This window comes from Haemorhous mexicanus, chromosome 3, assembly GCF_027477595.1.
Source record: "Haemorhous mexicanus isolate bHaeMex1 chromosome 3, bHaeMex1.pri, whole genome shotgun sequence".
Taxonomy (NCBI): domain Eukaryota; kingdom Metazoa; phylum Chordata; class Aves; order Passeriformes; family Fringillidae; genus Haemorhous; species Haemorhous mexicanus.
The window spans coordinates 57604327-57748505 of record NC_082343.1 but is presented as its reverse complement, the minus strand read 5'-3'; the positions used below and the strand labels follow the sequence as shown (position 1 = coordinate 57748505).

Here is a 144179-nt window from a genome sequence, read left to right as displayed (position 1 = left end):
CTGAAAGGCAGAGCTCACAGGGGTCTGATCAGCAGTGCTGAGTCTAACTGGAGGTCCATCATTGTTCCCCAGGACTCAGCGTGAGGTCCAGTCTTGTTCAAATTATTGAACGTATGAATGACATGGATGAGTGCACAAGAGGGTGCTCTCCACAAGCTTGCTGATGGACAAGACTGAGGGCAGTGGCTGATACACAGAAGGCTGTGCTGCCATTCTGCCAGGGGGAGAACTGGATGGGCTGGAGAGTTTGACAGAGAGGCACTTGATGAATTTCAACAAAAGCAATTGTAGGGTTCTGCATCTAATGGAATAACCCTTGGCACCAGTACAGACTAAGGGTTGACCTTCTGGGAAGCAGCTCTGCAGAGAAGGACCTGGAGATCCTGGTGGACACCAAGCTGTCCATGAGCCAGCAGTGGGTCCTGGTGGCCAAGAAGGCCAATGGCATCCTGGGGTGCTTTAGGAAGAACATTGCCAGCAGATTGAGGGAGGTGATCTGCCCCTCTGCTCAGCCCTGGTGAGGCCACTCCTGGAGCACTGTGTCCAGGGTTGGGGTCCTCAGCACATGAGAGACATGGAGCTCCTGGGGTGGGTCCAGCAGAGGGAACAAAGATGATTAAGGGACTGGAGCTTCTCTCTTCTTAGGAAAGGCTGAGGAAGCCTGGCCTGTTCAGCCTGGAGCAGAGATGACTGAGAGGGATCTTAGCAATGCAGACAAATACCTTAACGGGAGGTATCAAAAGGATGCTGACCATTCCTTTTCAGTGGCTCCCAGCAATAGGACAAGGAGCAACAGACAAAAACAGAAACACAGTCAGTTCTATCTGAATATGAGGTAAAAGGTTTTTACTTTGAGGTTGACCAAGCACTGAAATGCCCAGAAAGGTTGTGGGCTCTCCTCTGGAGATATTCAAAACTCAACTGAACCCAATTCTGTGCAAGCTGGTACAGGTGAACCTGCTTGAGCAGGGAGGTTGAACTAGATGAACTCCAGAGGTCCCATCCAACCCCTACCATTCAGTGACTCTATGATTCTTCTTCAAGAAAATGACATTTTTTTTATTGGAAAGGAATAAAATCTCAGGCTCACTGGATGCCAAATTATCAGTAAAAGGTCAGTATTTTCTGTTTTGGCACAAATAGGGACCATCTCTCTAAGTGACAACAGTCTCTCCGCATGCATCTGTTAATGGGACAGGGAAGCGTGGTGTGGATTCTCATACTCAGTTTTAGGGATGAAATGGACTCCTACAAAAAAGAAAATTTAGTTCTTGGGTCCTAAGTGAATGACAATTTGCCAGACAGTTTATATGAGAATGGGAGTGTGATGATGTCCAGAAACTAAGGAAAAATAAGGTCCAGAAAACAAACCTTGTTTTTAGAACATTCACAACATAGAAATGCCTGAAGTAGCACTTAGCACGATCAAACTTTTATTGAAAGAATAGCAAAAAAAAAATCCAGGATAGTCCTAGATTATGCTTTTTCTAGAATGAGAAAGGTCTGGAATTGGATAAGGATGTCCACTTCAGAATAGTTTACATTTATTTAATAGACTATTAAATAGACAATTTAATAGACAATTCAGATACCAACAATATCAAGGTGTCATAGGGCTTAAAGAATTCTGCAGCCTTCTCTAGGGCTGCACAACTCTCTTTGTTGCAGAGTGACTGGTGGACTGTTTATCCAGACTGGTCCATGCTACAGGACCACCAAGCACTGACTGGCCCCAATATAGGAGAACAATTTCATACCCATACGAGTGGCACTGCAGTTACAGCAGTACTGGGATTTTTCTGTGTTTTGCTCGACAGCTTCTTGATGGTTCTTGGTGACTGGGAATTACAATTTCCTTGGTGGGCTGGCAGCATGAATTCTGTTGAGAAAAGCATGACACTAGCATGATATAAGCTCTATGCAAACTTCCTAGGTAGAAGTGGCCTCTGAAAGTAAGTCAAAGTACACAATTAATGCATTGATCTGGGTAATTGCCCAGGTAATTAGTGGCTGGTTTACAGACAATGTGTTTGCAAAAGACATGACCTTACTTGCCTTGAACTTTGTCAGAGATTAATCCCTGTTTAGGATCACTTTAAAAAGTGGTCCTATGCAGTTTGCAGCTCCCATTTCAAGGGTTTCTTGATGCATTAGAGCTTGTGTGGCCCATTTTTCTCTCTGTCAGGGGAGAAATCTTGGATTCCTTTACTTATTCTCACAAAATATAATTAAAATGATAATATCTTACCAGAGAATATAACAATTCACCAGCTATTCCCCTGGAAGCACGGAAATTGTTGATCTTATCAAAGGACATGTTGGAACTTATGAGATGGTAGCCCAGAGAATTTTTTCAGTTCTCTTTTAGAGTCGCTGGAAGATAACAGTGTCTTTACCTCTTCTAAAGGAAGCAAAAGTCCTGTAGATCAGGAAAGAACGTGCTGAATTCATCATCATGTGTTCCGTGCCACAGGGCTTACACCTTCCCTTCTCAATAAACATGAATTAGTTAATTCTTATTTATACATTTGAGAAAGAGCAGTATTGAAAACAATCAAGCTCTGCAATACAAAGGACATTATTAATCTAAGACTACTGAGAAAAAATCCTGGTCCATCCCCAACCCAAAAAGCTGCTCTGCAGATATTATAATGGAATATGTGAAGTTATAAATTGTAATCACCAATTTGTCAGATAAAACTGAACTGCATAAGATGAACTGAAATAGACTGTACATATGCAGCAGAGAATTGTCTTGCTGTTGGGAAATCAGCTTATAGCTTGCAGAGCTGAAATACCAGCCCTTAATTTGTCAGTGCTGAACACTGCCAGAGGCAAGATCATGGGAGAAGTTTGCACTCCAGCAAATCTCTGCTCTACCTGAGCAATGGCAGTGTTCAAGACAAAGCCTTGAAGACTTAATCTCGATAATGTCATAGAATTAGAGACAGATAAAATAAGTCTTGTTTCCTAATTTATGACAGGTATTTAGCATCTGAAGATCAAGGTAGTTCATCCACACACCTCTTTAACTCTTCTAATATTTTGAGTAAGTGAAGACTAAATATTCCCTTTTCAAAGCATTTGATAGAGTGACTGATAGACATTTATTTTTTTCATCCATTGCTTGTCAGAGTCATTGATTATTCTCATGATTGTTGTGCTATACTTCTGTTCAAGAAGGACAATGAATTAAAAAATATAAGAGAAAAATTAAAAATAAGAAAGAAAATATAGGAGGAAGAAGGCTCCTTGCATAAAGCTACTGAAAATAGATCCAGCTATCTCATCCTAAGAGTAGCTTTCTATATGAGAGCTGTAACAAAATAAAATGTTTTTCTTGATCATAAATCATATGTTCCTTCGATTCCAAGTGCTTTCAAAGAAACAAACCAAAATGAAATCTATAAATAAAGTAATTTCAAAATGAAAAGTCAATGTGCTTTTATTAAAAAATATTCTCAAAAGCAAATAAATATTTATTTTGTTTTTTTTGTTCTCCTTTTGTTTGGAACTCAATATCAAATATTTTTATGAAAACAAAGTGAATTACAGAAACTCTTTAATTTTTTGCTCATTCAATATCACTTCTGCTCATCCTGGTCAAGACATACTCTGAACAGTGATATACTGAAATTTGACACAAACTGTTATAAGGGTTTCATTTACCCTCTGTGATACAGATAAAATTCTGTGCCTCTCAGCATTTCCATCTAATCATATATTAGATATGAAATTTTATTTTGATGTAGAAGACTTATTCTATCATAAATCATTCTGTGAAATTTCAGCCCAGATCCCATATTAAAAACTAGGTCTATTTTCTTTTAATCTGTTTATTGCTGGGAAACATCAAGCTTCACCTGTGTTGGGTGCATTGAAAAGCATTTCTGATGTCAAAGAAGTATCCATATGTCCCTTTTTGCTGCTTTTCTATCTCCATAGCTTACTAAGTACAGATCTAGGTAGCTTGTCTTCAAAACAAAGCTTAAAGGTCAGCAGTATTCCAAATGGGCCAATTGCTCCTGTCCACAGTCACAGGACTATGCTATTATTTGTCTTTAAGACTTGGTAGTTTTAGGAGATTCCTGAATGAGTTTTTACAGCATTTAATGGCCCCAGCTGTTACTGTTTTATAGACAAAAATAATTGTATGAATTTGTGCTTACTTAAGTCTACACATCCTCAAAACATATCCCATCCAATTGTTTTCAGACACTTGGTGACTTTTTGTCAGGAGGAACCCAGTTTCAGAATAATGAAAGACAATGATCGGCACAGGCTGCTGATGGTGAGATTTCTAAAATCATTACATTCACCCTGAAACGTGTGCATGAAACAGGATCCTAGTTAAAACAGTAACCACTGCTTTTTCAACTAGCATTTTCTTCTTACTGTGGTTGTTCTGATCACTGCACTACAGTATAGAGATAACCAAGCCATGCTGGAATCTACACAGAAATTTACTTAATAAGATTAAAACACTGGAAGGAAGAGGTGACAGCTCAAAATGAGATTAAATCAGTATTGATTTGCTATTGTAGACAGATTACTTCTTCTGCTCAGGTTTACTTCTCACTTGTTAAGACATGCCTGTGTTGGTTTTGGTGGCAGGAAAGACAAAAATGTGTCTGAGTACTAAAATAAACATCATAATTAAAGAGGAAGGCTTAGCGGATATTTGTGCTTGTGCAGAAGCCTGAAAGTACACTTTCTTCTTTTCATCTGTATTTCAGGAACAAAAGAATGTGGCTCTTAAGAGTATAAATTCACAGTATTCTGTGTTGCAGTGAAGCTTAATCAGCACTCACCCTCTACAATTCAGTCTGGAAAAAATCAGGGTTGTCAAAATTACTTTCACCATAGTTAATTCTCATCATCTCAGATGAACAGGAATTAGATTCAGTTCTTCCATTCAAGGATGGTTTTGTATATAATACATACAAGCTATATTTTTTCATTCTTTGCATTCATGGCTTGCATTTGGCTGCTTCACATCGGATTTATATTATTATTAATACTTATCATATATTTATGGACATTTTAGATGTTTTAGATATTTCATCAAGCCACATAATCTGCAATTTTATTTATACTTTCCTTCAATTAATTTAAAATTTATTTTAGAAAATGTAGGTTATAGATCTGTGTGAAGTCCTATTAGATATTCCACAACAGAGGACAGCTTTTCCTTATTTGATAAACAAATCTAATATTTACACCCATTTTGCTTGGTATTATTCCTATTAGTATAAATTTAGTTCAAAGTCAGATTCTAAATAATCTCTATTAGGATTATATAGTGCTATATATTACTATTTTTGCCAGCCCTGTTTATATTGCTAAGCTTTACAAGGACTTATTGATCAAAATTGATCTTGATTGGAATGATCATGTGCTGCATGCCTCCCACATAATATTTTCCACTGTTTGATCTGTTGCTACTGTTATTCTAGAGAAATGGGGAAAAGGTATGATTCTATGTATTCGCTGTTGAAAAACATTAAGTCTGACTTCTTTCCATGGCCAGCATATTCTGAGGTACTGCATTTACTGATTTTAAGACACAGGCAAGAAAGACTAGTGAAATAGTTTGGAATTAACTCAATTTTTTTCTGTTATAAACCAGTTTATCATCAGTGACACTGCCATCAATTGAAATGAAAAGGAAAATGAACACAAATTTAATAAATTGTTAATCATATATAAACCTCTGCTTTCTTTGAAAAAGAAGGGGATACTCCTGTAACTTAATACTGAGCAAATGAAATACAAATCTGCAGCTGAAACTAGTGAATCAGGTTTGCAATAGAATCAGGTCTGCAAGGCACTGAATGTTTATTTATAAAATAAAGAATGAAATAGACAAACTCACATGCCTTGTTAAATGCTCCTGTGTTTAATTTTTCTATTATTTAGAGATTTTTTTCCTGGTTTCCACAGTAGTTGACATACAAAGCCATGTGTATTTGCATGTACACTGTCTTCTGACCCTTTCCTTGTATCTTTCCTGCCAGGGGTACTAGAATAGGCTGGGAAATTCAGTGTTGAGTGGAGTCAGCCTCATATCATTTACACAGATGGACACTGAAGATGTAGCTTTGGGTCTGCTCACTAGGGGAAAGGATGTCTGTACTGAGGAGCCAGGTTATGTTAAATCCCAGGCAGGGTTCTTCCTAACTAATTCCCCAATACAATCTTCTAGAGTGATTACTGAAAGGTATGCGATTTTTTTCTTCATGATTCCTAGGGTTCAAAGAAATATTTTTCTTCTCATCAACTTTTAGAAAGTTTGCTTGGGGATAAAGTGCATAAAGCTTATTAATTATGGCATGAGTATCTAGAATAATTCCTAGCCAGAAGAGTAGACACTGAAATAAAGGCAAAGCTTTATCTTGTAATATATCAATGCACAAAAGGATAAAAAGCCAGAATGATGGCAGCTCCTCTCTCTGTTTTTAAATTTTAGCAATCCAATAATTTACTAATCATTCTGGAAGTCTTTTTGTATTTAATAAATACTTTGATATCTGGTCTACTGATTGCCAAACAGATGATATGGAGAATGGAAAGAATTTGGGCTGTTGCTTTTAACTGAGAAAGATAAAATCTATAAATAGGAATAGTTTCAGCAAAATATTTTTTTTTCAAATAGAAATGACATTTTGTAAAGAGATAGAATAGTGGCATGTGCCACTGGCAAATCAGGGGATGATAGTGTGTTTTAATAGTGTGAAACCCCTGAATGTTCATACCACTGTGTTAGACTGTGCTTTTTCTGTAGCTCTCAAGGACTTACAGAAGTATTCCTCCTTTCTCAAAAGATCAAAGATTTTATAAAGTAAGAAGTTCACAACCCATCATTTGCTCCTCCCCCCTCCAAGTGGAGAGTGAGATAAAGAAAATCAGGGAGGAAAAATCAGGGAAGACATTAGCATTCAAGTGCCAGCTGAATGGGGAATTTAAGAATCCCCATTGGTCTGGTGAAAGGTGCCCCTGCTCATAGCAAGGGATGTGGAACAAGAAGAAAACTTAAATTTCTCTTCCATCACCTACAATTCTGTGATTACCTCTATACTGGAGAGCACCCATCAGGGCAATTATTAAACACTGATTTTTTCACTAAGTTACATGTGTGTGTGAATCAGGGAGACAGAGCAATGAGTTAGCAAAGAAAGCAATCCCAGCTCGGCTGTTTGCATGAGTCCCATGGTCTCAGTGATGGGCCAGGTTTTCAGTTCTGAGTGCTGAAGTTTGGCATGATGGCACTGATGGCACTGCTGCCTTTTACTGGGGTACAGTTTATTGCTCCTTGACTTTTACCAAACTGAGAGAAAACAAAGAGTCTGAACAATTTGGAGCTGCAGTTTGTTAGCTCTCCAAGGCTGCAAGAGCTCATTGAGAAACAGAAAATCTCTGCAAAGCACAGACACTTCAAGGGAAGAAACAACACAACTATGTCTTATGTCTGCCTGAATTAACAAAAGGGACATCTAGAGGTCTTTCATCTCATTCCTGTTCAATTAATAGTTAGACAAAATCCAGACATTAATGAGGGATGTGGCTGGAATTGCAAAGAAGCAACATAATTAGTCCCTGAATTTAATCATTCCCAAAATTACATAGAAATGCTGTGCTTTCTTATTTTAAATAAGTCTATTTTGTTTGGGCTTTTTCTAACTGGACTTTTTTTATACACTTTTTATACACTTTTTTTATATATTGCCATGTGGAAATATATCTTAGGAATTTCCCTTCCTGCCTCTCACATGTTCAGGGAATCATAAAATTGTAGAATATCCTCAGTTGAAAGGGCATTGTTCCAACACTCCTTGAGCTTCATCGGGCTGGTGCTGTAATCACTTCCCTGGGGAGACTATCCCAGTGCTCAACCGTCTTCTGGGTGAAGAACCTTTTTCTAACAACAGTCTAAACCTCCCTGACACAATTTCAGGCCATTCCCTCAGGTCCTGTCACTGTCACCACAGAGAGATCAGTGCCTGCCCTCCCCTTCCCCTCAGAAGGAAGTTCTAAGCAGCTCTGAGGTCTCCCCTCGGTCTTTTCTTCATCAAGCTGAACAGACCAAGTGACCTCAGCTGTTTCTGGGGACTTCCAGGTGTTCATTAGGTTTAACAGTAATTTTGTGCTATAACACAGTTGTTTAAAATCTTTCACTTCCCTTTATGATAGATTTCTCTGGGCTTTTTTAAGTTTGATATGAAGAAATTGCAAAAGAGGAAGGTTACCTTTAAGAAACATGACATGTCAGACTATGCACCAAAATTTATATATATATATATATATATATATATATATATATATATATATATGTATGTATGTATAAAATATCTATATATCATATCTGTTAATATTCTGCTAATGGCAATGTGAAATTGAATTGGTGCTTTCTTTGGAAATTATTACTTGGTGTATCAGTGTCAATTTATAAATGTCTACTTATGGCTGTGTGACCCAAAATTTTGTCTGAAAATATTCCAGTGACTCCTATCCTCACAAAATGGTGTTATTTTACCTCTGTAATGCATGGTTTACCACGTTATCAGAATAAAATAATGAGGCAATTTCTACTCAGAGTAAGGGTACAAAAACTAACGTTTACAAACCTTAATGTTCTGAATTGGGTGAACAAAAGTCAGCAGTCTCTTGCATTATATTCCCCATTTTATTGTGTGGCAGTAATTAATTTTATGTTTGCAAATATATTGTATTTACTGTAAGCCAACCCTTTGGGGGTCTCAAAATGCCACTTTATGAAATTATTGTCACACTAATTGAAAGTCTTTGACACTAGAGGCACCAGCTCATGACAGAGATCCCTATTAAAGGAGCCAGTACAGTCATGGTGTGTGAGATGGGCAGTATCTCTAAGCCAGGCTCATCCAGAGGGGCAGACTGATGGGCTTGGAACAACCTCACTGCAGAAAACCTTCAGATCTGAGAACACGAATGGAGGTAACCAGCCTTACTTTCTAACCAACAAAACTGAAAGAGCAGAAAGAAAGACTGGTCAGAAAACTTTTAAATAAAAATAACTAAATATTTGAAAATATCTACAGAAGTAATTTAACAAGACATCTTTGTCTTCAAAGAAACCCTTTCTGCTCAAATGTTCTCTTACTTTGTTAATTCTGTTAATTTTTCAGTCACTTCCTAAAAAATAAAAGTGCCTCTAATTTTGCTACAAAAATGTAGAGACTCAACAGATTGCCAGCTATAGAAACCAAGGTGAGGAAGAAAAGCTGGAAATATTTCTTCTTGAAAAATTGTATTTTTCAGTCTATATGCTTCTCATGTATTACTTGTTAAAATAGTTGATTAAAAATAAATTTGGCAGTAAATATATGATAATTGTATAAAGAGCAGAATGTCTTATGTGATTAAAATATTTATTATGTCAGGAGTTTGAGAACAGAAATTAGACCAGATTGTAATTTTTAAGCTAGTGTCAGAGCATTTATCCATACTTGGAAGAAAATGGCTTATTTTTACCATGCTAAACAAGTAGGGAAATAAAAATGAGATATTGAAAGAAAAGGCTGAGTAGGAACTTTTCAAACTGATTTTTTTTTTTCTTGGAGTAGAGTTATTTTCTAATTCTCTTTTTGAAAAAATTCTGTATAACTTTTACTTTAGTAAGAACTTTAGTGTTAAAGCAAACAAGTAATTAAAAAAGAGATTTTAACAAAAGTATTCAGAAACCAACAGAAAAATAAAAAACTTGTCTGAATGAAATATTTTGATTGACCTGAATGTTTATGACTATGACAAGGAGGGGGATTTTAATGCATTTAAACACAAAATTAGTACTTTTTCCAAATGTCATAAGAAATCCCAACCTTCATTCTAAGAAGGTTATTTGGGATTATATGAAATCTTATTGCTGCAAAGCTATTAAAATTTGATCTAGTCAGTTACACTTTTGCAACTTCATGGTAAATCCTGGTCCTGGTGGGATATAAGGGAACTAAAACATTTATCGATTGGCTTCATTTCAAAGGCAACAGGAATGAGAATGAGGAATGCAGGAATGGGACTTGCTACCACAATTCTTCCAAATCAATAAAGTCCAGAGAGCACAAAGGGAGACAGAATAAATAGATGCAACCTCTCTCATGTTTTAGGCACATGCTCCAGCAGTTGGTTTAAGCTCAGTGTGCACAGGTTCACATACAGACTGGGATGTACAAAGAGAGGGGAAGCCGCTGTTCTGACAGGTCAATTCCAGTTAAGGCCTCTCAGCAATGTGCTTGCTCTGAGACAAGAAAATTCAAATCCTTTTGAATTTTCTTACTACACTGGCAGCTTTGCCACCAACTCCCAGTATATTGAGCAGCCAGAAGGTCTGATATGAGCCTAATAATGCACAGAGTTAATGGTAGAAAGGGTTCCTGGCAATTTGTGATTAGGAGTGATAATCAGCACAGTGTGGGCTGATAGGCACTCCGCTTGAGGATAGGATAGATGGGGGAAAAAATATGCCATTAGCAGGGCCAGACAGGCACTGCTTCAGTCCCCAGGCTGCTGAAATGAAGCCCAGAAGCAGCAGCAGAAGGCAGGTAGGCAGAGTTTGTACTAACACCACCTCAGACACTGCTGGCTGGACCATGAGCTCAGGAGAAAGAGCACGGAGTGGTAGGCACAGGCGCTGAGGTGTTTCCTGCTGATCTGTCTTGCTGCCTTCCTTTTAGGAGTGTCCAGCACCCTGGCTGAGCCCAGAGTGCTGTCTGGGCAGAGCTGAGAATTGGTTCAGGTGGTTTCACAGGAAAATGGTTTATGAAATGAAAAACTTGTAAAGGGCACTTTTGCCGCATCTGTTCGTGTGTCACATTTTGGAAGGTTCTCAAGAGCTGGGGTGAGAGTTTGCCTGTGTGAAGAGCATTTGGCATGATCCCACCAATGTAGAGGTCAAAAATAAGCAGATAACAGAATGATGTCCTGTATTTCTGAATACTGTGAGAATAGAGTCCTTTATTTGGGAATTCATTATTTATTAACATCTTTTTTTTTGCTTCTGTCGAAAAGTTTGATTTTATAGAAGCAAAGTACTAATACTCAGGCATTGGGGAATAAAATGTGCAGAATAGTTAATCTAAAAATTCTCAGAACAGCAGATATGCTTCCCTCTATAAAAGCTCCTGCTTTAAATCCTACGTGTGATAAAAAGGAAGATCCATTTGCCACGAAGAGATTTACCAACTGCATAACATTTGTAAAAGTTGCTGAAATGCACCTTCACCAGGGTACACATTTTTTGCTATTTATTTAAAAGTGACTTGAATATATGAAGAAAAACCCTGGATTTTTCATGCACAGCATGATAGACATATAACTTCTGTGAACAATGCTGAAGACAAATATTCCTTTTATTAACTGCATCTTTCTTGGGAGGAGGGAGTTAAATCCTCGCCCCCCCCCCCCCCCCACCCCCCAACATTTTGCCATTATATCACTCAGGATACTTTTAGCAAAATTTGTTACTACCCTTCCTTTTACAGTCCTAGCACTAGAATTTAATTGCTCTATCCTGCAGCAGGGATTGCCTAATCTTTCCCAGTATTTCAGAGTTTCTTGACACCAATATGTTGCTTTTTTCAGCCTGTGTGTGTAAAAATTCTGATGATTTTGTACAGAATGACTGAGGTCTGGACATTGGAAATATCAACCATGATGAATTCAGGCAGCACGTTTATTAACTCTTGAGCCCATTCAGACAGCCCAAAATATCTTTCTGTGAATAATCCATTTTTCATCCCTTTATATCTCAAACATAAATCTGTCAGGTGGCAAGAATTCAGGTGGAGAATTTTCTGGGTGCATCTTGCTGGTGAATGCAACTTCATTGGTGGTTTATTCTTTGCTTTAAATGATTCTAGGGCTTAGAAGGAGCAAGAAGGGTAGAAATGGTAGATATTTTCATGCTGTGAATTTATTACTTGTGAGAAAAGACTGAAAGCAGTTATTGGCCAGTCTGACTTTCCCATGAGTAAAGATAATCAAGAGATATTACTACTCCTGTTTTGAGTATTACCTGTATTTACATTCACATGACTCTTAGGAAATGCCAAGGCTCTGGTGTTAAGTCCTGATCTATTTCCTGAGCAGAACCTAAAACTTTGGTTTTAAGTTTTTTGCCTCTGAATAGAAGGTGTTTTGAGGCACCTATTTAGAGTTCCAGGACTGGCTGAACTGTTGGCTACAAAAAGGTACAGCATTCTAAACACTATTTTCATTCTGAAATAGCTCTGACTGTGTACTCTACAAATTACCCAGTGATATTCTGGTAATATTTTCCAAGAAGCCATTTGGTAATTCAATTTTTGGAAACTTTTATTCTAGTTTTCAGGAAAAAAAATCAGTTGTTACCTATTTTAGAAAATATCCACCCTCCCATGTGCCAACTTCCTAAAATAAAGGTTTCTAGCCATGTGCTTCCGGCAAATGTTTTTTGTTTTTCTGTGTTTTGAAACTTCTCAATGTCATTAATCAGAGCTTATTTGATCTCAATAAAAATACAGCTCTTCTATGATACAGCACCTATGTATAATGAAGCATAAAAATATAAAAAACCATGTGGGTTTTTTATTGTAGCACCAGGAATATGATCCAAAACACAAAATACTTCTTTATAAGAGAAGAAAATAATGGAATAAATTTGTGAGTAATATAGGCAGAATAGAATAGTTTGGAGGTCTGAGAACAATTTGATCCACTGAAGGACCAATTGCAAGGCTTGGGCCATCTTTAAGGTATGAAAAAATATCTACTGATTTTCCGTTGTTCTGAGTTTTGTCCAATGCCTCTCATACTTTCATCATTACCATAAAATAATTTCTCCAGAACTTGTCTGTAGCCCAATACAAAATGGTAAAAATATCTCCTCTTAGATTTCTCTTTAAAGTGTAAACTAGAATGGTCTCTGTGTCTCCTTGTACACCATATGCATCCCATCTTGGTGGCCTTTCTTTAGACTTGCTCTTGTATAAAGAGGGCCAAAACTGGGCACAAGGTTCCAGATGAAGTTGTACAGATACTGGATGGAATAGACTGATAACTTCCCTTAAGCTGCTGCCTAAAATTTCCTTAATAAGTCCAATATGAAGTTAACGTTCTTTGTTGCAAGAGACTACACTTCTGACACATCTTTAGCTTCATCAGTATCTTAGGTACTTTTCTGCCAAATTGTTTTCTGTTTGGCAAATGCCCAGCCTGTTCTGCTTCGGGGGATTTTTCTGTCCCAGCTGCTTTTCTGAATGGCAGACCTCCCCTGTGGCATATCAAACTCTACCTCTAAGTTAGTATTGCTTTCCAAGGATGCATTCCAACTTGTTTGTGTGTATTTTTGTGGTTTTTTTGTGTGTAGGAACAATTATCAGCACCCACAAAACATGATTGATTTAGTGAATCAGTGTCTTCTGTAATAACTGTTCTATAGCCACCACTTAATTTCTTTGGAAGAGTCACTTGGAATGCTTGATCTCGTCTTCATGTTCTGTTCCCTGCTTCAATACTCCTCTGATGGTGGATGTCCTTTCTGACTGCTTGCAGCAAGAACTCCAATTGTCTTGCCTACTGCAGAAGAAAAAAAGAAGACCACTGAAAAAGCATCAAGGCAAGAAACATGGCTTCTGGAAAACCGAAAGACTGACAGTTGATCAACCCAGATGAAGTTGTTACTTCATTAAATTAACAGTATGTCCTACATCTATTAACTTAGAGTAATTTTATTACTAGAGTAATTAGACTGAGAATTTTGCTATGCACCACATCTCATGTTGAAGATTTTTTTTTTATTTATTTAATTTTTTAAAACTTTAAGCACCTGTAATGGATGTTATTTTATTGAGTGCTCTGATTACCTGTTAGGAACTTTGATATTACTCTGTTTTGGTCTGATCACCCTGAAACCTGATGTCTTGCTGCCAATGCTTTATTTATAAGACAGGGGCTTGTTGCTGCTCCCTAGTTACCCTCTGCTTCCTGTAGCCAGAGAAACTAAAACAGAGGAAATGTTCTCTCTGCTCCTTCAGTTATTTGCATTCAGGGACACAGACAGTTCAGAGGAGAGTGTATCTGAAGCTATGCCTCTGTGATTCGAACTGCTGTGTCTGAATCACTGTAATGAGAGTGAAACTCTTAAAAATCAAATTTCAATGGGTTCAACGGTGTGAAATCACACAATCTCTTAATATTTTGAATATTTATTCAAGAATTCTGAAATATACTGCTAAGACTTACTCTGAGAGACACATCAGGATGCTTGCTGACATCTGATACTGTCATTCAGGACCCCAGTGTCCCTAGTGCACTAGAAAACACATGCCTTAAATTAGAAGGAACATGTTTACTCATGTGCTTGAGTAAACTTTGCTAAGGATGTCCACTGAGCAAATGTCACTTCTCTGAGCATGAAGTCCCCTGGGTAAGTCAGGTAATTGAGAGACATTATCACTAGTCAAGATTTCAAAATAAGAGAAGACATCTACTTTATTCTGTCGATGCAATGGAAGCCAATCCAGTAAAACTGGATTGTCAAAATTTGTGGTTCAGTTTGATACTACAGGTGGATGTTTCCCTGTCAAAGAGTGGAACTGAAGGGAGCAATGTCTCCTGCTTTCTCAGTTTGGTCCTACATAAAATGCAAATAGAATATACAGGGGAAGCATAGAGGGTTTCAACCCGCTTTCTATTTCATTACATGTCTATTTTATTATATAGGTAAACTAGTAGCTACTTTTTTTACTTGATTCAGTTGCTGATCTAAAACTCTCATATTTCTTTGGAATTGGGATCTATTTTCAATTTAAAAGACATCAGTGCTGAACACGAAGTAATGAGATTTCTGAAAAACTAGGAATTGCCTTGAAGTTAGCTGAAGGCTTAAAAAGAATGAAAAGAGGAAGAAAAATGAAGAATTTGTAAAGGAAATTAGCCCCATGGTTGCTTTATTACATTTTTACCTTTTGCTCCACTGCATGAGGTCGATTTTGTTTGATGAGCCTACAGAAAGGGCACAGGTGGCTGGAAATGGTGTTGCAGTTGCAGTGTGGGCGTAATCAGAGCTCATCACACTAACAAAGAGCCATGCCAAATGCCTCTCCAATAAGACTTAATGGCTGTGTATCTACATGGCTGACCACACTGATGACTAGAACAAACATATAATTGGGCTGTTTTATGAAGTGTAGGGTTATATTCTCTCAGTGAATTCCTGAGCCATCAAAGGCCATTTACTAGCCTCTCGTCCCCAAGTGTTTTCTTTAGTCACTTCAAAAGTAAACTCCTACTTTTAAGCTTCCTTTTGGTACTATTTACTGTTGTAATAAACTCAGCTAGAACTTGAATTCCTGCCCTTCAATGTCAACCTCCACCCTATTTATGAGGATGAGCACTGTCTTAATCTTGTGTTCATTAAGCATTGTTCTTTCCCCCATTTTTCAGCACTTGATTTTTCTGTGATTCACAGTTCCCTGCTGTAAAGAAGTCAAGAGTAGAAATAAGGCCATGAGAAAAAAATAGAAGATTAACTTAGAAGTTACAAAGAGTAGAGTGAAAGAATAGTGGTCTTGGATTATAAAGAATAATCATACTAGCTGGGTGAAGAGAAGGATTTGTATGGAATTCCTGCAAAAATGCCATTATTAGTGACATGAAATTGCCAGTACAGGAATCATTATTATAATGAGTCATTTACACAGATAATTTTACCATTTTCCACTTGGAAAGCTGTGACTGGTTTAGTTCCACAAAATGCAAAGTTAGGACCACGAAACATAAATCATAACAATGAGAAAAAAGCTAAACTAGAAAATAGTGATTCTGATGAGGATTCTGTGTTCATAAGAGATAAGCCACTTCAGCTTCAGATGAAAAAAAAAAGTGATTTTTTTCTACAAAAACAGGAAAGTTTTGATCAAAATATGCTTGACTTGTGCTTATTGTGCTGATGAGGTTAATTCTGCAATGGTGCATTCAGCATGGTTGTCCACATTTCTAATAGGACATTGAAAAGAAGAACAAAAGAAATAGCTTAAAAATTTGTTACACAGAATATTAATGAGTTTTATTTAGATTGTCAAAGAGAAGACTAATGAGAAACAATTACAGTTTTTCTTTCTTCACAGGGAGAAATTATAAAGTCCTTAAAAGGCAGTTCATTCTGACAATGAACACATAGTTGGAGTTTGAAGCCAAGTTATTTCGAATAGATGTAAAAGTTGGAGCTCAAAAGATGGCTTCTCCATCTTCATGGATAGCTCTCTGTGAAGCAAAGCTTTTCTACAATATGTACTTTCTATTTTATTATCCATTTCAACCTTTTTTTCCCAGCAATAGTTAGTAATCCAAGCACAGTGCTGACATTTATTTTTTTCTAATGTATTTGTGCATTTTCAAAGGAGGAATTCTTAGCCTTACCATAAAATTTATGATGCCCAGAATGCAGCAGTTGGATGGTTACTGCCCAAAAATATGTACACTGTCATTTATCTTTAAACATTTTGGGAAACACTGGAGGGTGAAACATTGCATAAGTTTTTTGATCCTGTCAATTTCTATTTTCCAAAAGACCCTGCAACAGGTTTTTAAATCATACTTAGAAAATGGTTCTGGAGACCTTGGCCGTGACTTTTCCCCTTATGGACTTTTCCATTCCAAATTTATTAGCCACTGACTGTCAGGAGCTGGGAGTTAAAAGGATTCATAGGAAAATGGACATGCTCTTGCACAAAAATATAGACTTTTCCAATTTCACCCAACAGGAGTTAGCCCAGTGTAACTAACCTGTGGCAGATGATGCTCTTTGTTCTATTCAACATCCAAAAGAGTTTCTCACACAGCTGGCTGCCTTGTGGTTAAGGTGAATTTGTTCCAGCACTCTGACATCATCTGTCTGTCCCAGGATTTCTAGCTGACAATACCTGGAACAGTCACAGTAACAAGGACTTTAAGAAATCCTTGATTATGTTAACTTTCTCAGATAAATATAGAATGGCTATATTCAGCTCACTGGAGACAACATGTCACAGCTGCTGCTTCAGCCATACAATGAAGTTTGCAGTTTCTGTATGCTCTACAGTGCCTTTGTTATGTCAAGAGGGTTTCTTGGAGGCTGGCTACATTGGTCCTATACAAATGAGCAAGACTGGAATCTAAATGTATATATGTGTGAGAACCTCAATGAAAGGTGGTGTCTGTCAGTGATACACCACAGTCCTCTGTGTGAAAGCAAAGAGCTCCCCTGAAGTGTTCATACATTTGCATCTAGGTGCAAATGCTGCAACACACACAGCAGGTACAAACTGTGGCACAAAACCCTTTTATTTTAGAGTTAGCTATCAAGAATAAATCCAATTTTTGTAGGGTTTCTGCATGATCTGGATGCTGGATTCCAGGGGCCTCTTTTAGCCTCTTTCACCTTCTTTTAGCCTTCATTCTTTGGAAATGTGCAAAATATTTCAAAAGACAACAGTAATGTTTGTTCCCTCTTGACATTCCATTACACATTTTCTATATTGATTCTGTTATTCTCAGTGAGGAAAAGACAAGAGTAAGCCCGAGATGAATTTCAGCATGTGATACTCCCTGGCTTTTCTCAGAGACAGCTTCCCTCACAGCAGTGTGAGATTGAGCCACCCTCAGCTTTAGGTCCTTCCATGCCAAGAAAATCATAGAACAATAGAAGAGTTTGGATTATATGGAGCTTTAAAGATCTTCTAGTTCACCCCCCTGACATGATCAGGGGACCTTCCACTAGACCAGGTTGCTCAAAGCCCCATCCTTGAACACTCCCGGGGATGGGGCATTCACAAGTTCCCTGGACAACCTGTTCCATCTCTTCACCACCCCCACTGTAAAGAATTCCTTCCTAATTTTTATCTACATCTACCTCTTTCCGTTTAAAGCCATTGCTCCTTGTCATATCACTACATGGCCTTGTAAAAAGTCCTGTGAAAAGTCCCTCTCCAGCTCTCTCTCTTAGCCTCATTTAGGTACTGGAAGGTGCTATAAGGTCTCACTGAAGCCTTCCCTTCTCTAGGCTGAGCAATCCCAGCTCTCTCAGTTAATCTTCACAGGAACTGTGCTTCAGCCCGGATCATCCTTGTGGCTCTGTGCTGTGCTCACTCCAAGACTCAAATGTACAAGCTCACAAGTTTAGTGCTCCCATGGTGATCCTGCATGGGGTAACTGAGGCATCCTTGTCATACTCCAAAGGCACAAGGCTTTCTGGATGAAGTAATATCTTCTGTTTCATTAAGTAACATGAAATGGGAAAAACTATAAACTTTTGAGAGACCAAGACTGTATCTCTTCAGGATTTGTCTGCTTTTGGTTTTATTGACTTAATAAACTGTAATGGACTGATATCCTTAACTCATCAATAGTGCAATATTCTGCACTGTAAACTACCTGTAAGCCTGTAAACACAGGTCTGAGGTAACTGAACCCAGTTCTTCTGTTGTTCTCTGTTATAAATTATATTAAAATGGAAGACCACATTCCCCAAACATCTACTTCTAATTTCTTCTGTGAAACTGAAATGAGATATAAAGACTGCTTAGGTGATTTTGTACTATGACTCGATTCTTTCTTGATCTCATGGGTAGATAAGTAATTCTCTTCATTATTAACTTTTAATTCCAAAATGCTGTGGCTGAACCAGCTACCTTCAAAAGGAAAATTTTTTTAATGCTTATTTGTTATAAAAAAAACTTTTATTCTTTAAAAACTACTCTGTCATATCAGACTTGTGGTTATCATCTGTTGCTGAACTAGATTAAGGGCTGTATCTTAAAAATGTTTGAAGTACTGAAAATTATTTCTACTTTAAATTTTAGTCCAATATCAGAATGGTTTTGAGGGCTGTACCCATTTCTGAGAAGCTTTGAATTGTTCTAAGAATTTAGTAACAGCATGAATACTGCTTTTATGTGGTAGGAAGAGGGATAAGTTCTAGAGGTTGCTAAAATTCACAGCTTCCAAGGGGAATCTCATTATGGCATTACAGCAAAGCAGGCACCAATCACTGTGTACTTCCCCTGCAGCAGAACCCAGGAAACATCTGGCTACCATGCAGGGAGAGGAACCACATATTTTTGGGAAGAGCAGTGGTTGTTCAGGGGGGGGGCTGGCTCTGCCTTGCAGCCCAAGTGTTTGCCTGTGGTGGTGGAGCAAACCCTCCTCCGCACACATGTGAGCTCTGCTGCTTCCCAGGCTGTACTGCTGCTCTGGGATGCAGCCTTGTGGCCGTGACCAACCCTCTAGAGCTGAGCTAGATTTACTGGGAGGGTAGCCACTTTAGGGGCCGCCCTGGGACATCAGAGGTCAAAAATTATCAAAGCAGATGCTCAAATGAAAGGAAGAGAGAAAGCTAAGTTAAGATTTTAAGTGATAACAGTAATCTTGAAGAGAACAACCACAGAACAGTAAATGCAAGAATGTCTTTTCCAGCCTGTGTACAAAATCAAAATGTGTAAATGTTCTTTAGAAACAGCCAAGAGGGCAACAAAACCTTAGACATAAAATGTTTGTTTAGAGACACAATATTCTGACAAATACATGTACAGTAGTCTAGATTTTAAGAGGCAAATATTTTATTTCTCAAATACCTTTTGCAAAATGCATTTGAAGGTATCAAATGCTAAATTATTCAATTATTTTCACAATAAAAACTATATTTACTATTTTTTAAATAAAATTCTGACACAAACAAAAAACTGAAGGATTTTTTTTGTCTTTGATTTCAGTTTAATTTTTTCTCTTCTTGCCTGAATGTCTGCTGATCATTGTACCTGGAGGAATACTGGGTAACTGCAAAGACATTCATGTGCAGTCATTATGTCCCATGTCTTTATATATCTTTTCTGTATGCTTTTTGGAGGGTTTTGAGTGATTAATTCTCTCTGTCTTGCATAAAAATGAAAAGTTCCCAGTAAACCGTGTTTTGAAATTGCATGTCTTTTTTTTTAATGGAAATATATTTCATGTTCATCCAAAGAATAGAAACAAATATGTTACCTAATATATGACTTTCTCTGAAATTAGATATTGCTTGAAGATTAAACACATCCAGTAAACTCCTGACATATTCTTATATAAGTAGGTTTATGTATTAAACTTAAGATATAGTAGTAAATGACAAGATTAGAATAAATTAAAATTTTCTGAGGACTCAGCTGAATTCAACATTTTCTGAGGACTCAGCTGATTTCTGTGTCTGTGGATTGGTTTGGGCTCTCAAACATTTATTTCTTCTCTTTGAAATGTATTAAAGTTAGATATCATTGAAGAGATAACTTTCATCTCTGCCTCACAGTAAGAGAATGTATACTCTACTGTTCTTGAATGGGTCCTTAGAAAAATAATTGCCATCATTAATTGATCTTTCAATATTTAGCAGGGTCCTAGTTTTTAAGAAGCATCTTATGTTCCTTTCTATCTTTTGATCCTGCCTTTGACAGAAATGGCCCAAATATTCATAGTAAAATGCTGATTTACATTAAATAAAAGCTTACCAGTAGTTTCAGAGCTGTCAGATAAAGTGAAAATTAAAATAGCAGCTTTTTTAGTATTTGAGTGAATGAGGAGAAGATTCATTAATCAAGAGAAGGGTCAGATATAAAAGACACAGAAATAGCCTGCTGATTTATCTTCATTTAAAAATTCTTCCTCTTTCCAGCATCTATGACTTGATGAGGACTGGTTATGAGTAACCATACAAAAATAGAAAAGTATATAGAAATTGCAAGTGAAATTTAGAATCAAGATCACAACTATTTCAAATTTTTTGCCTTTAGAGGCTCCTTACACCTGGAATAATGTATGTCAATTACACCTAATATCTTCCTGGAAAATGCTGACAAGGAAGGAGAGAGTCTTGTAAATAAAGCTTGATTTTCCAGAAGTTTCATGGATCCTCAAACTGAATCATCAGTAGTTCTGCTTTCCTGAATGGACTGTTCTTTCAAAGGAAGAGCATTCATGTCTTGGTTTCTAAGTTCTTCAGTCTTGTTTTCCTACAACCCAGTTGTAGTTACTTAGGTAAAGCATTTAAGAAAGAGAAATAGCTCACCAAAGGCCTGGGTTGCCCCTCCTGCTGGCTCTGTTCTCAAGGATTTCTCTGTCATCTTACAGAACTCATGTTAGGACCTTAATTCAGAAGGTAAGAATCCAAACTTTGCCATTTTTTTATTCCCTAGTTGTTTGGGGTTTGGGGTTTTTTTTTGCCAATGAATTATTTTCAACTATAACATAATGATGTAAGACCAGGAGTGCAAATTTTAATCTTTATGTAGTTAACACTTTGAAGACTACTACTAGTAGTACTATTGGTCTGTAATGCATTCTTTATGCACATGTTAAACTGAGTGTATTTTCAATAATATATTTTAGTGGCAATAATGAAAGTAGTACGTTGATCCTGTATGCTGCTTATCGTATTAGAAAATAATATGTTTGTCCCTGAGCTTTTCCTTTAAATTAGGTTTTAAATCAGTTTATTATTGTTGAAAGGTAGTTTTAACAGTAAATTTACATTTTAATTAGAACACTAAGGGTAAACTGTCTTTTATGGGCAAAAATAAATAATACTGTAGTTGAAACAGAAAGTGATATTTTTAGGCCTCTAAAAAATACATTTATTATTTATTTATGATAAGGAAGGCTATCTACTGAAAAAAATTTTGAATGATCATGTACTGAGGAAAATGTATTTCATAGTGATGGAAAGAAAACTGAATCTTAGTATTTCAAGGAAGCATGAAGTAATATTTATATTCCTTTCCATCTTACTACACCTCAGTTTTACTAGCTGCATTAACATAATGCCTAATACATCCACTGCATCAAAACTGATAATGTGCATGTCCAATGTAATCTTGAACACTAAAATTTCTCACTTCTTTCTCAGATGGCTCTAGACATCAGTTTGGGCAGCTGATTTGTTATTCAAATATCATCTTTCATAGATGGGCATGTTTTAATGAGACATGATAATGTCAGAGAACCTTAAGTATTGATATTTGGATCTTCACACAGTTTTCAAATGTCTTTTAGCAAGATAATTGCCTGAATCACAAACTAGGATTTGCAGACAGACACTGTAGTTTAGAAACAGGTATATCAAAGCTGATATACTTGTTATTTCAGGTCAAAAAAAGGTTGACAATTCTGCATTTTCTGGCTTAGACACCTTTCATGACCGATGGTTACTGCAGTGACTTATTGTTGTTGTAAAAATATTCCAGCTCCTTCATGTGATATCTTTGAAGATCCTGTGAAGCAAGTGTGCAAGACAGTGTGCAGCAACACTGCTCACTAAGCAAGGTGAGGAATGGAAATACTTCTTCACTAGTCAAATACCCCCACAGTGTTGGTTTCCTCTATTGGGATGCTGTAAGGATGGCCTTGCTCTGTAAGGATGGCAACGGAGTCAAGAAAGAAGCACGGTATAAGCTGAATGAAAATCAGAAACCCTTTCTCTATGAAAACACAACAAAGTAGAGACATAAGAAAATGCCTGAAATAGTTTTAGGCTGCAAAAAATAACTTCAAAGTGCTCAGGTTTTCAAGACCTTCACAGAAAAAATATTTTTTTTACCACAATTTAGTCAAATCACGATTTCTTGAGACAAGTTAGAATAAATTGTTGCAAACCCCCAAGAATTCCTGGTCTTTTATTAGTTTAAGTTTTCCGAAAATAAACAAAGTTGTGACTGGATTTCCTCTTTAAATCATTTCATCAGTGCACAGCATAGGGATGTGGTTTTCAGAGCATCATTTTCCATCAGATCTCTGAACATATTCTATGGGCTGGTTTTTACCACTCCTGTTCTTTCTTTGAGAAGGAGGGAAAATCATGTCTGCTGGGTCTGACAGAATGAACTTTCAAAGAACTGACAAGGTCAGTGTCTCCCCAGTAGGAGTCCTGAGGGGAAGGGCAGGGCCAATTAAGGCTGGTGGTGCCTCCATGGTCCAAACTCCTGTCCTTGTCACTGTGGTCACTAAAACACCTTTTAAGAACAATATGGATTTTTAAAGAATTATGTTTTTGCACTGTAAAACATGCACCCCAAACAAACCTTCAGGAGCATCTTTTGCCAATAAATCTGTCCTTGCTTTCTGCATTTTCTACCATATGCAGTTACAGCCTACCTTGAAAGGTGAAACAGTTTGATGGCTGCAGTTTTGTTCATGGGAAAATTACTTCATTCAGAATAAGTAATGGTCTGTCAGATTATTTCAATTTATCCTGGGACTGAATACACTTGTTTAAGGACCTCTAAAACTTAGCGTGCTGAAAAAGGTTTAGGCGTTTCTGAACACTAAATATTGCGTTAGAGTTAGCATTACTTTTCTGTTTGAACTACACAAGACAAGTTACTATCAGCTTATTTCTTTCAGTTTCTCTTTGAAGGAGTTGAATCTCAGACAGAAAGCTCTTTTCATGCAGGTAGTTTACCTGAGCTTAATTTCTGAACTTTGACCTTGAAGAGGAGCACAGGTTTCTTTTAAAATCAGTCTGTGTTGGTCTTATATCACCCTCTTAACTGCAGCATTCAATTGCCTTTCTCTGTCACACTGAGTGAAGTAATCAGCACCCAGCTCATCACAAGTACTTCACGGTAATGGAAGAAATTTTTCTTCTCTAGATTTACATAAGAAGTTCCTGACTCTTTCCAGTTCCTAGCAATCTCAGACAGAACATGTTTAACTCAGCTGAGCCCTAAGTAATATTTATGGATAATATATCAAAATGTTGCTGGAATACAGCAATTTCTGAGAGCCTGAATATTTGTTGGCAAATTTTCATTCTGTTAACCAAAACCTTCAGATTTTTCTGCAACTTGATGTTATTTATAAAATGTTGCCTAAATCAGTCCAACTAACTTGTTGCATTGTTTGCTTGCCAGATTTCTACAGCTACTTCGACAGCAGTGCTACTTGATTATGTTTCACTTGTCCTAATCAAAAGGGTTCAAAGGTTTCGAAATAGATTCAGCTGATTGCTTAAGCTGGATTCCATAGAGTAAGGCTTAAAATAATTTTGCAATGCTCACATCATTTGCACTGTAGATAGTGTAATTCTGATTATGGAAGGAAAGAATAAGTTTTACCATCATTTTGGGTATAAAATATACTGTCTCTCTATCTCTTCTTATATTAATAATAATAATCATATTAATATGTATCAATCACATTATCCTGGTTTAAATATTTGCTCCAGTTAAGGCAGCTATCATATATAGATTTCAATAAATTCTTTAGAATAATTATTTCTAAGAGCTTTGTATAGTTCACTGTCCAATCTAGGTAATAATTTCCTGCAGTTGACATGATGTAGTTGACTGTTTCTTTGCTATTCTTTAATTCCTCGGTAACTGGAAGAATGTAGCATAGCAGAGAGTATAATTATTATGCTGCTGCATTTTGCAGTAACAGTAGCCTCAAACAGAACATTATAGTATTTATCAAATATTGACAAATTAAACTGGATGTATAACTGCTGAGAAATTCTCTCACAACTTCTATTTTAGCAAGTTACTCAGCAAGCAGATTTTTCTAAACACATTTTTCCTTAAAAAACAAAAGAAAATGCTTACATAAATGCTTTTCTTACATCCTAAATGGTTTTTATTTCTTACAGAGAATTTAGTCAAAGTGACTGAGACCTTTACAAACAGAGAAAGGATGGTATTTGCAGATACATTTACCTCAGGAGAGCAGAATAGCAGCCTTGAGTTTACCGTTGGACAGGCGTCCTTGTTGGGACTTGAAAGAAGAGGGAATAAAATAATAATGACACCACTCTCCCTAACTACAAAGTGATTTGCAACTCTTCCCTCACATCTGAGCACATTCACATCTGAGTTTCTCACATATCAGCCATTCATACCCTGCCTTTTTGTGGTAAATGACTTGAATTCTGTGAATGTTTTTTGCTGCACATGGGCTGCTCCTGGAACATGGATAAAGTAAACCTGTGTCACTCAAGCATCAGTCTTCAGATCTCCACTGATGAGATTTCCCCAGACTTTTCAATAAGCCACCGCCCCTGCTCTCTTAGGTTCTTCACACTGGTTTCTGACCCTAACTAGGTAGGTGGCAGTTCCACGCCAGAGCAGTTCTCATTCCATCAGTAACTTCTGCCTCTGACGTGTTAGAATGTTTCAGATACCATGATGATAAACAGCACAGTAAAAGGTGATCTACAAGAGCTGCTAAAAATTAATTGCTTTTACCTTTCTTTTTGCTGCCACCGTAGTTCGCGGTTGACTCACAAGTATTCACGCACTAAGGTCTAAAAACCTTCTTGTTCAGACCCTGCAAGACTGCTCATTACACAAAGCAGATTTTACCTTACCTTGGCTTCTCAAACCCTTTTTGAGTGTGCTGTTAGTGGCAAAATCTGCCACTTGAGATAATGAGCCCCGCAGGGAAAAACATCTGATAGTGTTTACTGTCAAAGAACTTAAATGGATTGAGTCTATTTCTTACCTCAAAGCACAAAGGTGAAGTGATGACATTTTACTCAGGAAATGCTTCTCTCCATCAACTAGATGTGGCTATAATCAAACACTTATAAATCATGTCAACAAAGTGCAAATCCAGCATTCAGAGTTACATAAGGGCATGTAGATGAACATCTTTTTTTTGCACAAAAAAAACATAGATCTGTAACTATTACGAAGCAAGCGAGGAAATAATTTCATTGCTAACCACAGTCCCACCCACAAACCATTCTAATACGAATTCACCCTTTTATCCATAATGCAGACAACTTCTTTGGCAATATTCTAATATTACACATGCTCTCTTGTTTTATACAAGTAAGTGCTGCTTCAAATTTCCTCTGTCTCAAAATACCTGCCCATATGAATTATTGTCTCAAAATCTGACAACAAGATTTATCAAAATATTGGAATGCTTCAGGTCAGAAGGAATCTCTGGGAATCACAAAGTCCAATCTCCAACGTCAGGGCAAGGCCATCTTAAAAATGAGAATTAATTCTAAATTACTGTTGGAAACTGGACCTGATGTTTGCCTTTTCTCAGTCCTCATGTCTCTTCTCTGGTTTAAATCGCTTTTTAAAAAAACACACAGAGATCAACCTTCCAGTGACATTGATCAAATTCAACATAGATGCATTTCGTTTCAAGCCCATTTCTTCAGTGTTCTCTAACTGATCCTTCTTTATTGTTGGTAGTTAATATTCACCATGGGTAGTTTGGCATTTAAAGATCTCCACACATAATCTTCTTTGCCCAGACATGAGTGTCTACATGCTTCTGCCGAGATTTCTTTGTTTCAGATATTAAAGCTGTGCTTCAAGAAAGATAAATGTGCCTAAAAATTTACCTTTTCTCACCATATATGCGGTCTTCTAATAATCTTCAAAAATCATTTGTCATATATAACATAACTCATGGACTCTTATTTTGTATCTGTGGCCAATATACTATATTTTGAAAATAAGGGAACCGACTGCAGAATTTTATTGGGTAAATTTTTCTCATTTGTAGAGAAAAATTGCTAAATGAGACAATTTGCAATGTTTTGCACAATTTGTAGTGGTTCACAGAGATACTGTCTTGAGCTTAATACTTTTCAGATTTAGGAATATGTTATTTAAATGATGGGATTTTTTCCTCTATTGGGTTACTTGCAACTGAAGAAGGGTTATGGAGTCAAGAAAGCAGCATGGTATAAGCTGAATGAAAACCAGAAACATTTTCTCTGTGAAAATAGAAGGAACTAGAGGTGTTTGAAAACTCTGATCACAAGCTATTTTTAACTGAAATCTTTAACAGTATTGGGCTGAGCTCTATAGCCACTTCTATTGGCACAGAAGAGATAGCTTACAGCAACAAATACCTTTTTTGAAATGTTATACAGACATGAATAGATATGCTATTGCTATTAACTTTCCTGTGTTTTGCGGCTTTTCCCTATACTGCTATATCTTTAATCAGAATTAATTTCATTTATTATATGTAAAGCTACAGTATTTATTATATTGAGAATCTGTAAGATGTTTCAGTTCAGTTGTAATAAGTTTCTCTTTCCTCAAACAGAGTAAACTGTCTTTTTAAATCCATGAAACAAACATTTGAGCTGGAAATATTAGAAAATACTCCCCCAGAGGAAAACCAAAGTTATTATTTCCTTCTTGAAATGGATTTAATTTCACAATGGAAAGAGATGGATAATGGTTGTTTTGCATTTTTGGTATAGAACAGGAAAGTTTTATGAAAGTATTCTTTTTATTTTTCAATTCCTTAAAGGGCAGAGAAGCTACAAAGAAATCAGTTCTGAATATTTGCACTTTTATCCATAGCTACTTTATCCAAATCTCAAAGGTGACATAAAGGGGCTAGACAAAATCCTTTGGTTTTAAGTTCTATATGGATTTCCTATTTCATCTTAACATGAGATTACTGTCATTTTATCTTCTGAGTTATCTCTGCTGTAGCAAAAAACCCATAAACTTTGTAAACACCATACATAAGTTGTTTTCTTAAATATTCTATGATTTAGATAGGCGGTTCCCCTTTTTTTTTCCTTTTTTTTTTTTTTTTTGTAAGATAGTAAATTTGATACTTAAGTCCATACTGAAATTTTGTATTGTTACTGAAAAGATAAAGCATAGTTAATTTTCTACACAGAGAAATAAGCTGTAGGACAAATTTTGTCCCTCTGGCACAGAAAAATTTCTGAAGAAGTGACTTCTGAAACAGAATAACTAAGGTGAGGCAAAGAATCCACATGGAAAATTACAACTTCATAGTTACATCATTTTATCCCTTCAATCTGCAAACCAATTTCTCTATGCAATGAATGCAGTCATTTTTGAAACCCTTATTAAAAATGTGCTTCAAAGATGAATGTGACTGCAGAGAACAGAACACTTCTTTCTTACAGCTACCCTGGGGTTTGTTACACTGTACAAAATAGTATGCACTGCAATTTTGTGGTGAGTTTAGAAAAAATAGGGATTGGAGAAGCTATATTCTAAATGCAATGTAGGTCCATTCAAACTCAGGTTTGCAAATACACATTTTTCAATCACCATTTTTTCCACATAATTACACTTAATTACTGTTTGCAAGAGCAAACAGAATAGAATGGAGAGACTTATCAAACTGGCTCTGAAATGCACAGCTTGCCAATTACAGGTTGAAGAAAAGTTTTAGGCTGCAAAATTCAAATCTGGAGTTTAAAGAGGAGCTTCACTGATGTAGCTTCACCACATAGATTTATGAGCTTCTATTGAAAAGTTTCTTTCTCTTTTTATCAAGAGCAAAGAAAGACACGATACACAGAGAAAAACCATTCATATAGTGTGTATGGATATATGATGTGGACCTGTTATGATTAAAATGCTACCCAGAACTGTGTAAGTGTAGAGATTGCAACCTTGGGTTCATTGAATTTCCTAATATAAATGCTTGGAAGCTTTTGTCATCTAAATTTCGCTTTTTTGTTGCAAATTGTCACAAAGCCACAGAAATCATGACAAGAAATTATACCTCAGATGAATAAAGTAACTATATCCAAATATATCAAGCTGTTGCAAAATACAATCAGCAATTAATGATTAATCAATAGCAATCAATTACATGGCAGTGGTCAATAACAGCAATAACCAATTCCTAGATTAACAACCAATGTAACTACAGAAACCCAGCAGGTGTATTACAGGTTAAAATAAACTTATTATATAAGCAACTTATCATAGTGACAATGCAAAGACCAATTTTGGCATTTTTTAATAACAATATAAGAGGAGATATGCTTATGATAGGTTTCTTATATGGATATATATATAGTACAGGTATCAACCAAATTAGACAGATTTCAGGAGTGAAACCATCCCAAAGAGGGGGACAAATCAGTCCCAAAGTTTGATCCAGACATTCCAGAGGTGTGAGGACAGATCAAATTGACCTCAACATGGGATCATGGGGAACACAATGAGATAACAGACAGAGTGTTTCTTCAAAGAGGGTCTATGCCACAGAGTCCAGAGTCATCTGGACACTCTCAGTGAAAGTCTGAGATCTGGCAGAAAATTCATGTGAAATTCAACTGGCATAGGAAAATAAAAGTATGTGTGACATAGAAAATCAGAGAAAACTCAGAGAAGAAACCCTGTACTTTGGCTAAAAATCAGTGATTTTATAACCTAGAGTCATAAGAGTGGTGTGTAGAACAACTCCACTTCAAGCAGTCAGCATGCTGTTAATTTCAATTTTTCATTTGTAACAGCCAATAATTAAATGATTAAATTGTGCTTACAGTTCTCCCTGACTAATTTTATTTTCCCAGGCTGCTTCTACCTTTTCTGATGATAAATCGCCATTAGAGTTTCTCGGGTTTATTCATGGTACCTCAGGATGTCTCTGGATCCTTGATACTTCAGCTATACTTCAAAGTTACCAGATGCACTTTTTAAGGACATTTCTGGTTCACAGGTCAAGTTCCCAGCCATCCAGCCCCCCCTTTGGCAGGCAATTTCTCTAACAGTATTTTCCAGGACCCATTTTCCCTTTTTAAGCAGTCCATCTTTATGGCTTCTCACACTAAAACTGTAGCAAAAAATATTTTCTGTCATGCAGGCTGTTGGGAAAATATAACCATGAACTCTTTTTACAGTGCTAATTAGCCATATTGATATAAAACAATTTGAATGGTGCAGAGGAGATTTACTAAGGTGTTCAGGGGAAGAAAAAACCAAATAATGTGGCCGGTGTAACCTGACAAAAAGGATACTAATAATGACTCTGGCTGGGCAAGCACCAAAGGAGGAAGACAAGAACTGAGAGACAACACAGACACAAAAATCCAGTAGGTCCTGAAACAAACTGGCAAGAATATTTCTAATTATTGATAAGGGAAAAGAAATAGGTTCCTTCAGAATTTCAGAAAAGCCTTGCACTAACTGAAGTGGAAGTTCAATGGAAACAATCATGCAGCCTTTAGGACTGTGTCTGAGAGCTTGGAAGCTCTAGGAGCAGTTTGTCAAGGGTCTTCCCAGAATCATGGATTTACCCACTGAATTATAAAAAAGATTATGGATCCAGTTGTGTGGAATTAATATTTGTGTGATTAACTAACTGTTTGCTGGCGACTTGTTCCTGAAAATTTACACTGGTAGAAATGAGGCAGAACAGCTCTGTTAGACACAAATTAAGTTCTATGTAGAGGATAAAATAATTCTTACCTTCAGAAGAATCCTATTAGCTCACCAGAGAACATTTCTCTCAGCAGCCTGCATTGGGCATAGAAATTATGTGATTTTGTTAAAGAGAGGCACCTCAGGAAAAAAAAAAAATATTTGAAGTGTTATAATACTGCATTTGTAATGTTTGATATTATTGGCATTGTCCTTGTGTCCCTCTGTCTGATTTAGTAAAAGGCTGGGTAAGGAGAGTTAATAATTCATCATTTGTTGCTAAGTTGATTCAGTGTCTACTAAGGTAATGGCAAGCTATTTGTTGTTCAAATGCCCATGATTAAATAGGAAAGTTTTTTCACCTGAATTGTTTTGTTTGCCCTACGTACTTTATAAAGTATGATTTAAATCGATGTAGGCTGAAGGTACTGATTAAATTTTCTTGTTTGGCTTTATTTTCAGGAGAAAGAAAAATTTCTGATGGTATAATAGTCCCAACACAATCTTGAAGAAGAATGTCTCTCTGCCTAGTACCAAGAGATGCAGTGTTGCACTTATTTTCCATCTGTTGCTCCCCTGCTCTTCATAGGTCCTTTAACTAAATTTGTAATTTATGTTCTCTTTTTCCACATTGTGCTCAGTTTAGGTTTCCCTCTCTTGGCAATTTCAGTCCCAAGTCCTGCCAAGCTACAACTGCAAATAGGCTCAAGCCCTCTACGATGAGCCAAAGGAAATGCTACTGAAAGTGAGAATAGCATCAGACTTCTCCTTTGTACTCTACATTTTCTCAAATTCCTCACTGAGCCTTACTGTTTGAGGAATTGAGAGTTTGAGGAATATAAATAGCCTGTTATGGAGAATTACACCACATAAGCTTGAGTTATGAAGTCATATAGATTTCTTTTTTTTTTTTTCAGGCTCCCACATAGATAAATAAATGGGACAGAATCTATTTCTTTTCAAGCAAAAGGAAAAGAGCATCTGCCTGTTCTATGCAGACATTGCAGCTTTTTCCCGTCTGTGTTGGCATCCAGTCACTATCGGTGCTCCCCAAGGGTCAGCGTGGGCCCAGTCCTGTTTGATATCTTGATAATCTGGATAAGAGGATTGAGTCTACCATCAGCAAATTTGCAGATGACACCAAGTTGGGTGGGAATGTCAACCTGCTGGAGGACAGGAAGGCTCTGCTGAGGGATGTGGACAGGCAGGATTGATGAGAAGAGATCAGTGTTATGAGGTTCAATAAAACCAAGTACTGGGTCCTGAACTTGGGCCACAACAGCCCCAGGCAGGGCTACAGACATGGGCAGAGTGGTTGGAAGTGGACCAGTGGAAAAGGACCTGGGGTGCTGGCTGACAGGGGCTGAACACAAGCCAGTGTGTGCCCAGGAGACCAAGAAGGCCAGTGGCATCCTGGCCTGTATCAGGAATAGTGTGTCCAGCAGGACCAGGGATGAGGTTCTGTACTTGGCACTGCTGAGACCTCATCTCAAGTACCCAGTTCTGGGCCTCTCAGTTCAGGAAGGACATTGAAGTGCTGGAGGGTGTCAGAGAAGGGCAGCAGAGCTATGGAAGGGTCTGGAAACCAGGCTTTTCAGAAGCAGCTGAGGGAGCTGGGAGTGTTTATCTGGAGAAGAGGAGTCTTGGGGGAGACGCTCTCACTCTCTACAGCTCTCTGAAAGGAGGGTGTAGCCCGGTGGGGATCGGTCTCTTCTCTCAGGCAACCAGTGACAGAACAAGAGGACACAGTCATAAGCTGTGCTAGGAGAGCTTTGGGTTAGACCTTAAAAATAAATTTTTTGCAGGAGGGGTGATTAGGCATTGGAACAGCTGCCCAGAGAGGTGGTGGAGGCATTGCTGGAGATGTTTAAGGTAAGACTGGATGTGGCGCTTAGTTACACGGTCTATTTGACAAGGTGGTGTTTGATCAAATGTTTTACTCGATCTCAGAGACCTTTTCTGAAATAAATAATTCTATGGTTCTGTGTGCATGTAACATTTAGCTAATTTTTGTTCATCTGTATCATTGGAAGGAGGACAAGATCAGATTGGAAAGAGCAGAGTAAAGCATGTGGCCACAGGAGATCAAAGTTCAATTTCTAATACGAGACTGATTTTTCACTAGCATAGTGTTCTCATCTCAGCAGATGATAAATTATGGGCTTTCTCTGTATCTTCTTCTGTGTTTCCTGGCTTTATGCTTCATAACACATTTCTCTTTCTACTCTGCATTACCTATAGTGATCCTGTTATTTTGAGACATACTTCAGCTCTGGCTAGCCCCATGATTCCTTATCTCTGCCATTCTACTATGACTTAGCCAGAAATCAGAGTGGCATTTGTTCTGTACAAAGCCTGAAAAAAAGAGATAAGTAGAAAAAAACCCAAGAACTTGGGAAACAAATATTGTTTACTTTTGTTTCACTTAGGCAATCAATTTTGTCACCTCTTTTCTGTCTCGGTAGCCTTGTCTGCGGATTTCTTTCAATAAGCCTATCTAAATGACAAAAACACTCTTTCCCAGGAAAAGGAAAAAACAGAAGAGCTAATGGGAGAATACATGCAGTATGAGACAGTAAAGAAGATCAAGAGTTAATATAAGTCTTGGTTTTTGGGGATTATTTACATCCTTTTTTGTCTAACTTTTCACCCTTTGTCTAGGTACAAGTACAACTTGTTATGTGATGGGAAGCTTCAACTCTTCCTTTTCTCCTGAAATTTCTCATTAAAACAGACTACCAGCATATTAGATTGTTGATACTAGATAGCCTATAGCTGAAAACCTGAGGGTTTTTTTTCCTTTCTTTTGAGGTTTTTAAAGGAACTAAAGTCCATACTGAAGGGGACAATTAAAATTATTAAAGTGGCTCTGAAGTGGGCTTGTGATAAACACAGCACACAGTAAACCAATGATATTTCTTCTGACTATATAATCTTGTACTCAAGCAGGGAAAACATTGTCTCCAGATGAAAAAACACTTATGAAATTAATTAATTTGGAAAAGGCAAAAAGATAATGGGGTACAAGAGAAAAATAGTATTTGTAGGACTGTTAGACTCTGTGACCAGGGAAACAGTAGGCAGAGCATAATGCTTACCATGGTACTTCAGTGCTAATTTAGTGCATATCAATTTTTGGTAGCACAGTTGGTATATTGGTCACAGACAGAAATGACATCAGCAAATGAAGGGCAACTATAGAACATTGTGCAATTTTCTTTGTGAAGATCTGCTGTTTAAACATTAGATGTGGATATTTCTATCATTATTAAAGGTGCATGCTAAAATATTTTCTCTGGTAGATTTACCAAGATTAGTCTGAGAGAGAAGAATGTAGATTAGGAGAGAAGCCACATTAGTCTGTCCATCACTGGACCCAAAAAGTGGATGTCATGTCACTGAGCCTTTAATGTTTCAAAATATCTGTTAACCATTTCCATTTCCACAATTACTGCATTTCCAATCTGAAATACATTTTTTGCTCTCTTCATCAGTTCAAATAAAGTGATTGAAGTTAAAGAGTAGATTAGAATGGTTCAATTTTTTGCCTATCCTATAGGTTCAAGGGCAAGTGATAAGTCTGTGAAAATGCTTAGCTGAGCATTTATAATTACAACACCAAGAGATGCAGGATCTTTTACTATTTTTTTAGACTAGTTTTACTAGTCTTTTACTTTTTTTTTTTTTTTCCTATGAAAATAAATCTTCAAACAACACTGGTTATTCATTATGCATCAATTATACAACATTATGGACAAAATTCAAGTTCAGAATGATAAGATATAACTGCAGAGAATGTGTTCATTCAGATCTTGAACTGGTATTGCATTCTAGTATACAGGATTTATACAAGTCAGGACAAGCAATGGAGTCATATAAGAAGAAAGAAGTAACGTACTGAAAGGACTGACTGCAAAGTCAGGAAACAATACTGGAAAACAAGCACCATTTTTTGTCTTCTTGATTGCAGTGGGTTAATTTTCTAAATTATCAAACCCTCATGTGCCACAACTGTAAAATGGCACATGGGTAGTCACAGACACCACAGAGCCAATGAGATCCAAACCAGTGGTGGACATGTGACTGCACTGGTGCACAATAAAGGACAAAAATCAAAATTTTGATGGTTTTATATAGCAGTACAAAGAGATATGAAACCTGATCTGATGAAGATTCATTGTTGTGGACAGATGTTACTGACATTTCAAAAAAACTGAGCATAAGAACTGATCTGCTGGCCTTTGAGTGACTTTAACCAGCACCAGCTGTTGTGACTGCAATGCATTTGATTTGGCAGAAGGAGTCCTGAAATCTGCTTTGTTGCACTGCCAAACTGTGTCACTTGTACTGAATGTCAAATGAGCAAATGTCCATTTTTACCTCTTAGAATTACTTATGACTGTATCTTACTCCACTTCAGCCCAATATGTAAACTGTACCCATTTTTTCACATTCATTCTGAATCATTCGGTGAACATTTTAGTTAACTCATAGTTTTAATTTGGCTGATTTAACCACTCTTCCTCCTGCAAACATTTTTAATATGTATCCAATTATCTTGCTAGTCACACATTTGGATAAAGAAGGGAGACGAAACAAAACTCCTAAAGAAGTGAGTGATATGAGTCTGTGCAATTTGGTGTTCTAATAATGAAAGTCAGCAGGTTGGGTTGTTTTTTTGTTTGTTTTGTCCTTTTTTTTAAATTTGAACTGGTATTTGATGAATCAGTATCAAAATATTGCAAAGAGGTTCATTATCCTCATTCTACTCACTATGTCATATAATTTGAGGGTTTAAAAAATCCTTAGACAATAAAATAGTTAAAACCATATGTTAAATACAAAGGGAAATATATTAAAAGAACTGAATTGCCTATTGATCTGAAATCTCCATTGAAATAAATCTTAAAAACTCTGAAGTAATATAAATCCTAAATTCAATGACCACAAGATAATGGCATTTTATATTTACATACTTAACAGTAGACAGTTCCTCAAAGTCCTAAACCCATATTTTCCATTCTTTGAGTTTACTGGTGTTGTATAATATATAAGAACTCTATTATTTTCCTAAAACACTTTTGGACTATTTTATCAGTCTTTTATTTTCCCCTAAGAAGCATTTTGATTATACACCTGGACAGCTGCCATCATAGCTTCCACTTTTCAAGTAAGGCTAATTATACTTTTGGCACTTGTTATTCAGAGTAAATAGTCTGGAAAGTAACAAAGTGGAGAAAGTGTAGTGATTTCCACATCACAGCTTTGTCTTTCCTAGAAAATAGTTTTTAACATAAGACTGGAAAGATATGCAATCTGTTAACTTCTTTTGTTTGATCTTCTTGAGAATTTTCCTTATCTAATTTTTATACTGAGTGGTTCACCTGGATACAAGAATAGCATGAAAGTTATTGGTTTGGAGGTAAATCCCTTTAATAAATATTTTGGAAACATGGCTGAGAACTGATCTCAAGGGTTTTAATTAAAATTGTCTTGAGGCTGCCTTCCCCAGCTTGATTTCCCCTGATCTGCATTCTCTCTGTACTGGCCTTTACAATTCCATTTCTTCAGATATATCTAGTTGAAAGCAAAAAATACTAGTAAATGTTTTTCTGCCCAGCTGACTGCTTCTGCAGAAGTGGGGAAAGAGCCCTGTGGCAAGATAAAATGTGGTTTTGGTAGTTTCTACCTTCTTTTTTTGTAGGAAGGAATGCAGGTTTCTTGCCATCAGTTCTGCAGCACTTCAAGCAGAAAATGTCCCTTGACCTACCCCAAATCCTCTGACAGATGCTTAATTCTGGGCCTGAGAATCTGAGGTTCAAGGATATTTTATCTTCTGTTCCATTTCTGATTTACTAGACCCTTCTGTTTCTAATGAGTGTAGTTCCTGTAGCATTAAACCAGGAGGAGCAGTCAATGTTTACATAACAAACCTCTTCATCACAGAACATGCTCAAGTCATGAGAAAGCTCCAACTCAACATAAAATTGCCCCTGGACTGTGTCGTGATGATTGAAGAATAAGTGCATGTCCTTAGTATGCTACAAAATCCACAAGCTATGTACTCATGTGAAATGACTACAGAAAGCCCTTTAGTTCAGCAGACATCCTCTGAATGTCTGGAGAGGATTAAGGATTACTGTCTAGCCAAAGTCTGATGACCATGAAGATGATTTGATGATGGTTATTCTGTGGGAATACTGGAACAGTAAATTGTTCTTAGGCACTTCCAAGTTTTATTTTAAGAAAGGAAGATATTCTTAGGTGAACTTACCAGTGAATGATTCCTTTACCACTAAAATGAGACTAATGAATTTCTAGTAAATGGAGAATAAGGATGAGAGCAGATAACAAAGATGAACAGTGAATAAGTTAATTACTGATAAGGTAGTAGCAATTGTGTTGACATTCAGAGAGTGACAATGCAGTAGGTAGAGCAAAAACTATTTGGGCTGAATTTATTTTTCAGTCTTTTCTAGAGCTTATCTGTATAGCACAGCTTACAGCATAGTCACAGGACATATTAGCCCATGTCTAGTAAAGAATGGGAATATACCCCAAACAATTCAGCTGCATGGACAAAAGCAAAACATCCTAACATTTGTAAAGTTCCATTTTATTTGAAGATATTTGATGAATCCCCAATGAGATTCTGTGTTTATCGGCATTATGTCAGCAGAAAATATTTATGAAGGTCTCTTACAGCTTTAATTTAAAAAATTCAGTGTCACCTTGAAAATAAAGAGCAACAAAGGAAGCAAACACAGGAAGATTTTATTAAATTAATGTAAAAACCAAACCAGGAAAGCAGTAACCCTACTTTTAAATAAAAAAGTAAATCTATTCAAATAGTACCAACTACTACTACATTTTTTTTTAATAAAATTATTAAAGTAAGTCATTCTTGGAGGTTATGAGATGTTGAATAAGCTATTGTACTTCTTTAGGGTCATTGTAGTAGCAAAGGATGCAAAAGCTAACCTGACACATCTCTAGATTACATAACATATGAGTATGTCACCTAAAACAGATGTTTAAGGTGGCAGGACCATTTACTTAAATAATACAAAATTTTAGAATTGGGGAAGTTGTAGTAGTGTTAACACAATAATTCAACAGTGTTTCACACCGGTTAAATGAGACAATACATGAAAAATTAATCCTCTATCAAGTTGGTATTATTATTATTATTATTATTATTAAGTTTTCTTGTTTTCTTTTTTTTTTTTTTCTCGACTGTTTTTTCTTAAGAACCAAATTCAATGATAAGAGAAAACTAATTATACACCTATGGTAATAACGAAGTAATTTGGAATTGAAGTACTACAACCCCAAAAGATATGCATCAAACCCAGCCTGATATTTGCTATTGATATAAAGTATAATTCTGACTTTTTCTGTATTCTCTGCTCTTAAGGTCCTTTACACCACTAAGTAGAAGAATTAATTCTGAGTTTCATGCCTCGGATGAAGTAGATTAAATGCTAATGTTATTAGAACATGTTATGTACTGTGTACTGAAAAGATTCTAATTGGCCTTGATATGAATTATGTCTTTCACAATTTATATCTCAATCAAAGATCAAATATTGTTTTGAACTTACCTAGAAATCATTAACTAAATGTTCATGGTGTGCAAAACTCTTCCTGTGTCAGTGACCTGAACTCAAATATTGTGCCAACAGCATGACAGGTTTAATTAAGAGATATGCAGTGATTTCATGCAGGTAATTTTGCAGCTCTTTTTATTAGCATTAATCACTGTCACTTTGTCTTATAATATCCTCAAAAACTGTGTGGAATACGCTATGGAGAACACCACAAGCATCATGTTACAGCATCTGCTTGAAACAAAAGCAATTCTGCTCATGCTAAATTCTGTTTTAAATTGCATCTATTAAGGGTGACTGAATTGCTATTTCTATCTGTTGAGAATTGTGCTGCAAAAACACAAAAGTAATTTTCATCAGGAAGACAAAGTGTCATTAAATACAGGATGTGATGTACACATATGCTGTGGCTTGGAAAAAGACAAAATAGATGGGTTTAGTCAATAACAGGGGAAAATACTTAGTACACTAATAGGCCATGACCAGTAAGACTGTAAATAATTGTATGCTGTATTCAGGAATAAGATGCCACATATTAAAAACCAGGAGAAAGCTGTTGCCAATGTTATCAAAGGCCATAAATCCACTCTGACTGTTGGTGCCTGAGGTTTCCAATGTAGGTCACTGCAGTTTAGACTTTTAGCAGTTGACTTTATTAGACTCTGCTGCAATAAATGAGTATCTCATTAAGTACTAAAGACTAGACATTATAGGCAAGTCTCACTCATGGTAACAGAGAATTCCATAATGAGAAACTCATAAAAATATGGCTATAACTCAGCAACAGAGGCAATTTCCTGTGGTGCAGTTTTTGGAATCTGAATTATTATCTCCTGCACATTTGCACTGTACTACTCTTTCATTACTAGCCTTGATTTTGGATTCTTCCAAACTCTTGCACAACATCTCTGGATGCTGAGGAGCAGTCCAGGGTGTCAGCCCCCACGCGCCTCTACGAGTACCCAGCAAGGCAGGGCACAGAGCATGCCTGGGGAGGCTGCACTGCCCCTCCAGAACCAGAGCACAACGAGGCTGCAGTGGGGCCACTAGCTTTAGTGCAGATACTTCTGTCTCTGACTTGCCTCTCTGGAAAGTGTTGGTGCAGTTCAGTGGCTGGACTTTGACCATAACAAATTCCTCAGGAAACATTTTAGAGGAAAACAGTAATCATCTGTGGCTCTGGAGATGTGTCAGCCTGCATTTGTGAAGTGGTGTGCATGCAGAGAGCTCGTGCAATTCTCTACAAACACCACTGTTGACATATTTTGTACCAGTTACAAAAGGTTGTTTAAGAAAAGTCCTGGGTTTTTAGACTCCTAATTAAAATATGAACATGCTTTTCTGGGAAGTCAGTTCTTTTACATTCTTCAAATGACAAACTCTTCTCAGGGTGGCCAATAGAAAGGAAAAAGAACCATCAATCCTGTGTTTCAATTCTTGTTAAATTCCATGCAGCACTTCAATATTTACAATATTTCTGCCAAAGCATGAGCATCCATGCATGGAATTGTATTTCCCTCTTTCAATATGGTCTTTTAATAGTCTGCATCTATGAATGACAAGTTTTCCCATTGTCTATTTTTCCTGTATATGCCAAAATGTGACTCCCACTTTCACAAAAGTGTTACAGCCAGGTATTCATTTTGCATTGATCAGAAGCTGAACAGGAACAAATTAATTTCTCTTATTTTACCAAGTTCTTTCCTCTGTTCTTATAGCTGGCTTTAACATTCTTCTTAAAATACAATCCTCCAGTTTCTGTCTGGTTCCAGTGACAGCAAATGTTGCCACTTTGCACTCATTTTGAAAGTACTCTTTTCCTATGGGTCATGTTTAGTCCCTTTGTTTCATTCTCAGAATGCTGGAACTAATTGGATCTAAACAAACAGTACTGCTCAGGTTACCATATTATAGTAGTCATTTTATAATATGCTATAATAATTGATATTTTTTATAAATATTAACAATGATTAAGGATATTCCTGAGGGGCATTTGGCTTGCCTCTGGTGTGGAAGAAAGCCTTGCTTCTGTGAAAGCAGCGTTGTATAAAAGGCTCTTGCAATTCCTCATGTTCTACATAGAGTAGATTCTGGGTAATTCAGGGAAATTCTTCTCTGTCACCAGTTTCCTGAAAAAATAAAAATAAAAATTAAACATAATTATTGCAAGTGAAATAATCCTTGGTATCACACTTTGAGAAGGAAGTCTGAATATTTGCTGACTAGTACCCTTGGGCTGTGTAAGACAAAGTCAGTCTTTTCATGACCACTTTGCCACTTGATCTGGGTCAGTTTTACATCTATGATTAACCACCCTTTGAAAAAGCTGCACAGTATCTAGTCTAGATATAAATATGAAACTTTACTCTCCATGGTTGTTAGTCTGTTGCTTTTTAATAACATGTAAGTTCACACTTGAGAACCACAAGAATGAAAACCCTTGAATGTGAATGAGAAGAAGTCAAGAATAAAATTTCCTTCAAAGCTGGACTCTGCAATGGAACTAAGCCTGCAGTCAGTGAAATAGGTCTGTTTTACTATATACTGTCAGGAAGATGAAAATCACCTTTCTGCTACTTCTTCCACACTTTGAATATCTGCTTAAAATGCTGGAAAGTAACTTACTAGTATAAAATTTTGTATTTATGTTATTATTTCTCTATGAGCAAAATGTATCTTTTCTTATCTTATTAACTATGTGTTAACTATGAAGGATATTTCACATTTATAATTCTAGTCTAGAAGTCAGACACTGGTGAGTTGAAGCACCAGCTCTATCCTTACCTTACTCTGTAGCCTTAGGAAGCCTCTTCACCTTTTCAGTTTGTCCATCTGAAAAACAGAGATAACATTTTCCTACCTAGGTAGAAGGAGTCCTTTGAATTAATTTACGTTTTATCAATGTTAGGCAAAGCTAAAGCACTTTATAGGGGTCAGTAATTTCTGCCAAAAAAGATTCAGCAAAATGGGTTTTAGTCTCTGGAGAGATCAGTTTCAGACTATCAGGGATTAGTATTTTCAAGTCATGGTCAGTTCAACACACTTTGAAGAAATTTTCACTAGTGGTGCACGAATAAAACCAACGGTTTATTTACAGAGATTAAGAGCATTTCAGCAAACAGAAAATCTGATAGGCTAAAAATAACACAAAAAAATGAAATGGCACTTAGATATGATGATAAACAAATGTAAAAGTAAACTCTCTTTCAAATTGAGTAATTTTCCTTTCCTTTCCTTTCCTTTCCTTGCCTTGCCTTGCCTTGCCTTGCCTTGAAAATCAATTTGTATGGATTAGCTGTTGGTGTCCCTTTTAACCACTCTTTAGGTAGGCGTTTTCCAATAAAAAACAGCAGCGAATTGGAAATCTATTTCATGATTCCTTGAAAAATTTAATCCATACAGGCTGAGATACTTCATGACTTTTCACAGCACTTGACTACCATATTGAACATAGTCTGAGAAAGATTATTTTACCAATTTTCTAAAGTCCTGGTTTAGCCCATTCTTTATTTTTCCTTCCTTAGTCATTATTAGCCTGTCTATAAAGGTCTCTTGTCCACTAAGGATAGACTAGAGCTGCATGTTCACAAGGAGCTGTGTTGTATATCTTCTTTCACAACTGCCTGGAAGAGGGAAAGCACTAATAAAGATCCATCTCTTTCAGAATATTCCTAACTATATTTGCTAGGTCATTGCTTCTTTGTTGTAGAAGAAATTCAGAAGAACCTCAGAAAGCTGAGTTGGCAAACGGTGAAACAACAATTTCAGTATTGAAAAATGAATTAAATATATCTAAGAAAAAATAACACAAAACATCCTGTAAAGTCTAACTTGGAGTTAATAATTACGGCTCAGGTCTTCAAGCAATCAATAATTTCCAGAAAACAACAAGACAACATGCATCAGAATCTGAAAAAATCAGTGACAATGCTGCCCATCTTCAGGTAGGGTACTGAAAACCAGATAGAGAATTCATTTTTCCTGCTACATAAAATTTTCTTGCTTCTTCATCTTGGTGTCATATTCAGTTCTATATGTATCTCAGGAAACATATTTAAGAGCTAGAGATGCTGCAGGGAAGCACAATTAGATAGATGAAGGGAATAGAACGTGAGAATGTCCCTTATGAGGAGAGACCCTGAGGTGTTTTAGTTTACAGAGGAACACCCTGAAGAGAAATATGGTAAGAGATTTACAGACCAATGAAGGTACTGTATAAAATTACAGTGGAACTGTTATCATTTCTTTCAGTTCTGGAACTTGGGGACAATTGTTAAAACTGTTAGGTAGCCATTCTGAAACAAAAATATAATTTTACAGAGGAGGTCATGAACATCTGAAGCATGTTGCCACAGGAGTTCAGGGAAAGAGGAAATCTTTTCAGGTTCAAAAAGGAGCCAGACAAATTCATAGGCAGCAAGGAATCTAGTAATTCAATAATTTGCTCTTCTGATCTTCCTGCTTTTTGTTTTATGAAGATGTGAGCTGACAATTATGGAGAAGTGTTGAGATTTTTGTTAAAGAAAAATGAAAGGAAAACGTTTGAGAAGGTCTTGAGTTCAAAGTTTGAAAACTCTTGCCATGAGAAAATCCTGCTCTACAACTCGTTATTGACTCTGAAAATTTCTTCATGCCTCACACTTTCTTGGGTAATCCACTGGCAAAAATGTTTAAAAAGTTCTATTGTAGGCTTTTGATGTATTTTTGATCTAACATTTTTAAAAATTTGGACTTATTACTTATTTGTTTCAATAAAATAGCTCAACCAACCTGAATCAGTTTTAACTTATTCTCTCTCTTAGCAATATTTAATTTAAAGGATTTTAAAATTTCAGCAACTCCCAGGGCTTAGAGTTAAAACTCCTAAGTTCAAAATTAGAAATATATCTCCCTTGGTTCTGAAAGAAGAGTGCTTCAATAAAGCAGAAAGGACTGTGAATCTCTAAAAAACATAAAAATTCCATTTTGTATTAGATGAACATGAAAAAAAGTGTAGAAAATAAAATGTCAAAACATATTTGTATCTACAATCTAAATATGAAGTCGTTGAGCTTATATTTATGCAAAGAAGTGAAAAAACTATGAAATTATCATTAGACAGTTTAAAATATTGACTTATGTTCTGTAACTTGTGAGTAACTAAAGGGGATGGAGGTTTTATGATGTGTTGGTCTATTGTTTGAGAAATGTCACTTTTTGTAACAAAATGAAGGCTGAGATCCTATTCATACCACCTGTTTATATTACTGTAAAATTACTTGAGGATTCATGACAGAACTTTTTTCTTCTCTATACAGAGATTTTTTCAAAATAAAATGAAAGGCAATTTATGCTTCCTCATCTCTATCAGTGCCTTTGATCCAAGTAAAATGTTATTTGTTAGTACATTATTTATAAAGAAGTTTCCTCCAAGTCTCTTTATCAATTTGTGCTCCCCTAGTTTTCAGGCCGTCCAAGTTCTTATGACCTTTTGATGTTCTTTAATTTCTTTCATTAAACTAATCATGAAGGACTTTCAATGTTGTCAGAAGAAAAAAAAACAAACAGAAACCCTACTTGCTTTCAATCTTTTTATTTTTCAGAGAAGATAAATGTCAAGCTGTGTTCTTTGAATACAGCTACTCCTTTATTACAGCTAGGAGTTGTGCAGATACATAACTGTCTACAGAGTCCTTTAGAAAAAGCATTGTTAATCACAGAGTGTTTTGCCATGCACAGATTTTCTTGTGCTATTATGAATATCAAAGTGACCTTCTCACAAGTGAGATGTTCTGCATTTTTATTAACTACTGACAGGAGAATATCTTGTCAGAAAAATACTTCATCATGTGCTTACTGACAGACTTCTTCCAACTTTCTTTTAGCACCGCATTGGAAATAATGATCCTTCTCCATCTCTGGCCTGTTTAAATCCACTCCATTTCCTGTCTGTCTTCTGCTCTCTGTTCTCTTCTTTCCACTTTCTCCACAATTCTTTTAGAATTATTTTCTATAATTCTAAATCAGTCTTGTCTATTCTCCCTCTCTATCCCCTAATTCTTTTTATTTTTTTTTATTTATGAACCCAGGTTGCTGCACCTGTCAAAGTATGGACTCGCTGGGTCCTAGAACTCACCACAGATCATATAAAACATCTGCACATCAAATAAAAATGACTATAGAAATACCCATATAAGAAAATGGTTTATTCAAAAAATGTAATTTTTAAAAGTATGTTGATTTTTTGTGGGTCAAAGATGAAGAGATAGAGACATTCTTCAAGATTATTGTGACTATTGAGGCAAAATGTATTTTTTCTAATTGTTCATCGGGACCTCTCCATTGTTTATCTAATATCTGATGCAGAGCTTGATGACTAATGGTGACTGTAATTTTAGCTGTTAAGAGAACTCCTATTGCATACAGAAGTATTTTTTACATAAATAATCCTTAAGGCAAAGCTGACAGACTCAGGGATGCTGGACTATATGATATCCAGAAGTCTATTCAAAAACTATCAAGAACTCTAGAAGTTTTTAAAGCTTTGAATGTTCCAACTAAAGAAACTTATACCTTAAACTGATTAAGTCCATTCATTAGTTTAACTGCAAGCCCTGAAGCATCTTTGCAATAAGGTCCCTTATTACACAAGGACAAAAGATTCTCCTCAATGTACAAGAGAAGCTTTCTTTAACCTTTACTGTACTTTTTTTTGGTTACTAATCCTAGCACACTTAGAGACCTCTGGTGATAAATTTAGAATTCAAAAATAACTGTAGTGGGAAGAGAACTCTGAAGGTTATCTAATCCAACCTCCTGCACAAACCAGGGTCATCACCTACAACAGAATGCTCACAGGGTGTCCCAGTGGATTTTGAACATAACCAATTGTAAACTGAACATTGCTCACCCAATTTTCTTATGAATTCCTCACTGTGAAGAGAAATTTTCCTAAGCAACCATATTACCCAGAGGAAAGCTTTACTCATAAAGTTACACAAGCATGTGGACATCTCTAAAATCAGGTCTGTGGTTTGACATTATGGCTGGCCTGGAAACAGTTGGGACAGACTCTATTTGCACTGCAGGCTTATTGTACTACATCAAGGCAGAGAGTAAGAGGTAGCTGTAGTTCCATTTGAGTTATTACATAGCCATATAGATAAGGAATGTCATGGATTGATCCAAACTTATTCAAATCACATGAAATGTTTCTATTAATATTCGTGGTCATCAAAAAGGCTTTGAACTGCTACTATGTATTCTCTGTATTTTTTCACTTTATTGAATATTTTAAGAACAATATGTTATCATTGCTTACAGCTGTGTTAACTTTAGGGGTTTAAGGGAATTGCAAAGTTACAGATTTCTAGAAATTATTTAATGCTGCTGTTGACTGTCTATAAAAACTTTTCCAAGTGTTTGTCATATTTAACTGCATGAAATTGCTTAATTACTTGAATAGAAAATAATGAAAGTTAGTCTTTCCCATTTACCACATTTTTTTTTTTTTTGCCTTCAGAATGAATCACACAGCTATTTACATGACTGGAAAATATTCTTTCAGTGATTTGCACTCAGCTTGTTACTAAAGTACTAAAAATCAATTAAAAGTTTTAAAGAGTAATTTGTTTGTCAAGGTCCCTTTTCAAATATAGATTGCAACATTAATTGCCAGTAGCACATGTCACTTTCAGTAGAGATGCCAGCAGTGCCTGGAAAACTTTTTATAAGCTTTATGAAAGTAAATTTAATTTGATACTAGAACTGAACATGAAAATCCCCTTTCTCAATAGCAAGGATTTTTTAGCTGCTCATGTGTGGACTGCTTAATCTTAATTTCAACAACTGCACAAAGTGGTTTCTTTCCATACCAGAGCTTTTTCTCATCATCAGATAAAATCTCTTTTAAAATGAAATTGTGTGCTGCCATTTCAGCTTTGGGGCTAGTGAAAAAAACTGAACTCCTTGCGCTTAAGCCTTGGCAGTTCAAATAGGTCCCAATGTTTGCAATTTAGGAACCATGTACCAGCTTTCCAGTAAGAATATCTTTGTTTCATAGGCATGAAATTACCAAAGTTCTCCATCAGCATTAGACTTCAAAAACTCAGCTAAATATATGGACAAAATTTCCTTTTATGTCTGTGAAAACAAATATAACAAATAAAGGTTTTTCAATCAGTTACCTTGTTTCTACTTTAAAATTTGAAGACTTTCAGCTAGCCTGATTACTCTTTCTCAATCTGTCATAATGTGATTTTTACATTGCTTTCAACTTTCTATTTTCATTTCCATACAACAATACTAAGCATTTTTTTATCATGGAAATGGAACTGTCCAGAGTTACTCATGTGATATTACCCTTTAAATTCCAATGGTCCTGCACCCATAGAGCAATTCCTTGCTCTATGGGTGCAGGACCATTGCATCACACATCAGACTAATTAGTTTTGCATTCGCCTGTGTATACAAGATTTTCAAGAGTAATTTGATAAAATCTGCTGAAAGGAATTCTAATGGATATATTAGATGGAAAGAAAATTCACTCTTCCTTCATTTGCTTAAAATTAAAGATTAACATATTTATGTTCACAATCTAATTTATTTGAATTATTCTATTATAAGATAATGACTTAGTAATTTAAAACTAATCATTTAATAAAAATATAAGATTAACATGAACTTCCCGCTGATTAGTTTTTTATTTTCTTAATAAGATGCAGTACATTTTCTCAGTGTATACATATATTTTTATTCTGTCTTATTGCTTTTTTAAATTGACTAAGATGGTTGACAGGCTTATCTTCCAGATTACAAAATTTGATATTACTGAAGAAAAAATAAAAAAAACACACAAGATAAAGGTTTTCAAGCCACTAGAGGTTCTTTTGGTTTAATAGGCAAACCCTTCATAAATTTCACTAGTTGAGGATAGATTAGGTAAACATAAATTAAAAGGAAAACACAGAGAGCCAAACTGCTGTACTGAATCTTTAAATTCTTAGTAGGGTTGTACTGAATTTATGTATCTGTATAGTTTACATGAGTTAACCTTTACTGACTGTGCTGTACTGCAGAGCAGAATAATTGCAGACTTAAATTTCTTTATTAAAGAACCTGGGGCCAGAGCTGGCACCAAAGCTGTACACTTGTTTTTAGAATCTGTACACTGTTGTGAATCTGCAGTGTCCCACTGTCTTCCCTTTTCTCTTCTCAAATAGATTCCAAAATTCATCTTTGGCTTTAACTTATTGTAAACCTCCGTCTTCATTTGTATTATATTTTATTTAATAGTGAATTTTTTATAAGAATCTTTTGTAAGTGGTAAGCAGCAGATGATGATACACACTCTAATGATAGCGCATACCCTCATCTGGCCAAGATAAGCTAATTTAAAGTTGTAGGGTTCATCCATAAGCGTTTTCCTGGTTGGGTGGCAGATATATAGGAGCTTTTGAGTATCATATAGATAAGGAGCCTACTTCTAATGACTGCCTTTCTGTCAGGTTTTGAAGTTATGAGAGACACATTTAAAGATAGAGCATCAAGGACTGAATGTAATTTTCAATTTTGTTTTGCACATTTGTGTATTTAATACCAGAAGGTATTATTAATTGCTTGTCTATGCATTTGATATTTGAGAACAAGTTGGCTAGAAGAAACTGAAAGCCTTTTTGGATGTAGCACTCATTCTGAGGTGAGACAGCTCAATGACTATCTCAATCCATTGTCTAGAAAGTGCAGTAGTTTTTTAAGGAAGTACAACAGCATTTATGATGTTTAAGGGGTCTCTCAGTTTAAGGATTAGGGGCTATAGTTTCATGTAGGATCACTCTAAAGCAGAATTTGTGTGGAGTTTATAACTGTAGTCATCTGAATGGTAGTAGGAAAATCATAGAAGAATATAATTTTGCCTGACCAGTGTCTTGACATATTATACTGCTGAAGTTGCTCAAAATTAAATGCCTCATTTGACGACATGGTGATAAATAGTGTGCTGGTTGCTGCCACAGCTATATTTTGCTAAATTATTCTTTTCCTACTCTCAGGCACTCTGTTGTCACTTGAACATCAATTATTTTTCACAGGAGAACATCTGCTGTCTATATTAAAATTTTTAAAAATCACCAAACAAACAACAAGAACAACAAAACAAAAAAACCTACCAAACAAAAAACCAATTAAAAAAAAAACCCTGAACAACTGAAAACAAAAAAAAAGGAAACCCACAAAAATCCCTGGATTCCCAGGCTCTTCACATTTCAAGAAATCCAGATCTGCGGGCTTCCCATTCAAGACTGATGCAAAAGAAGTTTAAAGGGCAGTGAGATGTCCACACACACCAACATGTAAAACCTACAATATTAGAAAGAGAAGTAACTGAATTAATTCTAAGCACCATGGAAAAATATTCCCATCTCTGAGTAAAGGATAGCATGCCTCTGGTACATTGATTTCATAATCTGACTAGCAGCAGTGATAACTTTGAGTGTCTGATACAAGAAGTTATACTGACAGTACACTTTCTAAGATAAAAAATATTTACTAGGAGGTCACCCCTGAAGTCTTCATGAGATGATGACGATGACTATAATTTTATTGGCAGCAACTTAGTGCTGACAAGTAAAAAGGAACTGTGATTGTGAGGTTAGACTAAATTTAATTCTGTATTTGCGAACTGAGGACAAAATTTTTGTAACTTTTCAATAAAATTTTTGCAGTTGCCACATTTTGTAATGTGACTAACAAGACAGCCACACTTGGAGGGAGTGTTCAGACAAAATTTGAATTCTTGTGATTGTCAGCTTTCCTGGAAATACAGAAACATATTCAACTGAAGAAGGATTACCTCCTTTTCTAGGTATTTTCTTTAAAGGATTTTTCAAAAAAAGTATTTTCCTCTTCTTTCTATTAAATTCAGAATCTAAGAACTGACTTGCACCACACTGACAGGTGTTTCTTGATGAGTTTCTTGAGTTGAATGGGCTCTGTGACATGAAAAAGAACTTCAAAAAGTAATAAGAAACCAATATTTAAATGAATAATTCTTTGGGGTTTTTTGTTTGTTTGTTTTCTTCTTCTCTGTTTAAAAATTACAAGGAAGAATAGCATTTCTACAATTTCAAAGATATTAGGAGACAAGTTTGAAATGCTTCCATGTCTTTTTTAAACTTAGTTAATTATATCTTAGAAAACTGACACTTTTCACTTTTTAATAATATTGACTCTGAAGCAGCAACATCTGAAATGGTTATATTTAATAAAAAGAATTATCAGAATTATAAATTAGGTTCCACCATGCTCAAGTTTGCATATTCCGGACTATAGGCTATGAGTGAGAAAACCAGCTTTCATTGTTCTGCTTCTGTTTCTATCCTGTCATCATTTTGTGTTCTTATGCCTTATTTACTACAGCAATTCAATTCTTTTCTTGCTCTTATTGTCTTTTTCTCTCCATCAATATTTTTCAAACTACAAAGCCATTCCAATTTAAACATCTAAGTATAAAATAGCAAGTTCTTAGAGGATCACAGACATAGACTTTAGAAGAATTGCAAAACACATTCTATTCCCAAAATCTGCAAATGTGCAATAGCTGTAGAGCTATACAAGATATGCAGTCCAGGGTAGAATTGAAGTATTTCACCCTGAGATAAAACTTCATCTTCCTAGAAAAATTGTTTTATTTTCTAAATAATTCTCTGCTATCATTAGGTGAGGATATCCCAAGCAGCAGCTTTCCTACATATGAGACAGCTCACCTGCAGGTGTGTTCTGCCACATGCCAGTGGGAAGTCAGATCATCAACCTGTTGATACTGAACTGCTTATCTGAGATGTGCACAGAGGCTTAAACTAAACATTTTACAGACATTTGTCATTTGGCATCCTATATTTCACAATCTTAAGTATTATTCAATAATAATATTTTATGTATTATTTTAATGTGATACAACATATCTGATACAATACTCAGTTATTCAGTAAAAAGGACAGCTTAATGACATTTCTGCAAAGTGGTAGGAAAACTTTTTAACTAAGCAACTAACAGATTAGCAGCAAATTCTATGTTTTTATTTCGTGTTTTTAACCCTCCTTTTGTGAGAGTTTCCCCTAAGCTGTGTTTTTGAAGCCTAAACAAACAAGTCAGGAATGGTGAAGGATTCAGACATCTTACAGGAATCGATCACTCTTTTAACAACATGCTGGGATATCCAGGTTGCATTAAGACATTTCCTGAAGGAACACAATTTTTGGCCTAATACTACTTGTACATGTTCAAATTTGTGAATATCCTTAATTATTCCTCACCTGAAGACACATAGCAGAGTGGAAAGGCTATAACACTCCTAGTGGTTTATATATAAATTTGGCACTGTAGGTGGCTGACTGACTGCTGTTATGCCTCACTGTGTTTAATAGCACATTTTCCTGGATAAATAATTTCAAAAGATGGCTTTCAGCTGGCACTAAAATCCACCTGGCATATTCTGAACAACAGACTGTCAAAATGCTGACGAAAAATATTATGTCATCGGTGAGATGAATAGTAGGAAGAACATATATATCTCTGGTCAGGGTTTTCAAAAACTACATAATCTCCCATTATTAAAAATACTGGCACAAATATTGTTGAAAGAAGAGGGGTAAAAAAAGAACAGCATTTTATAAAAATACATTTAAGGAGGAAAAAAAGGAACTGCTATTTAAATCTTTCCTCCATTATGTTCTTCTGAACACTCATTAGTACCAATGGCAAATAGCCTTGAAACCCATGAAAAATACCTTCTGCCAGGTTACCTAAAAAACTGTTGACAACAGATAAGCAGGGCTCTCTGCACACTGAACTGCATGAGCAATAACTGCCTCAGTTATTCATTTGCTGCTGCCTGTTTCTTGTCTTCTGACTGGGCTGCAAACTTTCTGGAGCAGGGCTAATTTATATGTTGTGCCTCAATTTAATGCTAGCAATTTCTGTTGCTGGCCTAGACCTAATGTCTCTAGTTTGCTGGACTAACATAAATAATAATTGCCTAATTAATAATTAAGAAATAATCAAAGAAAATCTTCCTTTTTCCTGTGCCAGTGGAAGAGATGCATCTCAATAAAAGTAAAAACAGAGTAAGTCAGAAGAGTCACAGAGAAGTAGTAACTCAATATGCAGTGTTAATGCAACAATAAAAACCAGAATTGAATGGACAAGCCTGTTTTTAAATATCAAGTATTTAAAACTCAAATACATAGAAATTTTCTGAATATACCTCTTCCTTTCACTCTCTGTTACTCTGTTCCCATTCCCAGTTAAAGGAGAAGGTAAAATTCTCGAGAAGTGTTCATTGAATTAACATTAAATCCCTATCTCTTTTTCCATATCCAAAAAGTTGTGTATTTTAAAACCAGTACTTTAAATAAAGCAAGCCCCCATTTTGTTCAGTTATTCTGTAACCTCACTTTGGGGTGGCGCTCTTCTGCCTGCATCCAAAAAAGACATGGAGACTGAGTCATCCTGCTTCTTTTTTCATCTGTTACGCCCAAATAGAGCAGGATAGATTTCATTGCCCTCAGCATGCCCCCATAACACTTCAGCTTTACATTAGGACTGTGATTATAATCAGATCTCATTCTTCAGGGCTTCAGCTGATCAGCTGTAAGAGTCAGGGCCATAATTTGACTTTTAAATTCTCCTCTTCCTCTACACATGCGTCTTTTCTTTTGAAGGACTTGCAATTGACTGCAGCTGGCTGTTGAGTGAGGGGTATCCATACTTGGGATGGCACCGTGCTTGAAGGTGCTTGACTGATGTGTCTGATTAGGCACTCAAAGTCATTTGATAACACAGTTTAGGATAAGGAAGGAACTATTAAAAAACAAAAACCAAACCAACACAAAACCTCCATGGGGTTATTTATTCGAGGTTGATGAAATAGATTTATTTTGGCAGATTAAAATGTCACTAGATAACATTTATATAATTGATATGATGCCACAGCATTTGTGGAAGAAATTGATTAGAGGTTTTCTGTTTTAGCTTTGCTTTTGCATGAAATATTAGGTTTATATTCTTAAGTAAAACTGAAATTGACAGCATCTGAACTTTTTATTATTTTCTTTGTACTCAGATTTCCTGAGTACTGTGTGACCAGGCTACCCACTGAATTGTGCTTCATGAAATATGCTCATACTTATCTTGATGAGGTACTCAGCTGTACTACTCTGCTGGTGCTCTGAAATGCAGAAACTGATCTGGGGCTGGTGTTAAGGTCTCTATTTTTAACAGTAGATACAGACAGACTTCTGAGTGAGGGACACAGTGATAACATAAATCTGATATGTGATGCTGAGTGAGCAGTAATGGGTATTTAACCTGGTTTGTTGTATGTTTTCAGTGTTGTGGTCTCAGAAACAATTACACAGCAGCTCTTCCAAGTTTTCTGAGAATGGAGATGGCAATAACAACTCTTCCACTTCAGCTGCTCTATTTAGCAACACAGTTATCTTTGGCGTAGAAATCTTTTCCTCATCCCAATGTCCTGTTAGAAATTCTAAAGAGGTTTTCCTGCTCTGGAAGCTCGAAACATCATTCCTCTCTATTTTCTTCCACTAGCACTCTACCAAAGTGCACCAGAAAACCTCTAGACCTGATTGCCTTCCTTCTGTGGAGGAAGGGGAAAAAAAAGGGGAAAGGGGGAGAGGATACAAATTTCCTACAATTGTTAGCTTTCTACAACTACAGGTACTTTAAAAAGAAAGTCTAAAAAGATACCGAAATCACAAACATTTGTTGTGGAATTTTTTCCTGTTTATTTAATTAGATTGATAACCCAAAATTTATCTGTACAACTGAAGAGAAGGTAGCAATCCTTTATGAAGAAACAAAGTTTGAACAAGAAAGAAGCTTCTGCTAAAGGCAAAATGAGACCTTGCAGAAGGGGCAGTGAGGAATTTGGATCCTGTTGGTAATCACAAACACATAAATGAATGTTGAAAGCTAAAATGAAGTCAGGACACAGGAAAGGACATTTCCATTGAAATGCCCAGAGACAAAGCACATGAAGAGGTACCATGGAGATCCACAAATAGCTGAATACACAAGAAATTGAGATAAGACTGGTCAATGAAGTGCTGCTGTGTCCAGAACAATCATGTATATTTTATTTTCAGTAGATCTCTTGGCCTTTCTTATGCTATGGATGGTGTGCAAAGGTAGAAGGGATTCTCAGCTAAGTTAGAGTACAACAAAATAAAAATCCTTCAGCAACAGAAAAGGTAAAATCCACATCAAATACATTTGGCAGAGTTTGCTTTACTTATCATCAAATAAAAAACTAGTGGAATCCATGGAAGGCAATGACGTAAGAAATAAGAAAAAAAAACACCCAGATAAGAAAACACAGAAATATAGAAAATTGTTCCAAATAATTAGGTTGAACGATCATTACTATCAATTAATGAGAATATCAGTAGAAGAAAACCTAAACATGTCTTTTCCACCTTAAGAAAATTTGTCTACTTCCTAGAGTCTGCAGCCAAATTTATAATAATGTTGTCAGTTAATGAAATACAAAAGCACTTGGAATTTAAAAAAGGATAAATAAAATGCAATGTGATTTCTAACAAATCTGGGCTTATTAGGGCTCTTAACCTATTTATGTGGGCTTTCTTTCCATGTGGGATTTTTTTTTTTTTTACTGATGAATACAGTTCTCAAAGCAGTTTTATTGTATTAGAAATCCTGACAACTATATATAATGTAGAATTCCTAATTTTAAAATAGCTGTTCTATTCTGAATGGTAATTATATGTCTTACAATATGTCTTCTAATCTGTAGTTATGGTCTTTTATAGAAATAACTGCGTCTGTTTAGCTATCTAAAAGCTGCTATATTTATAATTTTCCATTTTCTTTCTTACCTTTAATATTCTTCTCTTAAATTTTCAGTTTAGGTGAACCACAAGCAGCAAAACTTCAAGCCATTGCTCACACCTGGCAGACAATTCTCTCAAGACTGTCCACTGAGTGCTCTGCAGGGTCTGCCACAATCAGCTGAGGTCTCAAGACACAGGATGGCTACACTGCATATGTCCCAATTGTACTGATTTAATAAGATTGCAGAATGATTCCAAAGCTTTGAAAACTTGTCCTTCATATTAGTTATGGATGTCGGCTACATGTTACAGCTGGTTTTAGAAATTCCTGTCAAATTCTGACTCTTTCTGCTGTTCCAAGTAAATTGAGGACAATGCTTTAAAATTTTCTGCTGTAAAGGTTAAATGAAAAAAATATCCCACGTTTGAGACTTGCTTTACCCAAGTGAAATCTGTGAAGAGTGGTATTTAGCAAAGACTCTTTGGATTCATTGCATGGTGCATTATTTTCATAAATAAATGAGCTGCTGTGAAGAATGTGCAAGGGTTTTGAGTCTTGAACCAGACCTTTATGTGTGCACTCCAGAGGACTGCATACAGTCTTCCTCTGCTGCATTTTCCAAGCTCATGTTTTTATCTTAAAACAGCAGATTTGGTTCTTGTCATCACAGAATCCATTACAGTTTATAGAATGAGATGACTTTCCTTATGGGTTCTTTCATTAATATTGCCAAGATTATATTCAGGTAAATAAACGGAATTTTGGGGTTTCCATTTTTCATCTTGTTTACTTCCTATCAGTGCTCAGTAGATGAGTGCATCTGTCTGCTCAAGCTATAGATAGTGCCATCTCAATGGTTCTATCCTCATTACAGCTCTTACCTTCCTGCAGCTCTTTTGCAATCCAGGCTGCTGTGTCAGACCTGAGCATCAGATCCATCCTTGGAGAGGAGGGGAGAAATCTATAACAGGAGTTGGAGACTGCTACTTGGTGCTGAGCAACTGAGATATGCCAGGGCATTCAAAAGGCACAAAATACATGGGCAATTGATTCACATGCCAAGTGTTTCTTTATAAAGCCAAAACACTTTCAGAGTGTCTGGGAGGAATGAACCAAGTCTTGGACTGTTCTCTTCAAGAATAAAATCCTTCTCTTTCTTTCTTCAGGGAAAAAACCCACAAAACAACACACTCTCACCAAATACATATATTTTTAATAAATTTCTGTGTAATTTGTAGGAGATTTTACCTCTGAATGTTTGATATGGGGGTTGTTAAATTAATTTTACCTGGATTTTTCTTTCTGCATGTTGTTACAAAGCATGTTAACATGTTCTAAATGCCAGACCTTCCAACTGCAAAAGAAACTAAAAACCCCCTAAATAACTCCTTGTATTTGGTTTTTTAGAAATATAGTCTAAAAAAATCACTAAATAATGCATTACATTGATTATGTATTTTGCTGCAATATGACATACATTTCAGTGATTTATTTCTGTCTTTTAGACATAATGTTTTACAGCCTTCTTGTGAGATTTTTTCCTGACACTGCACATCTTAAATTAACTAGTCAGGTCTTTTTCCAAGTTTATTAACTAAATTCCCACCATTTACTAAATTGCTTTTTATCTCTCTTTTCCTAATCCAGAAAGTCCTGCCAGAACCAGTTACCAGAATGTACCACAAGCTACTAACAGAATTCACAAGTCATCTCAAAGACATTTTTTTTTCCAGAACCAGTTTTATGTTTATTCCTTAAAAGAAGTGCAAATATTGGTAGTTGTGTTTAGCATGCAGAACAATGAAATGTCACTTCCTTTGGGCTAATACCTGAGTAACCACTTGCAGGCACAAACAGTCTCCATCTCACAATGCACTCAGGAGCATTATGGTGCTGCAAATGTCTACATTTCCTCTGCATGATGTGAGTGGTATCAGGGGCTTTATCGGTGCTTGCAAAATATTGTTATTGGTGACTAGAAAATAATGTATCTGACTTCACACACTGAATTATTATGATTTATTGGTTGTTTTCCTTATTACCTTTAAAATCCAGCTAGTCTGAGTGACCTTTATATCATGTTCTGTGCAAAATGCTTAACAGTAATGACAAGCTGAGTACAAGCCAGTTGAGTAAATATAACCCATATGGCATTGCTCACAAAGTTGATAGCACTTGAATGTTTTCCATTTCTTTAGCAGATGTGTTACTGCATTGCCCAACAGTCACAGGCATCAGTAAACAACAGTGAGAAGTGCAAATTTTGCTACTAATCTTGTTAATCTTCTGCTGGAAAATGGCACAATGGAAATTTTCATATATTCTCATATTGGCTGAATGCCTGGTTATGCTAATTCTATGCCCAAAAGTTTAGACACAGCCTAGGAACTATTAGTTTTAAATACTGTTTTGATGATCACAAGGACTCTGCAAAAGTATCCTTAAAATGGTTGTAAGCTTATCTGTATGAGTCCAGCTGCCATGGTCTCCTGAGGAGTGCCTGAGACACTGTATTACCTGAGGAAAGAGCATGCAACCAGTCCCAGGACCCCACTCTTCTTACATGCTGTTTTCATCTTGGCTTTTCTGAAACACCCCCGTGGTCTTGGCCACCAAAGACACTTAAGCACAGGGCATGGCCTGTATTAGATTCAAACTCTGTTCTTAAAAACAGCATAAATGTCATGACACTGTACTAGATTAGAGTGACTTGAACCACAAATCCTCAAAAATGTCTCAGGAGCTGTGAGAGCTCCCAAGCCCACACCACTGCTCTTTCTTGCATGCCCATCTCCAGCAGTGAGCAGCCTCAGAAACTGCCTGTGCCAGCTTGGTCAGCTGCAAACCAAGTGTTCTGCATCAGTGGGATCTCCCCACTCACTGCCTGCTCAGAGGGTGCTCCAGAAGACACATCGCTCTCATCTAAATTCTTTGGACAATCCTCTCTTTTGTGGGAAGCTCCTTTGAACATCTCTAAGGTGTACAGCACTCACCACACCAGAGACTTGTGCTGCTGGAGACTTCTTCAGCCAGACTCAGGGAGAAAGGGCTCTTCCTAGAAAAAAAAAAAAAGGAAAAACTTTTCACAGTCTGCTGAAACCTTTCTTTCCTATCCATCGAACAGCCACAGCTTCTTGGATTCTTTTCCTGTTGTCCAGGACCAGGATGGCTACTAAAATAGGACAGCAGAGAGAAATGGGACAACACATCTTGAAAGATGATCCTTCCTCACAGCTCGCGAGCATGTACAAATTCCTGCCTGACCTCAGCCTGTGAGATTTATACCTGTATCATTTTTATAGCTATTTTATCCCAGAAACTCAAGAAACTTGCTGTACAGTAAAAGAAGTCCAGCCCTAACTTTGCATTCACTATGGAGAAGTTTTACGAAATGTGCTTCCTCATAAATAAGTTAACATTTTGGGGCAAAAGTCATGCACAGATGCTTCATAGATTGCAAGATGTCCACTAGCAAGAAAAATAACAGCAATAGCAAGTTTACTTCACGTATTCAGTATGAATTCTTCTTTAAATTATGTGAAACCCTTATATTATGCAATATTCCTGATAAATACACCAAATTAGGTGCAAAAAGGCACTGGGATTAGGCTGGCTCATCCCCACCATCTGCCACTATCTTTTCAGCATCTTTGTACTCTGAAATAAGTTTTGATGTTTCAACCAGGGTGAACCCTGATCCTGTTGAAGTAAGCAGGAGTTTTTCCTCCAATTTTAGCCAAAATTAAGTAGGGCTGCCACTGAAAGAGAAAACATTGGCCTCTCAGTCAGCTGCTGCTTTACATAAAAGCCAAGACAAGCACCACTGGGGCATGGTTGTATAAAATGATAGAGGCAAAGAGACTGACCTGAGTATGCTACAGGGAGACATGAGGGAAGTTAATAACTGCATTTCCCTGTGACACTCTGAATAATTCAAATTAGAAAATAACCTCCACTTCTTTGGTCGTGAGTTGCTGAAACACTGACCACATTTCGCTATAGTACACTGAAGAGTGCAAAAGAGTCTTTTATTAAATCCCAGGGTTATGCCTCTTGAGTTCTGTACATTCTTTACTACTGCTCCACCGCTGTGACAAAAGATTGTTTTCCTATTTTTTAAATTATATTTCTACTCTAGACTGGGCTCAGAGTTGGTACAAGAGAGTTGACAGCAAAGCAGACCAGGGAATCCAAGTGTCAACCTTCACCCCTCATGCCAATTAGCCTTCTGATAGCATTTCAATAGGTGGAATATACTGAAGTATTAAAAATATTCTGTCCAAGTGTTTCGGCTTTGGAAGTTTTTGTCTCATGTTCTTGATATCTAAATTTCAAATCTCACTTTTTACAGTGAAAATCATATATTTCTTTGTGACAATCATGGAATTGTTAGAATTGCTGCTACAAAAAACCTTGTTGGAAGGAGTAAATTGTCTCAGTTGTGTCAAGTGTCCAATAGCAGGCAGTAAACCTGAACAGACATGGAATTACTTCAAATTAAAGTAGTAGAATAGTTTGTTGATGTGTTCTTCCTGGTCCCAACATTTCCTCAGAAGAGGAACTACTTTAAAGGTATTTCAAACCAAATTCTTTTGTAAACCCTTTTTATTGAGGAAGCCACTACAACAAGTCCTGAGAAACATTACAACACATCATTGCAATACAGCAACAGAACTGTGAGTTTATGCAATTTACCTCAGTAAAGCAAATCTGCTTTTCTAGACTTCTTTTAGTTATAATGCTCTTGATCATATTATTGGCAAAGCAGCAAGCACTGCCTAGTCTGATTTCTCACTCATTACTTGAGAAAGATCCTGTTTTCAGTAGGATAGGTCTTTTCTAAAATTGAACCATTTGTACTGAAATGTTCTATGCCAGAAGACTGTCTCAGCATGAATTGGTAATTATCATAAAGTAGTGCTGATGACAGTAATTTCAACCAATATTCTTCAGAAGGGAGATGGAAAAAGTTTATCTGCATTTTAAAATTTCAGTTGTTTGGGATTTTTTGTTTGCTGTAAAGCCTGCCCAGAACCTTTTCTTTTCCAGGCTGAACATCTTCAGCTGTCTCAGCCTGTCTTCACAGGAGAGGGGCTCCAACCCTCTGATTAACTTATTGATCCTCCTCTGGACCCATTCTAACAGGTCCACATCTCTCTTATGCTGGAGACCCCAGCGTTGGATGAAGCACCCTGATCTCATGAGAGCAAAGGGGGAGAATCACCTCCCCCAACCTGCTGGCCACACTACTTTTGATGCAGCCCAGGGCACATTTGTTCTTCTGGGCTGCAAGTTGTTGATGCACATCATCGCCAAATATCATTAAATCAGTCAGTATTTATATATTTAATATGGAATAAAAATGAGGTGAAATAAAGAACCCCCTTTTTTAAAAAGGGAAGATGTTGTATATAAATATATTATATGTGCAGGAAGATATGAGTCTTAGAATATCCAATAAAAATTTCCAATTTTCTTTCTTTTTGTTCATACTGGGATTCACATAAAGTCATAGTATTTTGAATGAATACAAGTGCCTTTATAAATATAGGGAACAGCTCCAAAATGTGAACAGCTCACTACAATGCTATAAAAGACAAGAGTTTAATTATTTATTTTTTCTTATCTCTTCCATTGGATGCCTCAGAGATTTTTCAATCCAGTAAATTAACGAAAATAAAGTGAGTCAACAAACGTAATAACACAGCTTGGATTTACACATTTTGAAACTAAGTACATTTATATAAGAAAATAGCTCTACAAAAAATTCAATCAACAAGCCCATTCATGTTCTGTATTATTATTAAATATAAGGCCCTCTATCCATATTTTATGAAAGAAGAGTCCTGCATTATGCAAAACCCGTACTTAGAAAACATTTCCATACAAAACTTTTAGGCAATTCTACACATTGCTGACTGATGGAACTGTGGGATAAAAATTATAAAAACAGATGTTAAGATCATTTGCAGTAGAATATTTTATGCCTGTGGCTGTCCCAGTACAAATCAGTACAGCTATCTGCCCTTCATAAGAAAGGTTCAATCTATGAACAGATGAGCTTTTGTGTGTTATTATGTGTGTTATTCAACTGGTATTTTAATTGAACCTTGATGAAGGAAAAAATATTGACACAAAAAATTAACTCAGATTTTAATTTTCAATTCAGAAGTTCAAATCAAACCTTTTTTCATTTTTATTTATTTTACCAATGACAGACTCTACTAGGCTTCATGTTAGTTGTGAAGCTGGCCTGTTTGCTCCTAACACATGCTGTGCTTTAACTCCCTTGTTTCTAGCAAAGACTGACAGTGTCATCTGATGGGTCAAGCAGAATGACATGCCACTTCAGACAGACTTAGCCTGCAGTGTTTCAACAAATTGATAGCTGGACTGTTGTGTGTGTTTCAGAGCATCTCTTCAACTCCCTTGAGGAGCGTGGTGGGTTAAAACATCTCAGCACTCATTTAAGCTGCTCTATTTCTCTCACGTGACTGAAAATCAAGCTAGACAATGAAAGCCGAGGCTGTTCCCAGAGTACCAGAGAAACTGAAAGATGCCATAACTTTATTTCTGATCTACATCATTCACTATAAGTAGGATTTGTGCTAAACCCACTGTTCATGTCCAAAGGTGCATCAGAAAGAGAGCAAGTCAAAACAAAATGTTTGAGTTTCCCACAGAAATTGGCCTAAGCACTATGTCATCAACCAAAGTCATATAAAAAGTTTTGGTTTGACAGGGAATATCTCTGCCTTCCCACCTCCCTGCACGCTGGGACATTGGGGTGTATTTTGATCTAGTCCTTGAAGGGGCTGCAGTTCTGCATGTCATGCCCTCTTGGCATTTTGCCATTAGAAATAGGAAGGCAACATCTTCTGACATCAAAATTCATCTTCCAGTGGCTTTGTAGCTAATTGTGACAGCACTTGCCCCACTCTGCAGTGTCCCTAAGCCAGGGATGAGCATTCAGCAGTGCTGCATCCCTGCTGCCCTGTGCTACACACCCTGCTGTACAAAAAAGCTGTACAAACTCACTTGTACCTGCCCAGTTCTGGTACACCACCGTAGTCTGCAGAGCTACACCAGTGGATATGCAGATTTTGTCAGACAAATCTCACAAATAATGGTCCTTGTATGTGCTTGATTTCTTCTCTGCCTTCAAAAGGAGCCCTACTGTGATAGCCCTGGGTGAATATCCGAATATTCAGAGCTCAGCTATATCTCTGACTCAAGACAATGACATGAGCGCAAACCACCAGGTTTTTTTGTTGCCTTCAGATGGACAGGCACACAAACTGCTTTACAGATTTCTGCCTTTTGGGCTATAGCTTGATCCATGACTTTTGTATGGATTTGATTTTCTTTTTCTTGATAAGTTTGAATTTCTATGAGAAAAACAATACTGTTGCCTTGTGCAGCAGTATTGTCTTTCAGTCAGTCCTAAAGATTGAATCAATTTACACAAATTGAGGGCACAAATTTAGAAATTATGGTTAAATTGTAACCAAGTGTGACATGGACCAACTCCCCACATACTGTGGTGACATAATTCCACAGACTTCAGAAAATACTGACTTAAGTTGAGTATCAATGCCTTGATCATATTCTTCCACTCAGAGCAAGCGAATGACTCACAGCAAATAGCTTGACAAACAAAATCACGTTTTGCAGCCACGAATGATTAAGTGATTAAGCTTTGGTGATACGTTTGTTTATCATCTTGATTCAAGGTATGTTTTCTGCCTGTAGAGCTTAGCCTGGCATTCGTTCATGTAGTGCCTCTCTCACAGATCACTTTTTAAATGTGTACATAGTAATTTGTTCTTTATGCTGTGTGGAACTTAATTCACATTGTGTTATTTCTGCTCTCTGCTTCACTACATTGGGAAAAGATTAAGACTAGAAACAAACACCAATGCAAACTGAGGCTAGAACAAACATTTCTGACATTTTGTCTTACAAGACAGAGTCTCCCGATCAAAAATCATGATTCATAATGTGTGAATAAATTTAATCCTAAAGAATATTAGAACAAAGATTGTTTTGCTTGAGCAGATGTTCATAAGTAGTTCCTCTCTGTTCTCTCTTCACAGAATTTTAGCTAAAACACTACTCTATGAAGGTGAAAGCATTTTTATTTTTATGGAACATGTGATACATACTTCAAGAAAATTTCAAGAGGTAAATTTAAATTTTCTTTGGTTTAATATTTTTTAATAGAGTCCAATCTCCCCTACTTCTTACTCACCATTATTTTAAGGACTTATAAATGAAATTTGAATATTTATGTATTGTTACTCAAAATTAGCTCTTCTCAGTTATTACTTCACAGTGATAATGAGGCGATAATGTGTCTTTGTATAACTCAAGAGCCAGCTGGATGATTCTTGTCCTTCCTACAGAAGCCTGATGTTAATTCAGCCAATGATTTTTGATGTGAGGAGAGCTGTATTTGATGCTTGTTAATTTATTCTGTGTGACTTGCCTATTAGGGCATAGTGAGTTTGGATGACTGATACTTCAAAATGAATGTAGTGCATTCTCATATCATTTGTTCCATCTAAATCATGTCTTACTAAATCCAATTTAAGTGATCATAATGATTTCCCTTTCATTAGACATATATATTCCTATATATTAACTACATGCTTTTTCACTTTCTCTCCAATTTATGAAGCCTCAAACTATTAAAGTCAGCAAAGAGGAAAGTATGCAAACAAGGTTTTAAAAACTGTAATTGTAACTAAAGGAAAAAATGAAGTGTACCAGACATAGATGATTTGAAATGCAAAGGGAAAGGAGAAAAAGAATGCTTCCTGACATCAGGGTAGTTAAGCATATCATAGCCTGAAGAGATGAAGACTGGAGTTAATAGCACACCATGGCTGTTCCTTCAGATTTATGTTTTTTCTAGCAGCCTCATTTTACCTTCTTGCCTCATAGTCAGTGAAGTCTTAATATGTTGTTGTATTACTGATGGTGTCTCTGACATGAAGAACTTTTCAGTAGGATGAAAGTGGTATAATCAGTTAGTGAGTAGACAACAAAATAAATTCTTCTTTCTCTTGTCTGATGTGTGGGCTTGAGTTGGGTTTAGAGGTGGGATTTTTGAAATCTTTGTTGAATTATCAAGTAGGCTTTTTTCTTTTTTTTCTCAGCCTGTGGTTGGAATTAACGCTGTGAATTGGTGAGAAAAAGGAAATAAAAGGGCATGTCTAAACTGTGAGGTTTGAAAGAGTGTGAAATTTCTGCAGCAATTCTTAAATTTTATTCTTAGGGTATTTGCCTCATTTTCTTTATTTATCTCTTTTATCTTTTCTCTCAATTCATTTTCTTTTTCAACTTTCAACTTTCTTTTGCAAATGAAGGAGAATGATACAAAATTTAGGGGGAAAGAATGTTTCAAAAAATATCAAAAATATTTTCAATTGCTTTTCCAGTGATTTATAATGAAAGAGAAGACATTTCAAAATTTTTAATGCCTTCTAGTGTTCAGTTAAAAAACATACTTTCTCTTTATTCTTCTATATGACCATTGTATTCCTGGATTTGTGGACTCTGCAGTTGTCCTTATCCATGGCTGTCATTTTGATTGTTCCCTGATATCCGTTTTCCTGAAATCCTCCTGAAAAGTCTCTTAGCTTTCAGATGATGTGTAGCAGGTGAATTGGTGGGGCAGAATTGCCAGAAACCTGATAATTTTTCCCATAGGAAAATTTTCTTCTATGAGAAACCTGAGTTGCTTTTCTCATAGAATTCTGAATAAAAAGTTTAATGAGCATGGAAACACAAAACTGTCAAGTGCAATATTTTACCAGAACTTATAACATCTTATGTTAGTGCAGCAAGATTATCAGGTGTGTATCTTTTCCTTACATTCACTCCTCTATGCAAGATGAGCAAAAAACCTGAGGTTTTTAAAAGTGGTTTCGAACAGAAGAAGGTATAACATGCGCAAACTTTTGAAAAAGAAGCAAAATAACCATGGCTGCACCTATTTTAGTAAAAAAATAGATCCAGGGATCACTCTTTGGCCTTGAAGCCAAGAGGCACAAGCTGACAAACACTCAGCCCCCCATGGGTTCTACAAATCACCCACTTAGGCCCAATATACTGCCATTTTTAGAGCAGTTTTGTCAATTTAGAGCTTCTGAAATAATGTGAATGGCTTTTCATGGTTCCTAAGATGAAGCTGGGACACGAGTTTCATTGATGCTTGTCATGTGGGTTACAATGGGTATAAATTCTGATGTTGGAAGAGTGTGGAAAGAGCGTGTTTTTGTTATGTCTTGGTAGTGGATAGCTGTGTAGGGTATTTGCTCTGACTCAGGCCTGTTCTCCAAGACAGTGAGAGCTGGTTCCAAACTGTGTAGAGCGCTTGAGCAATCAGCAAGACAGTGCTTGAGCCTGCTGCCCTTCTCTCTTTATTCAGCAGTTGTTGTGTAGACTGTAAGACAGTCTAAAAATACTTCTTCCCAAGATCTATGTGAATGTGCTGGGGTAAAAGTTTGACCTGTCTGACAGCACAAAACAGAGTGCTAAATGTCTTCATGATCTGCTGGACAGTCCCAGGAAGAGGTTCTTCACTTAAAAATCCACTTTCCCACTTTCTGGGCCTGCTCAGCTTTCATCATTTCATGGCTGTACCAAAATCTAATGATGGCTTTGAGGGAATGCTACATACCTCAGAACTGAGCTCTCAGGTATTGTTTCATTTGCAGGGACTATTTACTGGGCACTGCCTTTAGATGGAATTTAATATTTGCTCATTTGATACTGCACACTTTATGATTGTTTTAAATGAAGAGCTGTGGACTCATAAATTTGAAATAAATGCATTTTCTTGCTTTTAAATGGCATTGGTAGGATAATTTTAATATATTTTGAAAATTTGCTTTATGATTTTAAACAACTCAGAAAATTTTTATTTGCTTTCAATTATTTTGGGGTTTATTACAAGCTTTATTCCACTCTGTCCCAATGTACTTGTTACCTAACAGGTTAGGGTTTTTTCCGCAAATTACCAGCCCAGATGCATTTGTTTTCATCTAAAGGGTTTAATTCTCTTAGCATGACAATTAGGTTGATTAGTTCTAAGTGTAGACTGATCCAGCCATGCTAATAGAGTTAATTACGACTGTTGCATTAAAATGGTTTGGAGGGATTTGCCTAGGCACTCGCTGTGCCATTTGCCACAGCTGTCTGTGGGCTGGGAAGTGTTGGACAGTCTGATTAGAATGATGATTAATGTCTAGAAGAACCCTGTCAGACACACAAAAGCCTTTGTATCTCGAGATATTTGGAGAAAATTACACAATCTGGCATATTTGTCTTTTAGAAAACAATTGTCCCCAAGATGTCCTGAAACAGGTGAACACTCAACAGGAAATGTCCCAATCTGTTTGGAAGAAGCTTCCTGAACATCTTAGAGTGGTCAAAAAAGAAAGAAAAGAAATTTAAAGAAATTTCTTAAGAAAATTTAGGATATGCTGGAGTTAATAATTCTTTTTCACTTATTTACCCACTTGGGTAAATAGGAGATTTAGAGAAGAATTGAAAATTTCCATAAAATCAACAGAGATAAACAGAAAGGTTGTTCTGTGGACTGACAATCTTGATGGCAGCAAGACTGGTACAGTAGCATAAAACTGAAGGGTAACAAAGGCTGAGACTCTTGGAGGAGGCTGCTGGAAATTCTGCCCCTGACTTTTGTTGCTTGAGTTCATGATATTATATGGTTGGCATTCATAGCTGTTCCTTCCTGGGAAAGTCTTTCCAGGAGTAGGCAGCTCCAGATCCAGTGTAATCCATTGTGGAACCCAAGAGGGAACATGCTCCAAACTATCCTTGGGGGGAAAAAAATGTACAGAAAGCTAAAATAAACAGTCTGTAATGGTTGAAGACACCAACAAGCCAAAACTGGCTTGAAATGGTTCAGAAAACAAACCTCTGTTTTGAGTTAACACCATAGTTATCCATAAGAGAGTTCAAGAAGAAAATATTAAAGAAGATTTGTGACAAAGAATTGATTTAATGAAGAAAAGAAACTGGGAGGGAAATCTTTGAAAGTGCCTTATTTATGTGTGTGTAGTCTGCAGTTTTGGGAATTCACACACAAGGGTACACACAAACAAAAAGGATATTATTTGAAAACATATCTTGGGTGGCTCATGAAATATCAAAATATCAGTCTTATTTTTTCCTTGCAATGTTAAATATATTATAGTTGACTCATCCAATTTCTAAGCACTGACATCAAAAGCAAAAAAACAAAGCCCCCAGAAAACCAAGTTAATATGGATGTCAGGAAGAACCATGGTGGTCTAGGAGAGTGCCACAAACAAGTTGGCAAAAATTAGACATGTAGAAACATAAGAGGTACAGAAAAAGAAGGATGCTATAACAATATTTAGTATCAGTCAGTGTGCTTTGTCCTCAAGGAAAAAGAAATGCATTCACAAATGTTATTTTCACAAGGCATCATTAGTTATCATCTGATCTCCTTCATATTTTAAGCGTAACTCCTTGTCTTGTAAATGGTATCTTTCTACTTCAAAAAACTGATTCTTTCCAAGAATATTTTTCAAAGAACCTCATTTTTTTTTTCTTTTTTTCCCTCTGAAAGTTATTCACTTATATCAGGAAAAACTCAAAAAATACTACAGTTAGTATATAAGACTTGCCTTCTCATCCAGGGGATGACCTTTCCAAGTGCTCTCCAACATGGGAGGAATACCAAGACTACTGGATCTTAATTCTTGAGAAGAAAGTGAGAGTGGCAAAATCAGTAGAATTGTGATCTTAATTATTAGTGGGGAAAATATTACAACAATATACTAAATTATTTTGGGAAAGGCTATTGCTGGAGACTGAGGGACTGTCTTTTAGGTAGGTGTGCCAGTCCGTAGTCCCAAAAACATCTACAAGGTAGTGAGACAGTGCCATCCAAAGGCATGTCAAGTGAGACAGTGCCATCCAATGGCTCCACAAGGGTGGCCTGCAAGGCAGTGCATCGCCTGAAGAGGACTTGCAGACATGTCTCCTCCTCTAAAGCTCTCAGAGGAAGAACAAGCTCTGCTCTGTTTGCTGCAGAGTGTGTCCAGGAGCAGCACAGCTGTGAGCACAAAGACATTACCTGATCTACAAGAACCACTGGAAGTAGAGTATCAGGCAGAAGTCTTCTGCCATTTACTGCCTGCTGAGGTTAATCCTAGAATGAACCCTGCTGCTTCTCACCTTTAGATGTCTCAATCACCACATTGTATGTGTCTCACTTATATTTCCCATTCTTTCAAAATGCTAATGTGTAATTGTTAAAATTATTGATGCGAAAATTGCTGCAAAGTATAGCTTTCAAAGGCTCAAAATTCAGATGACTCAAACTTGGTGCTCTTTCTTAAAAACCTTATTTTCATTGAGGCAACTGCTTATATTATCAGTCTTTCTCCATTTCCTTTTTATGGTGTTTAAAAGTTAAGATTTTTAAAAATATAATATATGAAAATCTCTTTTCGACATATGAAGCTGCCAAGCAATTTTATTCTCCTTTTCTATCACTCTCTTTTATTAATCACACTGAGATATCCGCTGTACCTGACATGAAAATTAGTGTTATTCTGCATCTACTCTGAATTTTATGCAGCACAATTATGTATGTATTTCTTGATGAAATGTTCAAATTGAACATTCCTCTTCTCCCTTAACTGCCACTTTTCTCCTTTACTGCTTCCATAAGAGACAGATTCTGTAGTGACTAATTCCCTTTTCAATGAGATTTTTAACACCTGTAGATTGCTTTAAAACCAATGAATGTTAAGCATACAATATCTTGGTTTTTAACAACTAGAATATTAGAGCTTTTTTTTCCCTAGAGTGTCAGCTCTGAGGATGATGTGCCACATTAAAATAGAAATAACTTAAAATAACAGGTATCATGTGCCTAAATTCGTGAAAATAGCAGCATTGAAATGTTTTGTGGTTAGGTTAATTCGGCTTCTTACTTTCATAAAATAGTCTCAATGTCTTTTGTTTTAGGAGGAAATTTTTAAATGTGTCTAAAGACAGGTGATATCATAATTATTCTTTCACTTGTCTCTGCTGGTTGTGGCTAGGATAGAGTAAATTTTCTTCATCCAGGGGATGAAGAAAAGCTGGCAGGAGGCTGTGTTTTGGATTTTTGTGCTGAAAACAGTGTTGATGACACAAGGATATTTTCATTATTTCTGAACAGCGCTTCCCACATGAAGGCCTTTTTTGCTTCCCATCCCACCTGAACCAGCAAACAGGCTGGGAGTCCCCAAGAAGCTGGGAAAGGACACAGCCAGGACAGCTGACCTCAACTGACCAAAGGGATATCCCACACCCTATGGCATCAGCATATAAAGCTGGGAGAAGAAGGGGAGGACATTCAGAGTGATGCCATTTGTCTTTCCAAGTATCTGCTATGCTATGCAAGGCGAGTTGCTTAAAAATTGAAGCAATTTGCTGGTGTCAAGTCTTCTTTTTTTTTTTTTTTTCTGGAAATACAAAACTGAGCAAGAATCTAGGTTTGTTGGATGAGAGAGGAGTGAAAGGACAAAAGATACTCAGCATGTAATAGATGAAGTGGGTGAAAACAGAAGGAAACATCCCTGCTGTCTAGGGATGTATCCAGCCAGTGTTTCGCTTTATTTCATTCCTTACCAGGAAAGTCTTCAGGGATCTGCTCCTGACCTAAGGGTGCCTGGTAGGACTGTGTTGGTTTGTGTAGTTACTGGGCTGTGAGAAAGACATGTGCCTAGAAATGCCTTTTCTAGCACCAACCAGATACAGCTGGGTATCTAAAGGTGATTTTCTGGGGAAACAGCTGTGCCTACCAGTCTAGAAATGCTTCCTGTGGTGAGATGCTATGGCTTTCTTCTTCTTAATGAAAGCTGTCTGACCTCAGAATTTCTTATTTGCTCCAGCAATAGCAGTATTGTTTGGAGCCCTGTCATACAAGAATGGGAGAGATAGTAATTATAAAGCCAAGAGAATAGATGAAAAGGACTTTCCAGGCTGAGGAATGCCCTTTAAAGCCATTCAAGATTCTCCAACAAAATGAGGCAGACATAAAAAGAGATTTTTACCATATCCTCATTGGGCAACATTTCCAAAGAGAAGTTGCAGAGACCAGAACTTCAATGTGCTGGACTTTACTTTCTTCATGTTACCTGGAGAACTGGGAGGAAAATAGATGTTTTGGTTTATTGGAAGACAAGCTGACCAGCACAAACCAATCAAAATTCCCTGTATCCATTTCCATTTGGAACAAACTAATTGCTCTTATCTTAACCGTTTTCCCTTTAAGCACTTCATAATTTCAATAGCTGTAAATACAATTATAGCAGCATAATATAACATTACCTTATGTTTTTTAATAAAATATTGCTTAAATTATGTAATCCAATTATTCCCTTTGGCCTTTTGAAAATTCCTTAAATTACTCTTAAAAAATCTTGCAACTCACAAAAAAATAAAATAATTTAAGGAAAAAATGTTCTTGTTTAAACATGAATAACCATGTCATTATTTATCCCCTGCAGTCTAGAGCCAGTAAAACCAAATCAAAACAAACCAATACCAAAACAAAATAAAATGCCCAAACAAACAACAAAAAAGTGTTTTTACAATAATTTTCACCAAAACGTAATCCTGTATTCTATGGGGCATTTTCAAAATCAGAATGATATTGTCTAGCTCTGTTTCTAAACTCTGAAGTACTTCAATTTTATAGGGTAGAGTAAAAATGAAAAAACTGCTACTGCTCATTCTCTTTTTCTGTTAGCTCCCAGCTGTTCACCAACAGCAGGGAATGTGACTTAGGGCGTCTGATTATGACCATGTGATAGTTTGCAAACTGAAATATTTTTCATCATAAAAGCAAATAGAAGTAGTAGCTGGACCTATGGAGTGAATACTGGTACATGCTGACATGCTTTATCACTTCATCATTTTTCTTTCCATTTTCAAACACTTCCAGCTATATTTCATGTTGATTTTTACTTTTGAGTCTTCAAATCACAGAAACATGCTGGCCATAAGGAGACTTTCTGTTTACCTCTAAAGAGAAATTAATGGGGTCTGGAGAAAATTCATTGGTTTAAGAGTAAGCTCAAAATTTTGAGCCTAAAAGTAAGTTAACACCGACACAGTTTATCCATCACATGGAATTTGTCAAGACCTGGACCCCCCATTTATGTTATTTGCTAGATATTTTGCTGAAAAATGATCTGCAAATGGCAGAAAAAGCACAAATAAAAGTTGCTTCAATAGGAAACTTCCATAGGAGGGAAGGTTGTTGTCAAAAGAGGAAGTGTCTCTGGATCACACAAAACCAATCTTTATGCCTTTAGCAGGTGTCCTAAGAACTCAAGGGAGATAGGTGAAGTTCCATGAATAAGTGCCTAAACAGACAGTCCATTCAGTCTGCCTTCACAGACCATATTTTCCAGATTGTGTTCTTTCTATCTCTCTCACACTCTCTTCAGTCAGTCTATGCCCTTCCTGGAAAGACTTTCCAGAGCTCCTCCAGACTCATGCTACCCTAGATAAACCCATCCCAATGCAGTGCAGAGGTTATTTCCCTAAACAAAACGTGAGGTTTTTTTGAGCATTGCAGAATTGTGCTTGTAGTGAAAGAGCATCACCTTTTTAGCTTCATCTTGAGCTTCTAATTCATGTTACCAACAGGTCTAATTATGAAGAGGAGCTGCCCAACTTGTTCTCCAGTTCATGTTGTTGTATGCTTTGTTACCTAAGTGTAGAACTTCACATTTGTCCTTTTTGAATAGCCTATGTTTTTTCAGCCCACTTCTGAATTTGTAAAGGTGACTTTGAATTCTGTCACTGTCTTGGTAATGCCTTTCTCCCAACTTGGTGTCTTTTGCAATGAAAATCCATTAGCTCATAATACAGTCAGTAGGGAAAATGCCTTGATGAAAAAGTCTCTTGATTATAAAAAAAATACAGAATATTAATAAAGAAAATTTAACAGAAAATTATTAATAATTATAGCACAATTCAGTAACTTCTGTACTCCTTTTTCTCTACCCAGTTACCACACCTTAACAGTTCTTCAGCTTGGGCTGAGTTGCTCTCCTTCCCTTACAAGAATATAATTTGAAGCACAGTACAATTTATCGTGTTCCAAATTCATCGTCTTCGGTGCAGATATTTATTCACCTCATGCTGCCTTTCTTGTTGGCAGAGAGCAGCTATTTTAAATGCACAACTCCTTTGTTATGTTCTGAATAACTTAAAATGGTGTGGGTTGCTTTCAAGATTTTTCTTTCCTCTATTTACTCTAAGAAGGAGAATTAAACTGAATGTGGACCTGTAGACTGTGAGTGTCTTTATATAGTTGTATGCATTTTGCCAACAGTTTGACAAGTGTAACCAAAGTCAGATTACATCTATCACCTGCCTGATTTACAGAGCATCTCATGGACATAACTTTTTGATTAAATTGGTTATATTTACTTAACAACAGAGATCTTCCAAAACCTGTTAAAGCAGAATTAGTACACTCAAAACCACTTGTAAAGTCAAAAATTATCTTAGGGATGTTTCTGTAAATATTTAGATAACTAAGGGTGTGAACATGTGTTCAGGAATCTTACAGATATGTCTTGTGTCTTAAAAATAAATAGATTTTGAATTCTATTTAGCATGGCATATAGAATTAAATAGAAAAGAATAAAAAATCGAGTAAAATTTTAAGACTTAAATATTACTTATATCCTTCAGCAATGTAGAAAACAAAATCCTGCACAAATATTTGTTTCTCCTGTGTTAGTCTCTCCCTTTTGACCTATTTTTTTCTTGCTACCAAAATATATTTTTTCCTTTATAGGGAAGAGGGCAGAGGGGGAAAGAGGAGTGAGGGCTTAATCCTTTAATTAATCTATAACAGTGTTTTTTTCATAAAACCAGCATTAACCTTTCATGAGATATCTTGTATTTGTACTTCCAAAATAAAATATTTTTTGTTGACTAACAGAAAACCTTTAGATGGTCAAAGTTCTGGATCCACTTTAGGGACACCAGTTAATGTTTGAGAAAACTGTGTATTACCCTAGTGATTTGATGGCCTCAATATACAAGAAGGATAAGGTTTCTGTATGAAGTAATTTGATCTATTAAGCTCTATAATTTATCTAGTTAAAACTGGCAAGATTTCAGGAAGTTTGACTTCTTACAGATTATTATTATTAATATCATAATCAATAACATCATTATCATAATTATTATTGAAAATATCATCAGTAGTTGTATCCATACAAGCAACAGTTAAACTTCATGAGGAAAAATATAGCTTTGAAAACTATGCAGTCTTCACAAAAGAATAGTTCTCAAAATCTTTAAAAAAATCATTACAGTGAACAATGCATAATGCATTGTACATAAAAATGTGGTGATAAATAAGACATTGCACAGATATTTTGTGTTATAACTCACTGAGAGAAAGCTATATTTTATTTTTAGAGAGGAACATATCTAAAAAATGCTATGAAAACTTTATGTCCATGAAATAAAACATGCCACTAATTATAAATGCCTACTAATACAAGAAATACTGGAAGTTTTCCTTTCTGTTTTAACAAGTTGTAATGGAATTTTTGAATCAATTCCTGCAGTCATAGGAAAAGCTGTGAAATTTTTTTTCAGAGTGTTATTACTAGAATCAATTAAGCTTCCTATAATTAGACCTCATAGATCCTTTACAGGTTTATGAACATACTTTATCATTGATTTGAATGAGAGTCCTACACAATGAACATCATTGAGATTGCTTAATTAAACTAACATTTTTTATTTTGTAGACTTTTTGAAATGGTATATATTTTTCCTAATCCTACCATTTGTACCTTTTAGAATATGCATAACAACCAAGAAAAAATTTAAAAACCTACATGAAAGATAGCAAAACAATCAATGTAAAAAATGGTAAATCACTGAAAATCAGATGCATTGTATAGTTATGATCTATGGGCAGTGACACCTCTGTACTGGGGCAAAGTATATATATATATATATATATATATATATATGTATATATATGTATATATATGTATATATATATATACCTCTATTCATCACTGAGAATAAAAAAAGGGTATTTAAAAACAGTTTAGTCTAGATATCCATTAGTTGGTTAAAACTGGGGGAGATTAATTCCATCATAGCTTTTCTGTGTCTAAATTCCCCTAAAAGAGGTGAAAATTCCATTTTCTACTGCCTCAATATTTGTACAGATGAGAAATGGACATGTCTCAGCTCAGCATGGCACACTTTTCTTCTGTAAGCAAACAGGGACTTCAGGGATCTTCAGGGAGCTGAGGGTTGTCACTTCATTTTCCTGAGGTAGTAATTAGTATCTGCTGGAATTCTTCATCTTTTCTTACTTCTCTGAGCTTCCACTCAGGGAGGAAAGACAGATTCACCTTTCTTATCATTCTCTCCACAAACTCTTCTGCTCTCAAAACCCAACACTTCAGATTTCAGTATGTAATCTGCTGCTTTATACAAATTAAGTAAGATTTTGTTTAAAAAAAAAATCTACAAGATCTTTTCCTCATTTCTGTCTCTTTCTGGTCTTGTGGGTTTGGGGTTTTTTTGTTTAATTGGTTGGGGGTTTTTGTTATATTTGGTTTGTTTTATTTTGGGGTTTTTGTTTGGTTTTTTGTTGTTTTGTTTTGCTTTGTTTGGTTTTGGCTTTGGGGTTTTTTTGGTATTTAGAAACATGACATAGTAAGTACAGAAATTGTCACATACCCATCTTGTGAAGTAATTTCCAGTGTTTGAGCCTGCAGGAATGCTGCCAGTCAGCAGTGCCTCATGCTCTCCTAGGTGGATGCACACTCTGCACATGGGGATGCATGTGGGAGTGCAGCAGATGTTACTGAGAGCAGGATGCTCCAGGTGCAGCCATGTAAGATGCATTTTGAAGAGTTACACCATCTCTGTGTTGTCAGCCTTGACTCCTGCAGCTGTCAAGAGAGTAAAAATTTGATAATGGAAGAACAGGGTTCTTGTTTCTGAACAACATGATCTTTTAAATATTTTGCATATCCATTAGTTTCAGAATTGCAAATATTTCCTTCACTTTATTTTTCTTTTAATATTTTTTCTTGCATATCAATGTTGTTCAAGGCATTCACATATTGCCAGGTATCAGTTACCTACAAAACAAAAAGACCATTTCTTTTGAATACAGCTCTTATGTTTTCCTCAGCAAGTAAGAGATTATTACTGCATCTGCAACAGACATGAGAGTGACAAGGCATCAAAGGACTTCACTGCTCATCTTTTCAGACTGAAATTGGAGTCATACCAAGCAGAACAGAGAATATAATCTGGCTGTGAAGTTCAAGCCATCCATTCACATAGTCAAACAACCACATGGTAAATAACAATTATTTTCACTAATAATTCATTCCCAGAATCAAAAGACCAGATTCTCACATTAATCAGGGCAGTCTTCAGCACAGACACAATTAATACTTGCATATGAATGAGAATAACTGAGTATATTTAATAAAATGTATGGATTCACCTTTTTTTCTGTAGAGAACTTGCAGCTTTTCCTGTCATCCATTTCTCATTGGAAAAACAGACTTTCCTATGAGAAAGAGGACTTGTAAAAGGAAATTGTTTTAAGCCAGTTGTTTAATTAATTTAAGCAATTGTTTAATTAAAAGAGACAGAATATTTCATCAGAGGGCGGCTCTAGCATATAAGAAAGGTGAGATGCCAAGTTATTCCTCCATTAATATTTTAGTTTTGGTTTGAGATTATGTGTGCAGAGTTGGATTTCCTAAAGAGACCCATAAGCCAAATTGAATACAACAGAGGTGACCAACCTGCTGCAGGCGGCAGTGGTTGGTGCCGTGTTTGGTCTGGGCATTCTCCAAGATCCCTCCCACTTCAGCCATTCTATGCTGTCTGTGATGCCATCATTTTGGACAATATAATGGTCACTCACCTAAAATGACTGCTAAAGAGCATCCTTTTTGGCCATAATACATTGTTGAAAGAGCTGAAGGTGTAGAATGCTACAGGCTTGGAGCAGAATGGCTAGAGAGCTGCTCAGCAGAAAAGGATGTTGGACTGAACCAGCAGTGTGCCCAGGTGGCCAATAAGGCCAGTGGCATCCTGTCCTGCATTAGAAATAATGTGGCCAGCAGGACCAGGGCAGTGATCATTTCCCTCTGCTCGGCACTGGGGAGGCTGCATGTTGAATCCTCAGTTTTGGGTCCCTCCCAAGAAGGGCGTCGAGGTGCTGGAGCATGTCCATAGAAGGACATGGATCTGGTGAAGACTTTAAAGAACAAGTCCCATGTTGAGAAACTGAGGAAGATGGGGTTGTTTAGTCTGAAGAAAAGGAGGCTCAGAGGAAAACTTACCACTCTAAAGAAAGGTAGCCAGGTGGGGGTCAGCCTCTTCTCCCATGAAAGAAGTGATAGGACAAGAGGAAGCAGCCAGGGGAGATTTAAATTGGATCTTAAGAAAAATTTCTTCACTGAAAGGGAGGTCAAGAATTGGAACAGGCTTAGGAAGTGGTGGAATCACTATTCCTGGAAGTGTTCAAGTGGCACTTAGAGACACGGTTTAGGCGTAGACCTGGCAGTGCTGGGTCAATGGCTGAACTCAATGGTTTTTAATGATTCTATGATTCTATATTTTGTGCTTTGCTTTGAAAGCAAAATGAAAAGCAAATGCTTGGTAATGCCGACTTTTTATCTTTATTTGTTCAGACAGACAGATAGAAGACTACCTCCCGAGTCATAAATTATTCCTTGTGAACAGAATTCTTGGGAAGACCCTTGAGGATATGTCTTGGACTGCACATCTTTTCAATAGCAACCAAAATCTTGAATCTTCATTGCACCTAAAGTAAGATCGGAATAATGTTCTCAAAATAGGAATATGATCAAAATTTTTACATCTTCAGACAACACTCAAAGACACCTTTTTGTTTTGCATTTGCACTTCAGCCCCAGGACTATCTTAGTGGGGGAGCAAGAGCCTGGTCTTGGTTTTGTCTAGTAAAATGCTGCGAAGTGATAAAGAATATTATAGCCAGGGAAGAGTAGCAAAACAAAAAAACCACTGCTTTCTAAAGAGATAACTCTTTAAAATTAACATTTGATGGATTTTTGGTTGTACATTACAGACCATATTTAGAACAGCAGGAAAGTTTGAAAGGAAAGGAATTAAGAAAATAATTCTAGGTTCAAAATATCCTTCAGAATCACACAAATTTCAGATTATTATGCTCAGACTTAACCAGCTAATTTTATGAAAACTGGTAAGAGCAGAAATTATCAGTGTGCCAGAGTCCACGCTGAATTCTCACTGGCTGACTGCCTTGTGGGGAGAGTAATTCCTGAAATGTCTCACCATAATGAATAATCCAACAAAGACACATGTACACATTTTGTCCAAAGTGAATTAGCAAAATTACTTGGACAATGACAGCAAATGTTTCCTAATTTCACTATAGTATTAGCAGGGAAATGCTTATCTGTAACTAGCAGGAGAAAACCACTGACATTCATAGATTCTCTCTTCTATGAATTGTTGTGAAACTTGAACAAGAAGTATCCAAGATATTTGTATAAATCATGTATCCACCTAGCAGCATCCTTAGACTTTAAACTAGTCACTTAACTAGACTAGTTAACTAGTCACTGTTTTCTCAGTATTTCCAAACACTCACTATTTGCCTTGTTCATCATCTTGATTTAGCTTGTAAATTCTTTATACTGAAGATATATTTCTGCTTATACTTTTTCTTTTCTTCTTTCTGTAAATGGATCAGTCCAAATCTTAAAGTGCTGCAATAATGTAAAACACAGTTAAATTCATCACAATAGAGACTAAATTAGAAAAAAAAATCTGTATCATTTGCTAGCAGGAAATTAGAAAGAAAATTAATAACCAGACATGGTTACATATCCATTTCCTTCCCTAAAAAACATTTAATATATGCTTTCTGAATAGCACATTGATAGGCACTGGGATATTTGAATTGGATTTGCACAGCCATAAAGTCATATTTAGACAACATGCATTGTATTTCTCCCACTCAAACTCCAGCATAGAAAATTGAGTGCATTAACAGTTTTCCTTTCCAGTTCTGACATTAAAATCTATACTAGAAATATTAAGCAACACAGGATCAGAGGATGAGAGAGTCAGAAAGAGAAACAAGAAAAAGGATATCCTGTTAGTCTGCCCTAACCAACAGAACTATTTCTGTCCATTTATTTTGATTTAGTGTAACTCAAGTGTACTATTAGTCTGAGTTAGACTGAAGTGGTACGATTTCAATATAATAAAGAAATTCTTGTTGGTTATTTAAATTATTTTTAAACAATGACAGAGCAATAAAACCTGGAGTCTTCATTTATTTTCTGTGTGGAAGACCAGTATAAATTATATGCCTCAATCTGAATTACCGCAATTTTACTAGAATCTTGTGAGTTGCACTGTCCGAAGGCTGTACACGATCCCTTTCATGATGATGTTCAGTGAATGCAGCAATCTTGGAATGTAGCTTCAATTCAGTACATTCAATAATTGACTAAATCACTGATTTTGTGCAGGTTATTTTGAGCTGTGAAGTTACTGGGAAAGATAAACACATTCATAACTGAAAGAGAGCTATCTAATGTAAGAGGAAAAATAGTCAATAATAAAAGTAATATTGCTTTGTCTTGATTGACAGCTTTGAGTTATCAAAATTAATTGCGTAATACCAACTCAATTTATAAATCATAAAGTTGACAAGAAAATCAGACCAATGGACATTGAATAAGTTTACCAGCACAAATTTTTAAATAAATTTGCCACAAAATAAAAGCTTAAAATTCCACAGATGGATAATGACTCTTATGGTTTCACTGTTTTCTTTTTTAATTTTCAAAAGACTTGGTGGATGTTTCCTATATCTATTCATGTGAGAAAAATGGTAGCAACAACTTTATGTATAATTAGATTTTCTTTTTAGGACTACTTGATATAAACATTTCAATATTTTAAATACCATTTATAAAATATATTTAACCACTTTTATTTACATGATTAATGAGTTTTTACTTCAAAGGAGTCATATATTATTTCCTCATGTTCTTTGCTTCAAGTATATTGGAGGAGAATGGAATTTGAAGCAAAATTATATAAAGAACTTTGGAAAAGTTTCCAGTTCTGGTTATGGTAAATCAGAATGATTCAGAAGATACAGTATTTCACTACTTAGACTAATTTTGGTCTACTATTTTAGTCTTAGGAATCAGAATTCAAGTGGTAAAAGTCAATCAGATGATAGGCAGTTGCTAAATTTTGTTTCACTGGATAAGTATATTTTAGTCAATACCCTGTAGGAAAAATTCTGATACTTCTATAGACACTATGGAATAAAAACTGTATCTTTCCTGATTGCAAAGGTCAAAGAAATATCAAAAATTATGCTTGATCCTCCACAGAATTGTACATTTTTTAGCTTTCTACATTATTCTGATATTCTGATTCAGTAGCACATTTCAGTTTAAATAAGTACAAATAATGCCACCAGGCTGATCAAAATCAAGGTCTTTTTATGCGCAGAGTGCTAAAAAGCCATTTGTAAGGAATCTCTGCAGTGAGATCAAAATCAGTTCATCTTTATAATTTCAGAGGAACGACAGTGTATGTTGTTAAATTTAAGTAGGCATGGAAATATTGGAAAAAAAATTCTCATTATGAAACAGTGCACATGCAGATATGCACATTTTAAGAAACCAGTAGCAGTAGCAAAGGAAAAAAAAAAAGTTAAATGTTTCTGAGTGTGCTACCTACTGCTTAAGAAAGTTATTTCACTTTTCTTATCAGTGTTACTTTAAGCCACTGTTGTTTTCCTTTAGGGGATATTACCAGGAGTAGCCAGAACTTTCTGTTTTAGCAGCAGTGCTGGTACTTGACAAACATCTTCAGGAAACAACATCCAGTGCCAACTCTTCTGTGAGAAAGGCATATATTTACTAATTTTAAGAATAGAGACACCTTAAACATTACAACTAGCTAATACATCCATTTCTTTCTGCTTAGACTTGATTAGGTCTTCTAGCTGCTGTAGCTGACAAATTGTTTGTAGTCCGGGGTTTCAGATCTCAAGTGCAGTTATAAACCATGAGGCAACCAGAAAAGTCTTTAACCTTAGGTCTTTTTGTTCCTAGTTATGTATTCTAATTTTATGGGTATTAAACAGATATACATCTACAAACTAGATATAAATCTACAACAATTTTCAAAAGTAGCTGGTATGGTCATGTCCCCCTGTATAAAATTGGATTAATTCTAGATTGGGTTCACGCCCTTTCGACTTTTATTCCATCTCCTGCTTCATGGCTTTTTCTCTACATCTTATTCCACAAAGTCTGAAATGATTCCTTATATTTGGATGGCACGAAAGTTATGTCTTCTCTTCTGTGTTGCAATAATACCTGTTTTTTTCTTGGGTTTTTTTCTCCATTCTGAAGTATCAAAGATTAAGTACCTTACAGAGTTCCTAACGAGAGATTCATAACAAAAGAAACCCCTTAGAATTCAGTAAAGGGAAGACACTTAAAGTCAGGGCAGATTTGTTCACTGGTGTTATAAAAGTAGTCAAGAGTAGTAGGAGTTTTACCAAGCCAGCCTCAGTGGGTGTATGGATAACTGTGTGCATAGAAGTCTCTAAGCCCTATATGACTCAGCCTGCTCTTCCTGTTGCCTACTTCATCTTGCTCGTTATTTTATTCTCCCCAAAAGCTCAGTGTTTCTGTTCAAAGAGGCTTCTTTCACCTTAGTGTTCCTGCAAGGCCTGTTTTCAGGCAGGAACACAAAAAGCATTGACTGATAATTTTCCTGCAGCCTTCCTTGAGGAGACCTGAAAACCTTCCTTATGGCACAGTCCTGTCCTAACACCATTGACCAGGACATATGAGCATTTGAGCCATGTATCCCACTCCCCATTACTGCTGATCCCTCTCCAGACATGCTGTAAGCAGAAGCAGCAGAGAGGATGCTACAGATAACTGCTCCCGTTGTGCAGCTCCCACATTTGTTGTGGGTATTTCTCTCACCAAGTTTTGCCTTTCTGAAAGTTTGTTCTGGCTTCTCTCCAAAACACAGGATCCTCTTTACCAAGGGCTTTAAAACTTACTTGTTTTTTTTTTTCTCACTCATTCTTTTTCTTTTTCCAAAGCTTAAAAAAAACACCTCCTGTAAAACATGTTCTCACATGCAACCCAGTCCCTCGATCTGAATTCACATGACTTCTCTGGCCCTATTTGCAGACCTGTCCAAATATCTCCATATGTTTTTCAGCTGGTTTCAAGATTTGATGTAGGTGAAGAAGATATATTCATTGTTTCAAATTCTGCAGTTTCAGTACGCCAAAGACCTGAAAAAAATATTCTTTCATGTCACTAATGATTTTTTTATCTTCTGGTCTCTTTACTGCAGCTGCTTCCAATAAAAACCTGGACTAAATGCAAGAAAACAGGCTGTACTTTGTTTGAGCAAGAGAGAACCATTAACCTGGAACAAGGGTACAGGCACAAGAAAGAAGTGAGACCACTTCAAAATAGTATTGATGTCCATTGCTATGAAGAATGGATGCATTGCCTTTGAAAGAGATTTCTTTCTAGTCAGTTCTGTCAGCATTTCATCTTGTTTTCTTCTTATACCTACATAATTCCTTTTCTTTAGAGTGCCGTGTATACCCACGCTCTGCTGTAGTTGTATCACAATTTCCCACTTTAAAATTTTTGTTTAAAGAAGGTTTCATTTTTCCTAAATGTTCCTTTTTGATAAAACTTGTTCATTGAACATCAGAGCACATTCAATAAAAAAGGAAAAGGAAGAAACAAATTAATATAAAACACCTATCATAGGGTATAAAGTCAGGTTAAGATTCCATCTCATACTGAATTCTTTATTATGGGGTTTTCTCTCTTTTAACTTACTCAGAATTCCAGAGCCCTTAAAAAGACTTGTCTCTCTTTCCTAGTGGGTATCTGATTTGAGAAGTGTGATATATTGGTGTTTTCTTTTTTTTGTGGCTCTCACATAACTGAATATTTTTGGAAATAGATGCTTGATTTATGATAATCATATAAGATATAACTGTGGGTTGGCCTGGAGAGTTCCTTGAAAAGTTACATCACAAGGAGATTTCATCAGTGCTCCTAACATATTTCAAACAAAACATTATTGGAAATGTCAGCTTTACTGAAGGAAGAGACAGATGAGAACATCATATCACCTAGTCTGACCTTCTATACACCACAGGTCAGCAAGTTTCACACAAATATTTCATAATATCTAAAGATTTATTTAAGGTAGATGTCTCAGTTCTCAAATTGCTGTAGATAGAGGTAATGGCAGACAAGGAATGCCTTAGGCTTCTTCATGGTTATGGTGAGATGATCCCAGTAGGCAAATCATGTTTGACATGGCAATGTTTCTTCTTTCTCTCCTTCTTCACAAAATGCTTACCAAACCTGAGAGAAAATGCTCATTTATGCATAATCAACACCCAGTGTTAGTCTGGGTAAGTGAACTATGCATCACAGAGATCCTCTGTTACAGAACTGACCCACAGTACTGATTATCCACTTTGATTTTATATGTAAATAAAAAACCCCCAGCAATTTCTGATTTTTGTCCACTACTTTGACAGGTCAATTTAAAAAAAATACTGACTTTGCTGGAAGCACTGTGACTGGAGATAGAGACTGCCCTGGATGCTGCTCAGGAGGGGAGAGAGCCACAAAGTGTGATGGGCAGATCCATCAGTACCTGTGTGGTGGCTGAGGCTTGGAGGCTCTGCAGAGACTTCCGAGTCTCTGGAGAGATTAAGCCTATGTTGATGCTTGCCAAACCATTCTCTGGCACTGCATTCAGCTGGCATGAAGCAGCCCTTGTCTGCACTATGAGACTCTCTGACCTTCTGAAATGTGGTGACTGGGTCCAGTGCATCTTTTGGGAAAGGTCTTCAGTTGTGTTTGGTCTGGAAATATACCAAGGGTTTTTCTGGGATGGCCTTGATTGACAGCAAGCAGAGTCAGTGACTGGTCTGAAAGTTTGGCTGCGCAAATCAGTGATTTACAGGGGTCAGGAATATTCCCAAGAGTTGTTTAAAGTATCTATGCAAACTCAATCTCAGGGACTGGAAAGGATGACAGTGTGAAAGAAATTCCCTAGGTAGCAGATTGCTGCCATGCAGGAGCTTCCGTGTAACTCCCTGGAGGCAAGGACATGCACTGTGTTCTGGGATGGAGATGTTTAACAGTATTTTCCATGACATGAAGTTTAATAACTTTAATTTTCATTTGACCTTCCTTAGTTTGAGATTTTGCTATATGAAAAGTGTACTGTTGCTCAGGTAATATAATTTTGCTATTTGTAGTTAAAGGTCTCTAGACTTTCTCTTGAAACAGTGGTAGGAGAGGCAGATTCACATCAAAGCCCTGGCCAGTTAGTCTCACTCTATCAGTTGAGAAAGACATGGACTGAAAGTCACTAGAGGTGCCACAGACCACATATTTACAGGAGAAAATAAGATTCTTCCTTATTCTAGACAGAATATGGCTGCAACCCAAAGGGTAAGAATTAAAAGTGTTTGCCTAAAAATAAAGTTTCCTGTTCTTTTCTAGCAATATAACTTATTTTTAGAAACAAAGGGCTGCAGGATGGTATTGAAGATTTTTGCGATGGTGGGGTTAATCTCGGATTTAACTTCTACAGCTTTTCTCTTGGGAAAAAAAAAAAAAAAGGAGAAATTAGGCAGGATTTACAATCAAACAGAATAGTTTGTGGCATATGAAGCAATCCCAGACCCATGTTCCATTCCTTGCACTGAAAGTAGAGCTTTACAAATGGCCAAATCATTTCCATTTGAGGCAGAGCACTTTCGAGCTTTTTTTTTTTTTTTGAAAAATAAAATTTTTTTTTTCAATAAACTTTTTTTTTTTTCAATAAACTTTTGAATTTCTTTGTGCCACAGCTTCAAGTGACTCTGAAAAGAGAAACCCATGATTTAAAAATTGTTTGGCATATCGCTGTTTTGAGTCCTAAAACCTAGCTGGAAAACATGGTGAATTGATTGGACTACTTTTCCTGGCAGGACAGGCTTTGACTAGACTGGTTTTTAGTCAATTTGAAATGTTTGGGAATATAAGTCTTAAAATGCTCTAAAACACTTCTTCTTGAATTTCAGGTAGATTTTTTTTTTTTTTCCCTTAATGTAAGTGGCAAGGAATGAAAAATGTCTTCTGAAGATTAAAATTTGAGAGACCAGAGCTTAAGAGCATGTCAAACTCAGAGATGTGAATAAAAGTGTACCACATAATCTCATCTCAGGTTCTCATCTCTCCTAAGCAGACAATGGAGGCTGCTATACAGAGGCATCTCAACAATCCATCTGCTCTCAGAGCCAATGGTCAAATTCCTGCAACAAAGGCCAAAAAGATCAAATTCAATTTTCTTTCTTTAATTTTTTGAATACTCAAAAGTCAGTGCTTTGCTTAGTTTATGAGAAATGCTGAGAAGGAAGCTTATTTTAGCAGAGTTTTGGTTTCATACCATTGTTGACAGGACAGCTAGTTCCCTTTGTCTCTTTAAAAAATTAATATCACCATTCTTCCACAAAATGAGGAATGATCTTGCTTCTGGCCAATGTGATTTGTTTTTCTGCCAGAAGTAGGCCCTGTGTAGTTTAAACCCAAACTGTGCTGCTGTGTGTAACAGTTCAGAGATTGAATGCCTGCTGCGCTGAGCATTTCTGTGTCTTCGGTCTCCCAGGGCTTCCTATTTCCACCATCACTGACACTTGGTCCCATCTGTCATTGCAGAGATTACTTCAACAGGAAAAAAAATAAATACTCAGGTTGTTGTCTGAAAGTACCTCAAGTCTTTCCTTGGTAAGGTTCAAAATGCTTTTCTAACAGAACTACAGCAGCCAAGGAGCCTCGGGTCCATCTGCAATTCGAAGATTTCTAGGCAACATCTGAAGGATGCACTGCAACCACTACCCCACTGTTATGGTTTAGGAATGGTATTCCCCTATTTAGCATTCCCACTGAAACAGTGCACTGCTTCTTGCTCTCTCCTCATCCTCACCCAGCAGCAGGATGGAGAAGAGAATTTGAGGTGCAAAAGGTAAGGATCACAGGCTGAGATAAGCACAATTTACTGGAAACAGCAATGAGATAAGAAAATGAACAGTAACAGCTACAATATCAATTCCAAAGTGTACCAGACAGGCAAAAAATTCCATGTGACTGCTCAGAACCTACATTACCCAACCACAAGTATTCTATTCTCCCTGGAGGAGAGTCCCTTCCTTCTGCCCTTGGCAATGACCTAAGCTGGTATAGAATAAGCTCCAGGGCCTGGCCAAGATCGTCCTGGCTGCTGCAAAAATTAACCCTGCCCTGGCTGGGACCAGGACACCCAGCACATCAGAACCTCCAGTTATTTTCTGCTCCCAGTTCAACAGGGAAAGTTTTAAACTCCAGGGCTTCCTTCACATAATTCTTCTGGTAGAAATCAATGTAAAGATGGCACAATCTTATGTGTAGGTGTAGTTCTGATTGGATGTATTTGTATTTCAGCAATATTAATTCTATAAACTACTTTCATCATTCATGTCAATGTTAGTCAGAGAGCAGGAATGAGGTTTGTATTTCTACTAACCTCACCAAACTTTCATCCAGCAAGGAATAGAATACATACTAGGGAACAACTCAAAAAATAATAAATATCATCTCAATGTCAATGAAGTGACAAGAGACAATCAAAGAAAAATTTGCTGTACATATGAAAGAGTTAGAACTGGAAAACCCAGCTGGACTGATTTTGTTTACTGCAACATATTTTAATTATGATTTACAGTTGCACAGGGATTCTGATCCACTGGAAAAAGAGTAGTTTTTCAAGACAAAAGTATGAAATAAGAAAAAATTTGAAAATTTATTGTGATAGAAAGGAATTTTCAGGCTACTTTTAGAGGACTAGAAATTCTCAGGGAATAATATAGAATATTAGTATATAAGGTTTCTTTGGGACTTATACTTTTAGAGAATCTCTTGAGTCATGTTACTTTCTTAGCATTAACTGAGCAATAAAAACATAAAGTAGGTGGTGGTGTGGTACTTTATTTCTTTTTTATTATTTTTTATAAAATATAAATAATTCTTCCAAAATCTAAGACAGTATCTTGGGACCTTGTGGGCCTATAAGCATGGCTTTTTTCAGTCAGATTTTTATTTTCAAGATCAAAAAATATTTTCAGGCTTGGTCTTCACACCTCTTACTACTGAAAATCCTTTAATATCTACTTATTCTGTGATTTAGTTTTACAACGGTGGAAAATTAATAACTTCATAAATTTTCTTTGTGCTAGTGCAAAATGTAAATATTGTAAATATTGCTGCCAAATCTCTGCAATTGTCAAAGAGGGAACTGTCCTAATTCACCTGAAGCTAATACAAGTCTTCCTCTTAACTTGATCAAGAAATGGTCTGAGTACTGACAGAGTAAATTAATTTGGCTGATTTCAGACTGAGGTTGACTCCTCCTTTTTTGTACCTGATGTGATAATGCAGTGATAACCAATGCTAAGTCCACAGGTCTGCAGATTTAGGAGAAATGCTTTATCATCAGGGCTTGCCACTGCGGAGTGTAGGCTCTTTCACTGGTCATATGCAAGTGACAGCATTGGAAGAGACCTGCCCATTCCTTTCTCCCCTCTGCACTAACACTGCACAAAGTCTGCTGCCTGTTGAGTCCGGCAGAGCTGTTACAGTTCCCAAAGAGAAATTTAATTTGTATGCAAAACCTCTTTTCTATGCAGTAATTTCTATAGCTAATTAAACCATGAAATAAAGCCATATCAAATGCTAGTACTCAGTAAGGCTGCATGCAAACAAATCTCATTCTGCTTAGACCATGATTTCCACAAAGTGGGCTGTATCACAGCCCTGTGAAACCATGCTGCCCTCTAATAGGACGCTGACATTACCAGCAACAGGCCACAAGCTTTGTAATGAATTTCCAAGGCCTCAGGACTGAGGCTTGAGAGCTGTGCTCAGTTCAAACTTTTCTTCACCTGTTGCAGCTTTGTCATACTTGTTTTAGGCATGACAATAATTTCTGTAATTGACATGGTGCATATGTATAATTTATTTTGGTTTTATCATCTTCGTATGTCACAATCACAGTTTTACAAAGGGAGCAGCAAGCAGCAATTTTTGCAAGTAGAATGAGATATTTATGACTGTGACATTATGATGTAATGTAGAGAAATACATGTCTGACATAACAGCAGGATTATTGAGTAGCGAACCCACAGGATGTGGCACAGACATGGGAGACGTGCTTGGTAATAGAAATCCCATAGCTATAAATATATCACTGATAATCTGTTTAAAAAGAAAAAAAGGTAGAGTTGTACAAAACTAGTTTCAAATGTCTCAAAGAGAAAACAGAAGTAGTATCTAGCATGTATAAAATTCATCATATATAGACCGTTCAGCTATTACACCAAGAGCAGATTAAAGAAGAAAGAAAAAAGGCTTAAAAGTGTGGTAGTAAACACATAAACATGAATCTAGGAAGAGTAAAGAAAAGAAAAAAGTAAAATATCAGAAAAGTAAAGAAACTATCAGAATCAATATTACAACTATCAGAATCAATATTACTGTATTGTATTATTAATACAAACTATCAGAATCAATATTACATTCCTCCCAGAAAATTACTCCAGCAACTTGAGTGTGTATAAAAATTCTAGCTGTATTATTATTGTTTTTTTTCCCTACTACTCAGAATCTGGACTATTATTTACTAGTTCCTGAAGATTTCCACTACAGTAGGGTTACTATAGTAGCAATACATGATAGACTTTGTGAATACACATGTGCATTTCTACTTTGCCCATAAACAATATTTTGAGTGTTATACATGCTCACATCAAAAACAAAAGGCAGTCATTTCAGTGGGGTTTAAGACTTTGCACAGTAGATCAATTTCATTCCACCTCAGCCTTCAAATCCTATTAAGTTACAGGTCAATGCCTGTCAGCCCAAACTTTCTTTTGATGTTGTCTAAAACATGGAAGGCCTTTTTCCTTGTGGCAGCTTTTAGTGGCTTCTGCCCCCAAGGCCAGTCCCTGCTCTCTTGGAAACCAGTGTAATTTCCCTGATAGCATGGCACACCTTAAAGCATGCCAAGCTCAAACCTTGACAATTCTGCAGAAATCCTGTGTGCTTCTGGAATGGACATACTCCCAGGCAACCAGCAGAAAATTACAGGCTGATGCCTTGTGCACATATAAAACTAAATCTTTATTGGTATTAGGTATGGAAAATGAGTTTCATAGGATGTTAGTAATTGCTTCTCAAAAACAGTTTTTCTACATGATAAGGATCAGTTCTTACTTCTCTAATTTATTTTATTTCTACTTTACTACTTTCCATAATATAATATATTTCTGGTTTATGGTGAGGTTTTAGAGTATGGCTAATTTAACATTGTTTTTACCCTTAATTTTTTGAGAAGATGGCAGAAGTCTAGTCTTTGAGCTACATTTCAAATCTGATTGTTTATAAACCATCTGTTTTATTGAAATAGGAAGCCCAGAAAATGACATCACAAAATCTAATATTTCCTTTCTTCTTTATTTCCCCAGTGAAAGGAATATCTTTTTCCACTTCAATTAGTTTCCAGTCTCCCTTCTGCAATACAATCAAGATGTTTCATGCTGGCCAAATTATTAGTGACAACTGACTGGCATATGGAGATGTGTATCTAAAATGTGATTTAACAAACTGATTGAGTCCTAAACGCAGAGCAGTCTGACTTTCAATGTACCAGTCCAAATTTATTCCTAGTACTATGGGAAATTCCAGTGTATTTTCAACTACCGTTGACAGGATATTCTAAAGACTATTTTTTTCTGGCTTCTGAATAGTTCCCCTAGATGATTGCTCCATTGCCTGTTATGATACTTGCTCTACCAAGGAGTAAGTCAGTAAAGTTTCAGTTCTCGTCAGCCAACCCTGAGCAGTTTCCTAGTTAGTGAGCCCAGATCTTTGGGTCACATTGCAATGTAGGTTTTTATTGTATTACAAACTATCTGGGTAGGTATTCTGGCGGTTCTTGCAAAAACTTGTCCTGGGTATATGACATTGAAGATAAGTCATGCTAAGATAAGGACGGTGAAGGTCAGATGATGGAATTTAAATATCAAATAACTTCTTAAATGCTAAATTATGTGCTAATTAATGGAGAGTGAGCTTTACATTTCTATTTCTGAGACTTTTTAGCCAGGAAAATTTACTGGCTAAGATACATCCTATAATAATACAGAATAACAGAATCACTTAGTTTGGAAGACTTCTGAGATCATCTTTGAGTTGAACCTTGAGCATGGCACTAAGTGCTACATCCATTTTTTTTCTTGAACACCTACAGGGATGGTGACTTCACCACTCTCCTGGGCATCTTAATCCAATGCCTGAAAACCCTTCTAGTGAAGAAATTCCTTCTGATGTCTAGGCTGAACCTCTCCTAGCACTGTTTGAGGCCATTTCCTCTTCTGTCACTTGTTGCCTGGGAGAAAAGGCTGACCCCCACCTGGTACACCCACCTTCCAGGTAGTTGTAGAGAGTGATAAGGTCTCCCGTGAGCCTCCTTCTCTCCAGGCCAAGCAACTCCAACTCCCTTGGCTGTCCCCATAGGACTCACCCTCCAGAACCTTCACCAGCTCTGTTGCCCTTCTCGGGACTTGTTCCAGCACCTCAATGTCCTTCTTGGAGTGAGGGGCCCAAAACTGGAGAGAGTACTTGAGGTGTGGCCTCAAGAGTTCCAAGTCCAGGGGGACAATCCTGCTGGCCACACCATTGCTGATCCGGGCCAGGATGCCATTGGCCTTCCTGGGCACCTGGGCACAGCTGGCTCAGGTTCAGCTGCTGCTGACCAGCAACCCCAGGTGATTTTCTGCTGGGCCACCTTCCTGATTTTAATTTTTGTTGCCTTCGATGACAGCATTCAGGAGCAGAAAAACTCCTGCCCCAAACAAGAAGTCAGTCATAGGCTGTATCCCATTATTGTCAACAGCAAAATGGATGCCTGTAAAACAGAAAGTGTAAGGGTGAAGACCAGCAGGAAGCAAAGCTTTCTGCTGTGGGAAGTGTTAGCTAGTCTCTAATAATTAGCTTTTGTACTTTTCCTTTAACATTAACTCAGGGTTCTTTTGAGATTGTCACACAACTATCTGCCGTGACCAGCCCTTCCTTAGTAGAACAATTATTTTAGTGCTGTTACTGTTTAATGTTCAGTTAGGACTGATTTTTCTCATTTACAATACTTTCTAGTGTACTTGATGGTTTCTGTCATTTCTTTGTCATCTTAATCAGCAGGATCTTCTCTCCCTCAAAGACAGATGTATTTGTAATATTCTTAAATATTTGCAGTCATTTTTTTCTGTCTCTATCTACATCCTTTTAATCAGTTACATATGCATTGAAAAGCATAGATCTCTTTGAAGTTCTTCTAACATCTTATTCATAAACTTGACCTTTCAATGTTCCTTCCCATCATTTCATAAATTATAACTCTACCAAAATTATGATGTTCTCCTACAGTATCTTGATTAGTTCAATAATCTCTGATGAGAGAAGCTGCCAAAAACACATTTAGAACTTAAAATACTATTTTTCTGTTGAAACACCTTTACATCTTTCATATGCTGTTTTCCTTCATCAGGTAAGGATCCTCTTGGCTACATATCAATACTGACAATATTCTTGCTTTAATAATTACTCATCTGGCAATCAGCTAGAAATTGCTTCAGGAAAGGCTTTCAGTCTTTATTATAAAGCCAGATAAAATGCAAAAATCACAGTAAGTGCTTCTGCAGTGACAGCTTTTGAATTTAAAGAAGTGATATGTGTGATGAAGTCAGGAGTTACTCTGCATGAGGGAAGTCATTTATACAACCAGAGTGAATCCAAAGTGATCATGAAGCTCAATTTAACAATTCCTATGAATGTGGTGATCTTTCTAAGAGTTCAGACAAAAGTTGAACCTCTCATTTTTTGCCTAAACCATATATGAATGGAAAAGAGAAGGGTATTTTTCAGTTGCGTTCCTTATTTTAATTGATGCCATTGACATTTTTCCATCTCTTATTTTTTTAATAATCTTTGAAACACAAAAGAATTAATTTACTGTGATAAAAACTAGATTCCTCTTTTTCTGCCTGCTTTATTCTTAATAATGCACTGTAAGTCACAGCAGCACTTGCTGCAAGAAAATCTAATTTTTTTTGCACAGAACAATTCATTTAGCCCAATATGCCGCAGACAGGAAAGTAACTCAAGGACACAGCAAATGGGAGAGAAATAATGACTGGGATAAAAGCAGCCAAAACAAGAATTTTAATTCAGTGGACGCCAGTTGAGATGGAAGGATATGCATTATACTAACAGTATTATTTTCTACTTTTTTTTTCTGGTAAATGTAGATAAGATACTAAAAGCTTTGCATTTTCCTTCTGCACAATAAACAGTGGGTTGAATGTGGTCCAGAGCAGGTAAAGACCAGGAGCTTAGAATTTTCAAGGTGCAATCCTACGGACATCTGTGCCAGAGAGTAAACCTACTCATGCAGTCCATTGCTGGAAGTTATTTCCTCACAAAATACAGAAGGAATATCAGATATGAGAGTGAGATTTAGATTTTGGATATATTATAGGTACAAATGGAGGATTAGAAACAGGGGAGAATTTTCTGGAAGCAAACTGGAGCTTACACTAGTAAGCTTTTAACATAGTTCCCCTAGTAACATACCATATAGTTAGAATTTAGGAGAATGTTTCCAAGTCCCATTCTCCAATCGATTTCAGAAACCTTAAATTCCTGAAAAACTGAGGTACACAATTATTATTCTTAGAAATGTTGTGTGGTGTATGATTTTCTAATGGCCTTGAGTTGGAGGAAAGTATATGAGCAGGTTTCAAAGGAATCTTTTCTCTGTGTGCAGATATATATGTGCACACACATGGAAACACACACACACAACCATGGTACCATGGAAGACCTCTTGTTTTGCCTCCCCAACTGTAAACTGAAGGGCTTCCTCTCTTAACTATCTCAAGTAATTTGCTTCAAGGTTTCCTTTGAACAGGATCCTGCAAGAATAGGATGGAGTCACAGAATTGTTGGTCAAAGAGGGTGCTGGTGAATATTCAACTTTGTTCAAGATAAAGATGAGTTGATTTCTAAGACATGAGTCCTTCTAGGCATTTACATGAGGCCTTCTCTAAAGATAAATACTGGCAATAGTTCTCTTCTGCTGCCTCTTGCACTGACAGTAAATAAGAAAGAATCTAACATTACATTACCCTTTAGAAAGCCCTTAGAAAAATAAATTTCAGTAATATCTCACACTCTATTCACACCTTCACATGCACCTCACAAAAACATCAGAGAGAAATTCTAAAGATAGTTTTACTTTTCAAAATATTTTAAACAGATTTATTGGGAAAGGTATCCTCAGTCCCACAGAACCATGCAGCTGCTCTTTAGTCTTCACTGCCCAGAACCTTGCTTCAGAGGGAAATTAAATCAGAGATGCTAAGGAGTAAATAGATTACCGAGTTGCCTTTATGATGTCTACTGAAGATTATTAAAAATTATCTAAGGCATACTCTGATTTCCTCAATTTTTTCTTGACCCAGTAAATCATTCCATGTGCAGTTGCCCTGGATTCTCAGCAAAGAGAAACTACCTTTAAACAGACATTTTTATTTTATACTTCGCATAGGCATCTTCATTTGACAATTAGAAATTATTGTCATCAAGGTACACTTTTACTAACAAAGAAGAAAGAAGTTAGTGTTTCACTCTGATTCCTTATGTAATCATCCATTTTAATATAGCAGAACATTCATTATTCTTTGGAGAATTTTCTCTCAATGCTTATGATAAATCATTGGATACAACTTTTATCTTTTATCTATTCATAATAAAAATTAATCTAGGTCAAAACCAAATTAAATGAAAGAGAAATTATGTCAAAAGAATTTTTTTCTGGCAATTTTAAACCATTATATTGATTTTTGCTTTTAAAGATTTCCACTACAATTAAATATGAATAAAGCATAATTAGCTCACATTTAAATAAAATACTTTGAGTTGAAATACAAGACAGATGGGTTAGAAAGATGAAGCCCTGTCAAAATATTGATGTGAAAAGTATGCAAGGGTTTTTTTTTTCCCTTTACAAGAACTGTTTTCATAAAGTGTTATTTTCTGATGAAATTAATGTTTTCCCCTGAAAAGAGGATCCTGCTAGGTCTAATTTCTTTTGAAATTACTTCTGCTGTATAAATCTGTGGTCCAACTTCAATGGAATTATCTTTTTATTGTCTCTCACAAACCAGAGGACAGATGGTATTATTACCATCCCTGCAGAGACAAGTTTCAAACATTGCAACATCTTTATTAAAAAATAGTAATTAATTCTCCTATAAAATTTTCCAATATTCAGTTAAAGAATTATTACTCTGAGCTAAAAAATTTTAAAATATATGCACAATATTATTTAAATATAGAAAATTTCATTTCATTGTTTTCGTTATAAGTTTGTAAAGAAAGATGATATAATGCTATTTTTTAAGATAGACTCAAGTACCATAAAAATGTTAAAATATCAGTGACCAAACACAGAAGTCATTCACAGGATATACCACCAGGAAAATGAATGGTCAGAAATGCTCAAATTGACTTCTTATGTCAAGCAGCCAAAGCTTGTAAACACAGCTTAATGAAGACTTTAATTTCATATTTTTTACAAATACCAAACAATCAGGGTGCATTTGAAATGTTATAAACTTGACTGAATGTTAGAAACATAGCTGTCATTTTTGTCATATGTATTCTGTTCTGGGCTGGATGTACTTTTGGATTTGGACTTGCCTATTGGCGTGATAAGTCTTGGGAAGAATTTGCTACCAATACAAAAGCAACAGCTGCTCTCTGTGCTTTGCTGCAGAGCAGCTACCTCAAGAGAGACACCTGCATTTCTGAAGAGCAATCATCTCTCCCTCTTATGTCCAATGCTAGCCAGGCTGGTTGAGGGGCTTAATATGGGCTATTAGGATTGCCATGTGCACATGTCCTGCTAAATATTTTCTCCAGATGTGCTTAGAAAGCAGCCACAAACAGCTTTTGGCTATGCACAAACTCCCCAGGTCTTTTACCAGCAGGTATTATTGTTGTGCAGCAGTCCTCTATCTCCTATCAAAACTTCTTTTGAAGATTGATGTTGCTTCTCTCTCTAGTCCTGGTTTAATAACTGTGTTGGGGTCATATAACTCCCACTTTCATTTCAGATTTAACAGGAGGAGAAAAAAAATCTGTCAAGAGCAGGTTTACACTATTGTCATGTGGATGACAAAGGCTGCAAGAAGAAAATGCAGAAGGGAAATAAGTAGAAGCATATCTGACGGCTGAATTCAGGCAGGCTGGCAAGTTCAGTGTGCTCAGTGACACACAGAGGTTCTGGGAGGGGTTGGCAGGTGCATTTGTTGGCAGAAATTTGGGGCTTGATGAAGAAAAATCTCTGGTTTTCTTTATTGTAATAAAACATCCAGCTCTCCTTCACATCACTCTGATTCTTTTCCCCAGTATACTGACAGTTTTCCCAGTTTTATGAAACATCCACTCTACTTTGGGGACTGCAGCCCCAGGAATCCTATGACAATGGAGCATTAATTTTCATTCCCTTAAACTTGTGAAAGTAGAGAGTAACAGGACACATTAAGTGACTTCTACATTCTTTACATCTTTGGGATTGCAACAATTTAGGGCATGTTTGATCAATGCATAGCAACAGCATTATAGTCAGTTCAGGTTTTCTTTGGTTTATTACTTCATATCACAGTGGAGGCTCCGTGTCTTTATTGAGCATAACATTGAGGAAATGCTAATATTTACTCTTATTTATTCTTTCAGGCCTTCTCCAGTGTATTCTAGCTTTCTCTGCTACTTAAGACATATTGTCTTATTTCAAACTTAAATGTATGCAGCTCCAAACACAGAGGTGCTGCACTGGAAGGACTTCCTTCTACTAAAAATTGATTATAAATATTATCTTCATGGCATTTAAATATACAAGAACATGTAATCTGATAAACCAGCTCACATGATATGTATGGGGATACAAATTTCACTGTCTGTGCCAACTCTCTGGAGAGAGATAGATTAAGGCCATCGGCTAATTAACTTTGCTCTCTGCATCCTCCTTCCTTTAGCCATGGATAAAACATAGCTGATTTGAAACTGATATAGGAAATGCTGCAGAAGCTCTGTTCTCAAGAGGCAGCTGACAATTTGGGTAAGGAGACAGCAGGGGCTTATGCACAGATATGGGGGAGTGGACACCAGCAGTGACAGCACGTCTGTCCCCAGCTGGCTCCTTGTCATGGGGCTGTTCCACTGCCCCAATGAAAGATGGCTGTCAGAGACTCCAGAAAACCAGCACCATGAGCTGCGTGAAGGGTCTTGCTCTACATTCAGATGTTGAATGTTGCTGATCTAGACACAAGCTATTATTACACTCTGTAAGACACACTCAAATCTTACCAGCGCTCTGGGAGTGAGTGGTGTGGGATATAGCAATTTGTTAAGAAGCTACTGTCTGGCCAGAAATTATAGCTCAGTGTGAATGAATGAGCTTCCAGGCACTCCACAGTCTGTCTTGCTAGTTTGTGCCTTTAGGCCCCTTCTGCCTAGAACTGCCTGTAAATATTTATTTCAGCCTAAAGTATTTATGTTGATGATGACCTGCAGACCTTGATGTAGCTTCACATGAATTAGCACAGATAATTGACTGGCTGATTGCTCAGTAAACCTGCTATCTGAATGTCTGGACAGAAGGTCCTCTGTTTTCTTTAGGTAGTATGGATAACCATAAGATTTCAGTGTTTGCTACTGTTTTAAAGTATTGTAATTCACTTTACTTATTTGGCTAATGGCCTGAACCTTAATACCTGAACATCTAATAGAAGAAACTTTAATTACATATGGAACAGCTGTAAATTTTTGCTTAAATACACATTTATTCAGATGAAAATAGCATAGTATAGAGGCTGTTGAAATGTGTCCCTTATTATGATATTAAAATGAGGAAAAACTTCAGCTGGAGTGTCCAAGTGAGTGACTGCTTCCAGGCCTGAGGTAGAAAACTGAAAAGTGTATTGTTGATACCTAGAACTTAGTCTAAAAAGACTTTGTGACTTTTCTGAGATTTTGTCAAATAAGTATGGTACCAGGAAGAGAATCTGAAAATTACATGCAGGTTTTGAGATGGAAGAGACAGAGCGGTAACTTTTCATTTGGTATAAAGTGACAGTATGTTTTACAAATGCTATTCCAGCTGAAGGTTCAGCCAATTAACATTGCAGTTCATTAAAAAGATTGATTGGTTTTGGAGTGGGAAAAGACTGTACCAGTTTTAAGCTACTTTTGATAGCTTCATATCTGTAACAGATGCTGGTTGTCAATTCTCCTGGGAAATGCACAAAAAATATTCAACACAGCAAATGGCCCTTTACAATGTGTACTCTCCAGCTTCTGGAAATCAATACTGTGGAAAGTTTTTAATTGAGAATTTTCATTTTTTTGGTCAATTAGAGCTGATGCCTGTACCTCACTTTAAAAAAATAGTGCTTGCAAGAAAGTTTTAGATAAGGAAAAAAAAATCTTTTTTTCTGGTTCCTATAACATTCAGCTCTAAAACTTGGAAAATACAGAGAAGGGCAGAGCAGAGATTATTCAGAAAAGCACTTTACACTGGAAGACTATAATTTATGTTATTATTGTACAATGTATCCCACAAGACCCAGTAGTGAACCAATGGGTGTGGAACGATATAAGGCATTTACAATGTATTCTTCTCAGATGTGAGATTTATACTAGCAGTTTTAGAAATTAAAAAATGATCAGATGTTCTGCTCAAATTGCATAGGAAGAACAAATGAAAGACTAAAAGAAAAGCATCAATTTGGAGATCTCTGTGTGACACATTTTGCTCATTATTACAAGTACAATTATTGTTATTTCTTGCTATTTTCCCAGAAGACCAAATGCACAAAAGGCAGGAGGGTTAAAAGCAGACTCCTCAAACACTAGCTATTAGTCAAAACATCCTGAGTAAATGAAAGCAGGGGGATGTGGGTAAGACTGACAAAACAGCAAGGTGCAACACTAAAGAGGAAGCAGGAAAAAAACAATGGAAGGACGAGGCTTTAAAGCATCAACATCAGTGAGAGACCCCAGTGTGCAAGAGGAGCAGCTCCCCAGGCTGGTGAGGCAGCCCCAGGTGGGAACTGCAGAGCTGTTGAACAACTCCTGCCAAGCAGTGATGAACAGACCTAATGGGGAGCCTGAAAAGACATTTATTTCAGCCCACGTCATCTGTCTGATTTTGAAGTATAAATTTTGAGATGCAGTTTTCATTTCTGTGGTTGAATAATTGTCCTCTGCATTACCAAGTCCCTGGATTTCCAGGCTGTCTGGTGCTTTAGTGACTTGAATTAAAACATGCCCTTGATGGCCCAGGTTTGCAGCTGCTGTAGAGGTCCCTGCAAGGCTCTCCTGGGGACCTGGGGCTCATATTACTCTTACTGAAGCTGTCTGAAGGCAGGCAGGCTGCACGCGCTGGAAAGGATTGGGGAGCCCCCAGCACTCACTGCCCTTCCCAGCTCTGTAAAGGACCACTTCAGTGTTACTCACCAAATCAACTCAAATACAAACATAAACGAGAATTAAAGCTTTTCCACTTTTGCTTCTTTTCAGTTTTATTTGACTGAATCTAACTACTGAATTTTTTGAAGTGTGAAGACATTTACACCTTTAGAAGTGTTTAGTGTCCAAGAGGTTTTTTTTTTTCTTTCTCCAATTCTACCACAATTTCCATGCAGGTGAGAACCCCGAAAATCTTGCCTCACAAAATTCAGAATTATTTTTAGGTCTCTGAAAGCCACTGAAGCATAAAACTTGCGGCTCAACTTTCTTAATTGTTACACTATGCCCTTTGACTTTTTAAAATATTTTATTTTTATTTTAAAATTATTTTATTTATAACATTTCCAAAGTTATTTTGCTTACATTTGATCTTACATTACAATTTATTTCCTTCAGTCTTTTACTTAATATTTAGTGTATTGTTTTAGGGAGAAAAAATATTTTTACATTTATAAATGCTTATAGAAAATTATTTATACAATTTTTAAAATGCATTTTTTGTATTGTTTCATTATATTATTTGTCTCTTTTTCCTTGCTTTTTATTATTCCCCTTCTACTCTCTTTGTATTGTGATTTATTACCCGTTTCACCTCCAGTACTTCCCTGCTTTATTTACAGTTCTTCATCCTTTTTTTTTTTTTTTTTTTGCTTAACAGCACAAACCTCCAACTATTCCATTAATGAAGAAAATGGTTGGACTGTTGTGAAGTTCATTATGGACAAGTATATTTGAAAATACTTCACACTCTGCTTTTATGAATTTATGAAGTTTAGATTTAATACAGTTATAGATCAGATGTCTGCTACAACATTTTTTGGAGACACAGACTGGGAGACATCCTGTTCTCTGAACAAGACTGTGTCATTTTCCAGAGCAAATTCACATGTAAGCAATGGGCTGCTTGCATAGCAAGGTAAATGATGTTTCACACCATTTTTGATGGCACACCAGAGCCATAAGCTCTCACTCTTGAAGACGAAATGCAGTGAAATCATTCACTTAGCCACAGCCTTTACCTGGACACAGGAAATCTTAATCCAGATTCTACACTTTTGCATTTGTCTCCTTACCTTCCAGCATGTTCGTGTTCAAAAAGAGATGATGATGAGTTCAGGATGAGCTGTAGTGCATGCAGCAGACACTAAGACCAGTTGACCACAAGAACTCATTTCATCAGGCTGTATATAACTTGTGAAACGTGTTAGTGTTGGTCACCACCCTTCATCACTTCTTCAGTTCTGTGTCTGGAAAGGGGATGGTGAAGTGATTAATTTTAAAACAATTAGCTGGTAAGTGTTTTGGGCTGATTAATTGTGAAAAATAGTCCTGGAAAATGCAAACAAAGCTAATGATTTGTTACAGTGATTTTGCTATTTCAGTCTGGTATTTTTTGAGCAACCAATGCAGTGGAATAAGAGGCAAGGCTTGTAGTTCTGTTTACAGTTGTGGCTATTCTAATCCCTTTTTGGCCTTCTGCCTAAAAAGCTAAATGAAAAAACAGCCAAATTGTAAACATTTGAGAGGAAAAAACTTTTTAATAGTGAGTCAGTGAAGGGACAGTAAGCTTGGACAAAGAATTTGATTTAAACAAGGATTTCCTTCCGGTCTCCAGCTCTCCATCGTTCTAGCCAAGGTTGTGAAATGTGAACACACCTATGGAAGGGTGCATAAAATAATGATTGGCTTGACTATATTCTGTACCTTTCAGTGAACAAGGTGCACTGAAAGGTACAGAATACCTGAATAAAACTTCATTCAGGTTCAAAGTAAAACACCACATTCTCAAATTCTAAGTATGAATAGAAAAGTATGAAGCACAACAGTTTTTTTCTTTTTTATTTTTTTCCTTTGCTTTGTTTCCTAGATGAGTGAGAAATAAACAGTTAGAGACTCTTTTTTAGGGTGGTGACTACTTCAGAAGGTCTGAAATAATTCCTTTTTTCAGTCCTTTACAAACCACTTCTTTGGACCTGACATCTCAGAATTATTTGTTCAATAAAAACACACCACCAGTGTTTGTAGGAGACTTGAAGAGACTCCAATCTCTAGCTGACAAATATGATCAACTTCTAATATCTTCTGTATAACTTATTTGGTTATAAACCCCATAAAAACACAATATGTACCTCATTCTTCTTTACTACTGCAAAATACAGACACAACTCCAAACAAATTATTTATATTACTAAACAGGATATTTATGGAAATCTCTGAACTGCAGTTGACAAGGCATTGTTCCTTAAATTCAACTCTATTTAAAAAAAACCTAATTTATGCTTCAGTTATACTAAAAAAAAAAAAAAAAAAAAATTTGTCAGCAAGCTTTCATTGTGATAAACTTACATTTAGATGTTTGGAGGTACACAGAAATAAAAATTTAAAATGTAACTGGAATGTTGACCAAATATCTTAATGAAGGATTTGATTCAAGTGAATATTAAACAAAACTCAGTCACTCAATATTTGATCTGTGAAGTTTAGAAAATTTGGAGTTTGGGGAATCAATATTAATAAATTTGAATATTTTAAACCATAAGATCTGTTTGAAGGTGAAAATGATGACTGGAGTTTCTAATAAAATAGAATGCCTCATCTATGAAAGGATGGCTTTTGCCCTTTGGACCTTACAAGACAATCACTGAAAGGCTGTTGATTTTATAATTCCAGGGAAGATCGGGAAACTCTCATAAAATGATATAAAATACTACAAATTATATGGATTATTACATTTCCTATTAGTTCATCACAGCTGCACTGATTTTAGAATGCCATTTATTTACTCTGAGTTATAAAAATAAGTCATGGGCAGCCTTGGCTTGAAAATAAGATAAGGAGGCAACTGCCTAAGGCAGTAAGCTGGGAACAGGGACTTGCACACCAGCCTTGAAGAGAGGACACTGGCTCTTCCAGACTGAACTATCACATTCAGTTTCTACCCACCAGTACTGTGGTTGTTGCAGCTGTGGGAAGGATTGATCTGTGCAGGACCTACCCTATGGAGGAGAAAGATGTGACTCCTCTCTGCAGAAGTCAGTGGCTCCACTTGCATTACCATTTTTTGGTAAATCACTTCATGGAGTCATGGTGTGGATGAACAGCATTTCTTTTGGTGAGACCAAATGGTGAGCTTTGTTCCAAGAGCACAATTAATGCTCTCCAACTGCATATGCACAGGTATGATCATATGCACTGCATATGATGTATGACTAGAGTTAAAATAGGGGATGGAATCCCAAATATAGAAGAAAAAAAAAAATCCAACATAAAAACAGCGTTCTGACTCAATCCTCACCACTGTTTGCTCCACTCTCTCCCTCACACTTGCCAGTGCAGACATAGCCATAGATAAAAAAGTGTTGGACTGGAAGCTGACTCAGATCTCTGAAGTTGCTCTTTGGTTTCTCCACTCAAAAAGCCATTCTTTCACATTCTTTTAGGTGATTAATAATGAGCTTTCTCCTCACAGTCATTACTTTCTGCTAGATGAAATTGGGATGCTGTTGGTAATTTACTTTGATTCATATACCAAAGCTGTCTATTTTGTAAGCTTTCTGAACATTATACTGAAAATAGAAATTTCTAGCTTGGGAGAAAGACAGAAAGAACAGTAACTTGCTTTTGATCCTTCCTTAGATATGACAAAGGTGTAATCTCTTAACCATGGCACTTCCTTTTGTTCTGATGTGCCAATGAAAAAGTATCTTCAGATGATGAAAGGATTGGTTTCAAGAGGTATTTTTGTTGCCCATGAAGTACATATTTAAAAGTGAAGAATGGATGATTCATCTTAATGGGGATCCAAAGAATACTGTACCACTATTATTTTATTTTACCTCCACAAGCAGTCAGCTTTGTTGGCTCTTTTTCATGTTGATGTTCTGCACATCTCCAGGCTGCCCATACTTACAAGAAAGTGCTTGTTTGAAGCATAATACCTGCAGAAGCCTGAAAAATGAATGTTATGATTATCTCTCTTGAGGCACCTTCTTGCGGTTTTGATTTGGTTGAACAACTTTGCAAACCATCATCTTTATGTCTTTATAAATAAAACTCTTTCATGATCTCCAGCTTTCTGAAGGAGATCTGGTCCCTGGATTTAAAAACCATGACAAATAATCAATCCTACTTAGACTGGACACAGTTTTCTTAACCAAAGTCAAATTAATAACTCTTGCACCACTGCTTGATGCTCTTTCCTTTGCTGTCTTAAGGCCCAATGATACAATACCATCCACCTGCCAGCAAAGACACTGTCAAAAGATGGGCAGGGCCATTCAGTCAAGGAATCTGCTTACGTGCATAATGAAGTAAAATGGTATTTCTGCTGAAGCTCTCAGAACTAAGGCATCCTCTGTGAAATGCTTGATTGAACTTAGTCACCAGCATCTTCTCATACATTTTCTCTTTGGAGGTTAGCAGTCTGGATGCTGCAAAACAGATTAATTACTGCAGTCAAGACAACATCTTGACAGTCACGCTCCTTTCAGCCCTTAAAAATCAGGACAGGAGAGGCAGGAAAATAATGCCAAAGCACAATAGTGTAATTAGGGCCTTCGATATTTCACCAACCAGTTGTTTTGCTCAGTCTCAGGCAACAGGAGAAAGCGAAGACTAAGCCAAACACAGACATTTCCACCACTATCTCCTGCACAAGATAGTAATTATTTTGAAGCAAGTTGCAGTCTCAAAACTGACAAGTATTCCACAAATCTACAAGCTGACCTGAAGTGAACCCTCAACTCTTCATAGTGACTTTCATTTGCAAACCACCAGTACCGCTTCCTGCTCAATACACACCAACAGCTCTACTACTTAAGTGTTTTTACTTTTTATCTATTTTCACCATTTCTGCAATCACCTTCATAGCAAATAAAATCTTGTGCTTTCACCTTGTTTAACACAGCTTGAGCCCTTCCATTACTGTAGCAACTGGCATGTTCCCTTAGCCTCTGAAAGGTCTCTATTTTAAACCAACATTAAACACAATTCAGGTTTTACAGCATAGACTCAACAGTGGCAAAAAGGTCCAACTGTGACAATTGAAATTCTCATTTGCCTCACTTTTGGTGTTTCTAGCTTGGCCTTGCACAAGCTTTCCTTGCTTTATCCTATGTTCAGAATAGAGATGTTTTAAAAAAGTTATCAATTGCCCAGGGTTCTTTCCATTGCCTGCTTAGATCTCTTTGTTTGTTACTCTTTAAAATCCTTAAAATCTTTGTTACTCTTTGTAAATCGTAAAAAAAAAAAAAAAAATCTTCAAAAAAGCCAAAAATGAAGTTACCTGAACTGATTTTCATTAGATGCATCTGACTTTATGCTGGAGTGATTTTCTCAGTGCGACAAAGAACTAACGTGTCTACTGCAATTAGTAGTGACAACCTAATTCATCTTGGCTGAGGATGCTTTTTCATTCTTTCATGAATATTTCATACGAGAAGTAAAAAACATCTGGGAAAGTTTACCTCAGAAGTACTGCATTACCAGGCTTCAAAATGACTGAGACTCTCTAATGTTTCATGGCAACCATGATATTTTTTTTCCTATTAATAATTTTTGTTTCTTTTTTTTTTTTTTTTGCAATTGCTCAATAGCAGGATAAGACTTCACATATTTAGAATACCAAAATAACATTTTAATTTACAACAGCTAAAATTAAATGAATGTCACAACTTGAAAAATAAAAGTGTTTAAGATAGTCTGCAATTAATGCAACTTTCCATATTATGTCAACCTAACACTGAAATCAAGTAGATTTTGGAGCACTTGATATTTTATTTTTCTACCTATTTGTTTTGAAAGTTATGCATTTTTAAGATTCAATTTAAAATATTGAATGTAAATCTATATTCATAAACATGTTTTATTAGAAAAAAATAGCTAATCCTTTTAAAAGAAAAAGGAGTAGCTGGGGAAATTTGTATGCCATACAACACAACATAGCAAAACTGATTCAGCAAAATGAAACAGGCATAGCCTGAGTACAATCAAGATAATAAGTCTCCTAAATTATTTTTGCATAAATTATGATGATATTCAAAAGCTGGTACTGTGATGATCCCAACTGGGACGCTATCATACATGGGAGAGTTAGTGATCAGCAAAAAAGTTTATCTGAGTACACCCAGTCCTGTGCCGTGCTGTGCTGCACTTCCAGCCTTCATGCCTGTGCTGGGTTGCACAAAACCCTTGGCTGAAGGATCACACCAGCTGGCTCATCGCCACAGGCTGCTCCTCCTGGGTACCAGCAATTGCAGCACCTCTCTGCTCCTGACTTAATCCAGAAGTGCAGCAAAATGTTACGTCAGCATCCTCTCTGTTTGACAGCAGAAATCATGAATGCAGCTAATCTCATTAAAGAAATTCCTGTAGCAAAGGGGGTTACTCTTTCCATGGACACAGCGAGCATCAGAGATCTATTGAAAGCTGCACAGCTAAGGATTTTTAGCATTTAAAGGGACATAAGATTATCTGTATTCTTCTTTTCTTCTTTACGGTGTTACTTCTAAGACATAATATTTTAAAGGATACTTTATAGAGCTTAAGTGACTTTTTTTACTAGGATCATAACAGACCTAAAGGTCCTTGTGCAAAACAACTACTTAAAATTACTATTTGAAAACAGCAGGACTATGTAGACTGTAAATGGAAAACTGAGTTTCTCATAACAGCTCCATTTCTCTTTTCTGTATTCATTGAAAGTACAAATGCAACTATTTGAGTAAAGGGTTGATGCCCAGCATGTGTACAGCTACTGCTGGACTTCTGATTGGCTCTGAAATATAATTTCCCTGCTCTCTCCCCAAGAGCACTTTCAAGAGGCATTGAGAAAATTATCTTAGACAGCCTGCTCATTCCAGTTTTAAGAACCATTTTTGATGCAGTCAAATTCATGCAAATGACATACAAAAATATCCTTTGTGAATCTTAAACATTCCAGACATTTAGTCCAAAATGCCTCCATAGCAATTACATATAGCCATTATGGGACATAATACTGTCCTTAGGGCCCCTCAGTGTTTGCCCCTTAGCTCAAATTGACAATACCAATAGTAAAATTCTTTAAGTCCTTGATTAAGTGACCGTAAGATAAGAGTTAGAACTTGTACTGATATTCTTCCTCCTTTGGCTGTTGCCTATATGCATACCCATTATGAGAACTGTTCAAATAATTCTGTTTGCTACAGAGTAAATATACCCTGCCTGTTACTGCATCTGTAATATGCTCCAAATTAATATACAAACTTATAGCCTTCCAATTCCGTATCACTTGCAAATTTGCTGTGAATTCTCTCTGTCCCCTCACCAGGACATATACAAAGATGCTAACCAGTACTGGTTCCAGAGTCAAGCCTTTCAGCACACCAGTATCTCTTGGTGGACTCCAGCTCTTGTCTCCAGCTGGACTTTGTCTCACTTATCACAACCATCTGAGTGCAGCTGCACATTTTAGTCTACCTCATTCTCCACTTAGTCAATGTTTTGTTAGTTTGTCTGTGAGGATGTTATGGGAGACAAAAAGCCTTGCTAAAGTCAATAAAAGGAGTACCCCCTGTTCTCTTCACATCTATCTAGATAGTCATAGATAGTCATATCATAGAAGGTTTTCAGGTTGGTTATGTTGCTTTCCTCTTCATCAATCTATGCTGATTATGCCCATTTACTTTCCTAATTTTCATGTACTAGCAAATGTTTTCCAAGCTTATTTGCTTCATAACCTTCCTGAGGGTCAAGTTAAAATTGACTGCCTTGTAACTTCCCAGATCCACTGCCTTTTCCTTTGTGAAAACAAAAGTGTTGTTTTGAGAACTTTTTTCCAGTTCTCAGGTGTCTCCCTGGTCATCATGATCTTTCAAACATAAGAACAGATAAACAGAGACTCATGGACTTTCAGCCTCTTGTTACAGTAAAGCATTGGAAGTCCTGTTGACTGAGAGCTCACATCTTGAGCAATTAAAGTTCTTTAAGCCTCAGTAAAGATTCATGATGTAATATGGTCAAATATCAGCAGAACACATTTTGTCAGCAAACCTGAAAAACTGAATGAAAGCAACTGAATATGAGAAAATGGTTGTGAGGATTATAGCTTTCAAATATATAATTGCAGTGGTTTTCATGAAGTAAAAAGCTCTGTGATGACAGCCAAATATAAATGGATACAGGAGCACTGAAGAGCATATCTGGGTATCAGTCATGCAACAAGGTCAAAAACAGTTGTAAAGGTCAAGTCTGAGTTTGCTACAGAAAAATTTGTACAATAACTGCCTCTTCAATGATAAACTCAAGGCAGGCCTGTGTCCCTCCACAGCTGTATTTGGTTTACTTGGCAAGATTTTTGTACCAGGGCAGGTGTAGAGGTGGCTTCTCTGAGAAGCTGCTAGAAACTTCCCCTACGTCCAATGGAGCCAAAGTCAGCTGGCTCCAGCACAGACAACTATCAAGAACTGAGTGTGCCAAGCTAAAGCACTTAGCTGAGAGAGCAAATAGAAGTGCTGGGTTCCAGGCCTTGATTACAAATTTTATCCAGAGCATATCTATGGCAGTGATCACAGAGACGACCCTCTTAACCTGGAAAGTCACACTCATTTTGTTATTGTTCCTTTCTCTTTTTCAGTGATCTTCAGAAATCTTCCCCACATGGGAATCATTTCAACAGGAGGGACAGCTTGTTTTATTGCTTTGGTTTTTTTGGGTGTCCTTTGTTTCTGAAAAAGATGCCTCCATTTTCATCTGAACATCCACAATTTTCAGGTTTTTTTTTACTTTAGGTGAAGTTTAAATAGAGTTAGGAAAGAGGCTCTCCACACACCTCGTCCTTGGAGAGTTCCTAAGAAAATTCTTAGCCTACAAAAAGACCTTCATTATGTCAATGTTGTTATGATTTACAAACCTGAGGGAAAAGAGGAGGATGACAACCTGATTAATATCCCTTCTCTCCAGTCATGTTGCTTGAAACCTGAAGAGATAATAAATAAGGAAATATCCTATATGGATGACACTATTTGCTTTCAGCCTAAGGATAGGATTTGCAATTTTTCCTGTATTAAAGTCCTCTAAATTTTGGAGGAAAGCCTTCAAGGAAAGAAAAGAAATTAAGAACTGCACAAGTGGACAGAAAATTGCTATTAACAGAATCAGCTATTTACGCTGCCTGGGTTTATAAAATCCATAAATCCTTGTTTCCAGAAGCCTCAAATGCAGCGTTGAAATGATGCAGGAAAAGGTTAGTCATGTTGACTACTACTGCTGTCATTTCCATAACAGTCACAGTTAGAGAGACACCATTTTCTCTCTGAAGATATTCAGTCTTGAAGAAGCAGAATTCTAAGGGAGTGATTCAATTGCCCAAACGTAGGCATTTATTTTTATTTCAGACAACCTGGCTATCAAAGGCAGCTGTGAGGGCAGTTGTAAACAGATGCTACATAAGACACTTAGGGAAAGGCTGCTGGAGGCTGGATGGGATACACTTGAGTTTCTAAAATAATATCTGATTCTATTGTTTAGCCAGATGATCAACTCTTTTTCATTTTTTACCATGTTTTTTTAAAGCTGATACCTCTGGAAAATGTGCTCCCTATCTTGACTTAGACACTTTTTGTCCAGTTATCAAAAGATATGAGAATCAAGAAATAGTATTTTTCATGTGTTTTTTATATGCAAACATAATTCTCTGTCTATCCACATTTTCCATTGAACACTTTTTGGACAATCCCAGCTGATTTAACAGATGAACAGTAGCTTCAAAGGCATAAACAACCTACAAATGTCACAATATAGGCTGGATGAATGACCCTATTAGTGCCCTGGAAAGAAAAAGGACATGGTATGAATTTTATTATAGACAGTGAAGAGCAGTATAAGAGAGAGCTAGTATGAGCACTCCAGCAGCATGAAAACTTCATGTGGCATTAGCAGCTCCATAAACAGCAATAATTCTGACCATAGGAAGCCAGGCTTCATCAGTTCCACGGCTCACAGCATAATCATACTTATTATCACAATTCCACAACCATCTACATTAGCATGGGACACCCAGGAAGTTAAACATTGTATAAGCAAGAAATACAATTTAAAAAGAAGTAAGAAAGAAAGCTAAACCTAATGCAAAAACAAAGGTTTGTAGGGGCAGAGAAAGACTAAAGGTTTTATTCTTTTACATTCAAGACAGAAAACTGAATTAACAACAAATAAAAATAATGTGAGAAATGTATAGCAACACATTTGTATCTGAAATAAAAGAAATTTTCACAAGTACTCATAAATATCTGATGAATTAAGTATGTTGGCACTTCCAAATCTTGTGAAAACAATTCTGTCATGTCTAACTGGCTGGCCCACTCTTGTTTTTGTGGCTATTGCAAATCTGTTCAGTGCTGAACAAGCAAGCACTTCGCACTCCAACTTATTTTTACAAGTAAATTCCATGTAAATAAAATGAATTGATCTTTTAGTATTTCTGCTGGGTTTTTTAAATTTTTGTTGGTTTGCTTGTGTTATACCAATATAAGCTATCCATGTCCTTGTATATTTTAGGAAGCACTTGCATATTGTCTTTGCTCTGCACAGGAAACAGACGGCTGCTTGCAGGTCTAGGGAATAAACAGACAAACATTTTCTTTGTGATTAATTGCTAACAGAACCACAGAAGTTGGGAGATAGCAAAATTAGACAGTGAAATTTTCTTTTTCTCTCTGTGCATTATGGCGCCATTTTTAATGGCATGCTCTAGCTTTTCATTTTATTCCAGTGGAAATCATCTTGCCCACTAACTAGCACTGACTTTGTTTCAGATATCTCTGTGTCTGTAGTTTCTTTTGCATCAGCACAGGGATTTCATCACAACTACTTAGCCTGTCTGATTAGCAATTTAATGGGATTTAGTTGACCCTAAATGAAAGGACAGACAGCTCTAATGCCTAGAAGGTTGTCAGATTTATGTAAGCCTTCTTATTAAATGTGTTGCCTCAAGTATCACAGCAACCATTTCCTGAATTTTGAGCTAGAATGGATACAGACTTCTGTTTACACTGGAATTTAAGGAGGTGACAGACAGAAGACTTTAATTGGATTGCTCCACCAGTAAGGTGTAAAGTTTGTATAGTAGAAGTTATAGTATCCAATATAAAGATTTCTTCAGGCTTGAGGACTTAGAACCGTCCTACATGTAACAGTTCCTCTTTAGCTGCAGTAATGTAGGATCAGATATAATTAAGGGAACACACTGACTTAGTATGGATAAAGGAATTATATAGCAACGTACACTCTAATTGAGAACAAGCTTTTGCAAAGTGCAGCGATAGGATGACGCATAGAGGGAAAGGAATGCAGTGAGCAGAAGTAATGATGTGATCATTATATTTGATCTTTACCCCATTTTGCCACTCTGTTTGAGGCGTGGAGGAGAAGGCATGCTGAACAACTCACTTCTTTCTGATGTATTGTCAGATTAGTCATCCATGTACTAGTCCTGCTAATAGAGAATCCTCAAAGTAATTCAAAAGAAATTTTGAATGGTTCAACAGCTACAGGGTACCCAAAGGTACCCAACATGGATTTATTCATTCTTGGAATGAATGGGGCAATGAACTTAAGTCTCCTGATGCCCAGAAAAATACCATAAAAATGCAATTCCATTTCTAACAATTCATTATTTCAAGCTGATAGAAATTTCATCGGAAAGCTTACTCATGTATAAATAAATGCAGTAAAAATTACCTACATACCATTAAATTACCTGTACATTAGAACCGAAGGACATCATTCTTCATCATCCCACTGTCAATACAGAGGATTTACAGTACATGTGAAAATAGAGGACAAAATACTAATATCTTGGAGAGTTCTCATCAAAGCTTTGAGAGATTTGAATTATTTTAAAGAGTGTTAGGCAGTAAAGAATGAAGCCTGATTCCTCCTAACCCTTAGCAATATGACATAAGTGCCCATTGAATTCTCATTTAACTGGCCAGGAATTGAAAGTAACCTGAACAAAAAGTACCCTTGGGTAATCTGGTGAAAATGTTGGCTAAGGACTCAGTGATGCTGAGTTTTCCCCAGGAAGGGCTAAGACCTCCTGACATTTCATTTTCAGGGTCTTTGCATATCACTGCTGAACTAATCAGGTAGAACAAAGAATTTTTTGTCTTCAGCTGAAGTATCTGAATTATCTGAATTATCTGTTTCTGAAAGCATGATCAGAGGCTTAATTGTTCTACCCTGTCATGATAAACCCAGCAGTGAGTTCTTGTAATTAGTCTGACTGACATGTAGGTATAGCTTGCCTACTCTCTTCATCATCTCTTGAAAAGAAATGGTTGTATCTCTTGTGGTTACCTTGACAATCCACAATTTAAGATATCTTTTAATGCAAGTTTAACTCAATGGTTCATGCTGTACATTGCAATCCAATGGCTCCTATAGCCTGGTAGCATAAATTAGACTGTCAGGTAGAGGAGGCAATACATATGAAAAACACTATGGAAAAATTCTTACCATTCAGCAAAATCATATGTAGAAGTTATATTAATATGCACGCATTTCTCTCATGGTTTTAGATTCCTGCTGTCCCTGTGCTCTCATTTGCAACAACAACCAGTCTCATCAAATCTCACATAATTAAACTGAACAGAATGGCAAGAGTAATTGTTCTTATGTTGCCCCTGTGTAATGAGTCACCATAAACTAAAGGATGTGTTAATAAGTTTGCACAGCTGGCATTTCGGGTTGGATTCTGGCTAAATAAGGACAGTTTAGCAAAACATTCCAAGCATTATGATCTTTCAAGCCACAAAATATCCTCAATTAGGAAGGAGATTTTTCCACTGCAATGTTTATCTTCCCTTGAATTTTTAGCATCAGCAGCTGAGAATTTAAACACTCAGAAGTCTACACTACTGTTGGAATGTGAAACAGGCTCTTCTTCACAAACTTTTAATAGTAACATATCTTTGCCTAGTATTTCTCATGATGAAATGGAATATTCCCCCAGTTCTGACTGGGTTCCTCTGAAACCTAACAGACTTCATGCACATACCTATTAGTAGATGGATTTTGGCCAGGTTTATTGATCTGAGAGTAAACTTAATCACTGCTTTGCTCTAGCTGCTGCAGTTACTTAAATAATATTTTAATATTACATAGTAAGTTAACAAAAATGTAGCAGGAGTGATAAAAAAATAAAGCACTTTCTAGTATTGAGATCTTAAATTTATTGTGAAAATCAGCATTGCAAACACCTAGTGTATTGAAAAAATGCTGTTTGGAGGAGAGAAGGAAATAATGACAGCAATAGAATATTTGGGAGGATATTTTCTGAAGTTTAGACTAAATACACTGATAACCTTCATTTCCTACTTGAAAAAAACATCTTGAATGGTAACATGGGCATCTGAGAGCACAAAGCTACAGATAGGGCTGAAGAAAGGGTACTTTTCGGGAAGACATATTCTCCTTATTAAGTGACATGAAGCACTTTCCCAGATGAGTGTCACAGTTGACAGAAATCAGCTGGAAGTGTACTGTTGGGATTTAATAGACAGCAATTTTTGGCAATTCAGGGTATCTACTGCCTTCTAGGAAAAGCCCATCTGATTAAAGGTGACTTTACAGAATGATTTTAGAAAGTCTTTCAGTCATGACCTGTTGGACATTAATTAAATAACTTGTCAGCACCCATAATGTGCAACTCAGCAACTGAAATGTCATTCAACAAAGAGCTGAGCCAGTAACTCCTGAGTCTGCAGCCGCTAAGTAAAAATTTGTGACAGTGTGTATAAGAGCAAATGCTGTGGAAAAAATATTCTGAAAAAGTATGACACAAGGCAAATCTTTTGCCATTACAGTGTTTGCGTGAAGAATGGGAAATGATGGATACAAAAGGCAGCTAGCTGTCTCCAGTGGCACTGCTGCTCAGCTGGGAGGTTGTTACTGTAAAAGGCTTAATCCAGTAGGAAGAATAAGGCTAAGCTTCAACTTAATTCAGAAAAGGAGCAAAATGTAAAAGGAAATGGACAGTGAATACCCAGGTTCTGAAATGGAAGACACTGCAGGTAATAAATGGCTCACATATAGCTGCAGGATGAACCAAGCATCACACAGAAGTGTGAAGAAAGAAAGACTAGATTGGTGGGGAATAGGATGTTTCCATATTCTGAGTCCTAGTGATCAGTCATGTGCTGAAGAAAAATATATCCAGCCATGTAATGCTGCAAGCAAACATTTTGAAGTATCCTTGGGGACAAGTATATTTTAGGCAGCTAATCATCTTTGTGATTAGAATCACAGGGTTCTTCCGCTAGTATTTGTTGGTTTACCATGACCTTATGAAATACCAGCTTGTGCTAAGTGTTCTGTAACACTCCTCTCTTGTGAGCATGAAAATTTCACAGAGTAAGAAGGTTAATTGCCTGTAAAGGTAAGCAGCAAGCAGGGATGCCTTGATGTGGAAGCAGTATAAGGCAGCCAGCTGCCATCAGATGTGCTGCCTACTTCTGCACTAATCACACCCCCTGACATTTCCCTGCCAAAAGGCACACATCATCCTAGTGACCTCAAACCCACAGCTGACCCACATCAAAGTAAAGCTGAAAACAAAGAAGTCAACCAAAACCAAGGCAGGAAAGATTCTGAAAACACGCTCTTCATGGGGACATGGGCAATACATCTAACTCATACTATTCTTACCATGTGCCCATAGAGCAGGACATTTCTATATCAGCTGATCTGAGAAAGGATGTCATAGCTATCTGTAGTGTTGCAATTTTAAACCATAGCTGTCATTCAGCTATAGTGGTCAACCTTCAAGCCTCTCTGAGAGCCAACATTCCAATGGCTTCAGGAGATGTAGGATCTGCCTTCCAACTCCATGAACATATATCGTTATGTAAACTAGAAAAGTTACATTTTTTAACATTTAAGAGTGGAAACAGTTCACTGTCCCCCTCTCTGCATAATCTTAGGATGTGCCATGAAGCCTGTGAGTTAAAGATTTGATGCAGGGCATGATGAGATCATGAGAGAGAACCAAGAATATCCGTACATATCCAGTGTTCACTGATTCTTCCATTATCCTAAATCTTGCAAATACTGACTTATTCAGTCAAACCTCATGTTTTGGGTCTGGAGATCATACTGCTGGTATCTCCCCAGCTGTCTCAACACCCTCTGTATATGGAGGCCCTTTGTGGTCTCTTCAGTTCATACAAAACCCAGCAGAGCACAAACTCATGCATGGGCTGGAGTTTGAAATGTACTCTCCCTGCCAATCTTCATTACAGGAAATGGAGCCAAGCTGACAGCACTCAATGCTAAAACAGCCCTAGGGAAATCCTCACTGCTATTTACTGATATGACACTATTTTTCTTCTATGTCTCCACTATATCTGCTTGTTAAGGCACGACCCCACACTCAGATTTTAGTAAATGTGGAAACATTTACCATTTCTTGGTACATTTTCACCACATTTTCTCCCTCCTTGTATTTCAGCAGGCATGTTGGCCTTCCTGTGCCTCAGAAGAATCCATAGGATTGTGCTTTGGATATGTTTCTCCTCCTTCTTGATGTTCTCTGTTATTGAGATATGTTCCTTTCCCTATGGCAGAGCCAATTTGCTGCTGGTCTGGAATGTGTAGGAGAAGGAAGGAAGACAAAATGAAAATATCCCTCATGGAAGTGACCAGGGGCTTTTTGCACCATTCAGCAAATCTTTTATGACCTGATATTAGGGAGACACAAGCAAGTGGTCTGAGAAATCAGATGACAACATTTATAAAGTGTTTCATAAAGAATGTCATAAAACCTATTTCATTTCTTTTCACAATCTATCTGAAAACAAGGATCTATCTGCTTAAATAGCTAGAGATTTTTTTTCTTTTTTTTCTTTTCAGAATACAATTTTTTGTAACTGGGGAAGTGTGTCATACTGTAAGGCCTTATGGATTTCCACACGTTTTGACAGCTCTGACTGCCTTTCTGTTGAGTCTCTCTGTTTATGAGCTACATCAACTGTTCACTTGAAGAGGAACATATGCCTGTATTTTCAACACTTGATGCAAATACAAGACACAGAGAACCAGATGGACTGAACACATTACATGTTATATTTGTTCTATTTGTCTCTGTTTGTAAGTATTCTGTCGATTCTGTTCTATTTGTCTCTGTTTGTATCTATTGCGTTTATGTTGTTATTTGTGCATATATCACCATTTCTCACATTATACAAATAAATATATGAACAATGCTTATACTTCATACACCTATTTTTTCTCACCTATTTTTTCTCATCCTTTTAGAGGATATGTTTTTTAGCTTATGTTGTACAGGAAAGACATAGATAGACAAATATTTGTGGACAATACCATAGTTTTGCAGCATATTTAAGTAAATAATTCTTCTTACATCCTCCAGCCTACACAGAATAGACAGAACAATCTCCCAGCACAAACACTGAAATGTAGAAGACATGGGTTTATACAACATGCATAGAATCGGTGAGTGATGGAAGTGCATACAGGGAGCTCAACTCATTAGCAAACTATTCTTCCTTCTCCAGCAAGCTCATAATCTTTTCTGTCTTAAAAGTTTGAATTCTGCCTAGTTCAGCAGTGTGGTGCTTCTGGTCAAACCCAAAGAATTACTGCATTTCATCATCAAACTTAAATGATATCTTTTAGACCTCCTTCTCCATTCACTTTGTGTAGATCTTTGACTAATGCCATAGAAATGCCTGCTGGCTGTGGGTTCTGGTAACAGAACAGCATAATTGCATTCATCCATCACCTTTAAGACAATTAAAATATCTGAAAATTCATTTGAATGGCCAGTCTTATGCAATGCTCACTATGAATCTCACTGACATCCTTCATTCTTTCTCTTAGATGTTATGTTGCAGCTTCTAGGGCCATAGTAATCACAGCATCCTGACTAGTAAGATTATAAACTGGTATTGTGCACTTTTTTGTGTGTTTCTATAATTATAACATCATCTGCATTTCCTCTGGACAGGACATCTCCTTACAAAGGTAATTTTCTCATGTGACTTCAGCAGGGACACAATGAGCACTTATTTTCTCTACTGTTACAGCAACCTTTTTTTTTTACTTTCTAATTCCTGATTTTCTGCATTCTCCATTTCATACACATGGCCCAGGTCTTCTACATACTTCTATCCCCTCAGATGGTTAGAATTCAGGTTTGTGAAATAGTGCACTGCAATGTCGTTGGAATCCACTACAATTTCAGTCTATGTAGCTTGTCAAAAAAGAAATCAGTGGTCAAGATGATCTCTTTTTCTTTAAAGACAGCTGAAATAGAGGATTCCTTTTTTTCAGCTGGATACTTTATTTAGACATATTTCAGCATTTCTGCTGAAAGAACCAGGCACTCACTTGTGATAGCTGGAAGCATTCCAGGAGAATGGAATCAATCACCATCATTTGACCCAAAAAGGCACTGATAAACTAAAATGGCTCTTATCTTTTGACATAAAATGTCGCCTCTTGACTTGTACATTAATCGTTGCATTCAAGATTATCAGAGGTATTTCTGGCCATGGTCTAACACTGATTCACCACAGAGATTTGCAGCGAGATTTTTTGCTTCCTGGCACCTAACTGGATAGAAAACATTCATTTGAGAATATGCATCTGCGGTATTCTTAAATTAAAATTCCATTCAGTCCTGTACTTGAATTATTTTTTTCAATATTAGTAATTTTCTGAGTTACTGGGATTGAATTACAATGGGCTTACAGTTTTCCATTCCCTCTGACAAGGTTCCACATGTACCACAAATCAGTAACAGTGGTGGCTTACCCAGTTCGTTTTCCAATACCTATTTCCTATCTTCTAAGATGTGCTTCATCAGTAAGTATTATGGACAGACACTAGTAAAAAGTAAGGCATAGAATCACAAGAGATTATTTTTCTTCTTGCAGACAAACCAATTGTATGAATAAAGAAAATATTTTGAAAAGCTGTTACCTACTTACCCTTCTCCCTTTTTTATGTTTTCCTCTCATGATTCCTCTTTGAGTGTTACTCAGGTTTTAAAGGAACAGCACAACACAGCACACAGTACATTTCAATTAAAGAAGAAGCTTCCCATAAAACAAAGAAAGTGCAACAGACTGAGAACAAATGGAAGACTGGGACTGACAAATGCTAAATTTTGGAAAAATATTAGGGAAAAGTGTTGAATACAAATTATTGAAGTGATATAAATGATATTTTTAAATCTTCTTGCTTCAATAACACACAATTAGACAGAAAATGAGAAGGTATTATATACTGTCAGACTGGAGGATTAGCAGCAAAATACAATTTAATGACATCCAATAGCAAATTGTTAAGTTCCAGTTTATCACACTCTGCTGTTCCAGTTTATCACACTCTGCAGTTTATCACACTTCTGTCTTATGTGGTCTGACAGAAACAGGAGAGATTTCATCCTAAATAAAAATCACTCAAATACATTTGCTTGTTGGCAGAGTAAACTTTATCCTGTACTATAAAGCAAAGACAGAAGGAAACTGTATGTCAAGAGCAGCAGGGACATATTCCACTGGGAATGATGTCAAAGCTGTGTCTCCAAGCTCCTGATACTCAGCTTTCCATCGGGCACCTCCAGATATTGTGGAGAGCAGATAGCCCTTGTGTGGCTGCAACAGCTACATCTTGTTCAGAGCAAGGGGTGTAACCATTTAAATTACTTTAAAAACACATTATGGCACGATGCCTTACATAATACAGACATTACCTACTTTAAGAAGCATATTCAGTAGTTTCCTAGGGAGAGTGTGATCCAAAGTAGATAGCAGAGCTGCAGGAAATCAGTTGAAACAGAACTTCAGTTCTAGTTTATTCAGGTTCTGCTAAATGCAAACAAACAATTTAATTTCAGGTGGCCTGAACTGAGACAGTATCCAAACTCAGTGACTTTAGTAGCTTTGCCTTCAAGTTTGCCATCAAAGAGAAGAGAAGGGAGAGAAGGGAAAACCAAAGGATCTTTGTTGATTTTCACCTAAATAAAACATTTACATTGGTTCAAATACCATAGAGCAAAAGAAGAAATGTAACATTCAGAGTCCTGAAAGTTTACAGAAAGAATGAATATAAAGATATTTATAACATTATGTCATTACTGGTTAGCAGTAAATTAGATAGCATCAGTTTTACTCTGTCTGTAGGGCCAAGAAAAACAAAGACCAGCCTTTTTTGTCAAAATTCTATATTTTTCCTAATAGCCACAACACTAGAACAGAATACTGATCACAAAATTTGTGAGATTGGGATGCTTTGAATGTAATGTGTGTGTATATTCATAGACAGATAGATAAGCTGCCACAGCATGTGTTCCATCACCTCTGCATTTTTTATCATTGCACTTCACCTGCTATTTTATCAGGCAGTGATTCAAGAAACTTATGCCTCTCTTCATTATTTGTCTCCAATGGACTACCTGGAAAAATGCCATGTTACCTAAAAATGTGGTCATGCCACCCTTCTTTTGCTTTTCAAGACAATTTGAAAATATATTTATAAATAGATTTCATATTGATTTTAGGGACTCCAGCTGGTAACCTCTTCACACCGTGAAAACTGTCTTTAACGAGGAGGGTAGAAGAATCTCTGATGTTCACTTCAATTTGTACCTTAGTTCTAAGTGCTATAAAGACATTTTTGCACAATCATAATCGGACCAGGATGTGTCATGAGCATGAGCACACGCACAAAGGGGGCCTTCGCTAAGTGAAGGTGCCCCCTGAGGGCCCCTTTTGCCATCCTTCTGTTGGCCTAGATGGTAAAAAGGATGTGCAACACAAGGACAGTAGGGTTCACTGCTATTTCAGATGCACGACCTATGAAAGTTTCCACAATTGTAATAATACCAGCAAAAGAGGCTACAGACAAATCATCCTGCACTTCTAACACATTTTGAAAAGATAGGAAAAGTTATTAACAGGAGAGAGGAAAGTAAAGAGAATATTTAATAATTTGTGTGCCGAGACTGCAAGGGAAAAGTGTTAGTGGAGGGAGCTGAGTGCTGTCAAACTGATTGATGGAAAATAGATGACTTCATAGAGCTGCTGAACTTTATCATGACACACGCTTGACCCCGGAGGCATTTAAATAAAACCTCTGTTAAGCCTAGATGAGATTTTATCCTTGCAGGCAAACAAGTCAAATGCTTCAATACAGGAGTAAAACAACTAATGATGGACTATTGTCACATGCTTCACTGCATTTTATTGGTCTGGCCAACATGATGCTTGCTCCAGCTACCTAGTAGTATACATGTCAGTGTGGCCAATCTGAAAAAAGGTAGAACTAGGAGACCTGAATTTATAATAAATATTTATAATATTTAAATTTATAACACTTAGCACATCAGGTGATGAAAAAAACAACCATCTTTTTCCACAAAAGCATGTGAAAGGTTAAGCAGATGCTGTCTCTGAAACTTTTCCACACTCTTGAAAAGAAAGATCTGGATCTGATTCATACTAGCACAGAAGCTTCACCAGATTTTAAAAAGTCAAATGATTTAAAAATTCAACTGAGAAAATATCATAACACATTTTCAAAATAAATGTAACTATTTCCTCTGCTAGCTGAAAACATACATGGAATCCAGAGAAGCCTTCCCACAGTAAATTTTGCTATTCTTGAATTGCAGCACTGTTTACAGCAGCTCTCTCTTCCCCAACTTTACTGACAGGATTGCAGAACAGCTATTAAAAGGACACTGATTAACCCCATGTTTGAAGAGTAAAGTAAAAGTCTAAAGTTTATTCCTTCCTTTTGCTACCTATTCTCAAGTCTGTCAAAACAGGAGACATGTCCTGATGTACATGTACAGATGTCCTAAACTCAGTGACCTTTATGCACAGGATGATCAATGTGCCTCCAGTGCATGCATCTTCTCTAACAAAGGCAAATGTACTGAATTAGGAAGCTTCATTAAAGCTGTCCAAAAAAGGGACTCATAAGAACCTGTGAATGAAGTCATCTTCTGTCCATGTACAGAATCCAATTTACTGCCCCCTTTCATACCCCTCCTCCCTCCAAAGAACCTTTTATTTTTTAGAACGTACTCCAATCTTCTTCCTGAGCCACAGTTCCTTCTGATTAACCGTGACAGTTTTAAAAAAGAGCATCTAGACACTGCAATTACATCTCCACTTCTTTATTCATTGCCTTTGTCTTCTTTTTAAATGATATCTATTTTCTTTCAGTCAGAAATTAGTTTTTGTTACCAACTCATCTCTTATAAATAGAAAACTTACTATATGTAGAAACTACTTAATCACTAAAGGTCCCAACAGCGTGCTTGATATACAGAAAAATAGCATTCCTTTAGTTCCTGTCTCATTTAATTGCAAATAAAATTAGTATGCATTGCCTCCTGAAACATTTGATTTACTTGAACATGCACAGTTTCAATAACCAAAAGTTGACATATTTTTTATATTCTTTTGCTGTCGTTACTCATTACTTTCTGTGTTACAATTGGCACAGCTTCTCCTGAACGAACATGAGCTTTATCTGGCAGCCACTTATCAAGCATTGGCACTGTTATTACCCAGGAGACTCTGGCGCAGCAGCAGATAGAATTTGGATGATTAGTCAGTGTCATAAAGATGAGAGTAAAATTAAGAAACAATAGGTGCAACATTAACATTGTTGGGCTTAGAGAGAAAGAATAAAACTATTACCGAAGCTCCTGGGAACAAATGACAATTGTTTTTAATCAAACTGGAAGTTATAAAACTAATTAGCTTTGATTCACAATGAGCAAAGGTTTTTTTGTGTTCAAGGACTTTTTTAAAGAGGCTTCTTCTCTGTGTACTTACCAGGAAACAAATCCTGACCTTCGTTTTACTTAAAATTTCTAAGACGTTAAGATAACTTGTGCTTGTTATCCTGCTCATTTACTACTCGACATTTCAGGCTGTTTCTATATTTAAATGGCTAAAATCCAAGCCTGAGCAACAAGAAGACAATCAACTAAATTAGGAGTCAAGTTTACTTCCAGACAAATGTATTGCATAAAGTAACGCGATTCATTTCATACCAGAGTATCACAGAGATTTCATTCTATTGACCAGGCTAATAAACCTAAATTCTCTTCCAGCATCCTGCATCTCACAGAGATACTATAATCATGCTGATCCAGCACAGATTATTAAAAGCAAAGGTAAGATCTTAGATAATTTGTATAAGCTTCATGGCAAAATCAAATGGATACTGTGTCAATCTGCTATGGATCTTATAAATTTGCAGACATATAAAAATAAATAGGAGGTGAATGAGAGGGAAAGACTAGAAAAGATCAGATTTTGAAAATTTTTTCTGATTGGCATAGCAGCAGCTTTATGCAATTATTCAGTGTAACACAAAAGGTCATCAAATCTCCACAGGAGATGGAGAGGTCAATAACGGAGGAAATAAATGACACAAAAAGGTCTTCACTCAATTACAAAGTGTAGGAATTGTAAGAGTAATGAGAATGCATGAGAAAGGTATATAAGTTTTGCCACAACTCAAGGTTATATAAATGAGGGGTTTTTTATAAATAACCTGAAGGATCCCCCTACAAAGAGGACATACTAACGAGAGAGAAATTTTGGTTGTACTTGTAGAGATCTTCCTTGATTTCAAACTCAAGGAAGAATACAGAAAGTGGAAAGTAGAGTTGGTTACATAAAACTTAGAGATAAATGCTGTGTGCATACGGAGACAAATCAAAGAGCAGGGGACAAACTGATGCACATCTCACAGGTGGTATTTAGGATATCAAGAGATAGTTATACATGCTAAGGGAAAGGTTACCTAACACAGAAGAAAATCTATAATAATGTGTCATGGAAAATGGAACCTTTGAAATAAACTTTAGACAGTTCCTTAAAGAGAATTTTTGGCTTAGGGTAAATAAACATAGGTTGGAGATTTCAGATGGAAGAGAAAAATTTCAGATTTGCTGGGTGCAATATCAGGAAAAGGAGAAGTGAACAAGTCTCAGAGCTGTTCAAAGTTACCATCAACATAATGGAAGAAAGGTGAGGTAACAAGCAGATAACAAAGGGGACTTTGCAATTGCAAAAAAAAAAAAAAAAAAAAGATAAAAGGAAATAAAAATTACAAATCAGTAAATTTACTTAAACTCAGAGAAAGATACAAATAATGAAAGAGAATGTCTGCCACTAACCAAAATCAAACTGGAGAACTAAAAATCAAGAGAGATGCTAAAAAGAAATTGCTTCAGATAAACCTGATGTTTTTTTGTCAACAGAAAAACTGCTTTTGTGGAAGGAGTTAAAAGAATGTAGTATATTTTTCCCTTCGAACCTTTGGCCCAATCCTTATTATTCCAGTATCAAGCTAAGCTAATAGGCACTAGATTCCATAACTACAAAAAGGATACAGGTTTCATAGTTATGTTTAAAAGGGATCACATGTAATTCTTTAGCAAAATTGAAGTACAGATCAATTGAGTTTGTACAGGCATTATGTTCACTCCAGAATCTTCAACATTTTCATTAACATCCTAAAGAATAAATATTATGCTTACTGATTTAGCAGGTGACATAATTTTTGAAAACATGAGAGGTATATAAAGAGAGTAATTTGCTCATAAGAAAGCAAAAAAGTAACCTCAATACTGTGCTATTTGCTAGGTGCAAGTAAAGTATCTTTGCAGGTACAGTCAGTCAGCAACACAAATAAAAGAAAAGTAAATAAGGAAGCAAACACTGGAAAGGCAAAGGCTCTTGGTAATTTCAGACCACAAGTTTAACACATCAATAATGACCTAGCAAAAAAGGTAAATATCATTTCAGAGTGCAAAGAGAAGTTAATTTACAATCTCATGATGGAATAACCTTTCAGTTGGTTTAATATTGGTAAGGTTTCAGCTTGAGAACCATGTTTTGCCTTTAAAAGCATTCACTATTTGGAGAGTGCCTAGAAGAGAGCAACAAGAATGATCTGGAGCTTCTAAACATGATTTAGGGCCAAGGACTGAAGCAAGGAGTTGGTAAATTCAAGCAAGGGAAGGAGACTCTTTCAGTGAACATAAAATACTAGTAAAGACAAATATCTGCTGCAATCAGGAAGAAAATTATCTGTTTTCACTGTGCAGTGTGAATGTTGCCTGAAGTAGCAAAGAAAAACACAAGAGAAGCCTTTCTAATTGTGCCAGTGATAGAATATTTGAGTAAAGAAACAATGGGTCATGTGGATTAATAAGCACTGCAAATCTTTAAAAGCAGGTTAGGCAAGCTACCAGAAACAAAAGGTAACATTAATGCCTTGCAATTAGAGAAAAATAGTTGCAACTCTAAAGTTCCTTTTCTATCAAATGGTCTATGATGTATAAATACATATAATACAGAGAACTTAACAGAGGAAAGTGAACCCTCTCATATTGATTTGAATGATATATTAGCCATTTCACACACATGAGATAACTTTTGCTAGCTATTTGAAATTTCTGTTGACCTATTCAATATATCAAGAAGCTGTGAGTTTACAACTTAGAGTATGGGTTTATATTTTTCCTTTTGGTTATCAAGTGGAACATAACATAGCTTGAAAACTATGAGGTTTTCTCAGTCTTAAACATGCATTTAACCTCCAAGACAAAAGAAGTTTCATGCTTTTTTGTTTCAATATATTATAGATATAGCAGTAAATTTCTTTCTGTGCTCACCCAAACATGTAAGATTTAAGCCATTTTCCATCAACTGAAGCAAACTCTGACAGAGTATGTGGCAGTAACATTATTCAGCAAAAACAAACTATTACTGTCATTAAGTGGAACATTCTGATACCTGAGCTAAATTACTGATGAAAAATGGACTCGTAGCATCCAGTTTATCACAAGATGTTAAAAGGATTTAAGAGAATTGAGTGGAAGTTTTATTCAGGTTGTAAAAGCAATGCTAAGAGTATTTTGTAAAGATATAAAGATCTCACTCATTTACTGAGCTCCTAGAGTCACAAGTCGAGGTTTTATGCTATTTTAAATGCACTTTGAAGACAAAATAGGTTTTGTGATTTTGACAACTCTATAAAGGGAAATAATAGCTCTCTGAAAATAATGCAAATATTTGCAAACTCAGTAGGAGTTTAAAACATGACCTGCAAGTTTGCCGCCATTCTTTAATTCCCATTTTGTAAGCTCTTTTATACACTGGAAATCATTATTTACAAAAATACATAAAGGTATACAACCTAAAATTTGAGGCTTGTGACACTACTGCTGAAAATGTGGACTTCCATCGGATCCTATGAAGAGGATAGGTATAAAAAGCCAGGTATAAAAACCTGGCTTCTAAGAAAAGAATGTTCTGCAAACTAATAGGAAGTGTTTGGATGTCATTATTGTTAGTCTGAACAGCAATTACACCTATGACACACAGGGTAGAGAGGAGGCTTAACCCCACCAGTATTTTTGTTCAGCACACACAGTGCCAATTTATCTTACACTGGTCATTACCTCTATTGATGTTGGAAGTTCTATTAAAAATAAAGGCAAGGCATTGTGTATTTAGCAATTTGATGTGATACATTAAATAGTGACCCAGACTTTCTCAGGGATATGATATGAATGGAGTTAATGATCCTTGTGAGTACCTTCCAACTCAGCATATTTTGTGACATTCAGTTACCTGGGATACCCTGTGAAAGTTGCTGCAGTGAAATTAATCTGAGACCACACCTTAATTTCTCAGCCATCATGTTCCAAGGATGATGAAATTAGGATCATTTAAACTGGTAAATTGATATAAAGATGAGGAAGCTTACTTTTATTAAAACATTCAATCTTATTTCAAGGATTTAAATTCAACCTAGAAAATTATAAATATGTTCTTTGAGTTTCTTCAGAATTTCAAATGCAATAAAATTCAGTGAATGGGTTTAATCATTGTGTATGGAAAGACAGCATCCTCTGATGCTAATACAAACCAGCTCTTTGTTTCCTCCTGTCATTTCCTCCTGTCACTTTGGGCAGTAGTGCTAAAGAAGCCATCCAGTCTTGGATGAGCATCAAGTCCTTATCAAACTTCCAGCCCTCACCTGTTCACATTGACCAAATAACATGTAATTGAGGACAAAGTGAGGAAGAATGGATACCATAATGCATTTGCAATGCAGTTTCAGGTATCTGTGGCTATCTGAAAAAACAGCATTGAGAATTCTTAATAAAAACCATTCAAAACCATGGACAGATAGTGCATATTGCATTTTTTACAGTTAGAAAACCTCCACATGGTTGCATAACACTGAATTTAAATTTTGTATTGTGTAGCACAATATCAGTCTCTCAGGAGCAAAACTAAAAAAAAAAAGAAATGAAACATCAAAAAACATCCCCACATGTTTGGGATCATTTTCATTGGTTTCTTTACTCACACTGAAAAAGTACTGAACACCTAACTGTGCCTCAAGCTATAAAATAAACAACCTGGCTGAAGCTTTGTGGTTTTTTACATAAGCAGGAATTCATTCCATTGCAGCATCATTTCCTTACATTTGACTTAACAAATAGCATTGCAAAACTGTAATTTTGAAAAAAGTTGTTTCATTTTGTGCAACTGCCATCCTGTGGAGATAAAAGTTTACAAAATCACATAACTATGGTAATTTCTAGCTTTGGTTAAAATTCTTGACTTAGGGGATTCAATGAATCTGGAGGGTAAATAAAAATATCTCTTAAACCACATTGCCCACACGTTGCTATGGCAATTAATTTCTATTGGAGAGTAACTTTGGGAAAAGCACAGTTTTGGTTTTGTTGTTGTTTCCAAATAGGTAAAGATTTTTAGTGGTTTAGTGACAATCTAAACATGTTTGTTTCAATTATCTGTACACCAAGCAATAAAAGCCATAAAAATATGTACCTCAAAATTGTAAGGTACACATGCACTTGATTAGCTGGTAGTTTATGGACATGTACATGGGTATGATTACAGAAAGCAGAAACCAGAGAGAGGGACCAGTATGGGAGAGGAGTACATGCTATTGAGTCAAGCACTGCTATGCTTCATGAGGATTGTCCTGGGTATCACAAACTTCTGGTCACTGCAGGTGAGCCTGCTATGTCCTGGCCAGGAGATCAGAAATCTTGTACAGCTTCAGAAAAACCTACTGCACTGTGTGCAGGCTGTGAAACAGGCTGCTCCCCTCACAGAAAGAGTCAACAGGGAAATTTTGAAAAACAAAATGAATAATTTAAGCCAGACATGTTTCTGGATAGCACATGAGTGAAACAAGGCTGCAAACTCTATTCAGTCAGATGTCTCTCTGATTAGTTCTAAGCACATGCTCAACTCCTACTGAAGCATACAGGACAGGAACACAAGCCAAAGCATGGAACTGAAGAGGAGTTGAGGAGTGAACTGAACCAGAACAAATACCTGGAGTATAGGAGGCACTTACAGAAGAGAGATGGGACATCTGTGTGCAGCTCACTGGTAAGCAAAAGTTCTTTAATTAAATCTAGAGAAAGGCATGAAGAAACCCCCGAGATTCTTGATTCCAGCAAATCATCATTACTTCAAGTGCCCTCCTCACCCTGGGCTACCTTTCCAAGACAACAAAGAGAAGCCAATCTGTTGAAATTTCTCTACAGAAAAAGCCCAACAGCAACAGCAAATCCTGAATATAACAGCAGCAGCATTTCCTCCCCTTATGAAGATACACAGCCTGCAATGCTGCAATTCCCCCATGCTATGTGTGATTATATCTTATGTAAGAATGGCATCTGGTGGATTGGATTGGGCCAATATGTCATTCAAGAGCTCTAATTTATTTGCCAAACATCTTAGTCTGTGTAGCATTGCAAGGAGCATGGGGAATAAACAAGCAGAGGAAAACTGATTTAATTGGTATAACAGATGATGGCATATGTAGCTGGTTTTGGAATAATGGTAGATGTCCAAGAAGGGCTGCCAAGGGAGAGAATAGGAGATATAGGATTCTGTCACAAATTAAAGATCCAAATACTTTATATGAAGGATGAAAGCTAAGAGTTAACCTGCTTACATGGGGAAAAATGGAGAAACAACACTATGCAAATGGAGCTATATATAGACCAGTTTCCCAAAAGCATCATTTGAAGGGCTTTTTCTTTTGGTTGTTGGGTTCTTTTTTTTCCTGAATACCTTGAGGAATCATCTAAAGGGCAGGATTGGGGATTAAAAAAAACATTTGAAAAAGGGCAAATGACAGACCAAGATGTCTGCCCAATTTTTGAGATGCACTCAAAAAACACTTTGATAGAAAAATGCAGAAAGCAGCTACAAGGGCTGTTCCTGTGGCTTTGAGTCTTACCAGCAGGGAAAACAGTCAGGGCAGAATGCAGCTTCAGTAAGGGTGACTGTGAACTGAAAAAGCACCCGGTTAAGAGAAAGGATATAAAGAACACAAAACATACCCAATTTTTTTTAGAGTGAATTCAGGATTTTTTTGTGTAGGATCTCGTGGGAGAAGTCCTAGAGAAGTCTTAGAAGAAAAAATCTTAGAGAAGAGGTGACATTTCCTCAAGGAAATAAATGACACAGCAGGTACAAGCTGTCCCAGTGCAGAAAAAAAGCATGAAAACTGGCTGAACTGTGACTTTAGCTACAGAAAGGGAATGCTATTAAAGTGGAAATTGGGGAAGATAATGAGACTTACACAAAAAAGGAGATTTTAAAGAGAGTAGGTCAGAAACACTAAAATATGACCTGGAAGAAAAAATGAAGAACATGGGAAGTAGAATGCATTAAGATACAAAAAGAAGTTAATCATTTAGGGATATTAGTACAGCAGGGATGGAGAACTAACTATAGATGATGGTGGACCAAAGTGTTAAGGACATTTTTCCATTTTCTTTAATGGATCATTTACAATTCAGTGGAGCAGAACAATTTAGTATCAGTATCAAAGGCACAAAGTCTCATAGCAGAATTGGGAAAGAGCATGTCTGGGCAAATTTGAAATAAATATATATTTTATTAAATTGTTCAGTCTTGATTAGTTTCTTTCTAAGTAGCTTAAAATTATTAAAATTACTCTTAGGGCCATTTCACATGTGTGAATTCATAAAGGAAACAGAGTTACCAGAGGAGAGAAGGGGACAAGATGGCATCTGTATTTTAAATGAAGAAAAATGAGCATATAAAAAAAAGTGAAAATGATGACAATTGATTAAGAAAACAATAACAGTATGGATCTCTGAAAAATATTTTCTTCAGAATAGTTTGCTTCTATCATGGAGCAGCATGATTTGTCGTTAAAGAAACTGTAACTGCCACACAGCTTTTAATGCAATGGGAGATGACATTTTCCCAAGCAGTTTAGTGAAATACAATATAAATGAATGGTAAGTGACCAAGCAGATGAATAATGGTACCAAAACAAATATTGATCAATGGCTTTCTTTGAAGCAGAAGGATGCTGAATGGGGCTCTGCAGAGTCCATTCTGGATACTACTTCGTTCAGCACTTTCATTTAAATTGAGACATTGGAATAGAGCACACATGCACACATAAATATCCATATATATATATATATATATATATATATATATATGTATGTATGTATGTATGTATATAATTTGTAGGTTACATGGAGCTGAAGGGTAAAACAACCTTCCTGGGAAAAGTAATTAAAATTCAAATAGGAAAAAATACATGTAAAATTTTTTTTTATTCAGCAGGCAGCAGGGCAAAGTTGTGGTAGAAGATTTTATTTACAAATTGAGCAGGAAGAATAAACTATGAAAATATGGGATGGGTTAATGGATAGTAAAACATAAAAAAAAGTCTGATAATTGACCAGATTTTGTACAGAAGTGAAAAATGTAATTGAGTCACTGAGAAAAAGGCAAAACTCATTCGAGGAAGAGAAACTTTGAAAGAAAACAAATGAAATAATTCTCCCAGAGCACTTAGTCTCCCCTGCAATTTTGCAGCTGTGTTACTGGATTCTTTAGAAAAATACAGCAAAACCAAGACAGTGAACTGCAAAGCAGTGAGAACATGGATGCACATGAATAATGTTTGGATCAGTGTAGGTAATTTAGCCTAAAGAAGAACATTTTAGGAGGATAATATGACACGGTACTGATGCTGATTTTTGAAGCATCAGAAGAGATCATATGAATGGCTGTGAAGGCTCCATCACTGCATGCCTCTAAGACCAGATTAAAGATGTCACTGATTACTCATTCTTGATTAGCTACCTCTGTCTCCAATTTAAAGTTATTTGAAAAGGTACTGCCTAGCAGCAGCACTTGGCAGCTCAGTTGTTGTAGGAAATGGCAGAGTTCAAATCCTGGAGAAAACAACTGAGATATTTAGAGAATCACAGATGCTTATACAATTCCGCCAGACAGTGCAACAAATGTCCTCATGGACCATCCAGACATCCTTATTAACAGATCTGTCCATCTGATGTCCTCTCAGTGATCCACCAGTTCCTGGGGATACACATGTTCAAAGCAGCTACACCGTGATTATCTCACCAGGGAGTTCCTAATACCTTTCACATATCTCCCATACTCACTGGCAGCCTAACTGCTTGGACCATGTCAAACCAACCTCAGGTAATTTCTTTGTCCTTTCTTTATAGTGTCCTTTATCATTTTTTTATTTCCCATATTATCCTTTGATTCCTTTACCTTCTCCACTTCCTCCACCTACTCCTTTTTCAGTATATGTAAAAGAAAAAAGCTGTTTCAGTCTTATGCCCTCACTTTCAACATTTCCCATGATTCTTACAACATGCAGATGCAAAGTGAATGACCAGTGGCCATCAAATAGGAGACACAGCTAGAAACCAACATTTAAGTTTTATCAGCACCTTATGCTACTGGCTCACAGCTGGCTGAAGAAAGCATGAGTTTTTATTAGTTACATTCCACTGGATAGCACATATAGATTTAAGTAAACTCATTTTAAAAATCTGGTACACAATAATATCTACACAGATATTACATAGATATTTTAGGTATTAGTTATTATATAGATATTTATTCTATTTTTTCATACATAAAAATAATACAGGTGAAAAAAGCTTTGTAACAGCACCTCAGTCTCTATTCTAGCATTTTTAAAGTTAATTTGATCTTCATTTTGAAAGAACTCTACTTTCCAACATCCATATTTTAGTTCCACTAACTACAACACATTCCAAATTTCAGTCTTTCCCCTCTGGACATCTCTCTAGACTAAATTTAATCCTGTCTCCTGAGGCAAATATCACCTTTACACATGCAGCTTTGTGCTTCCTGGAGGTAGGAAAAGCATCACCCTAGATGTTGCTTCAGCCCATGCAGTGCTCTGAAACCTAACACGAAACACTCATGTGCTTTGGGACACAGCTATGAGCTGGGCTGCTTCTGTCAGTCTGGTTTACAAGAGAGAGAAGCTCTGCTGAATCCCCACACTAGCTGAGTTCCTGAACAACCACCATAATATAGTATGAACAACTTTTTGTTGGTTGCAACTATTCTGAAATTCAGAGCTTGTTGGATGAAATTTAGCCAAAAATGAATGATCTGGGACTAATTATGAGTAATCAAAACAAAAAAACTCCTGAGTGGGGATGCATGAAAATTGCACCTACAGGTGAGTCATTGCCATTTTACTTCTTTCAAGTGAAGTTCTGAATCTACTGTGAATTTCCTTCGCCATGACATTTTTGTTTTTGGAAATGGAAGAAGTCCTAAGAGTCTGAACTGTGGGGTCTTCAGGGACAGAAGAGTCCTACTGCAGGAGAAATTTATAACTTTAAGAAATAGTTGCAGCCCTTCCTTTTGTACCCTGCTCTGTCTACTATTTTATACGAGGCACAGGACTGCAGGTGCTGCTGGTGAGGCCAGCTGGTCTCTCAAGCTCCTTTCTTTCTTTTAGTCCTGGAAATCCTCCATCAAGAACCAAATTTCATAGATTCTGAAATTAAAAGTGAAGTTGAAAAGATTGGAACACTGTGTGCCACAAAGTGTGCAGAGAAGCACATCCATGGTGACTCAGAAGCACTCCTAACTAACCATACTGAATCCTGCAGCAAGAAATCACTGCTGTCATCATCTTGGAGGGGAACCTAAGGAATGCTTAAAAATGGTTTTATTAATGGGATAGTCCTTTTCATAGAGAATACAGTTTCATTTTCAGAAATTTCTGAAGTCACTGTGCATATCTCGCCTTGCCCACTTTCTGTATGCTGTTTTTAAAGGGTAGGAGATGACTTGAGACACAAAAAGTAATCAGTGTGTGATTACTGAGACCAGAAGCAGTGATAGGTCTTGAGGAAAGGGCCTGGAGTGGACATCTGCCATTTTTAACCATGCAGTCTTACATGAAATACAAGATAAAAAACACTAAAGAAAAGAGGAAATGAAAGGTAGGAGAGAGAGAGAACAGTATAAGACTGAGTTAGCATTTGATGCTGCTAGCTGCTGTGCTAACTTTGGTCATTCTAGCCCTTGCACGTCTGCATTTTGTAGCATAGGTGTTAATGGAATATTGATTTATTTCAGAAGAGTTGTCTTCCCCACCCTAATTCCCTGCTGGTTGCCTCTTTACAAAGGTCACATATGCATTTCAGAAATGAAGTAGGGCCCAGTCTCAGAATCAAAAAGCAAGATTGTGCTTATATTCAGAAATTACTCTACCAACAAGTTTCTAAAGATACTCAAGGATGTTTAAAAGACAGGGTTTGATCAACAGTCTGCAAAAATCTGACACACCATATATCCAATGATATATTTTACTCTTGTGGCTTATGAGTTTTTCGAGGGGCAGACTCACAAGGACACCAGTCAGGAGCATTCATAAAAATAACAAGCCCAAGGGGCTCCATATGAAAAAGCCAGTAACAGATTATTATAGAAATATACTGCTTAAATTATAGTTATCCTTCCTCCACTCAGCAATAACAAGCAGACAGGGAGCATTTCAGCTAATTAACCAAATGGCAAATGGTTGTGGTGGTTATTTTCCCTAAGCCAATAGTGGGGATATGTCCAAGTAACCCTTAATCAATCTTTATTTCATAGTCAGTGGCTTTTCACTTGGGTGCTCCTTCATTTGCTTTTGGTAAGAATTATAATAAAAATGACGAGTGTCATTTGACAATATGAAAGCCAAGTCAAATGTGGCTGCTGAAAAGCTCTTCTGAAATCACTGTGCTGGACCTCCATATGCATCACATCTTAGAGGGACAGGTCAGGCATTCCCTAACATTCTCAAAGACAGGGATTCTTCCTCATCATTGCATCAGATGACGAAAATTACTAGTGCAAGAATGTGGTTATCAGAAACAAGGTAATCAATGCTGGATCATTTGGGGGGAAATTCGCTAAATGCTTTGACAAAAACAGGAGGCTGAGTCATCCCAGATCTGTTTGTAAGTTCTTTGTCTAAATTTATTCCATCTTTAAGTCTTTGACCTTTTTTTCTATACTATACATACAGGCACGGCTAATAATCAACATTGTAAATTTTACTTTTCTTTCAGCTGTGGGTGAAATTTTCATGCTTAGAATAAAGAAATCAATGACCTTTTCTAACATTTCCTGAGTCACTATTATAATACTGGGAAATACCCATTTCCTAGATCATTGCTTTCACATAAAAGTGCTCTCTGCTTGAAAGGTCATGATCTCTAAATAATATATACATAAAAGCAAATCAGTCTTCTCTCTGTGAGTAAGAACTGTTATAAGCTTTAAGGCAATGCAATAAACTTCTGCCTTGATTTTAGTTTAGCACAGTCAGTGTTAAAATGTTGGCCATTACTGCCTGTAAAGCCATCTGTAGATCAGCATGATGCAGTTTCTTGATAAGGCAGTGATCTAGCCTGTGAAATCATTTGCGGCTCCAAGTCTCGCTTTAACATCTACGTCTCCATCTGAGCATCAGCAGTTTGCTCTTAAACATTATTACTGTCCCTGTAGAAGGCTGGAAAACACTCCAAGAAACAAGTTAGTAAAAAATAGACTATGATTCTCTGTTAGTAAGGGTTACTGCCTTTAACTGAATGCCTATCACCTTTAACAGGGTATGAAAACTTTTTTTCTCCCAGAAGAATTAATCTCAAGCCTTTCTGTAGGGCAGCTGACAACAGCTATTTAATGTCTACAGAGATACCTTCATACAGATGGCAGCATTAATGAAATTTATGAGTCCTATTCATACCACACTTTACACAATCAAATTGAATCTCTACTGACTTCCAAAAGTGAGTGAACAAATATCGTTGTGCTTGTTTATCAAATCCACCGTTTGTCTGATACTTCTAAGAAGATTCTCTAAATTTTAAAACTTTTATTTTGTGGATTTTCCATCAGTCTTGAAGAAGTGTAAGGTTTCATCTGAGAGAAAGGTGCCATCCTAGTTATCCTCAAAAACTAGCTTTTCTGATTGAAGAGTTATTTCAAATTATAGAGTTTGAAGCGCATTTCTGGAAAGTAGCAAGAAAGGGAAGGTAATTAAAACAACAGTATATTTAATGCATTAAATGCATTGTCAAAGATCAAATAAATATCAAACCAATTTTTGTACAGAAAAAACAACCTCATTAGGAGCAAAAAGATGAGCTGTAGGGAAAGTACAAGCGCAAGAGAAGATTGTGTGCACAAACTGTGTAAGAAAAATTTATTTCTCATTTTACAAATGTTTACCATTACCTAAAATTTGCCTTCTGCAACCTATTTTTTCTCTTTTGTAAATACCATGGAAGGCTTTAATTTAGCATGGTTGGAAAAGAGATAGAAGAGTTTTACTTGCCAGGGAATTTCACAGACATTCTCATAGCAACAGCACGTAAAATGCATTCCTTAGTAGATCACCTTAATTTAAAAGCTTTGCAGTTACTCTCATTCATCTGCTTTTGTTCCAGGCAAATAACTGAAGTTGTCATTATCCCTTGGAGATGTGAGAATGTAGAATATTAATATTAGGTTTGGAGAGCACTACATTCATGCCCTGCCCAAAACATTCACTTTGCCAGCTTTTAGCACACTGAAGCAAAATGATCATGCTGCTCTGACTTTGATAACCATATAAAAATTTTCATATACTATTTCTCATATTCTTGATTCAATAGCCACTAATTAATATTAAATTTCAAACCTCTCCAATATATTAATGGGCTTAAGAGTTTCTAAGTGTTGATATCAACACAGCATGATCAGGACTCAATTAACTGCATTTTCAAATATCAAAGTCATTTTAACTATAATCTCTTGGGTTTTGTTTGGTTCTTTTTTTAATAAAAAGAACAAAAAGGCAAGATATTGATCATCATTCATTTCTGATGCTCAAAAGTCTATACAACAAGCTAAAACAAAAGTTGCAGGGTTAATCTCACTATTTTACTTTTCATATTAAGAATAATCAAAGAGCTGAGAGGCATTTTTTAGCTTAAGGAGAACTGTAATTCCTTGAGAAAAAAGTAATTTCACCTTGTCACTGATTTTTTAATTTTCTTGTTCTAAAGGTCTTTGTTTCAATGTTTTTCTTCCTCTGAGTGTACTGGCAGTTCCCCTAGGTAGCTACTCCCACTGGCTTTTATTAAACTTGCACACTATTATTTTCTTTTATTTCATTTGTTTTGGTTTTTTTTTTCCTTTCTTGTATTTATAATGTGCTTCTCATGAAAGCCTCATCCTGTGAAGCCCAGAACCAGACAAAGCATGCCAGGTGTGGCCTCACCAATGCTGAGCAGAGGGGATGTGTCACCTCCCTCACCCTGGTGGCATCTCTCCTAATGCAGCCCAGGACACCATCAGCCTTCTCTGCCACACGGACCCATTGCTGGTGTTTCAATGCAGCATCCACCAGCAATCCCAGGCTCTTTTGTGAAGGGGCCCTCAACTGGATGTGCCACTACAACACTTGCAGAAGCCAACAGGATGTTGCTTCCTCCAGGGATTACTGAGCTAATAAGAATATTCTTATTCTCTGAATTAGAAATAAACCACAGTGACAATATAACTCCCCACACGAGTTAATTTCAGTGCTGACCAACTCCTGCCATCCCAGAATATACCCAAGGCAAGAAGGACAACCCACAAACTGGGAAGGAACAGAAAATAATGAGTGTCATCTGCAGGCTGACAGAAATGTAGGATGCTAATGTGGGCTGCCACTGCTGTGGACATACACCATTTGATTTTCTGAAAAACTGAAAGGATTTTGTCCTGCAGGATCTGAAACAGTAAAGAACAGGATCCCTGACTATTTACACAAGCTATTGAAAGGTGTTTTATATGCCAGCTTTCTTTTTCCCCAAAAATCTAAATATTCATTAACCAAAACAGGTCCCACCCTACCATATGGGTAAGCTAATGGGCACATCCAGCCTACTTCTGATTTCATATTCTTGTTACAATACTATTGTCATGTCTAGAAATCTGGCAGGCTGTATTTTGGACTTACTATTTAATCAACACATTGAAAATATCATAAAAACAGCTTTTTTCCTTCCTAAAATTATGTCAGTACAAGGACTGTGGTCAGCAAATAAGTCCTACAGACATTGCAGATTAAAGTCTGTTATTTCTGGGATTGATTATTTCAACTATTTATTTTGGGGTTTCACTGATTGCACCATTCAAATACCACAGTCTAGGACAGATGCTACAAGTCAGATCACATGCAGAATTTTGAGGAATGCAAAAAAATAACCCCATATATTTAACTCATCATAAGTTTCCTCAGTGCTTTTAAATGATTGCTTCCTGCTTGAAGGATCCTAAGTATTAAGTTATAGCATTGAGCAGCAAGTAAGAAATGAGCTCCTCAGCAGTCAGCCAAGGAAATTTCAGGAAACTTCAGGATTTAATCTTGCTTGTTACCTATCTGTGTGTTCATAAATGGGAGTAGGAACAAAAAAAGTATTTATTAACAGTAGTCACTGCCCTAAACTGCATCTAACTGCAGTCAACTGCCCTAAACTGTGCATTTTTTTGTGCACAAAATCACCAGCAAATTGAGCTAGGTCTCTTCTGCATCACTGTGATGGAACTCTTTAAACTCTGTAGTGTTTGGCCAGCTGACATGGGGCAAGACTGAAGACCTAGAAATCTTCTCTTCTATGAAGACTTGAGAGACACAGAGGTTTGGTGAAGCACCTTTGACTTTTCTTCTCGTGTAGAAACTCCTATATAACACAGAAAAGGCCCAAGTTAATATAAACATTCCCTTGGCACAGAGAGATGGAGGAAGAGAAAGATAATAAGCTTTGGCTAAAAAGTTGTTTATGAAAAACTAGCTCCAAGCTGCTTTTGTTTTTGCTTCATAAATCTTTTCCCATAATTCACATCTACAATTTTTTCTCTCCTAACGATGAACACAAATTAAGTGAAAGCGACCTTAAATTCTGGCAAGAAGAAAGAAGAGTTCTGGAGATTTACTGTGAGGGAAAGGGGAGTAGGGATAAAACACAGGTTGGAGGGGTAAAACACAGAATATGTCTGAAGACCTAATTGCCTTACTTTTAGTATTAAAATTCCTGCCAGAATATCTCTCTGAGATAAAACTGTCTTGGTCCTGGCTCACATGAAGTTCCCATCTACAATATTATTACAGCCATAATGGCAACAACATCTACCTTCTGTGGCACACAGAGCAACTGGCCTGTGAGCCTCCAGAGGGAACTGTGAACTTTCCTACCTTTCCAGCCCATGTTTTGTATCTGTTACAGATGTACTGCCCATTTTAAGAGATTCACATGCTTTTCTTTTACACTTTTTTAAAAGCAGACAAAGGTAGCATATCACTATGGGAAAAGTAAATGCCTATATGCTGTAATTGTTCTTTTGATCTACAAAATATTCAGAAGGATTGTGGAGAAAATGAGCTTGCAAACAACTTCAAACACACAAAGACTACATTCCAACATTACATTCTCTTCATTTTTATTTCATTTCCCTCCCCTCTTCTCAAGAAGCAACTATAATTTAAAACCTCACTTGTTTGCAAGAGACCATATGCACAGCATGTGGACCTGCAACATTGTTTCAAAAATTAAGGGATTATTATGTAGAAAATTCAAAACTGCAAGTGTAATATAAATAGAATTATGTAAAAATAAATAGCTTAGCTTCTTCCAGCTGGTGCAGGACCACAAGGAAGACCGCTGAATGATTAATTCTTGATACTTATTTGACATAAACTGCAGATGGTTTCAGCTAGTTCCTGGCTAGTATAACAGAACTATTTCTAAATAAAGAGAAGAGCTATATAAAGACACTAAAAACTGAAACTAAAAAATGTTTGTTTGGTTTTCTGATATTCACTTCCCATGAACATTTATAGACTCCATTTATCAAAAGCTCGGTGTTTAAGACTGGTACTGTCAATGAGAGAGATGGAAAGGGAAGTTATCCTGACATGTTTGTGTTCAACGAAGAAAAAATGCTCTTGCATGATACAAGCAGAGCAGTGAACAGGCAGGAGAGAATTGGCTATAGGTAAGAGTCCACACTTTGATACACTACCTGTGAATGCCTTATTTTTTATCAGGAGATTAATCTTGTTATTTTTTATTCCCTGTTGTCTTTAATTTCAGCAAAGAATAATTGTATTGCCATGGAGGGTGTTAGCACACAGTTAACCCCTACCCTGAGGGCATGCACTTTGGCAGGGAGGTGCCAGTGAAGGTGAGCTCTGACCAAAAAATGCCATGTGCAGTGCAGGGGGCCGTGGGGAAGGCAAGCAAGGGCCACCCAGCCCATGAGGTCACCTGCACCTGCAGAATGCTGGGGACAACATTCTTTCAAAAAAGAGACTCAATGCTACCACCACTTATGTCTGCCTATTCTCCAAAGGAGGCAGTTATTGGAAATAGAGACAAGCTTTTCCTTGCCTCAGCCACTTGGTTAGCACTTCTCCTGCCTCAGAAACACAGAAAAATGGGGCGTTTCTAATCTCATAGAAAAGTAATGTTGTGAACACAGGGCTGACACCCAGAGATGCCAATAATAATTAATCAGTTGGAAATGCACTTGAGTGGCTGTATTTACATGCTGATGGCTTTCAATATCTAAAATATCTATTAGGTGTTACAATTATGTATTTAATCTCAGAATATGAAGTATCTCTTCCTGTGTCTTGTTCAGCTTCCAAGTAAGGAGAGACCATTAAAAGAAAGCATTAGGTAATTTTTCATTTACTTGAAAGCAGGAGATTGAATTCCTATTAATCAGCACTAGCACATATTCTGTAAACTTCACACAGTAATATCCAGGTGGTACCATACCTGCAGAAATTACCTCGATTATGGAAAAAGCAATTCTTTCCCACTGTTTTCAAACACATTTCTAGTGGTGCTAGAAAAAATATCTGGAGTCAGCTAATACCTGTACCCACTAGAACTAGAAAAATCTTCTGTGAGCTTTTGTCTCCTTGTAAGTCTTCTCTCCAGACTGAAAAGTGTGATGAATGTGCAGAAAGGTGTTAGCAATTATGATAAGCACAGCAACTAAACAGTTCTGCTAGGATCTTTTGATGTTAGCTCATGAGAAACTGATGGCTGGGCCTTTGGAGAGGTTGGTTACTGACTTGGTAGGGATGTCCTGAACCTGTCACCCCCTCCTCTGGCTTGTGTGCAGGGAACTAAAGTTGGCACATCAGCTCAGGTAATCTCAGCACCCATAATGCAGGTTACTGTACAGACAACTGGCTGGACAAATGAAAGAAGAAAACCAGATAGCAAATTACCAGATGCCATTACTTAAGGTTTCTGCAAACATTGCATTACATGTTAGAAGTGTCTTTAAAATACAAGTTCTTACAGTAGTTGATATGTGTAAGATATGCCCCCATATTACAATCTCTAGAGATGTTAATCTTTCCATGTTGCTTTCTAGCTATTAAAAACCTGTGGATAACAGCCTGAGGGGGCAGTATGACCAGGCATTCTGAGTACAACTAATCCCTTTTAAAGAATGATAGACACCACTATGATCGAGTTTACTACATGCCTGTGCCTTTTAAGTTCCAGGGAAATCCACAGATTTTCACTGCTAAAATGGTCAATTGCAAAGCTATGCTAGATCTAACTGGGGAAAAAAAAAACACCACAAAAAACAAACAAACCAAAAAACCCCACAGACACAGGCAAGCAGGAAGATGCAAATATTTGGAGGAGAGAGACATGTTAGGGAGCTCAGCAAAGCTGCAGAAGGCCAATGTTAAACACTATGTTGGTTTATTAGAAGAAAACCAGAAATGTTCAGGCAGCACTAAGGTAGCAGTACTGTTGCAGCCTTTCAGGATTTAGAAGACCCACTCAATAGTTTATCAAGACTACTAGCCTGGACACAGATAAGCAAGGAAAATAAATCAAATTAGTAAATTCCTGCTGCAAGAGCAACCAGTGTTTGAAGCAGTTGGGAAAGACAGTTCAATACAAAGGAAAAAAATTAAAAATAATAAAACCAAAACACTCTAGATTTTATGCAAATAAAAATTTGGGTACTTGTTCCTATGAACAATTCTATCATTCCTATTTTCCATTAAAAATCCACGCCTCAACAAGAGACAGTGGTTAGATTTAAAATCCCCTTACAATTTTATCCAGAAAAGGCTAAGTAAAACATTAACTGCAAATATGAAGCCCATAACTGCTGATATAGCCCTGAGATCAAATAGTCTGCTGACCATATATAATATATACATCTCTAAACAGTAACAACCATAAAGACAACAACAACAACAACAAAAATTTGAAGAGTGGTAAAAATGTTGGTTTCAACAGAGAGAATGAAAAACATCCTGGAGATGAAATTGTAGTATCCTCTGGGGTGCAGAACAAAGAGTTGATTTTATTGGAAAAACAATCACAGAAGTCAGATATCTTTAACTTTCAGAGATAAAAGGCTTCAAGGGGAAGAGGCTCTAATGGCATACACTGAATAGATGCCAGGGATGGCGTTCTGCTGGTGCTTACAGGGACATGCCTGCATCTCAGTCACCCAGCCCAGGCTCTGCTTAAAGGCACAGGGAAACAGCCAGTCTCAGAAGGGAATGCCACTGATTTCACCTGTGAACAAATGAAGCATGGACTGATGGCTCATTTACTGTCTGTACACTTGTCTGTGTGTACATGTAACCACTTCACTACCTTGGAAATCAATATCAAAAAAACACTAGAATTGCTGTACTGATTTTTTTTTCTTTATTAAAATAAACAGCATATGCATGAACATCTGTTAATGTAAATAATTCTGAACAATATTGTCAATTATAGCTTCAATAATTGCTTCACTGTGATGTTTGCTGCAGTAAATATGAAATATCTTGAATTTCAGAATACAGGTAAAGTATAGTCAAAATATGTGGAATGTTTTCCCCCTATATGCAGACTTCAAAAATCTATTTCAAACAGCTCTGCAATAAGCCAAAACCAGTTTATGATTTAACTTTACTACCTCAGTAGTAAAGTTAAATTAAAACAGGCTGAATTGGTTTGTTTGACAGGAATTGAACAAATACTTAGCTGGTAACTAAATTTGTCCTTTTTCCTTCCCAGTGTAGGATTTTATAGACTGTCTGTGTTTGTTCTTTTTTTTTTTTTTTTTTTTTTTTTAGTAAAACCAAATTATTACCTCACAGAAAGCTACATATTAATTTAACAGCACTTCTCATCTGTTCTTAGGCACTACCTGTGCATACAATATTTTTGTCTGGGTTATTTTTGTTTCTTGTAGTGGTGCTGGGCTCTTCTGTGAATTTAACACCTGTCTGAAAAGCTGAATCCAGGATGTCTGCAGCCAACAGCATTTCACAAATGGGTTTCCCCTTCTGCAGCAAGGTATCTCATAAATATTTTAGGACAGATAGTCATAATTTGAAATTCAAGCTGTGCTGGTTAATTAGGATTGATTACATGAATTGCAGAATACTGAAAGACTGAAAAATACTCTGCAAAAGAAAAAAACCAAACCAAACCAAAAAGTTGCAAGGCTTTAAATCATTGAGGGAAAGTGAACAGAAACATGGTGGCACTGCAGAAACTTGCCAGCAATTTCTTCCCTGGGGAAAAATATACCTTGTCTGTGCCAGGGCTGTTGGAAGGTTGAGGCTATAAAGGCTATTTTTTACCTTGGTGTGCCATTAAGTTGTTATTGTTTCGCTCAGCCAGAAGACTGATGTATGAATCTAGGCATAAACTAGCATGTTTCCACTCCATTTTTCATCAGAAGGTGGTGTAATCACAGTTTACCTGTGGTGTATTGATCTGGATGGATGCAGGTTGGCTGGGTTTTGTGTCATCCCAACCTTGGTGAGGTTATCACAAGCAAAACTGGTATATCAAAATTGCTACAATTACATCAAAATGCTTTTTTTTCTAGTAAAAGCAGTGATTTAAGCCCATTTAAGTAAATTCTTATTACTTCTAGTCAGGTTGATTTTAGCCCAAATCATATAAACTCAGAGTTCAAAAATGCATTTTCTGGTGGATGTCCCTGTACCACTGAAGCACACATTCACTTGATTTTCAAAAGGAGATACACACAATCATACTGCTATTTAAGTGATCTTTTTTCATCTAAACTCAATCTTACAGGTAAGTCTTGTGCAAACATTCACTATATTTAAAAATTTCTGCAAAGTCTTCAAAAGAAGACATCTCAGAAATTACTGATGACTGTTGATTACAATTATCTAATGACACAATGAACCTGATAAATGAAACGGTGTTCATTGGACAAATGAATGTTTGTTCATTAATCAAATTAGTAAATTTGTAAAAAAATTAGTAAATTAGTAAAAAGTGATGTCCACTGTGCTGTTTCTCACAGCCCACCACAGATTCAGAGATCAGCAAAACCTCTGGATAAACAGGAGAATAAACATATAACAGAAAACAACAGAATGTAGCTTATTGTTTGAACTAATTTGACTTCTATGATATTGTACTGTACATACTCCATCTGAGTCTGCTGCTCCTCTGCATCCTTCCAGTGTAAATTATTATGGTTAAAGACAATGAACTCACAGAAGCCTTGAGATCCTGAAAACAGAAGGGAATGAAATATGTGACAGGAGCTCATGAAATCACAGTTTGGAGAGAGCATATATAAAATGATTGTTCACCATCAAAAGAGAAATTAGGGGCCATTTCAATGATCAGGAAACAGTTGAACACAATCAAAAGAAAAGAGACTTTTTCACACTATGGGACATTCAATCATGCAACTCATTGCCATAAACCGTACAGGTGTCAAAAGTCCATGGTTTAAAAGTTACAAGGGTATCACAGAAAAATGTAGAGACAAATAAATAGCTAAAAAATACCAAAACAAAGCAATAGAGTTATAGAATAGTTTGGATGAGAAGGACCTTAAAGATCATCAGTTTCCAATCCCCCTCCCATAAGCAGCAATGCCACCTAGTAGATCAGGTTGCCCAGGGCCCCGAAAAAACCCCTTTAAACTGCAGGCATCTTGAAACTGGAAGTTTATGTCTGGAAAACTCAGCAAGATGTTTGTCCTGCTCTTTTACTCCTCCCTGAGAACATGCTGTGGGCCACTAACATGACATATGAAGTTAGGAAAGCCTTGATCTGGACCAGTTTGACTATTCTAATGCTCTCACAAGTCTCAGGTCAAAGTACACAGTGACCAGTATAAAAGAACAATATTAATATAGAAAAAAAGTCCATGTGATATTCCATAAATTTTATAATCCCCTTTCTTGAAATTTATATTAATGGCCTATATATGTTAATGTATCCAAAGTGGAAATAATTTCAGGAGCAAATCTTTCTTACTGCTTTTTAGAAGCAATGATTACACCATGCGTTACCAATTTAATGGCAAGAGCACATTTGGCGGAAACATATTTAGGAGAAAAATGTGAGCAAAATTAAAGTGCAGGTATTAAGCAGATTTGACAGTAGGGTGCGAAAGCAGCATGAAATTAGGTTATGCTAAGAGGCAATGTTTAAAATGACTGATCTCCACCAGAGCGCTCCTGCATTCACGTCAAATATTCTGTGCCCTCAAACGCATAACAAAGAGCATACCAGGCTCCAGAGGCAGCAGAAAAGATTAATAAAGTGGAAATGCTGAACATGGGGAGCTGAATACTATTTTGATTAAAAGCCCAGCCAGTTTGATAAGGGCAGATCATGTAACTCTTTAACACATAAAGTGACCCTTAATACTAAGGGGAACAGATTAAAAACTGATCTTTGACTTGGGAAGCAGGCACAGAGCTTGCAACAACACCACAACACGATGGCATTTAAAATTTCTTAGCCAAGTTAAAGGTGATCTCCAGGATTTTACTTCTGAACTTATTGTCTTCCACTCCTCTTTACCATAGGGCTTTCTACTAGGGCCTACACTGCATCAGGACAGCATCTCACAGGAGGAAGAATAATTTTAATTAAGTGACAAAGCTGGACAATGGAGATTAGAGTTAGGGTTAAGTTTAGGGTTCTGGACTCTACACAGAACTCACCCTATCTCTAATTCCTACTTTTCCAGGAAATATTTAATTTGTAGGTTTTACATGGACTAAAACTATGCAACATTTTTGCTATTTCTCTCTTCCTTTTACTTCTGCTTGAAGATGGCAGGAAAATAAAATAATTTAACATAATATGTCACAAAGATGGGTACCAATGTAGAATATAGAGCAGGAAACAGACTGAGCTAGTAGACCCACCACAGCACAATTCAGTGTCATGAAGCAAGGCTGGCACCCATCTAGAAGCAGCATTATTATGTTCATGTGTTGTAAAGAGTCTCACCCACGGATGCTTCTAGGTGTCTTGGAGAAAAAAAGCAGAGAAACTAGCAAAAGGCTTCTGATTTCCCTGCAGAGAATAGTCATTCCTGTGAATTAAGCTCTCTGAAGTGGTAGGGCTGAATCAAGATATTCTCATTTAGTTTAGATTCTGTGAATTTTCTCTGGGTTCCAGTGAGGCCTCTCAGCTCAAACATGGGTAGTCCATGATGATTTTTCAGACTGTTGTAGGAAAGGAGCAGCTTTGACTTTACAAAGTGCTGTAGAGCAGCAGCTGCTGAACCTCCACACACAGGAAATTTGTGGAAGTAAACTAAAATTTTTCTGCTTGCACATCAATCTTCCTGTTGTGGTCTCTTTCAGGTTTTGATGAAGTTTGCTGGTACAAAGATTGTCAATTTCCATTGGTAGCATTGCCTCAATGAGATTCATCATTATGGTAATGGTTCATTATTTTTATTACTTTTAAACAACATATAGACAATTAAGTGTTATAACCAGTGACAAACAGCAATCAAGGTTTCTCATCTTCCCATACTATTGTGTCATTGCCATTTAATTAACCTCTCCTTCACTGCAATGCCTTTTGAAGGTTCATAAATTTGCACTAAGACTCAAAGCAGTCATCTGATGAATTCTGCTCTGAACTGCAATGATGTAACCCCCAAGTGATTATGTTTTGCCATATGAATGCATAAAGCCTGTAACTCCAATAATAGACCCTCCCAAGCCTTTTCCTGCACTCTAGTATGTGTCTTCCACATAAGCCTTTTAGTCCTAATATAATTTCTATCCCCAATACTGAAACTGACATTATGGAAGAAAGAGAAAGTTCCGAAGTTCTAGAATAAACTCCTTTATGGTGTAATTGATATTTGTTTAACCCTGGAGTTACAAACGCTCCATGGTCCAGGAGGGGCAGCATTGTAGAAGACTGCCTTAGTGCTTTCCATGGGAGAAATTGGTCTGGGTTTTTCTAAATAGGTACAATTTCTCTAAACATGTTCAAATTTCATCATAAGCAAGGCCTAGAACACTAAGGGAAAAAAAAAAGACAGCAAGTATATTAATAAATTCTGTAAACAAATTTTAGCCATAATTATCCCACAGAAGTAACTTCTGGCAGTTTTGTATAGTCCTTTGCATTTGCAATTTCTCTGCCAATTCTTAGATAGTCATCAGTCTCACAACTCCCCCTGTTCCCCAAACATCATTATCACAATTTTAGAGAGAGAATTTTCTTACTGAACAGAGCAATTTGTGCAGAGACATACAATTAAATAATGAAATTCAAAAGCTAAACTCCTTGCCTATCTTCAAATTAATTTATCATTTTCCACTTTCAGTCTGTAAACAGGGCTACAGACTGAACTAAATGGATTGTCCCCTGAGGGAATATTCTGGGAAATAAGAGAATAACAGGAATCTTTCAAAATAATAAATGCTTTTCTTCACCAATTATGCCATGTAGATGAGAAAGGCAAAAGCAGTAGGAGGAAAGAAAAAAAGTAACATAAAAAGATTCTTCAAATGCTAACACACAGACAATAAGAAGCACATTAAAGTAGCCTTCACCAAAGATGAGCTAAATCACACAAGGAGGTGATTTCCAAACAGGAATTCATGCATTTTGATATCTGAGACAATGACAAAATTGCATGACCAACTCCATAAATCAAATTCACAAGGCTGCAATAAAAGTTTAAACTCTCTGGTCATTGAAAGATAGGGAGCTGGATGTGATTCTGAATTCCAGCCAGCTAAGCAGTGGGAGGTTTGTATTAATCATTACAAAATGATGAATGGAGGAATGAATGTGCCTGGAATTCACCCCTGTGATCCCTTGTCCATTTAGTTGTCTATACCCTAACATCTATGAGAAATCAGTATTCAAAGCCATTATTTTATACATTGATTTCTTTTTTTAATTAAATAAACCTGCTCTCTTTCTCTCTTTAGAAAATCAGTGATTCCCTTCTTCCTATGAGAGCCCAACAATCAGGCAGTACCACAGCTGTCCGGACAGCTTGGGTTTTAAACCCTCTACATTCCTATGTACTTAAAACCATAGCTTATGCATCCCAAACACAGGCATATAATCAATCAATAAGCCTAGGAATAAGCTATAGAATTACTGGAGAAGAATCTCGCCCAGTCTCATAAAACAGAATCATTTAATTACTCTGTAAACATGTCCAGGTACAAACCAGACAGGAAAAAAATTGTTTAAAATAGCAATCAATACCACTGCAAATGTGTATTTACAGTACTGGCAGCTGAACAACTGACCATAAATAATTTCCAACTGGCAATTAAAAGGATAACTTTTCAAACACAACATTTTGTAACAGCTTCCTAATAGAATGAATAAGAACAAGAAAATCTATCCGGTGTCTAAGATAGAGCCTAAAAATTTTCTAGGGGGATTTCAGGAGGTGCTGGCAGGTGACTTGAGCTCCTGACCCAGAGTTCCTTCCCATCCTCTATTCCCATGCTCCTTCTTCATAGCAGGCTCTCAAGTGGTGTGGCCCCTGCCTTTTTAAATGACTAGAAGAGTCATTGAGAATGTACTTATTAAAGCTGGGATAGCAGATACTGATTGACATTAAAGCATTTAAGTAGACACTGAAAAAGCCTGCCATCACCTCAAGCTATTTGACAGAAACTGCTGAGTACAAACAAATGCACAATTATCCCTGTGAATCTGGGAGGGTATCTAGGGGAAGAACCTACCAGCCCTACAGGTCTACACTTTGAAGCTAAAAGAAAAAAGTAGTCTCAGCCAAGGCTTAAAGGAGTGAAGGCAGATGTTTAAAAAACAGGGAGTTAATTTAAACTCCTGAAGTTATATTTGGGCACCATACGGTTGTGTTTTCAAAAACACATGGATGATTTAAGAGAAAAAA

General features: G+C 36.6%; 1 long non-coding RNA gene across 2 annotated transcripts; it reads right to left on the bottom strand.

Annotated features, from left to right (window-relative positions):
- Positions 1-36786: 36786 nt before the first annotated feature.
- Positions 36787-115257, bottom strand: LOC132325080 (uncharacterized). Of its 2 annotated transcripts, XR_009485826.1 has the most exons (14): positions 113902-115257; positions 111953-112133; positions 107886-107986; positions 105404-105469; positions 100812-100943; positions 100350-100461; positions 97587-97760; positions 88350-88831; positions 74226-83147; positions 73445-73659; positions 68758-68849; positions 56641-56702; positions 40586-40633; positions 36787-39930 (listed from the first exon to the last, which is right to left on the bottom strand). It is a non-coding gene; the product is annotated as an uncharacterized LOC132325080 (long non-coding RNA). The 2 variants fall into 2 exon arrangements; XR_009485827.1 differs by lacking the exon at positions 113902-115257 and having other exon boundaries at positions 111953-113864.
- Positions 115258-144179: the final 28922 nt, after the last annotated feature.